Source organism: Rhamphochromis sp. 'chilingali' (genome assembly GCF_963969265.1).
Source record: "Rhamphochromis sp. 'chilingali' genome assembly, chromosome: 22".
NCBI classification, from domain to species: domain Eukaryota; kingdom Metazoa; phylum Chordata; class Actinopteri; order Cichliformes; family Cichlidae; genus Rhamphochromis; species Rhamphochromis sp. 'chilingali'.
Window position 1 is genome coordinate 24,748,168 of NC_137950.1, and position 117,943 is coordinate 24,866,110.

A 117,943-nucleotide genomic window follows, 5' to 3' on the forward strand; every position below is an offset into this window, starting at 1 on the left:
AACACCTCCCAGGACTATTGAAGGACTCTTTTTGAACCTTTTTGAATTAATGAAGATATATTCTTTTAATATAGTTGCACTTTGTTGTTTGTTCGCTTTTATTTATTTATTTTTTCAGTTTTATTTTAAAAATTTCTTTGCCTGAAAATGTTTGAATGAAAATCTTATGACATTTATTCCTTGTAAACAGTGTTATTTTGAAACATATTACCGGATGTAACGTCAGTTTTTCTCACCAGCTTTCCGCCTCTCTAATGAAATACGAGCAGCTCCCGTTCAGCTCCTCGCAAAGCAACAAACGCGCTTTCAGCGACAGGAAGAGTAACGAGACAGCTTGAGCAAGACTTGAACATGCAGTTTTGTCAGCTCAGCCGTGGCTAAAGTTACGAGTTTGTGGATAAGACAATTTAAAAAGAAGAAAAAAAACATTCCCGAGGCATCCTGATTTTCCTCCTCAGATTTTTCCACAACAGAGCAGAGCAACTGTCCCGGACTGTCCACAGCACTCTGTATACGGTAGGCTCTAACTAACCTAACAATCAATGAAAACATGATACAATTAGTGTGCGTGGCTTTATGTCGGGGTTGAGTTGTGCCAAAGCATGTGTGTCTTATTGTTTACTTTGAACGCACAGATATCCAACTTTGTCACACCTACTCCACACAGGTGTATGATTGGGAAATAAAGAGTAGGTTCTTTTTCTTTTGCACTTTAAAAAGTCTCACTTCCCTTTTTTTTTTTTTTTATCGATGTGTGCATCGCTCATGACAGGTTGGGTGGGTTTAGACACAACAAAGTGCCTCCTGTAGTGTATCCAGACTCATTTCCTGTCCAGACTTCAGCTTCAGTGTAGATTATAAATCAACAGTTTCATTATCGTGGACTTCCAGCATGTCCTCCTCATCGGTCTCTTCAAGACTAATCTGGTTTCTTTCTATCTTATCTGTTTAGAAATGGAGAGCTGGCTAATTGCTGTGCATTATTTTAGTCTTAGGGACATGATTGCTTTTCTACGAACTACTTAAAGTTGTCATTTCTATGAAGAATCAGTGGGTGTCTTTCACACGATCTCCTCAAAATTTGTATGTACAATAACCTAAGCATGTTGAGTGCTAAAAGTGGGCCCTCATGGCAATAAGAGCCTTTAAATTTGACCCAAAATACACCTTAGTTTTTTTGTCCCCCTAGCGAACTATAAGAAACCAATAAAACATTCACATTGGCAGCAATTCTTTCTGTTAGTCTATGTAGTATATTAAATTTGTGAGTTTTGGTTGGTTGTTACACTTTGTGTGGATGTATATTTGCTTTAGCCCTTAAATTGTAATGTGGACATCAGTAGGCTAAAGTTATATTAGTTATTAGTCAGTTATTAAGTTATTAAAGTGATTATTATAAGGAATAAAACCTTGTTATTTGTTTCCACCCACACTTTGGGTCTACATGATGTGGAATGTGTTTTTCCTTTGTGGCTTTCTGGTCTTTTCTAAAGCTAGAAATGACCAAACGTGCAGCATCACAGGAGACCTGAAAATCTAGGCCTGCTCCACAGGCGGTGAGTTTGTTTTAGGATTGGTTTGCTGCTGTCAACCAGAATGAATAACACCAGCAGGAGCTCAGAAAAAGTTTTACTTAACAACAAGCAAACATGAAGTCTTTGGGGGCAGTGGCAGATTTTATGACCCAATGACAACAGAAAGTAGGAGAGAGCAGTTAACATTCACTCAAGTACTGCCTGACCTGCCCCTGGGACAGAGCAGCAACATATGTGAATTCTTAAAATGAATGGCATTCCCCCCGTGACGCTGTCTGCAGTGGAAATTGGCTCGACTCAGACGCACATTTACAGTACTGTTGCCCGGTGTGCTGTGAGGCCACACTTTGATTAAAATTAAAATCTGTGAAACATAGGGCTGGGCGATATGACCCAAAATTCATATCTCGATATTTTTTAGCTGGATGGCGATATAAGATATATATCTCGATATATTTTTTTAAAGCCATAAAGTAAGAACAAAAAGAGAGTTCTTAGTCAAAGCTGTGTCCCAGATGTCACACAGGCACTTTTATTAACATAGAGCAGATGTACATAAAATTTGCTCAAAAATAAATTATGAGCATTTATTAAATAATAATGCTCCATAAATAAAAGAAAACAATGTTGTTTTTGTGCATAACAAAAAGCTCACAATTGTGCAGTCAAAATGTAAACTAATAGACGCTGAGCACAATAACAAAGACAGATTTCACAGCTGCTCTGTTCCCAACTTGTACTGCGTGACTGACAGCCTGGAGTTTGTAATCCGCTTCGCAACCACGTCTCTTGGTGCCATTTATGGTCCTTATACACAGTAGGGTAATATTACGTTGAAGCACAGTACGTATCACTCCGCGAGGCTCAGCCGTAATGCTCCGACAATCCATCAAGCGGTGCAGCTCCGTAGCTTACCAAAGTCGTACTCAAACATTTGTGACAGATTGCTGAGCGCCGTGTACCACATAAAATCGGTTCGCGGCCATCAAGCACAACCAGAATTCATACATAAGGCGCGCTGTCAACTTTTGAGAAAATGAAAGGATTTTAGTCCGTGCAGCACCTCTGGGCTGCATGGCGTTAGCGTGGTTAGCTCGTTAGCGTGGTTAGCTAGCTAACACGTTGACGCCGTCCAGCCCCACGCACGGGGCGATGCGCAGTAACTCGTTAACGGAGATTTGCCGTGTCCATCTTGTCGCTTCCTGCAGGTGAAGCGATGGGGGAGGAGGGGGAGTTGTGTTCAGTGAAGGAGAGGCGAGGCCGAGTAACGTTGCGTAAAGACGAAAGTGGACGAAATAGAGGCAAACTTGCGGCTCCACAAGTATAATTATAACGTAACATAGACTATATCGATATAAAGGATATTGTCACATCTTATATCTCGTATAAAAATATATCGATATTTTTTAAAAACTCGATATATCGCCCAGCTCTAGTGAAACACAAAAAAGTTTACATCTATAATAAGAAGGATTTATGCTGCCGAAAAACCGTAAGTGCACTTATTTTAATAATGAGGTAAAAAACAACAACATTCCCTCTATTTTAGGTTCGCAGCTCAGTCATCTGTAAACAAAAGGCCAAATGCTTGGAACAAGATAACATAGTAAAGAGCAAACAAAGCGAACAGTAGGGCAAGCTCCGGCCTTCAAACCCCCACAACTCTGCAGGATGCTGTATTGAAATTTCTTCTGCTTAAACATACAAAGCAAGGTCAAACCCGCACCTGAGCAGCTTTGTCAGTGAGAGGCTAGACAGCCTATTTGCATTGATAATTTGTCAAGTGATTTTTCTAAGCACACGGCAAGCTTCCCTAATTTCTAGAGGAGTGCTTTGTCAGCATAAAAGAGCACTCCTGACACTAAGACATATCCCGCATTGTGTTTTTATTTTCTTCTCTTTTTGCATGACGGGTGAATCATGACTCTCGATGTTTAGGGTTGGGGTGTGATGACCAGTATTTTGCTTGGTTAACAAATCTGTGTTTGTTTTGTTTTTTTCTGTCCTGTATTGTATATGTTGAAACCTTTAAATAAAAGTGTCAGTAGGGTGCTTGAACCATCAGTCACACAGGCCTAGAGACCAGTTGGCGACCACCCCTGGGAAAATGTTACCTGACCCCGTGGTTGACGAGTGGTTGCTGGCTGTCCCTGCCAGAGAGGGTGTTACAATGAACCCTCTTTTGGTCATTTGCAGATTGCCACAGTTGCCTGTAGTTTGCATGTTGTTGAGTTTATTCATCCTAGTTAAAGGCTGCATGTGGGAAAACACCTGTTACACCTACAAAACTCCCAAAATCCAAGACTAGTCAAGCTGCAGAAAAGGTTTTGCTAATTCAGGCTTGCAAATACTTATGTGCTCATTTAATGTAATCACATTTTTCAGCTTTTTATGTGATTATTATGAAACAAACTGTGTGTATGAGACACTGGCGGCCTTGAGGCACTGTATGTGCTGCCAGTTAAAATCACCCCAAGCACTAGAAGAGAAAGCACTGTTTTGATAGGGAGGTTTACTTTAGTGCAGTGCGCATTTGGTCATGTAATGTGTCTTCTCGCGGCACCACACCTTGTTTGTTTCTAGTCAGACTTGTTTTAATCAGGAAGGCTGAGCTGGAGGTATGAGTGTATATTAGTATTAAAAGGCCATATTGTTTTTGTTTTCTCTGATACTTCTCAGTTGTGCTGCTGTGAACGTTGCCCTTGAGCTCTTTAAACTAAAGGTCGTGGCCCTCTATTGTTGGTTTTATGCTGCACAAACTGTTCTCTTGAAGGAATAATAATATGAGAGAAACTTTAAAAGACAAGGGAACAATGGCAAGATAGCGGGAGCTGTCAGGAACGTAAAAACATGTGTTGTATTTAGTCTTCGTGAGGGCCCATCACGCCACATGAAGTGCAGATTTAGTAATTACTGGGTTTCTTTGTTTATGCAGCGCCTCATTGTGTTGAATTTGTTCTCCTCTCAATGATTGCTTACTGTAATTAGTGTTGTTGCAAACTTTCCCACACAACAGTGTTTTAAAACTGTCTGAAATTATGATGCTGGGACTTAGTGAGGCTTTTAACACAAATAGCTGGAGAAGAAGATTGGATACAAGCTTTTATTAGTATCAACATTACAGAAGAAGGAATAGAGCTCTACTTGAAGATCAATAATTCGCTGGGAATTATGTCTTAAAGGAAGACTTGCTGTGGGCTGATATAAAATCCATGCTTTTTCGACTGTGTACAGATGAGCTGAATGGGGGTTTCAGGTAGCTGAAAGACTGCAGGTTGTTGAAGATGTTGACTAAACAAAGTGAGCTGTGACCAGGCGGCTTTAACTGTGTGCCCTCCGTTTTCCCACTGTTAGAGTTACTGATTTCAAATAGCTTATAGTAAAATTCCAAATCTCTTTTTGTTGTGATATGATTAGATAGGCAGTGTTTCCTCCTCTGACCTACAGTGCATTTATAATTACTTTCTGCTTTTGTAAACAGTCCTTGAGCCTGTGTTGCTGGGCACACGTCTGTAAATGACAAGAAAGGGCAATTCTTTGTACTCTTGTCAGTTCCTGTATTTTTATATATTAATACAATAGGATGTGATAATAGGAATTTTTTATGGAAACCAGAACACCTTGGCAGGCTAAGTACGAGGACATCAACTCTAATCCAGGGCTTTTCTTGTCTAAGAACTAGCTTTTGAGGAAAAAGTCATACTTTCTCTGATGCAATACCTTGACTTCAGTTCTCTTCTAATACTGTAAACGAAGGATGAAGCCGCGAATGATTATTTTAGCTGATGGAAAATTACTTTCAGGGGGTTCCGACAGCACGATTTGTTTAAAAAGCCTGTATTCCTGTCTTTTTTTCTTTTAAGCTTCAGTAAACAAAGGTTCTCTTACATAAAACTGATGAAAGGTTAAAGGATAAAACCTCTTTGTTGGAGGGTAAACTTCTCAATATGCAGGAAAACTTTGGTAAAGTAACACCAAGCCTGGCTTAAACATGGTTTTCCTGACTCTGTAAAATGAAAGTAATACATCTAAGCATACAAATATGCTAAACTGGTATTTATGAGTAAAAGTATACATGACAACCAAACCAAAGTAAGGACCAAAGTAGCCATAATTACTTTTTATGCCTCATTTATTTGCACTACTCTTATTTCAGCTCAGTGTCAGAGTAATTAGGTTACTGGATTAAGTTGTCATTTACACTAGTTGCTCTTCTTCCTGCTGTCACTATGAGTACTCCTCCTCACACATATCGGCATATTTTTATGCCTTTAACTTGTCAGTGTGGTTCTTCATGAAGATGGGGATATGTTACATGAGTTGACGGGGAAGGCTTTGCCTGGCTTCTTCTTCTTCTTCTTTTTTTTTAAACCACAGTTTACAGTTGTGAATGAAACTATTATAGATACAGATATTACAGAAGCTATAGATGTAGCAGTCAAATAGTCTGACTCAAGTGTCAAGGAAGCAGACTCAGCAGACATTTCGGGTTCCCAGAGATGAGCGATATATTTACAGTGACCACCATTATATGTGAAACTGAACAAATCTCCCCAAATTAACTTAATTAACAAAAACCAAAAAGCAGATGAACTTGGTAACACAACACACCTCTATGTCAGAATCACATAAAGCTACTTTTCTGATGGCTCTGTATGGAAGGAAAATATTCAAGAAATCACTTTGTGTCCTGAAAAACAAAAGGAAACATTCCTATGAAAAAAAAACAAAAAACAGTCAGTCATGACATCATCAGTACTTTAAAAATCAGGATATGTGGAGCGGGCCTTTCCCACACCTGACATACAAGAAGACTAAGAATGAAGAACTAGTGTCAGTATGCACAAATGAGTCAATCTGCAACATAATAAACTATAAAGCAACATGGGACCAAGTATTTGCTTTAATCTGCTGAATGTTTGATTTTGACGTCAACATAATTCTTACACAAACAAACCTGGGATACTAAGTGCAGCAGTGTTACTTTGACAATAGCAAATCATAGCCAATAAACACATGTAGAGAATAATGTGCTTAATGTGCAAAAAGTCAATACTTCTGAGATGAATGGAGTATTTCAACTACTCATCCACTTTGTCACACCTCTAAACTGCTGACCCTTTGCTTTTAGCTTCCTCTACTTTTAGCTCTCCTATGAAGTGTAACGACTAAGAACCAGCATAGAATTCTGCCTAATAGATCAACCCATGTCACTTTCGGAGTCTGTGCTATAGCAAGGAGTTGTCCTCATATACTAAACTGAATCTTTTAGCTTATTGATAGTAATTTTAAGCAGTTTCCTGTTATTTCTAACTGTTGGATAAATGGTCATGTCTATTCTGCTTCAGTAACAGCAACCCAATCTAATAAAATAAAAACAGCTGGTTTTAAAAAATGACATTTGTATTGTAAAAATAGAATTGGAAAGGGTTTTTTCCCCCTTTGGGAATGGACCTAGGACCTATTTTTGGGGGCACCAGCATGGCTACATTTTGGTTCAAAATCCATGAAAAGCCTGAGAACTCTGCTTGGAAAAGGTGTTATGAATAACAGAGCCCCTATTTTGGTAGATATCCTAGATTTATTATATGAAAGATACGTGACGGGGGCCATTATGGCCATACAAATAAAAAATAATGGAGAATCTTTATATTTTTTTTAAAAATGCACCCCACAATTAAAATAACTTGCAGGTTTAATTTACTGCTGAGCATTGTGACCTGAGCTCCTGTCGAGGATTTGGTTTGGTACTCCTAGCCAGCTCTGAGCTCTTTGCACAGCTGGACTGAACAGCTGTTTGAGGGCACTGAGAGGCAGGGGCTGAGGTTTTAGAGACCTCAGATGCCTGAGCTTGGGAACCAGACAGGACATTTTGTGGCCTTCTTTTCTGCCTAATCTGTCCTGACGCGACCAGGTTGTGTCTGTGATCATTAAATTTTGAAGAATACAGATTAAGATGGGGAGTATTTGGAGGATTTAACAGCAGATGAATGTTACACTCAGGCCTCCCAGTTTCTCTCCTTTGTTAAATCTCATGTGATTTTTTTTTTTTTTTTTGCTTTGTCCCAATTTTCAAGTGCAGCAGCCATTTATCTGTGGACATCTTTTACCTTCTAAATTGCCATTTTTTGTCCTCCTTGTCTCCTTTCCCGGTGCTTTGACTAATGGCCCCATTTCAATGCAAATGGACCATGGTGCCAAAGCACCCTCCATCCATATTTTAAAACTTTTGACTTCCAAAACTTTGGCCAAAAGTTTTTGTTTCTAGAAGATTTCCCAGGACTTTTTTATACCTCTACAAAAACCCATAGAACCACATGTAGTACAATAACTTCAATATGTTATATGTCAACATGATCAACTTATGTTTGTGTATTATACAAAGGGTGTGCAACTAGGAAATGACTTTAATGTTAACCTGTTGATTTTCTGTCTAAAAGAATTCATAGCTTGAACTTATAAAGGTGAAATTGCTTGATTTATAAAATATTCAGCAATGAAGCATTGGTGTGCATGTGACAGAAGATGGGGAACGAGAGAAGGCATCGTAAAGAGAAGACAAAAGAAAGCCACTAAAGCAAAGACAGAAGATTTTAGAGCAAATGTTGAAGATGAAGGAGAAAAATGTAACACATGTAGTTAGGCCCACAAGTGGTGTCCTTACCACAGTGTGTAAAACAAGTATAAACAGATGTTTAAGGCAGGAATTCCCACTGATTTTGAAATAAGAATCTCAAACCCTTGACTCATGCTGGTGTCATGACACTGACGTCATTGTTTTGCCAGTATGCAGCTGTCAGAAAAACATTGTCAGTCAGTTGATGAGCTTCAGGGCACGTGATTCAGAGAGACTGGAGAAGGTTCCCTTTTGTAACTGTTTTCTTGATTGATTGTTTTGCCAATAAAATATCACAAAATGTCAAAAATAATCTTAATTTTTTAGTAAATATATTGATGGTTTTTTTCCCCCAACTAACTTTCCAAAACTCAAACAGTCATTTTACCTTATATGACAAGATTTTCTGATAATAAGAGGACTCATTTGTTGCAGTAATACTTAAATTCAGTTTCACTGTCTGGCCTGACTTTGTTTTTTTTTAAATAGACTGATCAGCCAGTGCTTTAAAAAAATAAATTCAGGGTTATTTTTTATATTCAAGTGTGACGCAAAGTGGACATGACTCTACCAGTTTTTATTCTACAGACAGAACAGAGTTCATCCCCTGAATACCGATGAATGTAGAATATAAAAGCTCTCTCCTTTCAGTAAATTTCTAATGTGCTGTTTAGAGAAGCAGGCTGAACCTCTCATATTTCTCTTTACTCAATCACTGCTCCACCGCTGTAACTGCATTCGTTCTCTTAATCATCCCCAAATGTTTTTCCCCATCCCCACAGACTTGACCTGTGCCACTGCCTCCTTTCCTGCACTCACTTTCTGAATGGGTCACAGTAGTGACTACATTTACAGTTTTGTAAACAGCCCTGATAAGATACCAGAACGGCTGGGCTTAGTTTCCTTCAGAGATAAGTTGCTGTCATCAACATCACTCAGGGAAAAGTGTCCTTGGTGGGTGGAAGGTAGGAGAAGACACTATTTAAGTCTGAAGTCATTGAATGAGCTACAAAGCATACTGCCAGAGTTCTAACAGTGTATTACAAGCCCAGTGGGGATAGGTTATATATTTTATAATACAAAAGCTACAACTTGGTTTAGCTATTCTGTCTTACTACCTTCTTGGAAGTGCTGCTAGATTAAGCAGAAGTCACAATCATGATTGGTCATTTTATTTTGGTAATTGTTTGATAAATGTAATTAACTTAAGTTAATAAGATGCACAATATTAACTTATTACACAGAATTTTCTTGAGCTTCAACTTATTAAAAAAGAGGTGGAGGTGGTGGGAGACCCAGGGTCTTTAAGCCCCAGCATGGACTGATTCATAGCGCTTTTCTACTCACCCGGAGTACTCAAAGCGCTGTATACAACATACCTCGTTCACCCATTCACAACCACTCATACAAGTGCAAACTAATAAACATTCACACTCCAATGAACGCATCGGAGGGCAACTTGGGGTTAGTATCTTGCCCAAGGATATTTGGCATGCAGACTGGGAAGCCAAGGATCGAACCACCAACCTTCCAATCAGTAGCTGATCTGCTCTACCACCTGAGCCACAGCCACCCCAACAAGGTTTTGTTGTGTTTTAAATCTTCTCTTCTTCTCCTCCAACTTCATCCAGGCTTATTTTTGTTTATCTAAGAAACATCTGGAAACTCAAATCTTTACTGTCAGCCAATAAAAATTTGCTCTTTACATATATTTTCGGTCGTCCTTGGTTGCTTATAGAAAAAGCTAACCCTTGCACGCCATCCTACTTGTTAATAGTTCCTTTAATTTTCTTCCACTTAAACTTAGTATTTCATGCAAAGCCTTACGTGGACAAGCTCTTGCTCATATATTGTAGCAGATCTGCTGAGACCTTATTTGAACAGTTGGCCTTTCCCATCATCTGAACAGTCGTTTAATTGTTCCACACTTAGTTTAAATTCAGAGATCACCAGATGAGATTGTGGTGCCTCAACTTTGGAACAGCCTTCCTCTATCCACGAGACAAGCTGAACCAGTGGTTTGATTTAAACATCAGCTGGAAACGAATTTTTTGTAGGTTACCTTCTCCTTAATTATTTATCCTAGTGCAGGACTCCCATGCCTCTGGAGACCTGCACAGCAGCCACAGGGAAACCCCTGGAAAGTTCACACACAACTGCCTCACAGTGTTTAATGTGGGCCAGTTGACCCTAAGCGATCCACAGACAAATGCAGTTGCTGGCGACCATGATTAAATCTGCCTCAGGTTCATCTACATCTACCTGTTGAGTTTAACTTCCTCTTGGCAGATCTTTTATGACCGAACGCTACCTTTTAGTCATCTCGCCTCAGGCTGTCTTAAAAAGTGAATGAGTTTGAGCATTTAGGGAAGAGTACAAACACACCGTTATAAAAGAAAGGGTGTGTATATATTGTTATGAGCCAAAATCACCAGCATTGAAATTGAATTTAATATGACATTGAAGACCCAAGCAGATATTATAACTACTATTTTATAGTAGAATCATAGTAGGCTAAATAATCTTTGCCACATGAAGCGAATCAGTGGTCTCCCACTAGTTATATTTGGGTATTACGACCCCAGTGCCTCTCTTTCTCATCACTCTCGTCTGTGTGAAATACAGATGCTAACAGTGCTCCTGTGTTTTCTCTGGGCTTTGCAATCACTGTTAGAAAAGATTAGTGTAGCTATATTAAATTGTTTGCCCCTGTCAGGGCCACTGGGGTTATCAACTTCCCTGGTGGAAACCCTGTATATAGAGCCTTTATCTTTAATGTCAGAAAGACCAAAAAGTCCTGCAGCAGATTATATGGCACTGATCCCTAATCTCGATATCATTGAGTCAGTCTGAGATTACATAAAGAGCTAGAAGCACCTGAACATGCTCTGAAAATGGGGGACTACGTCTAAAAATGCTTGCAGTTTTTAAATGGTTAATGCAATACTTTTATTAAATGTTTCTGATCCCATTTGCTATGAGTCTACATACTAACCACATGAGGTTAATTTGTCCACTGTTTTGGATATGTTACAATAATGGTGACAATGTTGGATCAAGTGAAGAAGGCTCCAGTTGCAGGAAAAACCATTGTTAAAACCCAATTATTCAGGCCTACAGACCAGTCAGTGAGCCCCTGGCAACCACCTGTCACTAGGGAAAAATTATATTCCTCAACTGGAAAAAATGTCTGGTGACTACTTTGGTTGCTAGCCTATATGCTGCTGTTGTGGTTTCTTCTTGGTTTCCAGATTGGGTTGCACTCTTTCAAATTTTATTTCCACTTTGTTAGTAGTCAAAGAATATTTGTAGACAAACGTGGAAACATTACGGGCAACTGTGACAATCTGCTATCAGCCAAAGCAATCAGCCTCTGATAGCCAGCAACCACTGCCAACGAGCCAGCAGTAACCTGATGCTAGCTTGTACATTGCACTTGTTCTAAACATGCATTGCATAACAGCATGTAGTCACTGTGAGCATGTTAACATGAGTGTTTAGCTCAAAGCACTGCTCTGCCTGAATTAATCTGCACAGAATTACAAAGATTCCTGTAAAATATTCTTCTGCTTAATCATAGGAGGGCATCTCTGCATTGTAGCTGAGCACAATTTTGTCACATGTTGTCTGTAGCCTGAATTAAAGTTTATCCCAAAATGGCCTATAAGGAGAACAGAGCATGTACACATTGTGTGTTGCATCATCTGTGGATGATTACACAGTCTGAAAAGAGAAAAAAAAAACCTTTAAAAACAACATGCCATATTCCCATGAGCAGATGTGATTGGCGGCGGTAGTTAGTGTGATCATGACATTCACAGCTGCTGCAGGGAGGCCCATATGTGCTGATGTACAGTAAAGCCCTGCAGCATCTCTGACTCCTGCTTCTCTTCTCATTTTTTTCTCCTTCCCTTCCTGCTCTCACACTGTTTTTCTCCTCTTTCGCTACCCCTCATTTTGCCACTCACTTACTCCTCAGTTGTGTCAGCTGGCTGTTGTCCTTCTGTCATCCATCTTACAGCCTCTGACTGAGGTGCAGCCCACAGGCTTTCTCGACGACTGGCCAGGAACATGAGAAAACAGGAAAAAATAAATAAACAGTGCAGCAACTTAAGAAACGAATTAACGTCATTTCTGTGATCCTGAATTTTCATCAGACTGGATTCATATGTTCTTATTCAGAGCCATGTACACAAAGTGAATATTTTCCACTTTTAAGGGGAAGTTAGTCTAAACCCTACTGTTTATGGTTAGGCAATAAAAATTACTCTGCAAGGTTTAAAAAAAGATATGGTTTTTGGTTAAAATACAACAATTGCCACATTTTTGCTCATACAGTCCAAGGTCAGTCTGTCCTCGATTCACAAAAAACACATGGCACATGATCATCTAATGGGTCTTCACCAAAATTCTGGAATAACTGAATTGGTATCATGAGTTCTGAGCTAGTGAATCACTGAGTTTGATATATTTTTGGTTGATAACGTGACATGTCTCCACTGAACATACAAAATACACGCTACTGATCTCAGGTATTCTCATGATAAGGTGGGGCCAGGTTTCACAATGAACTCACCCGAAACTCTGGCTGATTGGGACCCACACCCAGTTTCACACCTTGGCTCAGGCGATTAGAGGATCATCAGGGGGTCCTTTTGTCCCTCTGTGGGGGGTTACTCCCACTAGGTTTATATCTGGGACTCTCCACCATTTGACCTTAGAACTGAAGAAGCTTCTCGGATGAGAGGTGAAACGTCTTCAAGTAACTTAAAGAAGTCCAGACGCTTTTCTTTGCAAGCTCCTTTGACTACGATGACCTGGATGATTGAGAACCTTCACAGACACACGCTACAGATCTAGAGTCATGCGAAAAAGAAAGTTTTCATTGAGCTCCAAGTAGACCTGTGGAAAAATAAGTGCATCGTTGGTGCTGTTAAATACTGATCACTATAAAGTGTGACCACTTCTATAAAAGCAGATGTTTTAGGAGTTTGCTGGTCTGCTGCGTTCAGATGTGTGTTAAGACTTTGCCACAGTCTTTCCTGGAGTGGATGTTCCAGCAAGTTGGACAATACAAAGATCAGAGGAAAAACTCCAAAAACTCAACCGGTCGCCCCTCCCTGAGCCTGGTTCTGCCGGAGGTTTCTTCCTGTTAAAAGGGAGTTTTTCCTTCCCACTGTCGCCAAAGTGCTTGCTCATAGGGGGTCATATGATTGTTGGGTTTTTCTCTGTATCTATGAAGCGCCTTGAGGCGACTTTTGTTGTGATTTGGCGCTATATAAATAAAATTGAATTGAATTGAATTGAATCGTAACTGACATCTCAGACTGTGCAGGCCTCAGTTACCATTTAAATATTAAAGTTCACAAAGTTACACTTACAAAAAGACTTAAAAATATTGCTTTTTTTGTAAGGGTTGCCAGGACAAAGCCTGTTCTTTCTAAAATGGACAGACCAGCAAAGCTTAGGTCTGCAAAGCTGCATCTGGCCAAACCAAAAGGCTTCTGGAACAACTTTCTTTAGTCAGATGAGACCAAAGTGGAGCTGCAATCGGAGAAAACCAAAACGAGGTATATTAGCACAAACACCTCATAACATCTGTTGAACACTGTGCCTGAGGGGTGATGATTTGGACTTGTTTTGTAGCCATAGGACCCTGGGAACCTTGCAGTCATTGGCTCAACCATGAACTCCTCTGTACACCAAAGTATTCTACAGTCAGGGGCAGCATGATCCTCAGCACAGCAGTAAATCTACAACTGAATACAGTTGTAGAAAATGCAATCAAAATCCAGACTTGAACCCAACTGAAATACTGTGGGTGGGACCTTAAAAGAGCTGTGTAGAAATAAATGCCTCCAAACCTCAATGAACTGTAGTAACGTAATAACATTGGGCCAGAATTCCTTCATAACCATATGGGAGACAAAAAAAATGAGTACTTTAAGTTATTGTTACAAACTATTGAGTCATGGTGTGTAGATTTACAGAAGACTGCAAAGCCTTGTGAAAACTCTTTTATCCCCATGTGACTTTACTTCCTATTGAAACACATCAGTTTCAAAGTCATGCTGACTGTCAGGAAAAAACAGGACAATTAGTGTCCTTCAACATGAGCGAGTAGGTTGTTTTATCTTGGCTCTTTCATGCTTTTCCATGTGACTGGGAAGAATTGGGTACACCCAGCTAGAAGGAGACGTCACAGCAGACCTAGAACTCAGTGGTGGGATTCTGTGTGTCAACTATATATCTATACTGATAGATTTGATTGAATAACCTTTTTAAAATTATTTTGTTTGTTGGAGTTTGCCCTGTTTATGTCTTTAATCTTCAGCTATTACAAATCTCTGGAAATGAGAAGCAAGTTACATAAACTGGAAATATTCTTTACCTAAAAATATTGGCCAGCAGCCCACTTTTGCTTTCTTAATCTTCAGACTTAAGTTCTCCCTCAGTTTTGTTGTCATTTGCTTCATCCGCCCTCACTCAAGGTCACGCAAATCAGGCTTTTATAAATAATCAAACATAAAACTTGACTGTTTCTCTTGAGTTTGAAGAGAAACTCATAACTCAGTGTAATATTTCATCCTTTGTCTTTTGTTGTTTCTGTCAGTCTCAAGTGAGTCCTGAATGGCAGAATTGTTGCAGACATTTATCTTGGCTCTCTTGAAGCCTCCACCTTTTCCTTTTTACATCTTCATTTAGTTTCCTCACAGTAAGAGGTACTGTGTGTAACTGACTTATGTAAGTGGGACGACCCCCTCCCTGAGGTTGGTTGTTTGGATATTTTTAAATACATTTCTCCTTGCTCTCTGTGTGATTTCTGGCCTGATTATTCTCCAGCTTGGAGGCCACGAGATGGACGACACATAAATGTACTCTTTTTAAAACAGACATGCTTATGACTTATAAAAATATATCTCAAAGAGAAATCATATGCCTATGAAAGAGTCAAAAGAGGTGAAGGTTTTTGAATGGGGGGGGGGGCTGTGCGGTAGATGTCTGAGTGACTGAGAGGTGATGGGAATGAATGAGGGTGCAGATCAGAAGCTACGTGGGAGGTGGGATGCACGGTCAAGCAGGACCTGCGTCACAGTGTTGCATAATAGCTTATTCAGACAGAAGGGAAGTGGATCTGAAGTGAAGAACATGTGCACACTGTTTGAATACGCTCTCATCCTGTCATCGCACTGCCAGACTATCCTCGCCTAACAAAAAACTTTTCCCAGTTATTCCTTTTCCTTTCAACCCCCTTTTACACAACCCACAGTTAAATAAGACAACATATTTTGGGGGTTTTTCCACAGTGCTGTGCAGCTATGCTTATGTATCTACAGATGCAAAAAACTTTGCAACTGATTATTCTTTGGTTTTCTTACTTTTGTTGACATTTTGTACAAGAATCTCTAAACCATTGTAGAAAAGAGTCGGCACATCTTATTGGTATTGAAAATAAAGCCATTGTGTAGTTATTGTAGCTTTTGTTTTGCATTAAAACGATCTGATCATAATAATGGAACAGATGTAATGTTTTACACTTAAACATTTATTTGCATTTTTTTCATTCCAACATAAATGGCTGAGTGTTTTTATTTTGAAAGGCATTTAATGGAGAGGCAGCTGTCTGTGACCCTGATATAAACACAAAGTATATGTTTTCGCTAATTCTGAAAGACTTAATGACATAAAATTGCTTTCAACTGTATTTCAACAGATGCACAGCAATGAAAAGCAACTACTTGTCCCTGCAGTCTTAATTTTCACTTAAAGAAGGCAATAAAATATGATGCACATCCTCATTTCATTGTAACCTCATTCTCAGTCTCCACTACTCATTGCGTGGAAGAAGTAGCTGGATTTTTCTCCCAGGAGGTTTTTAAAATGCACGAGTATGTCTGAGGTTTGGCCTGGGTGAGGATCCTAAATGAGGATGTCTGAGAAAAACTCTGAGATTCTGCTGATCCACCTTCTTACTGTCCAAACAAGGCAGACATGCCATTTTTCCTCCTTGGATTCACTTCCCCCTCACTGCCTATTTTATCCACTTTAAACAAACATCTGTATGATTTCAGAATTCTGAACACAATGTTTCCAGTCTCCATTCGATGTTTCCCCCCTACATTTATACTGTTAGATAACCACACATTTACAATTTACAACAGAGGTCAAGTGAAAATCAATTACATGCTTTCAAGTTTATTATTACAGGATACTGTCAATATGACTGTTTGCATGGTGCTCCTTTATGCTACACCACTTCCCTGTTTTTTGAATGGCCTTTTGTTGAGTGTGTAAAAGTCCAACTGCCTCTTACCGAGTTTGTTAACCCGCCTGCAACCTTTGGTACATGGCTGAGCATTAGGTTTATTATTCTAAGTGCTATGGGATGGCAGTGTTTGGACAAGGAAGAAGTGGGACGCCACCCTATTTCTTAATAGGGTGTCCACTGGGCCCTGTGTTTTTTGTGTTTGCATGTGTGTGTTCACATGCTTTTGTGTGCGCATGCCTGAAAGCCTGGGAAATGCAGAACCTCATTTATCTTCATTACTTATACTCTATTACACTGTCCTTCCCAATAGGTGGCTAAATTTATTTCCTGCACCTCATCCCATTTAATCCTGACTGCTGCACAGTGTAGCTGTGAACTTACTGAATCCTGTTATTGCCAGACATGCACATATGTTCATAGTAATCCTGCATCTTTATGCATGTAATCAGGATATTAATCCCTAACTGTCAACTCTGGTTGTCTGCATTGATTATTTAAAATTAACTTGATGTACAGACAGATACCTGCTAATTAATCCTCAGTGTAGGCTAATAAAATACTAGGATTTCATTTAGTCAATGCAATTGAAGCACAAACCTTTTGGCTGGGTTTCACCACATAGCAGGACATATTATTTGTAAGATGATTTAATTAAAAACTCTCCAAAAGGCACCAGTAGCAAGAGCATGGCTCGGAGGTCCACTTCAGTGACTCAGGATTGACTTGTTTTTTGAAGCCTCAAGTGGTCACTAGAGGAACTGCAGCTTTTGATACTTCAGCACTGGCTTAGATTTTCAGCCCTTGATTTGCAGCTTCCTTTGAAACGTATGTTTGTTTGTTTGTTTGTTTTTGTTTTTTAGGGCTTGTTGGGTATATTGGTGTCTAAAATTGTATGTGTGAGTGTTTGTCTCTGGAAAGACAGGCTGTCTACATAATAGCCTTGTTTTTACTCTATGACAGTTGTGATTGGCTACAGTTCACTTTAAATTGATAAATTTTAATGATTAAAAAAAATAATGATTGTCACAGTTTATTTATATTTAGCTTTCATAAACAAATATCAAAATATCTAAACTACATTTTGCAATTTCTTTTGGGATTTTAACTTTTTTCCAGGGTATAGTGAAACTCTAATTTGAGATGGAGAGTAGATGACCTGCTCTGACTCCCAGAGTTGTGATTTTTCTTTCTTTATGTGGATGGTTGTTGGCACTCTGGCCTACAGGTTAAACCCTAATCTATCATCTGCAATCTCTTTGTTACTAGTGTGAGCTTTTTTTTTTTTCTTTTTTTTGCTGAAATACTTTAAATGTGCTCTGAATAACTTCTGCTTCAAATGCAGGTATATGGTAATAACTAAATTATTTTTTCTTGGTGTGTAAATCTACTTTCCAACGATCCCTGTTGAAGAAAACATGTTTCTTTTCTTTACCTTACCATCTTCAAACTAAAATTAATCAATTATGTTGGAAAAATTTGTTTCAGTCATTTCTTTCCCCCAAATAACAAAAGCTACCCTTTTGGTGGAGATGAAGTAGGGCGCCCTACTGATAGCTGAGATTTATAAACACATTTTTGTTTTGTTTCCTACTATTACAATTTACTTTTTGCACCTTTTAGCCATATTTTTGAGTTTCGTTTTCCTCAATCAAGGATAATAAGGACAAAACAAGGATGGGATCAATGATAGAACAATGCCCTCACCTGTTTTCAGCGACAGAACTTTCAAAATCAGACTAACCTCAATCCTTGCCATCTCATGTTCCTACACCAGTAAACTGCTGGTGAGAGGATTCCTTGTTCTGCACCAATCCCTTGAGAGCAGATGACACTTTTAACCAGAACCTGCAGCAGGTGGAGAACTGGTTCTGTTACTGAGCTCACTGAGGCTGCAGAGCAGGACAAGAACTACACCATTGTGGTGTTTGATGTCATTCATAGGCATGTCAATGGTGCCAGCCCTGCTGCAGCTTTTATGGATTTTTGGAGGGTTGTCTAGTTTTCCTTTTAGGAAAATTGGGGTCTAGATCAGACTGCATTTTGTGTGACATAATAAGTGGTTATCAAAATACTGCCCTCTGCTTTCTTTTTATTCAGTGCAAGGATCCAAGTCCTGCGTCCTTCTTTGCACTGTTTGCTCTGTTAAGTAAACACCTGCTTATGTTCTGTAGGTCATTTGTCAGCCTTTAAAACAAACAAGCGTTAAGGCATTTCTTTGCTGGCCTTCAATTATTCTAAATGGCTTGGCCCTATCGCTGTACAGCATTTAAGAAGCTGCATTTAAGCCATCTGGATTGAGCTACATTACATGTGGGAAGCCACAGTCTCCTCAGCACTTCCATCTGTCTGTAACTTACTAATACAGTGTGTTAGGCACAGATGGAAGAGCTGATGGCTTGGCTAGTATTAAATAAAGCCCTTACAGTTGCAGTAACCCTGCAGGCAGTTTGGTAACATTAGTTTTAGCAAACACCACAAATCTTATCATCCTGCTGATGAAAGGAGATTCACATGAACCAGTTAGCTACTGCTCCTCTCTCACGGTTTCTCAGCTGAGACCACCAGTCTATTTTTAGACTTGCAGAACATATAAAGGGTTTACAGACATCTTTGTGTGTGAGTGTTTTAATAACAAATATAAACCCTAATTTCAGTTAATATAGGGTTACATTTTTTTTGGTAGTTCGAACTGTGGAGTAGACTTTCTTGTTTCAGTTTAGTCTTTGTAGTTACATTTAGTTAAATTTTAAACTCAAACAGCTAAAGGATTGAGATTGATGATCATCTATCCATCCATTCTGGATAGACGGGTGAAAGAACATATGAATGGACATATCTCTGATTCTATGGAAATTATTATTAGTTTCAAAGTGGGGGTGGAAAAGGTTGCTCTGGGTTTCTGGACTTCTACCTCCACACCTAAAATGACAACAGACCACTGCCACCATCTGGAAAGAAGTAGAGTCCATCTGCAGCTCATTAAACTGACGTATTACTAATAAAGCAATAATTTAGAGGTAAGGAGACAAGACAGCACTCATTTTGTACTAAATATTGAGCCCTGCTACTACAGTACAGTGAAATAATCCTAATTACTTGCGGCACAGTCAAGTTTCGAGAAATATTACTTCAAGTAAAATGAACTACAGAAAAAGACAAATTCTAAGTTACACTGACATAAGCCAGAAGCTTTTGCCACTAACTGCAGAAGAAAATTATAGCCGACCGGTACATGGCAAAATATTGTACATTTACAAGTTGTGCATCCCTTGTTTTGTCATTTTAGAAATATCTTATGTTTCAAGTACTGATACACATTGATGTGCTTTTCTTTGTTTAATAGTCCCAAGGCCTGCATTGTTTCTTATGTAATAATGTGGGAATGTGTAGTTTCACTCAGAGCTTTTCTTGCATATGTAGTGTTGTATTAAAAAATGTTTTTTTCTTTTAAAATTGGTGGTTAGTAAACTTTTGCATTTATCAGATAGACATAAAAGAAGAATGCAGGCATTTCTCTATAATAATACATCATAGATGTACTTTTGTTTTGTGTGGAGACCAATTGCTATTATGTGCATTGTCACACCCTCCAAAAAGGCCCATTTCGCAGTGAGAAAAACCTTTATAACTGTAATTATAGTTAATTAAATGTAAAATAAATTGTGTGATACTTGGGTTCTGTAGATATTTATAAAATTAAGAAGTGATGCATCACAACTTGAAAATTTGACCTGGAAAGAGCAAAAAATTGAAAAGTAATGTGTTTTCCTTTTTATTTTAAAAAGGGAAAATGCACATTAATTAACATGAACACTTTGTCCCATCAGTTGAATGGATAGTATTTATCCATACGGGCTAATTTTCATCGGCAGTACCTTGTAGTTTGATAGATGAAGCCTCTGGTGTATGGCATTAGATTTTGGTGCAGTTCTTTCTTTGCTACTGTCAGTATTTAATTCCCAGCACAATATTTACTGAAAACATGATTGTGCCACAATTAGGGTGATCTCACTGTAGCAGCAGGCTTGAATATTTAGTGTGAAATGAGGGCTGTCTTGTCTACTCACCTCTGGCACTTCTCACGGTCTTTTCTTGTCCTCTTCCATTACAAACTAAATTATTGCTGTACTAGCAATACATCAGTTTAATGAGCTGCAGATGGACTCTGTACTTCTTTCCAGATGGTGGCAGTGGGTTTTTGTCTTTTTAGGTGTTGAGGTAGAAGTCAATTCAGAATTTTTAGGTATAATTTCTAAACCTTGCTCAACCTTAGAAAGTGATTTCCTGTGAAAACCCGCAAACCCCACACGATTCCCTAACATGGAAAAGAATCAGCACGAGCATTTTAAAACTTGTCCCAGGGTGTAGTTGTTTTTTTTTTTGTTTTTGCTTTAAACGAGGTGCAAGTTTTTGTGTTCAGCCTTCGCTCTTGTTAACAAGGAAAAATCCCCTCACTCTCAGGCTTCTTCCACGTGAAGTCTTTTTGCCATTGTGACTCAGATTTTCCTCTTTCTTGCCAACTTCTATAAACACACTTGTCACTTTTCACGTTTTCCAGCCTCCCCACAGCAGTAGTAGTCTCGCTGCTTCTCTTCTGCTGATTCAACATTGTGCTTTTGTGTGTGTTTTATCCCCTCAGTCTGGGAGAACAGAGAGGCGACAAGAAGAATGACGAGTTCCTGAGATGCTCAACGGACTCGTACATGATTTTCTAAGGCCTCCAGAAGCTGAAGACGGGGTGTCAGTGACAGGTAAGAGGAGTTTCTTGCATGCAGTACTGCTAAAACCTCTGCATATGTTGAGGCCATTTCCTCATACCCGCATTAGGTTTTCTCTAATGGTCATTTCCTGTTTGACACTTTGACGTTGTGACTTGGCTTCAGCGTGGCCCACATGTTGCAGCGTGCATAGTGCTGGCGTGGACGTTAACACATTCTTGCTGCGTGGGAGCTTGCAACAGATCTTAATCATGGATAGGGTATTGCTGTAATTCCAGAGCGGGAGGCATAACCCTAATCTCTTTGCCACATTATACAGTAAATCAGAGTGTGGTTAAGTCGGGTCCCTGCCAGCTCAAAACAGCCCATTTGTGTGGATTTATGTATGACTGGACTTGCTCAGTAGGACTACTTATTTTAATCTACAAACGACCATTTCTCTCACTTCTCTCTTCATACTGATGAAGCACCCTACTGCTGAAATTTTCTCAGCGGTTTTATTTGGGAGGTGTGCATGAATTGCTTTGTGCCATGGTGGATTATTTTGGAGGTAAGTGGTCCAAAGGGCTGGCTGGTCAAGGCCAGTTTTAGCTGCAGCGTCCAATGGGAGTGTGTCCCCATGCCGAGGCAGCACGGACACTGATGGATGGCCTAGCTTTCTGTTGGTTTCTGTTCCCAGACGGGAGCCGTTGTTATGAAACTATAGAAGGAAGCAGGATGACGGACCGCAGAGAGATGGCAACACAGCTTATTGTGGATGACCACCTGATGGGCATCCGCTATAGATGTAGATAAAGTAGAACTGTGGGCTCTCGGGAGCCGTTTTCAGTGTTCACTAGAAATTATGTTACTCCTGGCACTCCTAAACATTTTAAGTATCACTGTAGGATAATAAACTTTATATGACTGAGGAAGAAAAACTGGAGACCACAGACAGATGTACCCAATATTTCTGCAAAGCCACACTGGAATTATTTATTTTACTGGAATTTCCCTCTAATATTCCTCATGGTTTTAACTCTGCTGTCCTGCAGATAGAGAAGTTACAGAATTTTACTTTACTGCTGCTTCAGCCTGTAAATCAGTTCCCTCAAATAGGGGCTGAGTCATGTTGGCCATCCCATGCCAGTAAAGTGGTAGTGTTAATGGTGGCATTCACAGCGGTGATTTGCAGCCTGCGTCTTTAGTCCAGCAGTTGTGGCCTCCAGGCGGCTGATTAATGGTGTTTGCTCTCAAATGGTAGCCTCCAACAGAGAGCAGTTTCTGTTGCTTTGGCTGCAGGCTGATGAGACCTCACTTGTGGCCCATTTAGTATTCTCAAGACCTCCCATTGAGACTTGATCAAGAATGACCTTGAACTCCATCCCCAGCATCATGTCTTGTTGCCTGAAGGACAAACCTTGTGCCTACTACTGTGACCCAGTTCTATGAGCAGGGAAAGAGAGAGTTGAAAACGAAGAGGGACAAATCTGTGTTTGTATGTGTGTAAGGCGGTGGTGGCAGGGCATAGCCTACTTCTCGTACCCTACTTTAGCCCTCTCTTTATGTGGGAGCAACTGAGCTACACTGACTACACCATCTCCTGTTTCCTTTTTCCTTTTTTTCATGTTTATTGACCAGATGGTGGCTTACAGGTCAAGGCAAACGCTGAATGCTGCCAAAGCCATGTTGGAATAAACTTCAGCATGTCATATCCTCGATTAAACTGCGATTACTGTCTGATAATCCTAAATTGAAGTTCAGTTAGTAATGCTGGTGTAACAGTAAGCCAGCATGCATGAAACTTTAATAAAATAAAATTATTACTCAACCTATACCCACACAACACGAAAAGCAGACATGCGAGATTAACAGGGCAGCATTTAGCAACTTAAGAAACAAATATTTGTCTCAAATGTTGGTGGAAACTGTATAAACCATACCTCTATTTATACAGACTATAACTATATTTGGTGATTTGTTTTAGTATTTTCTTAATTTCTGCAGTGAAGGGAATGAGGGAATTGTATAATTGATTGAATATATCAATAGAGGGCTTGCAGATGTTTGGGTTGTATTTAAGGTCTAGAACCATATATGAAACAGAGAAGATGGAGAGGGTGTACATTGTCAACATCATCTCTGCTTTTAAAATTGGGCTTCAGACTTTTGTAGTTGGGGCTAGATGAGGTGACCCCCAAGTTCTTTTTGGTTTTGCTGGAATAGGCTCAGCCTGCTGAGGAATTTCCTATGATACACTTGGCATTCATCACCACCTGTCTACTTCCCTCTTTTAATTCCTGATGCATTTATATGCTTGTCTGTAACTTTTATCTATTCTCTCCTATAGTTAATGTTTTGTCTCATTTGTTATTCGTGGTCTCTTCTGTCCTCTCACCCCAGAGTTGGTTGCACTAGATACCCGCACCTACCTGAACCTGGTTTCTTCCTCTTAAAAGGGAGTTCTCTCTTCCCACCATTGCCAAGTGCTTGCTCATATAGAATTTTATGATTGCTGGGGTTCTCTCAATAGAAAACACCTTGAGGTGACTATTGTTGTGAATTGGTGCTATATAAATAAGACTGATTTGATTAATTTGAAAGTTCAGTTCCTGCTGCCAAGCTCGCTCTAAACACTTTGTCTAGTGGATAGTTTTGTGGCCTGGTTGCCATTGTGGCCATGTGTAGTTTCTTTTATTTCATTTAGACAGCATGGTGGCTTAATTAGTTAGCAATATTGTCTTAATGCAGGAGAGTCCTGGTTTGAATCTAGACAGTTTGCATTTTCTCCCGGTGCTTGTGTGGGTTTTCTCCAGGAGCTTTGGTTTCTCCCACCACTGGAAAAAGATGCAAAGTTAATGCTGTCTGTCTGGACAAGGGCTGACAGTGTATATTCTAAATGAGATTATATAATCAAATATTTTTTTAAAAGGAGGGGTTTTTGAGTTCTGGTAGCACTAATCCAGACAAGAGATTCTTAATCTCCTGGTTTCTGGGTTCATTAAAGGTGAATAATAATCCAGTGAAATACCATCTTGCTGTCAGATGTACTCAATGTTTGTTCCTCCTCCTGCTCTGAAAATATGCTGTAATCTGAAGAGCCGTGTTAACCAGAACCAACAGGAGGAGAACTGATTCATGTGCCACGATGCTGAACTTTCAGAGGCCATAGAGCAGAAAAACGACTACAATCGCTAGCTGCAGTCCAAGACTGAAGAATGTTTTTGTCACAAAGCGTGTGGGTGTGTGCTGTGAATGGAGGCACCAATGCTTTCACTATAAATACTTGTGTGCACACGACACGGCAGCCCCCTTGCCCACTGAATAAATAGAACCTCAATCTTTTGAAAACACTTGTAAAGCACTTTTAAAAATGAACCCTGAACCAGACAAAAGTGCTCAAGAGTCGTTGTACTTTCTTTCTTTCTTTCTTTATCATCAAAGCATGTACACTAGATTCCTGCACCAGTTAAACCAGTTGAAATGTAAACAGCTCTTCATCACTTCTGTAAAAATTTCAACAGTCCCTTTCACAGATGCTTGGAGCAAATATGCAGCTGTTTGCAAACAGATGTTATCACTTTATGTACAACCCCCAAGACATTGAAATGCTAAAATATAATGCAGGTATAAAATATATCCATATATTATATGAAACCCTTATTGTTGTTCTGCTAGCTTAGCACCATGTATTCCTACCTGTAGCCGCTTACTGCTCACTCCCCCAAAATCATTGTGTGTGGAGTACCTTAACAATTATATTGAGAGGTGATTGTGCAGGATACTGCTTTAGTTGTAGCACTACAGCTCTTATATACTGTGCTCTCGTTTGTATTTTTCACTGGCATTTGTTTTCATGAGACTTTTTAGAGCAGAGATAAGCATTACCATGTTGTTTTTAAATGTGCCTGCATGTCATACATCCAGAATTGCTTCTTAAAATATCAAAATCCTCACTTGGGTGTTTTTCCTTTAAGGTAAACCAGTTCTAATCTTTCAGTGGCAGCTTCTTCTAATTAATCATTCGTATCATAATTACCTGTTTTAATCCTTTCTGGGAGTTAATTAAACAGGCTCCTTTATCTGTAGTTCCATAAAACTACAATTTCACTCTAAATCTTAGTGTTTACACGTCTCCTTTAAAGACTCAATTTGGACAGCTAATAATGCCATCCATTCATTTATCCACTTCAGGGTTGCAGGGGGTTCTGCACCTTTACAGAGTGAGATGCATGCAGCACCACTTTATTTTTTATTTTTTACTTTGTTTAAAATGTGTGGACAGATCAGAATGATCTTTAACTGACAGCTTTTTCCCCCTTCCCTTGCATCCTCTTCTTTTAACTGCCTGACAATGGCAGTAGAGGACCTTGCAGAGTATAGTTTCTTTAGTCAAAGGAAATGGCAGAGGAGTGGAGCACGGAGAGAGGAGGTGTGCGTATGTCAGAGAGGGGCTGGGTAGTGCTGAGAGGAGGAGGAGGTGGGATGCATGAAAGAGAGTGAAAAGCAGGGAAAGGGGAGGGGACTGTGCTCTCATTCACATTGGTGGCATTTGCCTTGAGAATGAGCGGTTTCTTTTTTGGGGAAGGGGGGTTTTAGAGAAGTTTTTTCCCCCTCAGGAGGGTTGGTCAGAAACAGGAACGGAGTGAGACACGAAGGGGCAGGAGGCTGGATGATCAGAAGGAGCTGGTCAGACATCAGAGCAGCTATGCAAGGAACAAACTGGGGTAAGAGACTCGCAGGAAAAAACCGTTGGAGAAACAGGAAGTTACCTTTTAATTACCTGGCCATTGAAAGTGATGGGCGGTGTTTGACATTCACAGTGGGAGTCCCACTGTGACTGAAAGTTACAGAGGATTATTGTACATTAAGGTAAAAAGAGAAGAATTTTTACATTTGTGTAAAGAAATGTAAACAATTAGTTGATGAATCTCTTAGCTTATCAGCATGCACTTACTGTTTTCCTATTCAGTATGCCATCTCAATTTTTATAATCTCCTTAAAATAAGAATTAAATATCTTTAGGTTTAGACTCCCAATCAGTCTAAATAAGCAGAAATTGTTAAACATCAGTATTGTTTTTAATAACTGTAAGATTTCATAGACCGTATAGTTAACAGTAGCTGTAGGCAAAAAAAAAAAAGGTGGAAAGAACTGCCGTGACCTTTCACTGATTACTCTTCTGTAGCTGCTCAGTGGTGCAAGGGTGGCAAGTAGAGGTTACTGTATAGTAAAGTTTAAGCGTAAGGGCCTCTGTTTACACATTTGCCTAACAGGTGAAAGATCCCCTGTTTGATCCCAGGAGGACACAAATGCCTTTTGGGGCTATGTCAGAAAGGACAAAAACCCCCAAAAAACGCCAAATCAAACATGCAGAACTACTTGGTGTGGAGACCCTTTGGGAATAAGTGAGCATCTGAAAGTAGCTTTTAGAGCATCATGGTCATTGGAAAGTGCATTTCTATGTTTTAAATCCAGAATCCCTCTTACTTCATAGCAAAATTGCTTTGCAAATGGATCATAAATCCTGAAAAATGCCTGTTTAGTCAAATATTTTAAATATACTGGTCACCACTTCTGTATAGTGGAACTACTTATAATGCAGTATGCATGCACTTCAAAAAGGTAATATTTATGTCAAAAAGGTTCTAGAAGGGTGGCGTTAAGTCCCGACTTACAGGAAAACCACACGGTACAAAATACCACTGTAATGGCTTGTTGGTCTTTATTGTTGTATTTTCCTGCCTCAAATGTAATGACTTGTTGTTTTTCTCTTCGTCAGGTGTAAATCATATGTTTAGCATTTGAACTGCACTCTATTTGTGATTTTTCTGTCTTTTTGTTATAAAGCCTGACATTTTTATAGACAGTCTTTCAGCATCTAAACGATGATTAGTCACTGCAGAAAAGAGAAAAAGGGCTAAATTATGGTTTTATATTTTTTTGAAGGCCAGCCCTTAATGTTTTAATGGATTTGTGTTGTTTAATGATAAATGGTTTGGGGTTTGCTTACTGAATGATTCAGAAGGTGTTTTGTGGTCTAATATTTATCACAATTATATGTGGTACATATTCATAGCACCTTTCAGCTGTTAATTACAGTTTCTAAAGGCTTTTTATTCCCTTTTTTTATTCAGTTATTCTTCTTGGGGAATCTAATATCGGTTTTATTTATTTGAGTTGTCTAAAAAGTTGCAGCTTTGCTTGGGAACATTACCTTTTGGCATGATAACCGGGGTGTTTGTTGGGGCACTGAGGTGTCTGCCTGTGGAAAGGTAGGTTGTCTACAAACCAAAATAGCTTTGTCACAGTTTTCTCTCTGTGTTCCAGTTTCCAGTATGAGGGGAAAGAATAAGGAGATTGGGGGGTGTGACAGAAAGGGAGAGTTGGATTCAGAAGTTTGATGGAGAGTGGAGGAGGGGATCTCCAGACTCATTTGTTTGTTCCCTCATGTGGACCCTCCCTGGGGAAAATTGAAGCTCTCTCTTCTTTACTTCTTTCTGCCCATGTTCTTCTTTGAGTCAGAGCTGTTGCTCCTAACACCTCTGAGTCTCGGATGAGGGCTGGGATAATACAACTTTTTGCCAGTTCCAACACTTCACCTGGTGTTGGAATATTTTTAGACTCACCTCTGTGGTTGTGGATGTGTGTTTATGGTGTGGCGCTAACAAAGGAGGACTTAGAGTAGGCTCTTTCAGTTTGTCTCAAAGCAGGTTTGTGTGACGTTGCAGTTTTAAAGGGCATGGCTAATAAACTGCATATACTGTCTCTTTATAAACGGCCTCTATAAAAAGGCTTTTATACTGTTTGCGTCTCTAATTGCCAATCTCAGATGCAGTCAGACGAAAGGTTGCCACGCATGCCAGAGAATGCTGCTGAAATTTATCTACAGTTTACTGCTGTACGTGTAATAAAATATGCCGCTGTGATTGGAGCAGCCTGCCTGAGTGGAGTTTTTCAGAGCAGACTGCAGACTTTCCTTCACATTTTATGTGCAGCATATAGTCTGATCCTGTAGACTGAATCCTCAGCATTTCTTTGTGAATGTATTGATCTCTCTTTATTGATTTTTGTCATCTCTGCTTCTTATTTCGCCACAGAAATGAAGATGTGTGAAAGTCTGAGAACTTTTTCGTTTTAAGGGCAGGTTCAAAGTTGTTAAAATGATGGGGTTTTAATAATGTCCTGTCTCTTAATAAATCTCCTTTTTGCATGAATATAAGGGACAAAGCATTTAGAAGCTATTTAATGTAGTAGCAAAACTCTAGTCTGTCTTTTGTGGCAAAAAGTTGACATTGGAGGGTCATAAGCACAGACTGTATGTAAAAGATAGACATAGCCATACCATAACTCATTTGCTTCTAGAATTTAAGGCCTCACTGTCAGTGTGTTTTGACTAATGCTATGTTTTTGGATGGGCTTTTAGAGCCAGAAGTGAGCATATTTGGATGAGATTGTGGCATTTCAAACCAACAGCTAACAGTGCCATGCTTGGTTAGCAAGCTGTGTTCATAAACTGTAGGGATGCTTATTGGTGCTAAGTAACAAACTGATTAAACAGAAAACTAGAATTTCACTCACTTGAAGTAAAGCCCAAATGTCTTGGATGGTTTGTAACGCATAGCAAGGCATAATATTAGTCAGATAATTTAACTAAAAATTATGCAAAAGGCGCCAACAGCACGGACACTGCTGAGATCCAGTTCAGTGGAATGGACTGAGGTGAAGTCAAGCAAATGGCTACACCTGTAAATCAAAGTGGCCCCTTACCCATTTGTACAGTTGTTCTGAAGTGGGAAACCAGCCATAGATGTCATTACCGGGCTATAAACATATTTTTAAAGTTGGAGATTTTAACATGGTCATTGGAAGAACTGCAGTTTTTTTGCATTTACAGATTGGCTTCACTTCTCAGCTCCAAGGTTGCTGCTCAGTGTCAGCTACTCCATGATTTATAGTACCTGGTTAAACTCTTACTACGCATTTCAACAATGCAAACTTTGTGCTAATCTGTATACTGTGGTGTACTGACTAGCACAAGCACATGGGTGTGTTGGATATAATTACAGCATATTAATATTTTGTTTAAGAGAGTTGTTATCCTTGTGCTAATCGGTATACAGTAGCCAAATATATGTCTATAAAACAAAATGTTAATACACTCGAAATACATTTATGTAAATAAATTCCACAAGTGTAGTCATGAAGATTTTCTCATTTTTGTAGCTCTAATGGTCTGTATATACATTATATATTAAGTTATAAATTAAACTTAATGCAGATCACATGGGCCGTCCAGACTATAAAAGCTGATTGGCCAGCTTTTATAGGCGCCTGCAACCTCCACGTACAAACTTTTACTCTGTTTGCATGTTCACACTGAGGCTCCACTCAAGGAGTGGGTTGTAAAGCACCAAAGCAGGCTTACTGACTGCACTCTTTGAAAGCAGAGCACCTGTTTTGTGTCCAGTATGGAGTGAACTCTACACACTTCTAAGTTCTATGTTGTCTCCGTAGTAGACAATATTGAACTGCTCTTTGTGGCTTTTAAGTTTTCATATTTCTGGTATTATTTTCTTTTTTTCTCGTTAGAAATTATAATAACAAAAAATCTACAAAACGGAAGGAGCAAAGATGTTTAGCATTTTGCAAATGCTGGTTTTAATGCCTGAAAGAAACTGAAGTAGATTGGGAGCATTTTCCAAAGGGATGGTTATGATCCAGTCTTTCCCTGAACATAGACTTTACTTGGGAGGACAGCCCAGGTATTTTAATGGCCACCCAAGTATATTTGGGAAATCATTTTAGCGTACATATTTTTATTTTTTCATCCTTCTGATGCCATTGCTGTGTTTTACTGATGGAGAGTCCCCCCCCCCCCCCCCCCCCATTTATTTTGAAAGTGTAGTCTCTACAAATCAGCTAGCACTGGCCCTTCCCTACCGGTAACAAAAACTTGCTGATTGGAAGTTCCTGTTTCCCTCGGAGAAAGGTCACGGCACCTAAAGCTCCCTATTGTATTTGCACCTTTCCCCCTTCAGCAGCTGCATGTGTGACTCCACAGAGTTAAACTTGCCACAGATTAGAAACTACCCTCTTGTGTTTGCACCTTTAACACCTTTATTCTAAAAACTTGGTGCATTTTTTTTTTAGAATAACGTGAATTCCCATTGACTGAACCAAATTCTCAGCCCTAAGCCAGTTTATTGAATCAGTCACCCCTGACAGACTTTGCAGAGCCAATTTAACCTTCTTGCGAAACTCTAAACACATTTTCACTCACTAAAGAACAATTTTGCACAGTAATTCACTTGTAAAGCTTTATGCCAACCACTGGCAGCAGAAGGTAAACACAGCTACAGCACAGGTGTCATTTATTAAACACAACAGCTCAAAATTGTTCACACTTGTTACTAATGGTGTAATTTAACCAAAAATATCCCGGTGAGAGTGCTGTACAGCCAGCTAGGATGAGTTTGAAGGTTGATGCCAGCTGTGGATGGAAGCAATCTCAGAGGGAGAGGAGGAAGACGAGGAAGGTCGAGATCAGTAATTTCAGTTGAAATTTGAGCCACTATGATGTACTTAGAAGTGTTCACTATTGCTTTTTATTTAGCCAGTATAATAGTTTCATGACATTTGCAGTCATTTGACAAGGTGTGATGAGAAAGTGACTTCTTTCAAACGAGATATGCGCTCACCAGACACTTTAGTAGGTACACCTTACTGGTAGTAGTTTGGATCCCCTTTTGCTTCAGAACGGCCTTAATTCTTAATGGCACAGAGTCAGCAAGGTGCTGGAAACATTCCTCAGAGATTCTTGACCATATTGACATGCTAACATTGCACAGTTGCTGCAGACTTGTAAGCTACATAACCCAGTTGCGACTCTTCTGTTCCATCATATCCCAAAGGTGCTCTATTGGAATGAAATCTGTTGACTGTGGAGGTCATCTGAGTTCAGTGAACTTATTGCCATGTTCAAGAAACCACTTTAAGATGATTTGAGCTTGATGACAAGGCGTGTCATTCTGTCATCAGAACGATGCTCAGTTAGTACAAATATCCCCCGCAACATTACTGTTTGAAAATCTGGTTTTATGTTGTTAGTTAACTTAACTTTATAGTTTTTGCTAAAACACATTTCTAAAACCAACATCTAAAGTTAAGTGCCTTTAAGTAACTCTCCTGCTGAGGGTCCCTACTTCCTCTGAATGAATAAAGACCAAAGGATTATTTTAAGGTGGGTCCCAGATTATGTCATTATCATCTCTTGGTGAGGGGTATCTTTTACAATTAAGAGTATATGGTCAATGTTCCTAAAATAAGTTGATCAGATATTTCTGTTGTAGTGAAAAGTGTGTACTTTATAATGCTTTGACTTTTATTTTGTAATATTTTGATCCACATAACTTTATGCTGAATTATTACATTTTAAAAAGTGCTGCAATTGCAGATTCTCTCTATGCTGCTTCTCCGGTGCTCCATCTATACAAGTAACCCTATAAAACTGTCAGCACTGAAAGCTAGAGGATAAAATCCTGATGCCTCTGTGTGACAGCAGATTTCCTAAGACTGCTACTGTTGCCTGCCGCAATGAAAAATGTCTGATGCGGAAGAAATATTACTCTACATCTCGTCTTGCAACCTGTGGCTTTTGAGTGATGAGACATCAGAAAATGGGTGGCTGCAGACTCGACACGACCCCACACTGACCACTGCTCATGTTTGGTCTCCTCCTCAGCTGGAGTGCCACACATTCCTGCTGCTGGAGGAGTGACTGGCTGACCGAGGGGCATTAAAGCCTTCAAAGCCTTTCCCAGACAAAAACAGTCTGCTCACATTCACAATCAGCTGACACAGTGGACACTGGGGGTGGTTTTAATATTACTTGCATTCCGTGCAGTGTTTTTGTGTGTGCATGTGTGTGCGCACATGGGCCTAAGTGGATGGCTTGACTGGGTGCTGGGCCTCAACAACATTGTATTAGTGATTTCTAAACAAGAGTTGCATGCATTTAATTTGCTAATGTATCATATTAGCTTGCTATTTCAATTCAGCTGTTTTTACACGTCAGAAAATGCCTCAGTACTCTATATCATCTGATATCACATGAGATATCATGTAGTAATATAAAGGTATTTGGCACATTTAATCTACAAGGAAAATGGCAAATTCTGCCCATCCACAGAATATTTGTAAACCATAATATATTAAGTATATTATGTCCATCAGCCCCTCTTTATAGTTGTCACAAACCCTTCCACTACCATTAGCTGTTATTGTCCATTTATCTTCAATTAGGGAAGTGGGAGCATGTGGAAGATTGTAAAAGCTATAGCAGGACTGGAGGCTTTAAGATGCTAAGAAGGGGTCCTGGTCTTCCTGTCAGCCCTATGACCCCCTCCTCCCCTTTTCTTTTCTCTTCCTCCTTCTAATGTTTGAGGCCCCCAGTCACTGTGACAACAAAAGGGAAACTAGGACTGCATGAACATGACGGGGGCTTTAAAAACACTTTGAGACCCCATGTGCCTCGCCTAGAAGAGCGCCTGCATAGTTTTGGTTATCTTGAGGGATTAGAGCTCATTCTGGGGAGACTGAGGGCAACAAATGGACTCAGTGATCAGGAATAAAGACCTGTGGAAACCAAACGTAAGGAGGAGACTGAACTAGAATGTCTTGCCTAGTTGTTGCATAAATATGCAAACTTTTTATTGCAAAAGAAGTATTAAAAAAGGTTTAGGTTTAGTATATAAACAGTTTGCAGTTGGGAGATCTCAAGTATGAGCACATCGTCATCAATCTGTGGCAGTTTAACATTCTTGGGTACTTTTACATAAAGTAAAGCTTTCCCTTGGGTATAGGTTGGACAAACAATAGATGTTGCGCAAAAAACTGGCATTATTTCTCATGACCATCAGGGGGTGACTCCTTCAGCTGCAGAAATTTGTTAGACTGTGTAGAAATCTGAGGAAGAATATCAAGTTTCTCGATTAATCTGTGATTTTTAGGGTTTCAATCAGTAATTTAATGTCTCATTTAATACAACATGATGTTCACTTTTAAAAATTATAATGCCATCTACAGAAACATAAACAAACAAATAAAGTAGGGTATGGTTTAGAGTGCTGCTACCTTGTGATCAGAGCATGATAAAGGTAAATGTTAAAGCAGCACTAGAGAGAAGTGTTTCTCTGCCCTGAAAGATTAATGTATTAAATGCACATTCTTCATGACTATCTTATACAAAAAGATTTATTGAACCACAAAACACTGGCAGCCTTTTTAAGTTAACGATTTTTCTCATACAACTTATTTATTATGAAAATACTAGGTATAAGATGAACAAAGATTGCTATGAATTGTGAGTCATGTAAAGCAACGAGTCAATATGGAGCTTCAAATAATCATATGTCCCCTTTTAAAGTTTTCACAGCAAAAAAGATTTTAAATTTGTGATGCAGCCGGGTGAGTTCACTAACTGGTGCTTTTTAAATCAGCCTGGAGGAATTTTCTCATTGAAATAAGCTGTAGAGTTTGCTGGAGATAATCTTCTGGGGTTTCTTTAATCTCAGTATTAAGAAAGGCAATTTTAGGTTTGAGGCTTTCTTTTTCTAATAGCAGTTACTCAGTCATTCTCATTCCATGCTATTCACATGGGATTATTTGTAATAAATATTGTCATGGATGAATTCGTTTTATCAGTGTATAGAGAAATCACATGAGATTAATCCTCCTGGCTGTGCCTCTGGGGACCGTTAAGTCTGATCCGCAACACCACATGTTGCTCCGGCTGCTATTCATTTACTTTTCCTTCATGCTGACACTCATTGAATTTTTTTTTTGTTTAATGGAGTTTCAATTTGAAAGTCCATTAACTGACTAACCAAAGATGATCAATGGACAGATCCCAGTTGCCCATAAGCTAATGGATTTTTGACTTTCTAATAGCAGCAGAGTGATGTAATGTAATCAATACTTTTCTTGTTAAAGCTGTACCACCTCTAAAAGTTTGCTATGTGAGAGTACCAAGACACACTAAACATATTAACAGACATTGGACTAAAATGCTCTCTCATTTCTTTGCATTTTCACTGTCTACTGAACATACTAACATACAATAGCACCAGGCTTGTCCTAGTCACTTCATAATGAGCCTAAGAAGGGATCAGCCAGGTTTCCACGGTGCTGATTAACATGTGGTAATCACAGTTGAATCACAGCAAAAGCCTTAAGAAACCTGTGAACTTGGTAGGTTGGAAAATGACTTGGCACAGCTGTTTGGCTAGAAACTCTGCAAGCCTACTTCACAATAAGTGTCAACGTTAAAGGTCAAAAGGTTGGTCGAGAGGGTTATAGTTAGTTTATGCAGCCATCCAATTATCCAAAAGGGGTCGGATACAGCAGCTTATCCCAGCTGCTATGGGCTAGTGCTTCACCCATGACGGGTCACCAGTCTTATCACGGGGCTATCACAGAGAGACAGACAACTGTTCACACTCAGCCAATTTACAATCATCAGATAACTTAACATGCATGTCTGTGGACTGTGGGAGAACCAACACAGGCAGAGAGAGAACATGCTAACGCCACACAGAAACCCTTCTTGCTGTGAAGTGACAGTGCTAACCACTACTGTACTACTGTGCATTCTGTTTTAAGTTTTTTTTTTATTTTATTATAATTTTCTTTAGCTTTTTTAATATTTATTGCTATTTTTCGCCCAGACCAAGTACAAAAACACTGACCCTCTGATGGGGGTAACCCTAACCCTATATTGTTAACCTGGAAGAACAATTTAATAAGAACAAAAATGGTTACGATCTTAGAGAGTTCATCTTATAAGAAAAAAAAATACAAAATGCCTTGTAATAGATTTAGAACTAGCTGATTTCCATGATCACCGCCTGGGCGGGTAATAATAATTAATCAGCTATAAAATATCAAAATATTTGAGATACAAGTAGATCAATTTGATCAAATTATAAAAAAGCAAAATACTTTTTTTTTTTTTGTTTTAAAACATGGCAGGTGTCATGATGTGTGGTATGGAGAGGAGCCAGATGCAGGGCTCCTCCTTTATTTGACTTCTCTGGAAACCATCAGGAAGAGCAGAAGTTAAACTAGGAAAACATGACACGCACAAGGGAGCACATCAAGGAACAAAAACAGCACAGAGCTAGACAGGATATATGCTACAGACTCACAGGTGGGTTTTTTTTTATTTTTTAAACTGGGGTTTTCTACTTTTATTTTGAAATATATATATTTCTCACGAAAATGCAAAAAACTGATGTGGAAACATTGGCTATTAATAAGCTCGCAAACAATAACACAGAACCATGTTTGTGATGTCAGAAACGGAGATAAAAGTATCCTCCTTTTCCACGTAGCTACATGCAATTCAACTTCTGAACATCTCCCTATTTGGTGTTAGCTTTAAAAAAAAGAAGAAAAAAGTTTTGAGTGACTTAAAACACCGTTTACATTTGGTCGAAAGGCCTGAAGCCTTACTAGGGATTAGAAAACAGGTGGGAAAAGAGACATGGGTGCATGTAAACAACACAGGTGGAGACAGACAGGGAGGGAGGAAACACACACACACACACACACTAAACCACACACAGAAACAAAGGACACTGTGAAGGTTAGAATATAAAATCATAACAAGAGTCACAGCAATATCACAGAAAACCCCATAATGGTAAATCATTACAACACCCTTGGACCGCAACGGCTGATTACCAAAAACGTGTGAGTGACGTAGTGAAAACTGAATTCCTGTCATACTTTAAATGACTTCTCTGAAACTTAAGGCGACGACACACCCACAGGTTGGATATCCTGACAGTCTGACTCACTGTGATGATGTTTTTAGTCTACAAGAGGCTCCGTTGTTGGTTTTTGTACACCATGATCTCATCATCAGGCGTCCTGTTGTCCATTGTTCTTCACGCTCGACTGCTGGGCAGCGCCGGGAATAAACTGTTGATATCATAGTCTGTTGTGCCTGCTGTTATAATGTCAACATTTACCACCAGACGTTTGAAGGAGTGAAAAAGTAAGTCTGTCACGCTTTTTAAAAATTGTTCTCTGTGTATTATTGCCTTTACTTAGTAGCTTTAAACACCCACTGCAGAAGTACCACGCCAAGTTCAACCTGTCTCCTCTTCTCAGTGTTTTACCTTTTGTGGTATTATCCACAGTTATGAACTTTTCAGTTGTTCCTAAGGCTGATAAGATGTGTGGAGACAGTAGCCTTTGTTGCTGTCAGGGAAAAATGCCAGCATGTTACAAGGCATTTTACATCTCAAATGAAGAGAGACCCCTTCCTTGTGCTGCCCCATGCCTCAAGCCCTGTTTGTGCTGCTTGGATGGATATAATGAATGGCCTGTCCCTGGCTGTCTGTGTGTGGCCCACCATGGTCTTGTGGGATATTTGTATCCTTCAGTCTACTGTATATCATCTCTGTGTTGTCTGTGTCATAGGCACTGTGAGAAAAATTCCTTGAAAGAAACCCTGTGGGGAGATTTGAATGCTGCAATCACTTCTTGTTAGGTCTTAAAGAAAAACATGCCAGTTCAGCTCATTTCTTTAGTTGCTGAATAAGATCAGTAAATATTATAGCAACAGGTTTTGACACAGCTATTTGAAAACACTATTAACGAAGCCTTTGATAGAAAAATGCTATGATTATCATGTTTTGCTAGTTTGCACTCAGACAGTGACTGATTTTTGTCTTTAAGTACTTAAGATTCGACTTGATTTTATAAGGCTTAATATAAGACCTTGCCCTTACTATGACAGTTATAATTGAAGAGTCAGTCAGTGCTTCACACCAAATAAGATGAAATGACTTTAGAGGGGAACATGCAGTTGCAGTTTTCATCTACTTGCTCAGCCTCCTGATCCTGAGACCCTCTTTGAGCAAGGGCCTACAAGGTTTTTGAGAAACTTCTTAAAGGATATGCTGAAACTTTAACCATAACATGTGAACACTTGTGTCGTTTCTCCATTTCACAGCCTTGAGCTTCAGTTGAGAGTGTGAAAAAAATCACTATATTAAAAATTGTTTTGATATAGAAGGAATTATGGTAAGAAAGTAAGTGCGCTCCAGCTTGCTTTAACCAACCTATGGGCTCAAAATGTGGTCATAAATATTTTGTACTTGTAAAAAAGATTTGTATGTGTAAAAAAGATTTGTGTGTGCGTAAAAAAGATTTGTATGTGTAAAAAAGATTTGTATGTGTAAAAAGAATTTGTGTGTGCGTAAAAAAGATTTGTATGTGTAAAAAAGATTTGTATGTGTAAAAAAGATTTGTATGTGTAAAAAAGATTTGTGTGTGCGTAAAAAAGATTTGTATGTGTAAAAAAGATTTGTGTGTGCGTAAAAAAGATTTGTATGTGTAAAAAAGATTTGTGTGTGGACTTAGAAAAAAAACCCCTGCAAGTTACAAGTACGGATTTTTGACCCTATTTTTCTACCCTTCATCTGATTGGTCAATGTCATGTCAATCACACATGTAACAATCCAATCAGAGAACAGATGGGTTAGGCTGTCAGAGGGGCGCTTTTTTGAACTGCAGGTCCTTGAAGGGTGATACCGTTTGAAGCTGGAGGATCGCTATATAAATATCCGATAGCAGCTAGGTCCCCTAACTTTCAGTAGCTGTTGAAAGGAAAAAGTTGTGGTATATCATTGGTTAGAAATAACATTATTACTTTAGGATTAGTTTAACACAAAGTCAGGGCTGACCCAGGACCATTACTGTGAGTCACAGTGCGCAGCATAAAAGTCCTTTCACATCGGATGCAGGATACGCTGCTAATGCTAACTGCTAACTAAAAGCAAAGGATCCAGAATTTGTTACGCTGGCTGCTGGGCTCTGTGGGTTTTTGCAGCTGCTCTACCTGTACTAGATGCACCTGCTCCTTGTCTTTTCTATCTCTGACTTTATGTCCTCTACAAGAGTTTGTTTTTTTTGCTAGTTCTTCAAATGTTCAATAAAAACATGTATGCTAATTCATAACGAAGAAAGCTTTGTAATGAAGACTGTCATTTCCAAAACACTGCCCGCCCCCACCCCGCGGTCCGCAGCGCTGTTGAAAAGGCTGTGGAAGTCCCTGTATTAAACACGTAGACCTGTGACATAAAAATCACCAAACTCGGACAACCACAGACTGTTTTCCTTCGTGGTGATGAAGGAAAACGCTGGGTTGGCATGTAAAAGGGCATTTATTCCCTTCAAAGACCTGCAGTTCAAAAAAAGCGCCCCTCGACAGCCAAACCCATCTGTTCTCTGATTGGATTGTTACATTTGTGATTGACATGACATTGACCAATCAGATGAAGGGTAGAAAAATAGGGTCAAAAATCTGTACTTGTAACTTGCAGGGTTTTTTTTTCTAAGTCCACACACAAATCTTTTTTACACATACAAATCTTTTTTACGCACACACAAATCTTTTTTACGCACACACAAATCTTTTTTACACATACAAATCTTTTTTACGCACACACAAATCTTTTTTACACATACAAATCTTTTTTACGCACACACAAATCTTTTTTACGCACACACAAATCTTTTTTACACATACAAATCTTTTTTACGCACACACAAATTCTTTTTACACATACAAATCTTTTTTACGCACACACAAATCTTTTTTACACATACAAATCTTTTTTACAAGTACAAAATATTTATGACCACATTTTGAGCCCATACCAGCCACCTATATTACATGGTGGAAACTTACCCCCCAGAAAAGTACTCTTTGAAGTTTTCTTCAGTGAATGATCAAATATACATGTCTCTATTCATCTACGTCATAGACATGAAACTGGTGCAGATATGCTGTTGGTTACATAAAAATCTCACTGAACAAAAGTCTGATTTTAGCTTCAGATTGTGACACTTGGAGTCGGTGTAAAATTGATTTGGCTGCAGATTTTAAAAGGTTAAATGTGATTATCAGCTGTGAAAATTTCAAGTGGATAATTCCTGTTTTTATTAAGTAATGAGGGCAAAAATAATGTGAATTAAGAAGTGCAAAATTTAGATCCACTCCTATGTAGTTGAGTGATTGTAAATCATTAAATATTCATAGTATAAAGGTTAAATTATGCATGGCAAAAAATTAAAGCATGAAGCATCTGATGGAAATGTTTTAAGATTTAACAGATTTTTCTATAAGGAATCACCTATGAAGGGCTTTCAGAGGACTTGAGACTTACTCTTAAGCCAAAACAATGTTTTCATGGTGCAGCAAATGGATAACTGGAGCTCCACAGGATGACAGTTGTTAATTTTGATTCATTTACATATTTTATTAACCTATTTGGCATTGGTTTGTTTTTGCCCTAGCACTCATCGTTGTTTTAGTGTGGGGGGGAAAAATATTTTCTCCAGTTTTGTACTTCAGTCTTGTTCCGTTTGGACGAACTTTGGAGTGAGATGTCAACAGATAAAGTGGCCTAGCATTGCCAGTCATGTGGACTCTGTATAGATCTGTTATGAAGTGTGAGATGAATTTGAAGGTTGATGTCCTGGTAAATCTACTGTCACCTTGAAAGACAGATTGTGGATACAAGCAACTGAAATGTCCTTCCTCTGACGGGTGACTGAGGAGTTTGGTCATTTGGGAGCGGTACAGAGTAGATGATACTGTGCATTGAAAGGAGCCAGTTTGAGTGGTTTGGCCTCCTGGACACCTCATAGTGAGCTTTTCTTGGGCGGGTCTCACTGGGAGGTGACTGAGTGGATAGATTACACCTCTTGGCTACTTGGAAGAGATGGAGGAGTTGGCGAGGGAGAGCGAGGTCTTTGACTTGCGCTCATTTCTAGCTCCTATTAGAATGATTTTATCCTGAGAACAGAGTAACGATTCTTCTCTATTTGAAATCATACAGGGATTTCTTGAACATAAAGTATGCTGATGTAGTTATTTTGAAGTTTGGGACAGATTTATTATGAGTGTCCCTCTTTGAAACCGTCCCCATGACAGGGGAAAAAAGGAACGCTATCAGTCTGTCACTATTTAACACATTCACATTTGTTCTTTTTCAGCACGAGTGACCTCTCTGAGCTGCCACCATGGCCCTGGTTCAGCCTCTACCTGTATCTGCTGAGCCCCACACCCCAAGCCTGAGTGGAGGAGCTCGCAGACGACACCCTTCTGCCCCTTCCCCCCCCATCAACGCGCCACTGGCCACTCTGGATCCTATGGGTTCTGTCGGTAGCCTCATCACCACCCACCCTGGTCCCTACCAGGACCATCGCCCAATTGTTGAGCTGGGAGCCAGAGTTCGACGGCCCACACCAGGAGTTTCCCGCGTGGACTCCGAGTCGCCCCAACAGGATCTGTTACTGCAAAGCATTCCCCCAGTCAAGAAACAGAACTCCACGATGTCCAGCAGAGGGCTGGAGAAGGAGACTGGGAACGGGAACTACACGTATCTGAATGAGGACTACATAGGTGACTGGAATGACAGTCATGTGACACCTGGCAGCCCAGGAAGTGAAGTAGACGAGATTAAAGAAGGATTAAATGGAAATATTGGAGGACCTCCTCCTAAACTGATCCCAGTGTCAGGAAAACTTGAGAAGGTGAGTGTGTGAGGCTCCACAGTGCATACCATATATGTGGTCCATATCATTCAGTTTTGTCCGCCCTATAAAGACTCCATTTCCCAGAAGCAGGGCCTGTGTCACATAAAACATATTTTAACTACTTATTCACAGCTTTGTTTAGGCTTAATTTTGCTTTGTAAAGCTTTAGATTATATCAAATTCACTCTTTTTACTTTTTACTAGAATATGGAGAAAACAGTGCTGCGGCCCACTGCCTTCAAACCCGTCATTCCCAAGAGCCGCTCCTCGATGCAGTATCTCTCGCCTCGCCATTGTGCCAATGCGCCAGAAAGCCAAAACAACCTGAACCTGCTCAGCCCCACCCACAGAGATGTGTCGCCCTCCTGCTCTGAGAAGCGTAGCTCCTATAGTGGTGGGCGTAACGCCGCTGGTGGTAACAGCCAGTCTTGCTCATTATCAGACTCTGGACGCAATTCCCTCTCTAGCCTGCCGCCTTACAGTGCTGCCAGCTACAACCTGCCATCGGGGGAGGCTTCCGCTGGCCACCTAGAGCCCATGAAGAGCGCCCCGCCAGTGACTGTACATGGACACTCCAACTCAGACAGCGGGCGATCCTCCTCCAGTAAGAGCACAGGCTCTGGGTCGATAAGTGGGCGGGGGCAGCCTCTGTCTGACAGCGGGTCTGGTGGGCGTTCTCCTGGCCCTGTGGAAGGCTATGAGGGGGTGGTAAGGGATCTAGAGGACAAACTGAGGGAGAGAGAGCTGGAGCTGCAGCAACTCAGAGACAATCTGGATGAGAATGAAGCTGCAATATGTCAGGTGAGACCTCCAAACAAAATATCCAAGCAGGACATTTGCTTTATCTAAACTTACACAGATCTGAACTTTGACCTCTCTGCCACTGGTTGTTCTGCTTTACAGGTTTATGAGGAGAAGCAGAAGCGCTTTGAGCTGGAACTGGAGGAGCTGAGGCAGGGCTGTGCCACCAGGATGCAGGTTGCCTCTCAGAAAGCCCAGCGTGCACAGCAGGTGCTTCAGCTGCAGGTTAGAACCTCAGACAAGAATATTCAGTGCTGGCTTTTGAAAACAAAGCATTGTTTTAAGTGTATCGCTCTCTCTCTCTCTCTTTTTTCTTTTTATGGCTGCAGGTTTTCCAGCTCCAGCAGGAGAAGAAGAAACTTCAGGAGGACTTTGCTCAGCTTCTGAAGGAGAGGGAGCAGCTTGAGGAGCGCTGCACCTCGTATGAGCATGAGAAGATCCAGCTGGGCCCTCGACTCGAGGAGACCAAGTGGGAGGTGAGCGGATGTTCTTTAAACTCTTATATAATGTAGTAATAAGTACATGAAATACATTTGAGTTTTAAAGTGTATTATTGTGCCCTTTTAGTGATTTTTTTTTTTTGTGCCACGTCTCATTCTTCATTAAACTCATCACTGCTATAAGAGCTGTGCAAATCAAATCACTAATTTAATGTCTTGCTGTAATCGTGAATGAAATGAAATTAATGTCATCCAATGAATTTTAGTGATAACAAAAAAATACTTTAAAAAAAAGGCTTCTTTTAAAGAAAAATATCCAATATTTTATAAGAAAAAGTTCAGTCAGTTCAAAACGTAAAAGTAACTATTTCATGGTTTATATTAATTATTCTGACTGATTTTGTGTAAAATACAAATCCTTTCTAAAGTTCAAAGCAGTCTCCACACCTTCTTAACGATTCTGCAACATTTTAGTGTATTATTATTCTAAAAAGCGCTATATACTTAATATTTGTACTTAATTTTGGATCTAAAATAATTACCTGCACACACAAACGTTAGCCTCTCAGACTGAAAACTGTTTGGTTGTATTTTATGACATTTTCTTCAAGAGAGAGTTTCTGAAATGAACCATTTTCACTCTTTTCTGACATTTAATTACTGATCAAATCGATTGTCTGCATAAATAAATGTCAGTTTGATTGATAATGGGAATCATTGCACTTATTTGTTTAAGTAAGATTGTTTAAGAGCTTGGGTATTGTATTAAAAATTTCCATCTGGAAAACCAACTAGTGACAAGCTGCAAACCTTTAAAGTCAAACTTTTTACCTCTATGGATGAGGTCTACCTCATTAAATCTGTAAATAAGACAGTAAATAAAAACCACCAAACAGCAGGTCAGTGACACAAATGTTATTTAGCCTTCTCTAAAATCTTTCATCTATAAAGCACAACAACTCCTTTATCCATTTTAGTAGTAGTAGTAGTACCATCTAACCTTCAAAACCAACAGAGCTCTTTGTCGACACTTCATTGACTGAATTTCCCTCCTAAATGCTTCTCTCCACTCAGGTCTGTCAGAAGTCTGGGGAAATCTCGTTGCTGAAGCAGCAGTTGAAGGAAGTGCAGAGTGAGTTAGCTCAGCGTGTGGGGGAGATCGTCTCACTGCGGGGTCAACTCAGGGAGACTCGTGGCGAGCTGACCAACACCCAGGTGCTGCTCCAGGAGGCCCACGGCACCATCCGAACTCGAACACTGGAGCTGGAGGTGTGTGAAAATGAGCTTCAGCGTCGCAAGAGCGAAGCAGAGCTACTCAGAGAAAAGGTAGGACGCCTGGAGGGGGAAATGGCTCATCTCCGAGATGCTCTGGTCAATCAAGGCCCGGGAAACAGACAGTGTCAGGTGTTTCAGGAAGCCGAGGAGCAGCTGCTCGCCTACGAGAGCGACGAAGCGAAGGCTCAGCGGCAGAGCAACACCGAGGCGCTGCAGAGCATGAAGGTGCAGATGGACAGGATGAGATCCGAGTTAGCTTTTGAGCGTCAAAAAGCTGAGCAGCAACTGGGAAGCTTTGAGGAGGAGCGCAAGATATGGCAGGAGGAAAAGGACAAAGTAATTCGCTACCAGAAGCAGCTGCAGCAGAACTATGTGCAGATGTATCGCAGGAACCGAGAGCTGGAGCAGCTCCTGCAGGAGCTCAGTTTGGAACTGGAAAGCAGAGATGATGATGAGGGCAGCGGCAATGAGATCAACTTTGATGAAATTGCCGCAACAGAAATTTGACCCTCGTATCTGTCCTTTGATTGTGTTTCTTTTTTTTCTTTTTTTTTAAATTTTGCACTACTGTAAGCTAATTGTCTTTCCTCCTTCATGTTCAGACAAGCATAAAAGTACTTAAAATGTAAAAAAAAAGTGGTGTTTCACACCTGCACCGCTTGATTTCTGCTTCATTGGTCTGGTCTACAAGTCTCACTTTAAAGCCACTGACCTTTAATTAGTTGTTAGCCCTCCACCTCAATCCTTTGCCCTTCTATTAATGTCTGTTAGTATTAACACCGACCAGATATAAGCATACGAGCCCTGGTCCTCTCACGCTTTTCAAAGTTCGTGGGAGATTTTGTTTGTGGGTGACTCACTTCTCTCATTCTCTCAACCTTTCGCTATCCTCCCCCTGTGTTGGTTATGACTCCACCTTCCCTGCTGGCTTTAGCACTCCCACTCTGTGTTAGTAGTCAGCTCTCATTAGTGCAGTTCATTTAGACGGAGCCCACGCTGTCGTCAGTGATTGTGGGATACCACACAATCAGGATGTCATGATAAGAGTGAGTGAATCAGAGCCTGGTGCTAATCGCTGACAGGTCTATCTTGTTGTTTTCCTCAGAACTAGTCAAGCTTTTATGCTAACTGTTCATGACCAACAAGTAAACTGTTGATCGTTCTCTACTTATTTTCACTGTAGCAACAAAAAACAAAACCCTAGTTTTTTTGTTGCCCAAATATGTTGTTTCTGGACATGTAATGATCTTGGAAAACAAACTTAAGGCTTCTTAAAAATGCACTCTGATAGTTTGGAAATACAAAGTGGACTATTAGTCTTTATTTATTTTATTTTATTTTTTCACATTTATACTATTACAAGGTGGATGCTCATATTAAAAATGGCCAATTAAAAAAAATCTAAAAAAAAAATTAGGTCAGCATTTGAGCAAGTAATCCCTGTGAGCCAAAAGCTCTGGCTTTTTAAAGTGCATGTCCTTAATATAGTCATATCTGGCACACATCAGCCCCAGCCACCTACTGTTCACACCTTCTGTTAGCGGTGGGCAGCCAATCAAAAGATCGCTTAGAGCTGCCTTAAGGCCCAGTATGAGATATTTGACAAGTATAACCCCAGGATTAACACTCGGTACAGCTGGAGCTGATTGCATCCACTTAAGACAATGCTTGTAGTTTCACCATGCTGCGTTCTGGTGTGATTTGAAGGTTCGCAAGGAATGGCAAAAAATTGTCAGAATTGACAGAGACATTCAACCAGTGTACTCCCCAGAGCTCGTAATGTGCACAATAGGTTCCCCTTATCCCTAAATTAATGGAGAGGGTGGAAGCCGTGTCATCAACATCTGTCTAGTCTTAATTCACAGTATTTAACAATGCCTGGAACAAATATTACTTTAACACCACTACACATATCAGCTTTAAGCTCGCACAGACACAAACATCTGTGCCACAGTTATCTCAAGATTGGATTAAATAACTCTCCCGGAGAGTAGCAGCAGAACATGAGGATAAAATCTTCCAAAACCTTAACAGGACAGTAACTTCATGATATCATTGCTTTAAAGATGATATTTACCAAAAAACATTAATGTCCCAAATCACTTCCTGTTTACTGTTCGATTTATAGTTTTTCTGCACCATACAGTGGCTTTAATTTCCAGATACGGAACAAAAACGATCTCCATGTCATGTTTACCTCTTTCTGTTACCAGTGCTGTAGTACAGTCAGTCACATCTTATTCAAATCTACGCTAAAAAGTGTGCTCACTCTTAGTAAAATGCTGAGCATGTGTTTTACGGGTGAGAAATAGCCCAGGACTCTGAAACTGAAGCAGCAAAATGGAGATTAGCCATGATTTATTTACTTATGTACACCTGTGCATAATAGTCTTGCTGTTTTTGCAAAAGCTAGACTGTCTTCATTTTGTTAGTGTTTGGTGGAAACACCGTTAACTTCTCCCTTAAGTTTAGGATCAAACTATTTTGGCTTTAAAGAAATATGACATCAGGACAATATGGATGATAATTTTGTCTGGTAATAAATCAAGCGCACCCCTGTCCTTTACAGCAGTGCAACTTCACTTCTATCCTAAAACCGAAAACAAATTCACCATTCAGTTCAGCTTGAACTAAATGGAGAGAGACAAACAAGAGTCTTTGGTCAACAAGCTCTAACTCCAGAACATGTTTGAAGTGAAAGGATCATCAGTGTTTGCCTGCAAACAGGATCTCTGAGGGTTTCTCATCTGGTCCTCTTTCAGTGATGGTTAACCGGATGTTTGCTGGTTATCTGCTACTGCTCTCCCTCTGGTCCAAAGAGGAGCAGCAGTTTTTGTAAGTTTAACTTAAAATGCACCAACTAGCCTGAAGGTCAAGGAAATCCCATGTGAAAAGCCCCCTTTTTTTTTTAGGTTTAGCAAATTCACGGTTTTAAATCATCAATAATCATGTTAAATAATCAGGATTGCAAGATTTTGTCCAAAATTATCATGATTGTGGCTTTTGCCTAAATCGAGCAGCCTTATTTTGTGGTTGTGGACCTGCTGCTGAGCATGCAGAAGTAAATAAGGGAGAGGTTGTCAGTGTTGGGAATTAGATGCAGTGTTTTGGATCTCCTCAAACATCCAGATATTAAAGGGAAATCATAATGCCTAATTTCTTATATCACACAGTATATTGTGACTGTTTTTCCCCTTTATCATTGTTTTGTTTTTTAATCATAATTGGAGAAACTACTCTCAAAGAGGTCGTCGTTTTTCTGTGTGGATAAAGTGTTATGAACGTTTCCGTATTACTCATCGCTGAAATGGCGAGCTCTTGTACCAAGTGACGTTTTCGTTTAAAGTCAAACTAATTTTCCACCGACTGCTTGAATCTGTTTATTTACGCCCCTGTACCACAGGAGGAGACGCGTCCTGTTCCTCTCTCACTGCTGAGTGAATCATTATTATCCTCCATTATTATGTAAATAAACCTCACTTGTCCATAACATGATAAAGTTTTCTTCCAGAGATGTGTTCATCTCACAATAAAAGCATAGCCACTGTGAATAGACCAAAGCAATGTCCCACGTTCTATATTTTGCTCCTACAGATATGATGCCTGTATATTACTGTTTGTGTAGATGTTTGTTTTGGTTCCTCAGTATAATTTTATAATCCACAATATTTGTATGAAAACATTAAATGTATATTTTCATGCTGTACATTTCTTGAACAAACCCACTCTGGTTTTAATAATAAAAAAAGAGACAAAAGTTTAACAGCTGTGTCAGTTTGTATTTATTACACCAGGTCTTTCCTCCATGTACAGATGTATTTTCTCCCATTTTTAATTCTTTGTTTACATTTAGTATTTTCTGGTGTAACTTTTCAGAAATCCTTCTTGCTAGCTGCTGTCCACAGGAATATTGTGAATGGTCCGTGTCTGCCCTCTTCAGGTAGAAAATTGAATTTAAAGCCACCTTAACGTGGATTCTTATTAATATTCAGTCCACTGGGGCTTTCAAAGGCACTCAAAAGTTGAAGTTTGCCATCCTGCACAGTTTAAAATTCAGGAGCATAACCTACAGTTCTCCATCTGTTATGCACTAATGGATATTGGTCAAACAAGTTAAAAATGTTCTGGACGGGCACTGGCCCCAGGGTTGTGAAAAAGTGAGAGATTTCATTTGTACACAAACACAACTTTTTGGTTTGTTCATTTTCTCTTAAATATTATCTGCAGCTTTGCTTCAGTTCAGAAAGTTTCTGTGTCCTTGTTCCCAAATTTAACTTGAATGGCAAAAAATGCATACCAGTCCTCAGCAGTGTGTGTGCTGGTAAAAGTTTACCTGTGTCCAAGTTAAATTCCGGCGGCTGCTTATCACTGGATATTTTTTCTAAATCCACAAAAGCATCTCAGAGTCCTTTCAAAGATCTTTGGGGACTTTGACAACAAACTCCATGGGGTCTTTGGCCTTATTGCTGAAGGCTTTTCGGATTATGTCAACGGCATGCTGATGGGTGACCCCTTGCAGTGAAACAGCATCCACAGACACCAACTCAAATCCAGCCTGGGAAACAGAGGGAGATCCAGTCAGACACTGACAGAATAAATGCACTGAACTATATACACTCATTGGCAACTTCATTAGGTACACCTATTCAATTGTTTGCTTGCAAATATCTAATCAGCTAATCACACATGGCAGCAACTCAGTGCAAACCTAGAAATGAATGGGCTTCAGCAGCAGAAACCCACACAACATGTTACTCCTGTTAGGTAAGAACAGGAAACTGAAGCTGCAATTTGCTGCAATCACTAAAATTGGACAATAGAAGATTTCTGCCTGGTCTGATAAGTCTTCTTTCTATAAGATTTCTGCTTGGTACTGTCATGTTACCTTGAGAACTTCACAGGTGGAGGCAGCTCCTCCAGGAAAGATCTTCTCAATCTTCACCACCGGCTGAACCTTTGACTCCATCCCACCAGATATACTGATACCTGCAGCATCACAGCAGCACAAGTCAGAGGCGTACTTGGAGGCATACATAAACAATGTCATATTTAATCTAAATATAGGAAGTAAATACAAAAATGTATGTCATACAGTTAGTATTTTCCAGTGTTTTCCACAGGATCAATCAATTCCATGCATACTGTTGCAACACAATGCGTTCTTGCAGCTCGGCATTATGTTTTGAGAGCCAGGGTATCGAGGGGCAGGCTACCACATGAAAATCAAGCATGTCAGCTTGTTTCCAGCCTCAGATTTTTTTAGAAACACATTTCACTGGATTATTTTTCTGATATGTGATAAACATTTGCAATTGAAATGATTTTTAATTTTCACTTTGATATGTGAGAGCAGACTGCACACATTGTTTTTCCAATTGTTTTTAAATGGCTGAAGGAGAAGGCTGTATACCAAGCATCTCTTGCTCAGAAGCATTACTAAAAATTACTTCCATTATTCTGTAATTAGTCGCATGAAAGTTTATAATGCCTCAGTTTAACTTGGTTTGGGAAACTAGGTACAAAGTTATTCTGAATGTGAGAGTGGCATCAAATAAAGTTACTTACCCAGAGACTGTTTGGTCTTGGAGATGCTGACAGTTCGGAGCTCATACTCCTGTTTGGAGTCGCTGCCATTGATCCTGTCCTCAGAAGAAGCCTGATGACCGTTCACCTGTTCACTCCCCAGTTTCTGATTTGAACCAAACACCTGCGACAATAAAGGCCGACTCCTGCGAGCAGCGCTCTGCAGCGTAAACACGGCTTCTTTACTCCTGTCCCCACTTTTCTCCTTTTTGCCTTTAGAGCGACTGTTTCTTAACGGCGGCCGTCCCTGTTCTAAGTTCGTATCTCCCTTATCTGAAGTAGAGTGCAGCGACACCTCATCAAAATGGACGGAGCGAATCGTGCCGATCTCTGTCTGGAGAGGCGGCCTGGAGTCGGTGCTGCGGGCCAGCAGCCAGTTGGGGAGCACTGGACTGGCAGCTGGAGGTCTGAGGTCTCTGGACTCTGTGTTGTATCCATCCACCGGTATGTCCAGCAGAGGTGTGAAGGACCTGGAGGTGTGGAGCCTGTCTTTGGACACACGGGGCCCAGTCAAGCTGAGCTTCTCCAGCTCCTCCAGCAGGTGGCCCTCCTTCTCCACCTCCTCAGCACTGTGGAGCTCAAAGCCTCCCCGGTAATCTAGAAGGAGAACAAATGTTGTTACAGGAACTATTTTCAAGTTCAATACACTTTCACTTCAGGCTGAGGTTTGAAAATGTTTCACAGTTGAATGGAAAGTATGGAAGCCCATTTAACCCCCCCAAAGATCTCAAACCTTTTCAATCAAACATAAATAACAATAAAAGAGGTTAAACAATAGTGCCAATAAACACTGTTTTACTTTTCCAATATAAAAATCACATTCATCAACATAGTTTTACTTCATTGGTCCTTTCATCCCTCCTTGAGTGGATTTATGTCTCACCAATATGCTTAAAGAAAAAAAAAGAATTTCATCCTTAGAAAAGCTAGACCGAGAAAAGGTCTAGCAGTGGAGGTGCTGACCTGGGATGGGAGTGATGAGGCGCCGTTTTGGTGTTCGACCAGAAATGGGAGAGCGAAGAGGAGGAGTCCGGACTACAATGGAAAGATAAGACAAATGCAACTTTACAGAAAGGTGGTAAATGGTGATAAGACAAAGAGTAAAATAATCATATTTTACAGGACAGAGAATTTCTGGGCCTACTGAGGTCCTACTAAACTGTGTTAAGTTAATGCTAATTTTTGGGCTAACTGAAAAGATACGGTTTGTAATATCAGAAAACAACTTTGACTCTGATGGTGCTCGAATATCATGATCAGATAATTCTCATACACACCTGAGCGATACTTGAGGATATCGTAGGCCTCGGCTTCAATGGCAGTCACCATGTTATTGAATACACTCAGATCAGAAGGAGGAAGCAGCATTCTGAGACACGTGGATGAACAAAAAATACGCTGAGTCATTGTTCTTACATCTTTAATTAGTCTTCAGCTCCTCAATGAGCAACATTTGGATTTCAGTTTGAGATGGTTATCCTGAAAAATCCTTCAGCCTCTCTGGAAACATTTCCAACGCCATTGTTTCCCTGTCCTTACCTCACTTCTCTAAGCAGCAGCAGCTTTTCAGGTCGGTCCAGCACAACCAGCAGTTGACGTATCAGATTTTCCACTGAACAATCTGCTACGTACTGAGAGAGTAAATACATTTAGTAAGCATTTAGCAGCTTTTATTATTTCCTTACATTTACAAGTGGACACTGAAACAAACTGTCCAAATGGGCCATTCTCACACCCAGGGCGTCAAAGCTGCTGGCTTGGGAAGGTGTCCTTTAGCATCTTTGCCCTGACACACCAACTTATGACATCAGTGAGACAGTACTTCACAGTTATCCTGTGATTTTACACCATGCATGGTTAATGTTGCAAACTGGCCTGTTTTCATGCCAATGAAAAATCCCTAAACAATAAAATGTTCTTTTCTCCTGCCTGCTAAACCTAAGACTACTGCTACAGCTACGCTAACACATCGCAAGTCTCTAAAACAGGACTGTTACCTCTCATCAATCAAAGCATAAATGCACCTTGGCTTCACTTACTAATCACTGTGTAGAAATGTTCCAATATCACAAACACAAAGTAATTGTACATACAAATTTACCACTGGATTAAAGACACCTGCACACCAGCCTATTTTGTTCTTACCAACATGCGTATGTCAGTGAATCAGAAACACAGTAAATATATGGAAAAATTAACTGAAACTATCATGTCTGAGGAGGACTGTGAAGAAGATCCAGTTTTCCTAAGTGTTTCTGTGGAATGGATGGCAGTAAAACACAGCCTGACTTTCATCATATGTGCACTCATGATCTAAGGTAGTTTGAAATTTAGTTGGAGAAAACAAACAAATTCAGCTAAGAAAATATTAATGAATCCTGGGTTTTGTTTTGTTTTTTGTTAAAACATTGTTACACATTTTTAGCGGCATCTGACAAAAAGGCATTTATTACTCCCTTGGATGAGGACACTACAGAGGTCAACACACAAACACTCAGTATGCCTACAGATTTTAACTCAGCGTCCTACCCTTCTGCACGTCTTCATTACAGCAGCCACTTCCTCCTCAGTCAGCAGCCTGCGGGCCATGTCCTCCACCACTCCAAGCATCTCTGAATTTGGCATCTCACCAGCCCGTCCTCCATCTAAAAACATTGCAGAGTGGAATCAATATTGAGTATGTGTGTCTAAATCAGGCAACCACCAAAGACTTCAATCCGGCCCACTGGATGGTACCGGGAAATGTAAAGAGGGGATTAAACTTAGTACTTCTTAACTGTATTTTCATAAGTTTTATTGCTTTTCTTGCTGATAAAGACCTCCCCCATGACAATTCACCATACACCAAAGTAATTAGCTAATAAATAAACAATTAGATGCCTGAAAAGTTCCTGTTTTTTCCACTGCCCAGTGATTGTTTCAGTTTGTCTGTTTGCTAGCAGGATTACTCAAAAAGAATAAAGTGAGGTGTGTGTGGAAATTATACTAGAGGTGGTGCTTGATCCAACAAAGTGATCTAGGAAAAAACGATTCTTTCTGTGACAAATTGGAACATATTTCACATAATTTCTTCAAAAATAAACTTAAAATAAAATAAGAAAAATTGGAAGATATCTTGATATAAAGGAAACATCACAAACAAAAAATTTGAATCTATGGACTCAAATCACATGCGATATGAAGACATTTTCAGCCTTGACAGGTATCTGCTGTCTATTTGCTTCATGTTATTTCTCGTTTGCTGTTTTAATTGCAGAAGATATTTCAGCATCTTCGCTGGCCGCACATCTCATTTTCAGTTTGATATAATGTGAATGTCACTGTAGCAATGAAAAGCAAGGCAGTTACCTTTCCCAGCCTTGTCTTTGGATGGGGACTTTGAACGCCCCCTTGAAGTGTCTCTCTTCCGTCCACCCTTGAAAAGCAAGTTAACGAAGGTCTTCGAGCGCTGCAGGGTGCTCTTCTCCTCGGGGTCCTTTCCTTTCTGCTTCTTCTCTTTTTTCTGCTTTATCTCTATGGTGGGGTAGTAACAGAAGGTTATTTACTGTACCGTTTAACCATTTCATTTTGATATATTTCACTCTGCTTCACTTTCACCTGACACAGTCACTTGGCTCTGTGACCTGGTGATGGGTCGGCTTGGCCTGCTAAGAGCCAGCAGCACGGCTGTTTTGGGAGACAATTTCTTCCCTTTGCTCTCCTCTCCACGAATCACCGTGTCTTTGAGCAGAGTGGTCCGTCCCAGGCTGCGAGTGGTGTCTGTCCCAGATCTCAGAGGTAGATCTGTCTGAATGGCAGTCTCTGTCTGCTCTGACTCAGACCTGAACATAAGAACTATCAGCATCACATGTGGTGTGGTCTGCAGAAGAACTTTAGCTTGAGTGCTTCTAAAGGGGAAACAAACCAGACACAGACCTCTGGTCCTCGGTGGAGATGCACACGTCCACCATGTCAGAACCAAATGGCAGGCTAGGCGGGAACATGACCTGCGACAGGCCACTCAGAGAGCTCACCGGAGTCCCAGATGACAGAGAAGAGGCTGAAGAGGATTCTGAGCCCTGGGAGGAAGACTTCTGAGTACCATTGGCCACTAATAAAGAAAGATTAAAAGATTTAAAAGGATAAATTCACTCTGATATAAACAGAACAGAAGAAAACTTTAGAAGAAAAAAAAACATACATACATTTATTAAGCCATCTGTATTCTGCCACCATCTCCTTATAAGCAGGGTACCGTCCTGCTTCCTGTGAAGATAGGGTCACAGATATGCAAATAGATACAGTAGAAACAGTTAAACTTTTATGGGATCACTATATTTGACAAAGTGTAACCGGAGAACCACACGCCCAAAAACCTACATGACGAACACGTTTCCTTTCCAGACTTTCTAGTAATCTTTGATAGTTGGGATGGTTTCTAACTGTAGGATCTGTTTCAGTTACCAAAGTAAAAGATCTCCCAAACAAAAAAGTTGCACAATACACCGGCTCTATGCTTTGATCAGCACCTGATCCCAGCTGCCTGGTGAATAATGCACATGGCCTGGCTATTTTTCACAGTGCGAAACCCAAGCTCCGACAAGTTAAGTGAGTGAGGAATATTATGACTGCATGCCAGCTGTCGGCTCTGCCACACTAACTGCTGCTATATCGACCACGTAGCCATGCGACTGGAGTAGTTTGTGTTTGTGAGAGAATTCAAGATGAAAGTCAGGTAAGAGGTTAGAAAGGTGATACATGTCGGATCATCTGAAAGAGGCTTTAATGAAAGGGCTGGCATGCTTCCCATAAAAAAGACCGACTGCAGAACACAACGAGGCATCTTTAAGTTGTTAAGATTTTATTTAGCAGCAAACATCCAACTGAGACAGCTTTACTTCTACTAACACAATGTCAGGGCTGTGGATACAGCTAGGCATATGGTTTATTGACATCTTTTAATCAAAAGTATATATCTCAAACAGACCATAACATAACTTTATAGCTACTTTAAGCCTGGGCTCAAAGCAATACACTGTGCTGTAGGCACCTCTTTTCAGGTCAGCAACTTTCTGACAGAGGTGGGACCAAGTCATTGTCTTGCAAGTCTCAAGTAAGTCTCAAGTCTTTATCATCAAGTCTCAAGTCAAGTCTCAAGTAATGTCAGGCAAGTCAGAGTCGAGTCTCAAGTCACTGGTGTAAAAGTCCGAGTCAAGTCACAAGTCTGAAACTTTGAATTTCAAGTCCTTTCGAGTCTTTAAAAAAAACAAACGAAAAAATAATGTTGCAGTTATGCTAAATGTAAATATTAGACCATGTAATTTTAAAATCTGTGTTTTTCTCAACACATGACAAAATAGTGAACTTAGAAAATATACACAAATTGTGAAATTGCACCTCTTTAAAATGCAGCTCAATTAAACCTAGCTCCAAGAATAATTTTCACCGACAGTTCTGAGATACGCTGCATGTTATTCTTGGATGCGGTTGTAGGACCGGCTTTAAAATCGCATGACAAAAATATCATACACATTAAAAAAAACTGTATCACCAACGTAGCCTGGACAACATTTGCTAGTTAGATGAAGTCAGCTATCTCATCTTAGCATATTTATTTCAATTCAATTCAATTCAATCTTTTTTTTTATTTTTATAAATTTTATTTTCAGTCACAGCAGCATGTTAACAACAAAACATTGAACATACAGTAGTTTGCTGTTCAGTATTTACAATACCCCAAAAGATAACAGAAATAGAGAAGGAAAAAACAAACAAACAAACCAAAGAAACCCCTACAAAACAACAAAAAACAAACAAACAACAACAAACAAATAGAAAAATAAAATGTATAAGGGACATTCAGCGTACAGTTAGCTATGATAGCGATATAGAGATATGGTATCTGGTCATGATAAGGTGGTCATTTTAAATGTTTCCATGTACATCAAGAATGGCTGCCATGCCCTAAGAAATTTGGTGGTTGAACCTGCCAGTGTATATCTCATCTTTTCTAAATGTAAAAACCTCATGAGCTCCGCAAGCCACTGTTCATGTGTGGGAGGAGCTTCCGGCTTCCATCTTAAAAGTATAAGGCGCCTTGCGATAAGTGAAGCAAAGGCAATAGAATTCGAATAGCATTTTGGCAAAGTGATGTCTTGAGGTATCACCCCAAAGATAGCCGTTAGAGCAGAAGGCTCATATTTAACGTTATACATCTCTGACAGAGTGCTAAATATAGACACCCAATAGGTATGAAGATTGGGGCATGTCCAAAAGGTATGAAGGAGCGAACCTGTTTCTGCTTTACATCTGTTACACAGAGGGTCAGCTCCTGGATAGAACTTGGCTAACTTTTCCTTGGAGATATGTAATCGGTGTAGGACCTTAAATTGAAGGAGCCCATGCCTGGCACATATCGAAGAAGAGTGTACCCTCTGGAGAAAAGATTGCCAGAGCTCATCTGTTATAGTCATCCCAAGGTCTTTCTCCCACTGTGCTTTAAGGATGAAGAGAGAAGGAGATTGAAGATCTAATAGTATAGCATAGATTTCTTTAATCGCCCCTCTCTTATGAACGTTTATATTAAAAATTTTATCCAAAGAAGTTTCCTCAGGTAGTTCCGGAAATGAAGGAAATCGACTCTTTACAAAGTGACGAATTTGTAAATAGCGGAAAAAATGTTGCCGAGGAACATTAAACTGCTTCAGGAGGTCTTTGATATTTCTAAGGCCATTACTTTCCCATATTTTAAAGGCAGAGTCCATCATGGAGGGTGGGAACATATGGTTTGAGCAGATAGGTGCTTTAATTGACATTAAGTGTAACCCCAACCTTTTCCTACATTGCACCCAGATTCTGAGCGAGTCATACAACAAAGGGTTACGTTTATAGGTGTATAGTTCTAATGGGAGAGCTGAACTCAACAAAGCTGATAGGCAAATTTTGCCACAATTGGATGACTCAATTTGGAGCCAAGCTGGAGTCTCTGTAGTAACATTACTCATCCAGTACAGCATATTACGAATATTTGCTGCCCAATAATAAGACTGAAAGTTTGGCAAGGCTAATCCACCCATTGGCCTAGTCCTCTGCATGAAATCTTTACGAATTCGTGGACTTTTGCCATTCCAAATAAATGCAGAGATATGCTTATTCAGTGTTATAAAATACTTATTGGGTAAGTAGCATGGGATACATTGAAATAAGTAAAGGAACTTGGGAAGTATGTTCATTTTGATAGAATTGACGCGGCCAATTAATGACAGTGGTAAATTGTTCCACCTCTGAAGATCTGTCTCAGTATTTTTAAGCAGCGGGACAAAGTTTCTTTCATAAAGATCTTTGTATGAGTGGGTAACCTTAACCCCCAGATAGGTCACATACCCTGATTTAACGCTAAATTGAAAACCTGAAAATGAAATCTTTCTGGCTATAGAGTTGACACAGAGAAGTTCACTTTTATGCAGATTTAACTTGTAACCTGAAATATTACCAAAACATTCAAAAATGGCAAGAGCACGGGGAAGAGAGCATAAAGGCTCTGACATATACAGCAGGAGGTCGTCAGCATATAAGGATATTTTGTGCTCCTGGTCACCTCTGAAGATGCCCTTAATGCAACTGTCAGCTCGCAGTTTAATCGCCAGTGGTTCAATTGATAATGCAAAAAGAAGAGGGGATAAGGGACAACCTTGTCTCGTACCACGGAGAAGTGGGAAATAAGAAGAGAATAACGAATTTGTTCTAACACGTGCCATAGGTGAGGAGTAAAGTAACTGAATCCATGAAATGAAATTAGGGCCAAATCCAAATTTATGCAGAGTATAAAACAGATAATCCCACTCCACCCGGTCAAATGCCTTCTCAGCATCGAGTAATAAGGCAATTTCAGGGGTTGTAGTTGACTTGGTGTGTAATATGTTCAAAAACCTGCGCAGGTTGAAAAAACCATGCCTACCCTTCACGAAACCTGTCTGATCTGGAGAAATTAACAATGGTAGATGTTGCTCTAGCCTGAGAGCAAGTGTTTTTGACAGTATTTTTAAATCTACATTTAAGAGAGATATAGGACGATATGATGAACACTCTAATGGATCTTTATAATTCAATTCAATCTTAATTGGCAGACTTCATGTCCATAAAAACAAGACAAAAAAAAAAAAAAAACACACACACACACACAACACTCCCCCCCCCACCCCCCCCCCCCCAACACAAGGTATACCATTAAATATATATATGTATATAAATAAGTATCTAAAACATTTGTAAAAACATAAAACCATAATATACATAAAACACAATTACTTAAAATAAATCAATAAATACACAAACACTTTAACCAGTGCTTTCTGAGACTGGATGAGTAACGGGAACCACTCACTGTCGGATCTGTGAGTGCTAAAATTATACTGTTACTCGAACCATCCAGTCGTTCTCTAAAATTGAACATTAGCTTCCTTAAAAGTGCTTTAAAAGTCCAAACACCCACAGCTACAAACATCTGGCTGGCACTACCACTTCTAGGTATCCTGCAAAGGATTCTCATCGCATCATTATATGCAACATGCAGCTTCTGCATGCTACATTGTTTGTAGGATGACCACAAGGGGGCAGTATATAGCGGTGTGCAATACGCTTTAAACAAAGCCACTTTAACTGGAAGTGAACAAAAGCTGAATTTGCGTGCAATAGTATTTGCCTGCACATAGAGCTTACACCGTTGTCTGTATATGTCATCATCATCATTCATTTGCTCAGTAATAAAGTGACCGAGGTATTTCACCTTTTTATGAACTTCAAGAGTTTTTTGTGCCAGTTTAAACAAAGGGAAATTTAGCTGTTTATCCTGCTTGGTTCTACATATCAAAACAGCACTTTTAGCAGCATTGTACTCAATGTCATATTGCACACCATATTCAGTACAGACATTAAGAAGATCCTGTAACCCAGCACTGCTTGGACTAAAAACAACCAGGTCATCTGCATACATAAGATGATTTATCAGTGCTTTACCTAATATACACCCAGTGTTACAGGCTCTCAGTTTTATGGACAAATCATCAACATACAAATTAAATAAAATTGGAGACAAAATCCCACCCTGTCTGACACCATTGCTGACACCAAAGGGGGCAGAAATACTGCTTCCCCATTTAACCTGCATGTTCTGATGAGCGTACCAGTAAGAGAGAATCCTCACGATGTATTGAGGAACTCCCCATCTCTTCATTTTATCAAAAAGTTTTCTGTGGTTCACTCGATCAAAAGCCTTAGAGGCATCAATGAAAGACATGAGGACAGATGAATTTTTAGCCCTGTACAAACTATTTCCTTGAGTGCATATATGCACATGTCAGTGCCGTGCTTTGAAGCCAAACTGATTATCCAGAGAAGAGATGAACACACTAACTCTGTCAAACAAGATTCTTTCTAACACCTTAGATAAAATACTGGCTAGTGCAATTGGCCTGTAATTTTCCAAGCAGCTCACTTTTGCAGCTTTGTCCTTCATAACTGGTACCAGTAAAATACACAGCATTGAGTCTGGTAATATGCCATGAATCATAAACCCAGTGAAACAGAGTGCTAAAAGAGGAGCTAGCCTTACACTAGCATGTTTTAAATGTTCTGCAGTGATGTGATCCAAACCAGAGGATTTATTATCAGACAACCTATGAATGGCTTCATATACTTCATGTGTCCTTACACTTATTGTGTCATTACTCATGTCAAGATTGTCCTCATATGGTTCACTTTTTATACAGTTAAACAACGCACTGTAATGCTGTCTCCATAATGCTGCAATGTTATCTGCCCCAGAAACACCTTCAACAGTTGATGGTAGAGATGGTTTACAGTTATTAAGAGCTTTCACCTCTTTCCAAAAATCTGCCGTATTATTACACAGCATTTTCCTGGCCAAAGAATCTGCTCTTAGCATTTGCTCATTTTTAGTTATAAAGCGAACAGCGTACTTATATCTGGCATTCGCACATTTTTTCTGTTCAAATTCTGGGCCTTGTTTAGGTCTTCCAGCCATGGCCCAACATTTATAAGCTATGCGAGCTTCATCATGGTACATGGATACATGTTCTTTCCAGCCAGGTCTGATGTTAGGTTCCTTATGCTTATATTGTTTATCAAGCAGTGTGCCACTTTTATACAGAGCAGTCACTATATCATCATACATGGAGCAGAGTAAATGTTTATGCACAGCATTCTTACAGTTGACATCTTTGCACAAAATAGCTTCTTTATTTATACGCATATTAATAATCATACGGTTCTTGGAGTGAGTGCATACACTCATGAAGTTTAGTAACTTCCGGTCACTGCAACAAGTCCAGGTACAGTTTACCGACGGATGGGTGCAGGACCTTGAAATGCACCGTGTAGAACGAAAGACCATCGTACGTATCATAAGTTTACCAATCTCACAAATCGTCGTCATAAATACACATTCCTTAACCGTTTATTAATATAACCTTTGAGCTCAACGGTAATTAATTAGTAGTGGAAATAATTTCTGGTTCATCACAGAAATGTAGCAGTGACAATAATATTGTATGCTGTAATCGTACTGGGCAATTAGTGATACAAAAAAAACTGTTTTATCCTGTGAATAAACGTATATGTTTTTGTCAATGTACCATAATAACATAAGCGAAACGCAATATTGTGTCAGGACAATTCACTATTTATGCACAATAAATAAAGGAGCATAGCGCCACAATTTCTGTTCAGCGCCAGACTTGCTTGTAACCTATATCACCAATTATGTTATGAAAATGACGTATTAACTACTAAAAAACACTGACCTTCGTGTAAATGCTTGGAGCAGACTAACCTGTGAGCTGGAGTGTTCTGGGACGTTATATTTGATCTTTGAATGGCTGCAATCCAGGCCACCCGTCGCGTCTTTGTTACTTCGGAAACATGGCTCGAACAATTTCTCTTCAACGACGTAATCCGATAACAACCGATCTCTTTACCCGTCGGCTTCCCGTGGCTGTCATGCGACCGGCTATTGCAGTTAATAATACAACAGCTTCTTGACATTTTTGTGTTTCTTTTTATCGCTGTATAACTGATTTTAATTGAAAGCCTGCGTGCGCTAGTACCGCTTGCCACGAGTTCCCAGAATCCTTTGCGGTTCTACCCGTGAATGACGTCACATTTTCAATCTCTATATAATATGCATGTTAAATTTTATATTTGGGGTAAAATATCAAGTCTTTTCAAGTAAACCGGTTCAAGTCCAATTCAAGTCCCAAGTCATTGGTGTAAAAGTCCAAGTCAAGTCACAAGTCTTAGAACATTTTTTCAAGTCAAGTCTAAAGTCATAAAATTAATGACTCGAGTCTGACTCGAGTCCAAGTCATGTGACTCGAGTCCACACCTCTGCTTTCTGAAGCCTCAGTTTCCCAAATTAAGCCACTATGAAGCAAGATTTTCATCTTATCCTGGTAACTTCAGGGTTCACCCTGGGTTATCAGTGTCAATTTAAGACTTAGAATCACTGGCTTTGGTGTGACAGTTAGTATAATTTTATAATTATATAAAATTAGAACTATATAATTATATTAACTATAATTATGTAGTTAATCTAATTATATATTTTTAGAATTATATTAACTGTTTGTGTACCAGATTAAAAACCGAAACATTTTCTAGAGGCTATGACGTTCTTTGCATTTAACAAGCAATGTATTCTGCAATTTATGTCATACATCACCACCCTCACCTTGATGGTCAGCATAACATGTGTGTGACTCTTCAGGACCTCAACAGCACTGCTGTGGCTGATGTCCTCAAAGCTCACTCCATTGGCAGCCAGAATCTGGTCCCCCATCTTAATTCCGTTTTGCTCAGCCAGACCACCAGGATCCAATCTGGGACAATAAGACAAGCAAGGGCTTAAATGATGAACTGTGTCAGTATTTTGAAGCTCAAATACCAAATGCGTATCAGCTGCTGTTTGGATTTGGAGCTGTTGGTTTAACAAAAAGCAAGACTCTGAAACATTCTGAGTAGTTCTACGTCATTACTTGTACATTTTAGAAGAAAATGATCCTCAGATGAGTCAACAATAAAAACTTATTGTTTATTGCAGCGATATATTAGTGGCAGAGATTTTTTTTATTGACTAAATAAACAGAAAGAAAAACATACAAAAAAATTACGCTATGAGAGGAGTGCATGTCAAAAGTTGGGCATTCAGGCATGTTTCAAACTTCCTTCTTCCCTTTTTAATTCCATTTAAATTTTATGAACATGCTTCTTTCTTTCTTTCTCTAGCAGGTGTACGTACTTGGAGACATAGATGCCCAGACCAAACTCCTGTCCCCCACGGATGTTGAAACCCAGGCAGTAGTCATCAGAGGTGGTGTAAAGGTGGACAATCCTTTGCAGGGCGCTGCCTGAGCTGGCCTCAGAAGGCGTCCGTCCACTCTCCTCCACCACCATACGCCTGTGAATCAGGTCCACCCTAAAAAAGTAACAGCACACCTCACTGCTGATCACTACAGGGAAAAAAATCTGACAGATTTTTTAAAAATAATTTTTGGGGAATAAACATGAATAGGAATACTGCTTTATTACCAGGTAGTTTTCTCCTTGGAGTAGCGGATACCAGGGACTTTGCCAACACGTCTCACCACCATCCTTAGCCTGTTGTTGCCCGTCAGCACCTTCACAGCACTGCTCATGGTGATGCTCTCCAGGCTGATGCCATTCACCTCCACCAGTTTGTCACCTACGAGCAGGCCTGCTGCCTCTGAAAACAAGCACACAAATAAAATACTGTGAGTAACAAACACAGCAAATGTTTATTCTGTGCACTCTCACATCTCTGGCTACATCTATTTATTTCCACAGAGACTAAATTAATCTTACCTGCTGCACTGTTGTCCTCTACCTTACTGACAAAGATGCTGAGACCATGTTCTGAGCCTCCACGCACACTGAATCCAAGCTTGCCGTCCACACACTTATCCACTGTGATTGTGTGGAGGTCCTCGCTATCATCACCACCTAAAGTGTTTAAAGTCAAAAGTTGTTGGTGATTGTGGTGAATATTTCAACGGGGTCAAGTATCTACGGAGTTTGTAATTAAAAACATTTTTGGCCAGTTTTCAGAAATAAAATTTTTCATTCCAGGTCTGCTTTTATGTTTAAAAATGCTGCATTATCTCATTAAACATACTCCAATTAGCATAAATTAGCATCTTGCATTACAACATGCAGAAAAATCAAGACCTTTTTCTTTCTCTTAGTATAAAAGAAGACATGTTACAGAAGCACAATAGCCCCAAATATTAAACCTAATCTGCAGTGCCTGTGCATTTGTCCACAGAATTTAATTCTTGTGATTGTAAGCTTGAGTATAAAAGTGTTGTGGATTCATGTTGTGAGACTTATGCTTGGTTTAATGTATTGATAACAGAATGCTAAAACTATTTGTCCGCTCTCTATGACTAATAAATTAGAAGGAATCACTGTTTAGTCATCAGGAGTGTTACAAACTGCACTACACCAGCAGCCAGCTTGACTGCTCCTTACCATCCACAGGAGAGTTGATGAGGATGACCCGACCCATTGGTGAGGAGGATCGGATTCCACGCCGGCGCTGCTCCTTCTTCCGTAAGAGGTTGCGCGTAGCTGTGTGTGACCCTTGGGTCCCTGGGGTCTTCTCTCTGCGGGATGGGTCTGACGACTGAGCCATGGAGGCTGGCGGGGTCTCCTTTCACACACTCTCAGCTCCACGCAGAGGACTCTACAGGAGCACAGAGCAGACGGATTGTCTTGTATTCCCTGCATGGTGATACTGCATTATACTCACATTTAAGAGAACTTCAAATCACTCGAATGTGCAGTGGTGTAAACTGGATTTTACTCACTGAGGTTGGCTGTTTTCCCACATGATAAGTGACTCTTTTGCTTCCTGGAGTCACACTCTGGCCCATTCCTGCCCATGTTGCATTGTTCTCACCTGTCTGAGTCTCAGAACCAAATCAATATTGGATGCATGAATAAAAACTTGCACATCATATGAATACACCATAATGCATTTGGATGTAAAAGAAACAAATAAACAAAAACCTGTCGAACATATGGAGCTACCAAATTCTTTCCAAATCAGCTCAGGAAAGGTTCACTCTTAGCTATTCTTGCTGCAGAAGGTGAGGTAAGAAATAGGATTTAACTGGTTTATTTAAGTCCTGTCTGACCCACTTAAGAGTCACGAAGTCACATGGTGCTGATGCCATGGTTACATGTCACTAAGAGTTACCATCTTGGGGTTCCCCCTGAGCGCCTCACTGAGCTTCAGGACCAAGGACAGCGACGCTAAATAACGTCAAAAGTTACGTCAAACGGCCAAATTTAAGTTTAGCATATAAATATTCAAATGAGAAAACGTGTAATAAACGTGCTCTGCGTCTTAATTTAATCCAGCTTCTATAGTATCTAAAACGTCAGTGCTAAATTTGGATATTTTTTGCAATATGGTGTCTGAGAAAATAAAGACGCGTAAATAAATACCTACCACTCATTTCGTGCTCTGAACACCGCTGACTTCTTCTAACGTTTTCTGCTTAAGTACAACCAGGCACTACGAAGCTTCCACTCTATCCTTTCTATTCACCCCATATTCTTTAAATTAAAACAACCAACTCTGCTGTTTCGTATACCTGAGTCTATGTTTGTGGGAAATGACTCAACGCACCTGGCCTGGACATTTCTGGCGTCAACAAAGCCCCGCCCCCACAATCCGTCCATTGGCTGGATTGCGTTGAATTGAGAGTGCTTTATTGGACGCATAACACGCCAATCAAATGACATTGCATAACAGCCAAACTAGCCATACCTATCAAATAAAGGTAGTAAACTGCAAGTAAATCACACAAGTAATAGTTGGATATATTAATTAAAAGGAAATTCTAATAAACTCAATATACCTAAGCACCATTTATATTTATTCTATATTTATTATATTTATTTTACTGTAACACTGTGGTTTAAGTTGGTTTTCAGGATCAGATCAACAGTAATGCAACCAGAAAAAACGAACTAAGTATGTGTGTCAAAGCTAAATTTATATTTATTATACATGTATAAATTATATATTGCTTGCTTTTAATTGAGGATTTCTCCAGTACTACTCCCTGAGTAAGAATGCAGGCATTTAGAATAGAATAGAATAGAATTCAACTTTATTGTCATTGCACATGCACAGGTACAGGGCAACGAAATGCAGTTTGCATCCATCCAGAAGTGCTTAGTGATATAGATATATTACAATATATATTAGCAATAATATAGATATGTAAGTATATTACAGAAATGGGTCTATTATGTTATAATGTACACGGTATGAAGTATGTTGTAAATATTCTATAACTATAAGTATGTACAGGCTGTAGTGAGTACAAGCTATGTACAGGCTATGAACAGGATATAAATATGAAAAACTATACAGAATATGAAATAAATAACTTTAAAGAAATCTGAGATATACAGTTATACAGAAATGGGAACTATGCAAGTTGTAAACAGTTGTAGGATTAAAGATTATCGAATGTACAGAATGATTATTTACACAGAGCTATACAGTAGTGCAGTTAAGATAAGTGAGGGTGTAGATAGTTTCTACAGAGGCTATATAAAGTGCTAGTGGTTGTGAGTGGTGGTTCAGTCCGTGTTATTATTGTGTGTTTGAGGGTACAGTTGTCCATTGTGGGTGTGTGTATGTTCAGTCCATGTTTTAACGTGGGTCAGATGTCAGGAGGCAGAGTTCAGGAGTCTGACAGCTGTGGGGAAGAAGCTGTTCCGGTACCTGGTGGTCTTAGTCCGGAGGCTCCTGTGGCGCCTCCCAGAGGGCAGGAGGGTGAAGAGTCCATGTGATGGGTGACTGGGGTCTTTGATGATTTTGATTGATTGATTGATTGATTGGTAATTTATTTCAACATGTGAACAATATACAAGTACATTTAGAAAAGAAATAAGAGAGAAAAAAAATACTATACAAATTACATACAAAAAACATTCTGATTAATTTACATGTTGAAAGGGAGTGGGAAGAAGTATACACTTATTTAATCCCACCCCTGTCCCATAAATTATCAGTGAATATTTAGTCAGCTTCCTTACTGATATAATTTGTAATAAAAATAGTGAACAGATTTCTGATATACTATATACTATAATATCACATCATGAATTTTTTGTTTGTTTGTTTTTAAATAGAGACATTCACTTAATTTAAATATTTTCCTTTTCTTTATAGATCGAGAAGATCGTATTTTTATAACTCTTTTTGAACAGTTTTATGTTTGGACATTGCTTTAATTCCATATTCAGTTTGTTCCATAGTTTCACTCCGTGAACAGAAACACAAAAGCCTTTTCTTGTAGTACGTACCTTCATTGTTTTGAAGTTACAAAAACCCCTTAAATTATAACTTCCTTCTTTCAAAAAAAACATACTCTGAATATTACCTGGCAGTTCTTTATTTTTTGCTTTGAATAGAATTTGTGCTGTTTGGAATTTCACTATATCGTCAAGTTTCAATATTTCAGACTGCAAAAATAGTGAGTTTGTATGTTCCCTATAACCTGCATTGTGGATGATTCGAATTGCTTTCTTTTGAAGAGTAAAAAGTGAATGTAATGTGGTTTTATAGTTATTGCCCCAGACCTCTGCACAATAGCTTAAGTATGGTGAAACCAGTGAACAGTAGAGAATATGAAGTGATGTTCTGTCGAATACCTGTTTTGCCTTGTTTAGTACTGCAATGCTTCGTGATACTTTGGAATGAATATATCTTACGTGAGCTCTCCAGTTAAGTTTTTCATCTATTATTACCCCCAGAAATTTATTTTCACTGACTCTTTCAATATCAACACCATTTATTTGAATCTTTGCATTTGTATTTAAACTACTATTTCCAAATAACATCAGTTTAGATTTATTCATTCATTCATTTATTTTCCCAGCCCTTTTCAGACACCGCTTCCTGTAGATGTCTTTTATGGCAGGAAGTGGTGCTCCGGCGATGCACTGGGCAGTTTTCACGACCCTCTGCAACGCCTTCCGGTCCGAGGCAGAGCAGTTCCCGTACCAGACTGTTATACAGTTGGTCAGGATGCTCTCGATGGTGCAACGATAGAAGTTCACCAGGATGTCTGAGGACAGGTGGTTCTTCCTCAGAGTCCTCAAGAAGAAGAGGTGCTGGTGAGCCTTCTTGACCAGCTTGGAGCAGTTGGTCGTCCAGGTGAGATCCTCGGAGATGTGGACTCCCAGGAACTTGAAGCTGCTCACACGCTCCACAGCCGTCCCCTTAATGTGGATGGGTGGATGTGGGTCAGCATTCCTCCTGTAGTCCACTATGAGCTCCTTGGTCTTCTCGGTGTTAAGCAGCAGGTTGTTTGTGTCGCACCACTCAGCCAGACGATCCACCTCCTCCCTGTAGGCGGCCTCATCGTTGTCACTGATGAGGCCAATCACCGTGGTGTCATCTGCAAACTTAATGATGGTGTTGGAACCATCAGCAGGTCTGCAGTCGTGGGTGAAGAGGGAGTAGAGGAAAGGGCTCATCACACAGCCTTGTGGTACACCGGTGTTCATCGTGATTGTAGATGAGCAGCGGTTATCCAGCCGGACATGTTGGGGGCGGTTGGTCAGGAAGTCCAGTAACCATTTGCAGATGAGGGAACTGATGCCCAGGTCTGTCAGTTTCCTGATGAGTTGTGAGGGGTGGATTGTATTGAATGCTGAACTGAAGTCTATAAACATTTAATTGCTTTTTAAAAATGTGAAAATACAATTTCTTATTGCCAAAACTGCAAACATTTCCATGAAATTTTAAAAGCTATGAACTAGAAATAACTTTTAATAGCTTGACATGTTATGAACAGCCTGTTTTCCTACTCCATATACAGTCAAAGGAGCTTGCAAAGAAAAGCGTCTGGACTTCTTTAAGTTACTTGAAGACGTTTCACCTCCCATCCGAGAAGCTTCTTCAGTTCTAAGGTCAAATGGTGGAGAGTCCCAGATATAAACCTAGTGGGAGTATCCCCCCACAGAGGGACAAAAGGACCCCCTGATGATCCTCTGAGCCAAGGTGTGAAACTGGGTGTGGGTCCCAATCAGCCAGAGTTTCGGGTGAGTTCATTGTGAAACCTGGCCCCACCTTATCATGAGAATACCTGAGATCAGTAGCGTGTATTTTGTATGTTCAGTGGAGACATGTCATGTCAGTTGTTGTTCTACTAGTAGAAACAACAGTGACAGTTTTTTCCTGGGCCCAGTAAATTGATTCCATTCTTGCTTGACCCATGCTGTCAAAAGGTTTGGTCTTCTCTGAACCCAGGAATTCAATATTTAGCCATTCTCTCTTATTTAGGGCATAAATACTTCTTACAGTTAGCTGTGGGGGTGCACAGGGAGAAAGCTTGAGCTCTGAAATGGCAGAATCCTTTGTTCTGTGCTCAGGTTTCTCTTGCGCCATTTCACTGCAAGAGTGCAAACCAATGGAACTGGGTCCATGACTCTCATAGATCAGTTCATCATCATCGTTGCTTCTGACATTTTTTTCTGTCTGAGCCGATGGCTGCACAGATGTATATCGTTCACGAGCTTTTTCAGCTATATATGATGCAATATGTGGAAAAATATTTTCCACAGCATATGTGGGAACCACACCAAGAATAGTGTCTATGTTTGCAGAGCAAATGGGTTTAACTAAAGCCGGTGGTTGTGCAGTGGCTGAAAGGCACTTGCTCCACTCACTGTTGGAATTTCTAATTGGACTGCTGTGAGTTCTGATTGCAATTAAAAGTATTTTTTGTCGTCCGCTGAAAAAAACTGAAACCTTCATGTTTATGAAGTAGTTACATAAGAGAGTTTGTGTTGCCAGTATTTAGGTTTGTTTTTATTTTTTTCTTATACCAGCGATGGTCTCAAAGCTTCTGGTTCTATTGTGCCATAATGGTCACTTTGAAAGTGTGCTGTCCTTTGGATGTTTGCCTTCTCTTCACCCTTCTTTTTTTTTCTCATCCATGTGCTGTACTCATCATCTCTTCTGCTCTCTCCTCCTGTGAGGAATACAGTCAGTATGTGTCAGAAAAGCCAAATCTCTAATATCTGATGTGATTATTAGGTTATTATCTCATAGATTTTCCCTGCCTATTTTATACAGTGACCCAATCAAGAAATATCAGCTATCAGAAAAGCAACATTTGAATGGACTATTTCATGCCATAGTCCTATTTGACATTGTTTTTTTTAACTGGGATGTTTTCGTCTACATTTGATTTATTACATACAATTCATTCTCTGTAGTGTCATTAAATATATATTAATACAGCTTGAGCAATTGATCAATGTTTCAGTCATTATGCAAATGTCCTGTTTATAAGGTTGAGGAAAGCTACATTGAGAGCATCTCCCAACCTTTGTCCAGTTTAACAAGATCAACTTTTTGGGATTTCCCTACGGGATGATTGTGGTGACGGACTACTAGTCTATTGTGCGCTGCACACGTGGGTTTGAATCCCATCCTTGTTGCTGTACTTGGGTCTTCAATCTGTTGGGATGTGGTGAATTACATCCTGGGTCACTTCTGTTATACTTCAAAGATCAAACACAGGAAGATATCTGTCTCTGCTGAAGAAAAACAAACAAACATGACCTCATGCACAAATGAAATCACTGCAAATTAAATGAATGAAAGGCTTGGATGTGTTTACTAGTCTCATAATATTTATAATTATACCTTAACATTTTTTTGTATAAATAAAAAATTTTTCATGTTGGCATATACTTGAAATATTATATTAAATATTTGTATTCCTTTTCTAAATAATACTGAAGTCATTGTTTCTCTTCCATAGAAGTGAGGTGTAGATGATGCTTCAGAATAGAAGCTGTCAAAGCGGTGACTGTGGTGTGAGTGCAACTGTGGTGTTTGTGCGGGTCACATGACTGAATCTTACTGGCAAACTTCTGTGAGAAAATGAACATAAAAAATGAGTTAACACAAAAGTTAGCCCAACATCATCACTTTAACAGACTAATGAAGAAGCTTCTTGAATGTCACAGATTTCAGTGGAATAAAAACTGGTCTGCTGATCTGGTAAAGCTGGGCTAAAATTTGGGTCATGGTTATGGTTGATATTCCTAATGTCACACAGTTAGTACTGCCACTGTAACTTAGTGTTCACAAACCTAAGGTCAATGCCTCAAAGAAGCTTGGTAGAAAAAGGGGAAAAGGATAAGAAAGAAAACGCTTCATAAATTACTGGATTATTTCATCTCTGAAAAGCAAAACAATCAGAAGGAAAAAAGTTTTAAACTGTTTACCACTCAAGGCCACATTAGGGACATAACATATGACCAGAGTGAGGAAACACACTATCGCCCTGTAAGGATCACAAGTTATTAATATATAATTGGTTTTTTTGTGCCTTTTTTCTCCTACTTTAACCACATTTTGGAAGCTTTTTCATAGCATTTAATGTCATCACAGGGAAACTAGTAATGATTGTGTGGACATGTCTGTGAAGGTTCTCAGTCATCCAGGTCATCGTAGTCAAAGGAGAACTGAAGAAGCTTCTTGAATAAGAGGTGAAACGTCTTCAAGCAACTTAAAGAAGTCCAGACGCTTTTCTTTGTAAGCTCCTTTGATTGTGTGGACATGTTTTTGAGAAATCCTTAATCAATTGTCCTCAACCACTGTGAATCTCTGGTGAACAACTTTTCTTTTTCTCTTGCTTTATCAAAATGTCAAATGTAAGATAAAAATTCTACTTTTAGCAAAGCTCAGACCTGCTCTGTCATTTTTATTTTATTTTATGTTTTGTCTTTGCATTCTTACAGCTGTGTTTTTATGTATCATCTTATACTGCAATGATCGTACCGTATGTATATCTGTATGTTTATTCCTGAACTCCTGCCAGACGACTGGTTCAATCTTCATGAAACTTACCCCATAAACTGGTTTCAAATTGTTAGTTAATATGCTTTCCTTCAAACTCTCAACTGTAACGGTCCGAAGCTACCAACGGTTTGGCAGAAACAGTCTGTAGGGGAAGTTTTTGTTTGATGTGTGGAATAATGTAAAGTAAGTGAAAATTGTAGAAAACCTTTACAAAACAAATGATCATTTTATATAATAAAAATCAAAAGACAAGCATATTCTCTGATGACGATAGATAAAAGTCAAGTGTAAAACCAAAATCCATTACTAAACATCTGACTAGACCTAGTGATACACCCATGACTAGCCCTCCATGCAAAAACACAAATAGGCTGCTTCAGTACAATTTGGTTGTGTTGGGAGGCGAACAGTCCTGACCTTGAAATATCCAATATTAAAGGTTTTCAACACAACTCCCACAAACAATACTGAATAGATCTAAAAATGTGAATTATATCTCTAAACTGAAATGTAGTCATGTAATTTTCCTCTCTGCACAGGGCTAAACCAAGTTTCCTCGCTACCAGAGCCACAGCTCCACTCCTCAAAGCATATACAATGCATTTTATTTAGATTTTGGGTAATGTTTGGTTTTTAAATAGACAGTAGACCCCTAACTTACTTGATCTTTTTTTCCAAACATTTCTCCCCTTAAGTTCTTCAGACAAGAACAGGGGGGTGAACATCTGTGTGAATATTAGGGTAACCAGTTCCTCCAGTGAGAGGGTTCTGACTTTATCAAGAATAAGCTAAAGTTGCTACAGGTAAAGAGACACATTAAACACATCCCCTTTCAGGATTTAAGAAAGCTGAATGGGAACAGAGTCAGTCATCTCAAGATGGGTAAAAGACTTCTTTTGAGAAACAAAATACTAAAAGGCAAGCCTAATCCAACAATACAGCACATCAAAATACTAATTAAATACCAAATCCAGAATCCCTGCATAATTAAAACAGACCTAAGCAAAACTCCAGTTTCCAAAGAGCAAATTTAACATTTCATGTCTGAAGACAATATTTTTGCATTTTATTCTGGCAATGTAGCTCTCCATGGTGTTTTTCAAAAGGTACAGATGCCTACACCCAAAACTAAATTTGTAAGACTAGAACACTGTGTGGCAAGGCTTTATCTAACCAATGCTTTTCAATGTTTGAGTTTCATAAGTTTGATTTTTAACCCCCCCCCCCCCCCAAATCTCCTGAGCTTATCCAGCAGATCAGGTTGTGTAACCTGCTTTGTAATTGGTTTCTAAAACCAACACAAGTAGATTACAAAACATGTTTTAAAAGGACCACAGCCGTCAAGTCAAGCTCATGTCCCTCTAGGCAGATGAATATCTGCAGTAAAATAGAATGCTCATATTTTATAATCTTAATGAAAATGTTAAAGGAAAAAAATAAATAAATAGAGCAACATCCAGGAGAAAATGAAGTCTTTCTAAACACAAGACTCAAAGATGCTTTCTGAACTGTGCTTAGTACAAAGTGACTTTGATAGTTCTCATAACTTAATAAGAGCACTCACCAGACTTAACCTAGATGATGATCTTTGCTCTGAAAACTGTTCCACCCTCCACCCACCCTGGTATCAGTCCAGCTACTCAATAACTTCAATGCATAGAGAAAAAACAAAAAGAATACAAATCTGCCGAGCACCGAAATGTATTTTATTGTTCAAAAGACTAGCCTCATTACTTCCAGGACAGCATAGTGGTATCAGAGTTTTAAGAAAATGAGCATTAAGCATCAGGTCTGCTTCTTCTATAGAGTTTAAAGACAGGCCATCATTAACACACTCAGACTCTTAAAAACAGTCATACTGCAAAATGCATCCTTATCTTAAAGAGACAGGCAAACTATCAAAAGTACAAATTTCCTAATTTGAAAGAAATTTTGTCTATACCATATATTTAGACAATGCTGTAGATTTTATGTTATCTGAAAGGTGTTTGTTAATTTTATGAGATGTTCAAAAACACACGAGTAATACAAAGAATTATTTCTTCTCCAAAGACTGTAGTTCCTGTGGAATTTTTCTGACAGCTTGGAGGACATCTTCAATGTTGACTTTATCTCCAAACTCAATCTCTCTGTGTTCCAAAAGTATTCCCTGCAGGACAAACAGACAAGAGATACTAAACATTTTCTAGTATGATGGCTTCACTCTTAAGAAATTTGTATTGCAATATATTAGAACCATTCCAATGACATTGGATTAATGTGAAATTTTTTACCTGCTGTCTTTGCCCGATGACAAAGACCCCACCAAGGACAAAACCCTCTCCGAGAACATTTCCCACAAACCCATTCCTGAAAGCCCTTACGCCATTCATCCACACTCCAACACGCAGGAATGCCAGGAGACCCAGCTTCCGCTCACGAGGCCCATAAAAACGTCTCTGCAAGCATATGGAATGCTTGGTTAATTCATGCAGAGCTAAAGGGATTTTTCACACACCCTAAATGGGTCCAAGTGTATTTGGAAGCAGTTCTGCTTAAAAACAGGCCAAATGTAGTTTGCAGATAACGTTTGACCATGGTAGAACAGTTCATTAGAGGAAAATAATAAAGTTTACCTTTTCATCCAAGAAGACTTCCCCCTGAAAGTATGGCCTGAAGTTCTTGACCTCTGTGCCGACATCTTCCTTTACAACAGCATACAGAGGAATCCCGAGTTCATCCAGCTGAGGTTTCAGAGAGGACAGCTCTGCAGCTTCCTGCAGCCAAAGAACATTAAGAATCTTAACAGCTAGCAACTGCGGTTACAAACGGAAAGGTACAATTGAGGGGTCATGTTGTATTCATTATATGCACACTGCCCATATTTTGTGTGGTAAGCAGGGATTGTGGAACAGTACTTGATTGTATTATTACAGGAGGATGACTTTCTGTTAATTCAACAATCTAAATACTTATTTGACCACACTTAATTTTCAGGCCAATTTCATGTAATAGAGCCAAGTCCGGTGGATGCACTGCAATTATGTGCCCTCTCTGACGGGGGGGAAATAAAATATACTGAGACACTTCTGGGGGCGAGGTGAGCTACTGATTTACATATACATCCTTGTGCCTTTCATAGCTTAGATTTAGAGGATTATAACCACACCAGGTTAAAATACTCCAGAACTACCTCAAATTTATGCTATGCAAATCCACACTCAAAGGTTCAAGTTACAAGAGGCAGACATAGTTGTAGAGTATGTAGGTACTTTATATGAAGAAAGACTGAAATTCACAGCATTTGAGAGCCACTTTGCACCTCCAGTGCAGACATTTTCATAGTTTGTATCATTTTAATCACCATACCTGAACTGACACCGAATGTTTGATGTTGTATAAGTTATCCATTCCCTTATTCATTCCCCTATGTTGCCTTTTGGCTACAATTGACAAGAAATGGAAAATATGTGTATGGCAAACTTTCTCTTTTGTGTAGCAGGCAAAACCAAAGGGCTTAAAGTAAGAAGCCAATAGTTTATGATAGCCAACTGTCACTGGAACAATACCTCTCTGCACAAAAATCATCCAGGACGCCGGACTGCCATGATAACTGCTCCAGACTTTTCCCACAGAGACTTGGCTTTGAACGTCTTTATTTCTAAGGAAAGAGATTAGGTGAAAGGGTAAAAGTTTAGCCACAGGCTAAATGCGTAACAAATCCCAGCTGGGAGGGAAAAACGATTTTAAAACAAACTATTTTTATAATTGCATGGTTTATTTCGGTAAACACAGATATGACTCGCCTCCCTTCGTGGTCTTGAGTTCAGCCTCCTCTAAATATTTGAGAGTTGCTTCCAGCGGCGGTGTGAGAAATCTGTCAGTGATGAAATTCATTACACCGGTAACGAGGCCACCGACCGTGGCCACAACATTGGTTACGAGTTCCATTACAGCCTCTTTTTGCAGCCCGTTCTTGATTAAAGCATCTCAGCTCCGCTGTTGTTGCGCACTCTCGACCGCACCGCGTTCAAACGCGCATTTAAATTCCAACTCCAGCTGATCTGCCAGCGTTTCCCAAACCCAGCCTCTCTTGGGTGCAGATACTGATCAGATTGAATACAGCTGTATTTCATCAGCGACGAGAAGGTGAACGCAGATGCGGAAACATTCAATACAAACCAGTCATATGCACCAAACTTTGCCCCTCCTCCAGGCTAAAGGTCACTCAACAGCCTGGAAACTGCAGCGTCATCCAGTCGAAATGCCAGCCATGACGAGAATTACTTTGCACGCTTACACAATCAAGCATTTCTATAACAGGATCAATAAAAGCTCATGCAAACTTATATTATCATTACTACTAAAAAAGCTAGTTACAGTTTCAGCTATTGTCTGCTCTAATGTGGGTTGAAGAAGCAGACCATCACATTAAAGGTTTTCTTTATTCGCTTGTATGTCACTCAAAGTTTGAGTCAAGGCTGATTTTAAATTCACCTGCTAAACGGGGGCACAGTTTATGTGGAATCACCTTTAATCTCAGTTTAACATGTGGATGTGCCATTGGGATTTCTGACACTGCAACGTGACTGGAAGCCAACTGTGCTACTTACACAAGTGTGATGTGGAAACAAGCACGTGGACTGGGTTGTTTTCATAACTTTTAAAAATGAGGGGATCTTTAACGCTATGCAAAAACAAAAAGGACAAATGAATAAACAATAATAAATTATGTTGGCTCACTATTTATTGTGTATTTTCTTATTCACACATTAGTAACCATTTATGATTTCAGCTTCGGTAAAAGCTCGGACATGTGATGTGATCAAGCTTGGTCTTCTTCCTCTTCTTGGTCCTGAAAAGCAAGCAAAGCTGAGTTACAAATTAATCAGTTTTAAGTAAAAAAAAAAAAAATAGATATCACACTTGTCAGAATATAGATGTAGACACTGATTCTCAAACACAGAGACACTGGAAATGGTCCCTAAATGACCAGAGAGTGGGAATGATATTCCAATGATTTAGAAAAAAATTATATGATCATGCTATATTTTATTTCACTAAAATTGAAACTGGATATTTTGTAATTGCTAAAAACCAAACATATTTGCTGGGTGCTCTCAAGAAAAAGTTTGAGAACCAATAGATGAGTAATGCATTCACTCAGGTCAACCTTCTCCTGGGAGTCTTCCTCGTTAGACGGAGACTTTTCAGGTTCCTCTTGTGAACTCTCAGGTTCCCCGCGCTGCATCATTTCTTCTGCTGTTACCTCAACCTCAGCTGGAGGTGAGGAATCAGTGCTTTTGCTCTTCGGTTCTTCATCACCTGCCTGAGGGCAGAAAAGTTCTGGTTAAGCCTTGTTTTATTATTTCCAGCTTTTGAACAGACCTTTGACTCTGAAACCCAAAAGTGCTGCTTCCCCTGGGCAAATTTTCTACTTCAATGTTTAAAAAATGAGCAAAGTATTAAAGGGAAACATTGTGGATTCAAAAGAAGGTCATGCCACCTTTTCTTGGTCCAGGAGAATTCCTGATTCCTGTGCCTCCTGTTCAGATTCAGATGTCTTCACAGGTTCAATGTTCTCACTCTGTGGAGCTGAAGCTGGCTCCACTTGGATGGCATCTTCAGGTTTGCCAGTTTCTTCTTCATGGGCCTTATGGTAAAGGAAAAGTAAAGCAGATTAGATTATGGAGAACATAATAATTCTGTGTTTCTACCTGTGCTCAGTCTGACTGTGTTGTCTCAGAAAACTCTTGCTCTTCTCATCTTTATTTGTGTTCCTTGTCTCCTCTGTCCTCCCCTGGCCTGAACTTTAACTCATCTTCAAATCTACCTCACCACTCTGCTGATCTTTCCTTCATCTTTTCTTGTACTTGAGCCTGCACCTCTTGCCTCTTCGATCTGAATAAGTGCCAAACTGAATCCTCAACGCGCAGTCTGCATTTCACCCGCTTCACCTTTTCTGTGTTGTGAGAGTCAAGGTCAGGAGGACTTTGCTTGCTGTATTGATCTTCTGTTTCATTTGATTTTGAATCACTGCCATCTTGTGTGAGAGTTGACTGTAGTGGGCCAGCCTTCTCAGCTTCAGCAGTTTCAGACTGATCAACCTCCTGCAAAGCAGATAAGAGCCACAATTACTAACTAAACTATTTTAGCACCACAAACAAAATCAAGTTGTGCCATTTCTTTCTTGACAGTGTTTGACCCCTGTTTAATGATATTTCTTACATTATCCAGGCAAATACGATAAAATTTCTCCTGACCTTATCCTCATCTTGGTCACCTTCCTTCTGTTCCTTTTGGCTGGTAATTCCTTCCTCCTCCTCCTCGATAGTTTTTTCCTCAACACTATTCGTACTTGGCTCTATTTCTGTTTTTTCTTCTATTTGCTCCATCCTTGTCTCCACTTCAGTTTTTTCATCAGGCTTCTCTTCAAACTCCTCTTTGACCTCTGTGCCCTGCCCCTCAGATAGGTAAGAATGACCGGCCTCTGCAGGTTTTCCTTCAGGTGGCTCTGGACTGGTTGCTGCTTTATCTGTGATGTCCACCTGGCAGATCTCAAACCATTTATAGTCAGTGATTTGTAGTTTCTTTCAAAAACCATACGATGCAAGTCATGCAGTTTAGAGTGAGCTTGGTAGACTGACCCATCACCAAAGAAAAAACCCCCCAGAAGCACTAAAGGCTCAAAACCAAAAACCACAGAAATGAAAGGGACAATCAGAAAATATCACAGAGATTGCCACCACCTCCAGAGGCACTCATAAATTCTTATCACCTCCTTTTCAGTGACATTTTCCTGCACTTCAGTTTGGCGATCTTCTGCGCCTTTCTGGTTTTCCAGATTGGGTGTGTTTAATTTCTCATCTTGTATGGGTTTGCTGTCCTCCACTTCTCCTGTTGTGGCTGCGGTGGGTGCTTCAGAATCTGTGGGCTTGTTCTCAGAGAGCTGTCGATGTGTTTATGTTATATGTTTTTAAACGATTTGCTTAAAAGTATTTTGGAGTAATTGGAAGCAAGTGGAGAGGATTGAAATGAAAATAAGCAACTGGTCATTTTAAAGGATAACAGGAGAAATAAGAAAACATCTCAATACATACTAATTTTTTAAAATTTGATGTAAGAAACACAAACAAATGTTTGGTTAGATTAAAAGTTTTGTGTTTTACAAGTAGTTTGCGACTCCTCCCAGGTCTCACTGACCTTTCGCTCCTCCTCCCTTAGCTTCGCCTGGTGTAACTCCTCCTCTCTGGCTTTTGCCTGCTCTTTCTCCAGGAGTGCCAGTTTGGCCTTTTTCTACAAATGAAATTGTGGTTACAACAAAGATCCTTCTAACTATGCTTACATAGCTTACAAAAGCTTACACCTAGACCTTTTAATCCTTGTAATCCTAAAGTGGCTGTAGATCTCTATAGGCATGCAGGGATCTGTTGATACTTTCTGAGTCAAGGTAAAAAGGTGACTGGGTTTTTGTTACCTTGGCTTTTAATTTTTCAGCCTGATAAGCTTAGACTGTCTAAGCCTCTTTTATCCTTTATATCAGCCCTTAAAACCTATGTAAGGACAGAGGCTTTAAGGCACTAGTAGTGTGAGCAGAAATAGTTTCACTGCTCACACTTTAACAGCCAGTGGAAGCTTCCAAGAGCTAATCATCTGTTTCACTGTCAGCTGTTGTTTACTACAGCACTTTTGTAGTTATTATGGTGCTAATTTAACTATTTGGATTCTGTTTAATACTGTATACTGTCACATAAGGCTGATGAATGCTAATAGTGCGACACTGTAAAATACTCCAAGTGTTTACTCCACTGAAAATAATTTAGATTTGAGCACTTGTAGCTTCTTAAACAAATGACACGAATGCTTATTTATGTTAGTTACATAACACAAAGACATATTTGGCTTTAAATTGTGACACCTGGAGTGGGAATAAAATTGACTCAAAATACTTTGAGGGCTTCAAAGTTGGACAGTTTTCAGATTATAAAGGTCAAATTTAAGTTACAAAGTACAAAAAAAGAGAAAAGAACCCCCACCCCAGTTTTAAATTTCTAGTTTTAAAAATTGTGGAGATGTCACCAAGCCAAACATCCATATCAAAACAGACAGCAGAACTGCATTAACTCAGTACTTTTATTTCAAAATAGTATTGCTTCTGATGATCACACCAAGCATTATATTTTGTAAGTTAATGGTGTTGCACCTGTTATTATGCAGCACATGGCTAGTCTCCTAAACACGATATGGACAGAACCACAGCAGCTCAGCCACAGAGCAAGAGTCACCAACACTATGGGTTAGTAACTGCAGAGGTCTACGCTAGACCTTTGGCGTTAACAACACTAAAACTACAATTTAATTCCCAAACTTACAAGGTTGTCATTTACGTTCGCTGCACTGTGACAAAGGCTGCGCCTCATATTAGACAATAAGTTGTGCATGCTACCCCCTACTGACAGGACAACAAAACAGCGACTATTATCAGGGAATTTTTTTTCTTCCACGATGCCGATTCTCAATTTTTTTAATTGTTTCTTAGTGGCATTGACAATAATCTTGAGTCTCCAACACTTATAAAAAATAACCAGAAATATATGCAAAAATTAGATCTGTCTGGCTCCCCCCCCTATTAATGCCCCGATTTACTAATCTTTTGATTCAGGTATTTTTTCTGACTGTGTTGTCATAAAATAGCATGACTTGTAAACTGTAACAGGTGCAGTAATGAATAAAAGAAGAGCTCGCCTCTGTTTGGTATTCACGGTTTGAGCTGTACTTGTAAAGCCAGTGAGCCAGATACAGGATCGGGTTCACAGGTCGCTGCTCGGCCACTTCAGCCAGCCCGTCCGCCAGGCACTGACCCAGGTTTCTTTTTAAATACTCCGAGTCCATCCGTATGTTTTCCTGTCTGAATAGCGAAAAACATCATTATATTAACAACTAAAGTGAAAAACGCATGTATCACTTTTAATAAACAGCAAGTAGCGTCGGAACAGGAAGTTTCCCAGCAAATAAAACATTTCGGTCGTTTTTGTTTTTTTCTGTTAGCGGTTAGACTAAGCGTTTTTCTCTTCTGTTTTATAAATGTTAGTTTCACACAGTAACTAAAAAACGACAGGAAGACAAACAAACCTGCTTCTTCCTGAAAGTCCGTGTGTAGTGGTTAGGGCTCCATGGTAACGGTGTCACATTATTAATCTCCCCCTCAGTGTTTTGAATTAGCCAACTTCTGACTGCTACTGCTCTATACACCACAAGTGTATTCTCCCAGTACCTATAACTGCAGCTTATGCAGTGGAGAACGGTGTGTTATGATTTATGAGTTAATCATCATTTGAACATTTAACACATTTTAACAGCCGCTAAATGACTGTGATTTTTTACTTAATAATAAATAGTTTACACAACAAACCACGTCACGAAACGTGTATCTGGAATTGTAGGAAATCTGTAAATGTACCTGTCTCTAAGGTACCACGAGCCAACTTCTGTAGTTTAAATGTGTTATAGGCTATAAATAAAAATATGTATGTGACAGTCAACACAAAATGCTTTAGACATTTTTCATAGTGCTTGTTTGAGGTGTTTTTTTTCTTTTCTTTTTAATTTTCTAAAAATAATTTATTTAATACAGTGGGCTGACCTCAGAAACTGAGTATCGATCTTACACGAGTATGGATCTGATAACAATACCAGAACTGGCATCAATATAATCGATATCAATACTCTGTTTCTTTCATCGTTTCTTTTATTTGCTGTAAAAGAATTAAGTAAATATCTGCAGCTACAGTTTTACTTCATAAAGAAAATGTATAATACATAAGGATAGGTACAAAAATAGAGAAACATAGAGTTGTGTGAAAAAGTATTTGCCTGCCTTCTTTTCTTTTCTTGTACATTTGCCACATTTACATGTTTCAGATCCTTAAATGATTAAACTAAAATATATTGAAGAGTTATGACTTTCCTGTCACTGTTCACTGTAATCCTGTCATTTGCAATTAGAAAACACTTTGGTGACTAAACTCAATTATTCATAAATAACAATTCAAAAGAAAAAAATTTAAATATCAAGATGAAGCCATATACATCAAGAAACATGAAATGTCCTGAAAACATTATATATAACTGTGACATTAACGAGCATTTAATAAGTACATTATATTTCTGATAATGTGCAGCAAACTAAAACTTAGCTACTTAGATGTATATCTGCACATTTCAGACATTGAAATTTGAGCTGCAGTTGCAGTTGCAATGCAAAGATAAATGCAATTGCATTTATCTATGCATTTCACTCAGACAAAATACAGACAAACATTTTGAATTCTGTATGGTGATCTAAGAATGTGACTCAGGTACCTTTATGATAATTCAAATGGCTTCTCAGACCAGTAACATGAAGTAACATTGCAAGAAGAGAGAAGTCAGACCTCTCTCTCTTGGCTTAAGAGCTCCCTCTGAACACCAGACCCAGTGCAGAGGACTGAACATGAGAGGCTTTTTTTTTAAACATATAATGCTATATATGTAAAGGTTTCCAGGAGTTTAATTTAGTGAATGCTTTATTTAAAAGCATTCTTGTTTTAGTGACTCTGATCATAATGTTTCATGGAATAACCCTGCTGGTTCCTATTTTGGTACAAACAGCTTTGCCTTTAATAATTATTTAAATAAAGACACTTCCCATTTTGCAACCATAATAAAACGCTTTTGTCTGCAACGCACAGCTGTGCAAGGCAGCAAAGCCACTTTGTGAGTTTCGAGAAATGAAATCTGCAGAGAAATGAAACTATAGCTGTTGTGGTATGTGGGCTTTGTTTTTTTTTTTTGGTTTTTTTTGCTTCCTTAGTTTATAGAGTTTAGGTTTATCCTAAAAGAATAATGGTTGTGTTTTTGTGATTTTTTTGTTTTTTTTGTTTCTGCATTACTTTTCTTATTGCTCCTGTTATTGCTGATTTGGTCACTTCCAAACTAAACAAAATTAAAATACTAAATTTCAGGGTTCTAAGTAAAGTGTTTGTAAAGTAACACACAGGGGCAGTGTTACCTCACAGCAGAAAGGTTGGATCTGTATGTGAACTGTATGGTTGCAGCGACAGAAATCATGTTCAGTTATGCTTCTCAGTCAAACGGCCATGGTTTTAATTTGTATAGAATATAAAGGATTTCTGTCCTTTAAATTTCCCTTCTGTTTGTTTTAGTTTTATTTTGCAAAATGGGTTTGTGTATTTCAGTTTCATTGTTAAAAATGTTAGCTTTTCTTATAGGAAACCCACTATAGTGGGTTTTTGGTACCATGCAGTGGTTGTCAGGAGGAAAGTATTAAGAAAATCAAAGGAGATATTATAAATCCAAACCACCACAATTTGAAGTTCACTGTTGCTCAGTGTTTGAGAAAGTTCAGTTCACTCTAATTTTTAGGATCTTTTATTGCATGGGGGGAAATAGATGGTAATTTTGCAGCACACACAGGGGGTGCAATGCTGCCTGAAGATGACTCCATCATTAACTGGATCTACCAATCTCATACCCAAGGTGTCAATTAATACTAAGTTATGTTTAGTATGTAACCCAGACAAAACCGTTTTATCATCTAAACTTAGCCAGGTAATTGTTATAGACTAAACCTTACTAGTGAGTGGAAGTAAAACTTAAATGGAAAGGGGAAAAAATGAGTACAAAACATAAAACTCCCAACAGGACATGACGCAGGGCCACCTGGCTGTTCACTCTGGAAAGTGTCCCCTTTAGACTCAGTTTTAATGAACATGCCATAAAATTGCTGGACTGTCTTCATTCAACCTCAAGTCCAAGTCATGCTGGCCAGACATGAGATATGAGATGTTTTGTCACATTTGGAATATGAGGTGTTGTTATCTGGGTCATAAAGTATCCTGCTCATTTCACCACAAACCAAAAATAATACTGTGAAATATTCATGGTAATTATTCTTTTTTAAAATGTGTACTTCTTCATTTTTTCATTTATTAGTAGTCAAGGATTCAAGGCCTTAAGTTGTATAATTGACAAACAAAATACTACCTGAATCACTGATCAAACTTTTAAGCCAGATCTATTTAATCATTTAGGATTATTTTATTTTATATGCTGCTCACTGTGTTCTGAAACTGAGACAGTAAGCTGGCCTGAGGGAGAGGAGAAGGTGGGAAATTTGTAGCAGGCTCCATTTCCAAGAAACCAATGACACCCAGTTAACATTTGTAATCGCAGGTATCATTTTCCTTGTATAATCATACTACACACCTTTCAGCCAAATATAGCCTTCACATCGACATGAGGGACTTTCACAATCAGGCCCTCTGACTGCATATGCGGATGATTTTTAAACCAAGTGTGTTGTTTGTATAATGTGACCCTCCATAAATTTGATAAGAGGTGACATCCTCGTATTAATATTATTGTCATTAAACTGCAGATGCAGGTTTAATTTGAGTCATAGATGTGGGGGAAGCACATTTAGTAAACATTTGATACTTTTCATACATAAATTTTTAACATCAGCATAATACACATTTTAATTTTTTTAAAAAAGAAAAACACTAAAATCGGTGGTAGTCCGTAGTAAGTCTTTTACTTCTTTCCTGTCTTTTATTGGGGTGCAAAGACATGTGTTTTAGATACTTAGGTGGGAACCTTAAATCTATAAGTATGTTTTATTCGTTCAAATATTCTTTCAAACATTAAATTGGGGCCATCGAGTGGGTCCATTCACTGAATGTCTTTAAAAAGTGTGTTTTGGAGAGAAGTTGGACATACAGAATGGTAAACCAAACTGGCAATTTACTCAGAGCAGCAGTTTGATTTATAACCCTCGTGCTTCTTTGTAATGGCAGTAAATTATCAAAAGTGGTCAAAACTGATGCACATTGTTAAATACCGAACTGTTGACATCAGAATGGCCTGATAACAAGGGGAAGGTGTCCCACTATGAGTTCACACAGGAGTTTCATCCATTATCCTCACATCCCACTTATTGATGCAATATATTTCTATTGGCTCCAGTCTGTAAGGATGGTATCAGCCACACAGCTGACATAATAGCTCACAGTGGAAACAGTTATTGTAAGAGAAAGTTTTAATATAGATGTTTATTATTTAGGCTCATAAACATCTGGAAAAAAAAATTAATCCAGATTTTCAAACTGTACATTTGTTTTTCTCGTGTACGAACCTGCAAAGTATGCTCAAGTTTATTTCTGAAATCAGATAAATGGATTACAAACACACAAGAATACTGAAATACAATAAGTTTAACACCTCTGATTTAAATATTTTATTGGTGAACAGAGCTGAGATTTTAAGGTTTATTTTTCTTTTCTTTTCTTTTCATTAAATTCAACCAAACACCTGCAGTCCTGTTTTCAGGCTATGTTTAACTCCTCTGTGTTTATATCAGCACTCTCCGAAGTGCTGATGCAAACGTATTATGTCACCAGAAGGTCTTAATGTGCAGATTTTTCACATTCTGGCAAAACCCAAAACTACTTCAGCTCTCAGTTCCTTATTTTTATAATGCTCAACAGATTATGCTCCAAAACTTTTAAGTGAGAGGAATCATGCGCTCATGGGTCCGTGCTGGGGAGAAGAAACCGTCGTGCGCTCCGTTCATCAGCGCTGCCGCGGTTCTTTTCTTCTCTCTGCCACAAAATAATAGTAATCGAGTCTCACTCTGGGAAATGCGCTCAGGAGCGACCAGCGGTGTGGGAACGGGACGTGATTCCGGTACCGAAGTGTCAAAGGTCTGATTTTACCTGCAGCGACTCCTCCGGTTTCACTGCAGGACCAGAGCGCAGGACGCCACACTGCGCCAGCAACAGCCGCCTTGCAGCCCCGCGCTGGAAGGAGAAGAATTGCGTTCTCAGTGTAAGACTTGAAAGAAGACACTGTTTTATTTTTCTATTTTCTTGGATTCTGTGGAAATATTTCTGTTCCCGTGCAAGGTAACGCACCACCTGTATTCTGTTGCCTTCCATGAGCCTGGAGGTGGCTCCTGCATTAAGTTAAGACTCGGAAAAAGTTGCCTGTCTGGCTGCAGTTTCGGGAGGGGTTTGATGATTATTTGGCGCTGTTTGGTGTCTTCATTGGTTGTGAGTTTGCTATATTTGCTCCCTTACTTGAAATTAAACGGACAAGTTTGGTATCTTCCAGATTTTAAGATGAGGGCAGTTAAGCTATTCTTTAGAATCACTTGATTTTATGCTCTTCTTATTTGGACTGGGGTGAAACCTTCACAGTTTTCTGTGGCTGGGTACTGCGTACTTCCGCGCCAATCAAAAAAAATAAATAAATGAAAAGCTTTTTGATAAGAGAGGCTTTGGATTTGTTCCAGAAATACACTGTAATTGAGCCAGACAGATTTATGGCTTCACAAAAGCTTATTAAATATGTTTATGAGGAAGCATGTGGTTGTTTGTGTGCATACATAAGCTGTGACAAATTATTTCATTGCAAATGTTATGCAATAGTAACGCAGGGAAAGCGTATGTGAACATCACAACAGGGCCGTTTCTACACCTGCGAGGTGAAACTCCCATGTGGCACGTAGCTGTAATGTCCAGTGTGGACACTGCAACCTTCTCAAAACCCCCACTACGCTTCCTCTTGCAGAGACAGAGTTGTATTTTTAGCTCATGTCTTCATAGCAGATGGGCAAGATCCTGTGATGCTGTGGATGCTCCTACCCAGCCGTTTCCATTAATCCATGCTGCCAAAATCAGAGGTCCAGGACTATGCATACAGCCTGGCTCCATGCAGGCAAAGCGGCGTCAAAAACCCGGAGGCTGGTGTTCCTGTTAGAGGCTGCCAACAATGCACCTGCAGATCTTATGTAACAGCTGGACTTACACAGTGGAGGCCAAGCAGTAGGATCAGTGCAACTTCCAACATGGGTTGGGACCTCAGGGGGCATTTTTAAACATTTTTAAATTTTATTTTCACAATTTTAGTTCATATTTAAATTTAAAAATACAAAGTTGTAGTTTCTGTTCTGCATTCTTCCCTAACCTTCTTACTTGTGACCTGACATATCTGGTGTAAATACATATGTGTGTTTTTTCATATGCACAAAATGGAAATTTTATGGAGAGATCTGTTGGCTTCTTCTCCAGGAGTGTGTTTGTGTGTCTTGTATCAGATGTTCTTGGATGCAGAAGGTGTCGGTTTTGAGTTACTTTCACCAAGTAAGACCATGTGACTGCCTGGCCGGGGCTCTGTATTTTCCACAGTATTCAAAAGGTGAAATAAGGTTAAAGATAAGTAAAGATTTTTTCTAAAAAACATGATCTAATTTATTCAGCTACCTGATGCAGTGTATTTGTCTTTAAAATATTGCTTGTCTTTGAAATATTATTTAGTGAGATGGTTCAAACATTGGCAGCCCCTCATATAGATGTCTGTTTTTTAAGGTCTCTGTTGGTGTTATGGTTATGATAATAGCTCCCCCTGGTCCCACACAAGCTGGATGGAATATTCTCCATATCACTTCCACATGTAATCTACTCAGATTTCCGCTCACTGAGTGCAAAGGCCAAATGGGTCAGTTTGAGACCACAGAAATCTGTTTAGAAAGTTGTATCAGACCAGAGGACAATTTTACAGGAAGAGAGCTTTCATACCACCACCAATGCTGAGAATTCCCTCTTCACAATGCATGAATTGCGCCTCTATCTCTGGATTTTTTTGTGATATTTCCTTTGTGGCGTCAAAATGATGTCTCACAGTTTTTCTTATTTCATTTTCATGTGTTGCTGTAAGGTGAGGTGATATGAAATGTCTAAATTTGCCTTATCACCTTATGATAAAAAAAAAAATCCATCAGAAAGTTTCTATATCCACAATCAGATAGAATCATGCAGTGCCATCAATAAGATTTTGAGTAATCCTGCGTGACAAAAATAAATAAATTAATACATACAAAAATAAAATACACAAACGAATCATCCGTAATGATGGAAATAACTGTAACTCTTTTTAAAACAAGCTTGCTTCAGTGGTGATCTCCTGCTGTCACAGCTGCGATGGCAGGCTGTGTGGAGTGTGGAAATTAGGACCCAAGATGCAGGCACAGCCTCTGATGTGAGTGAGCATTATTTTGACAGTGACGGTACAAATAGCAGTGATGATGGCAAGTGCAGAACCTAAACTGGAAAAAACTAACAAAAGCAAACTTGAACCCTTTAAATGGCAACACATGGAGACAGGGCAAAACACAAACAAACCATCAAAAAGCAGGTAAAAACACAGGGCTTATATACACACAGAAACAATCAGGGAATGAGAAAAAGGAGGGAGAAACAGCTGGGGTAATTAGACAAGAGCACAGAGAACACTAGACACTGGGAATAATCACAAACAACCCAAAATAAACAAAACCACAGAATATTAATCAACTTAAAACATAAACACGGAATCCACAGACTCCAGACCGTGACATCTGCGTTAGCTCTAAGGCTGACTTTCCCCACTTGAAATCTCATATTCTATTAGTATCATGATGTTTTGAAGTCGTCACCCTCCAGGAGCTCAAACATTTATGTAAGCAGTCGCTGTAGTCAGCCAGAAGCACATTATTAGGCAGTTTTCTTTAATGAAAGTCTGGATTAAAAATCTATAGCTATTCAAGATCTCTGTCTAAATAAATAAATGAATCTGGGTAAATTCCCAGATGATTAAATATGCAACTATTTTGCTGGTAATAACTGAAATGAGTAAAGAAAATGAACAGCCTATTTATGCAAAATAATTCATAACTTTATTGGGGGGTTATATTGGTTGGGTCTGATTATTTTTTTTTTTTTGGGGGGGGGGGGGGTCCATAACCCCCCTACACCCCCTGGAAATTACGCCCCTGCTATGATTTGTCTGTTGGTATCCATGCACTTTGGTTTGGTTTGAGCATTGCGAGAGCCACTTTAGATGTGGTATTTGGGCCAATTTGCACTTGTTTCTGCCTTTTCTACATCAACTTGTATTGGAAATAACTTCTTGTAAAGGAAAAGTAAAAATCTTGGTACCGGTTGATGATTACAAATATAAACTTATTTAATGCTACAGTCACACAAGGGAAAATAGACTGTAGACCTTAGCATGGCTAAAAGTACTGTGACCATGTGCATTGAACTTGTGATCTAATTTCATCTGAAAGAGTTACTTTGTAGACAGGGACCAGATTTGATACCACTCTCGTCTATGTAGCCAGTGCATTAACCAGGTGGCAATCAGTTAAGTCTACCATTGCAAAGAGATGCAGTGCAGACAAGTTGTGCTCATTGGCACAGACTGACTAAGATTCATTGAGCTATATGTTGGCAAGCTGTCTTTACAAATTAGATGGCAGTTATTTACCAATCTGCCCAGAGTGATTGCATTTAGTCCAAGTCGGGTTGTGATTGTTTGGAAACAGGCTGGCTTCCAGTAAGCAACCTGTGATTGAAAGAAGTCACCTAGAGGTTGAGGGTGTAGCATGCTTAGACCCATTACTGAAGAATAAAGACTGAACAATATAGGAGGCATTTATCTCTGAGTAATGCTGTTGCACTTTTTCCCCTTTGTAGTACTTCTTAAACATTTCTATACCTTGCATCCCCCCTGAAATCTATGCCTATGGTAGTAGCATACAGTAACACCACAGGGAGAAGCAACAGGTGCAGTTTCTGTTAGTGTGGCTTCCTGTGAGAGTATGGAATATATGGGTAATTGGTGGATGACAATGTGAGAGCAAACTACAGTGTTGTAAGTTGACCCCGTGAGAAAAAAGGGAACAGGAGGATGGCAAATGCCAAAGGATGTGTGAATAAAGGTCCTTGTTTGCTCTGTGGTGCTGTCATTTATAATTACACAGCACTCAATTATGTGCATTGAAGGGACTGAGATGTCTGCTGTGTGACCACAAGATTTGTCTTTGAACTCCAAGCTGCTGTCATGCTTGTTTGATGTGACATTTTTTTCCCCTCAAGATCTCATTGCTCTTCTGATTATGTTAGCAACTTGAGGATTTGGTGTTTGATTAACCCTCTCAAGGCAGGCATTGCCGATTTGGAAGTTAAAAACTAACAACCTGATTACCCCACATACATATTTTATGAGTTTTTTTTACTCAGAAGTACCACTGCAGGACTTGGTTGTGCATTAGCAACAAAAGGTTTAATTTGAGCCTGAGAGGGTTAATGGTGGTTAAATGAAATGTATTTACTGTCTCTGAGTATACAGCACACTCTGTATCACCATCTGAACTCAACCTGCCCTTGTGATAAAAGCCAAAAGCCAGCTGAGTTGGTTTCCAGAGGCGAATATTGGCAATTGCATTCCCCAGCCATATAATGTAACGAAGAGGTATCTACATTACCCCGTCTATATCCTCAGCTGGAATGTCTCAGGTCACACGGTGTCCACTGACATGCAAGGTGATATATATATTACTGTCGGGGAAGGCTTCTGAAATCTGACATTCCCTCCTCTGTTTCCAACTGTGTCTGACAGCATGGAGGCATGGCCGTGATGATGTGTCTTAAGTTTTACTCTCAAGATAAAACCAGTGGAGGAAAGGACCTTTCAAGAACTATACTTAATGAAATAATAAAGAACTTATAAAGTATGATAAATATTAATGCAACTATATTTTAAAGGCGAGATTGTACTTTATATTCTATTGGATTAATTTTATTTCTTTCTTCTTCTTCTTCCTTTTTTTTTATTTTTATTTTTTACAAATACCATACTAGGTTTTTACTCTGGTCAATTTTAATAGCTAATACTTTCAAGAATGCATTTCAATAAATCCCCTTTTACTCTCCACTCTTTTTTTTTTTTTTTTTTTTTTGCCTGTCCCGTTTGGCTCTTTTGCCATCAGAATTGTTGTCTAAAGGCAAAGAAAGATGCCCAACGGATTTACTTTACCAAATTGACCATCCCAGCCTTGCCGTAATGGTCCATTTGATTCACCTTTTATTGTTTATTTTATTTTCACTTACTGAATACGGGACAGACTTGACTGGGGGAAAGAAGGGGAGAAAGAAAGAGGGGAAGAGAAACAGCTGAGAAGAGGGACGGGGGAGAAGGGCAAAAAACAAAAACCAACAGAATGAGCAGGAAAAAAAAAAGAAATAAAAAATGCATATATCAATCACCTGGATCACCTGCTGAGAAAGAAAAAAGAAAACAAGCAGAAGAGAACAAGAGTAATAGAATAAACAACATCACAATGATATATGGGAATATGACAGTATTCTCCAGGGCATGAAGCAGGTATGGAGGAGATCAAAACTCCAGACATCCAGAGGCCCCCAGAACACAAGAGACCAAGGAAGACCAACAGAGGGGCAGCCGCGCCACTGTCCCAGAAAGAGCTGAGGAGAGTCCCAGATGAGGGCTCACTCAGCAGCCGCGGAGCAGAAGCCAGGGGGAGTTGCAGTGACGCGCCCGTGAGCTCCGCCGGCAGCCAGCCGTGCCTGAGTGACCGAGCCCCAGGCCGAGAGGCCGGGGGCACCCCACCTCCGAAGTGGCCCGAGCGAGCCCCAGGCTCCAGGCCCCGATAAGCGGCCGTCAAGGAGTGAGCCGGTGTGTACCTGGACGCCCATCCCCAGACACAAAGAACCACCAACGCACCGATGTCTGAGGGAGTCCGCCAGTGGTGGTAGGGGGAGATAGGCCTCCAAACCTTGGAGGGCCTGAGATGTCCCCAGAGAGGTGGCGCCTGACACCCAACCTGACATATAGACACAGAAATACAGGCACACACATATACAAACATCCATTCCCACCCTCATGCTCTCATATGCACTTACTCCACACTCAACCAACGTGGAGACAGACATAAAGAGACGCTGTACACATGATCACACTCCCCAAGCGTACTCTACAAACCGGGTCTAGGTACCCTTGCCCCTGGAGGGGGAACTGCACCCAGACCCAGGTGGTATTACCCTTTTCCCTGCGGTGGGGGGAGGCAGACCGCCCCGACTCCGCAGCAGCAGGGAGGCCCCACACTCCAGACCGCAGTCGGACGGCCAACTCCTCCTCCTAGCCCCCCCGCTCCAGCAGGTCGCAGAGAACGGGGGTGAGAGAAGACTCCAAACCTCCCTCCACCCGCTCATTGTAGTGTTGATGCATGTGTGTTCTAAGGTGCATTTAAAACCCAGGAGGGCATGGAGCTACCTGCCAGAGAGCAGCAGGTAAGCGCATGGTCCCTCCTGCTAGCCCTCAATGTCTACGTGTATTTAAAATTGAGAGGTGGGCAACGACGCCAGGGGTGGGGTGTACACCCTGATGGTACTTTGGATTCCGTGTATCGTGCCCACCCCCAAGATCCTATATGTATGTGTAATGAGAGTGAGAGTAATGTGAATGTCTAAGTTGTGGGATAAAATTGAGGCAGAGGCAGCCAGAAGGGGACGGGGGGGGGGGGGGGGGGTAGCCTCCTCTGCACCCTGGTGACATACCCCTACTCCAAGGTCCTGCATGTGTGGGTGGTTGTGGTGGAGCGGGAAGAGGGAGGCAGCTGGAGATGGGGAGGGAAGGAAGGGAGGGGTCACCTCCCCCGCTGACCCCAGTAGGCACCCCCATACTCCGCGACCCGCCAGGGAAAGGGGGCCCAGGCCCATCCAGACCGGGGCCCAGTGCAGCAGCGCCTCCCGGCCCCACAGAGCCCGGGACAGTCCACCCAACCCCACCACAGAAAAAACTGCACCCACCCCACCATCCACTCATCTTCCAGACTACATAAGACAATAAACACCCAGGCTGAGATCTTCCTCCACCTCTCCTGTATCTCCCCCTCCTGCAGAGAGAGCTCCCGAGGAGAGGAAAGCTCCTGCAAGATGTGACAATCTCCCCCACCAGTTGAAGAGCCCCCCAGGTGGCTCGATGCACCGGCGGCACCCTGCTCCAGGGGTGGGCCCCCATGCACCCACCCGCCCACAGCCCCGGCAACACACCAACCAGGACCCAAGCCCCCGAGGCCCGGCCCGGGCCCCAGCCCAGAGACGGAGCGCCCCCAGAACCTCACGCCCATCCCGAACCCACCCAGGGGCAGCCAGGCTACCAGGTCAGTAACCCACGTCCGTCAGCACAGACCCTCCCCTAGCCCCGCTGCACGCAGCCGCGAGGAAACAGTCACCTGAGAGCCAACAGAGCCCCTAACCGGACATGACCGCTACCCCGGGTCTTTTTTTTTTTTTTTTCAATTAAACCAAAACCTCACAAAACATGTCAATAGTCCAACAACACCAGTTCCCAAAATGTAAGATAAGATAACCTTTATTAGTCCCACACGTGGGAAATTTGTTGTGTCACAGCAGGAAGTGGACAGTGCAAAAGTTATGTAGCAAAAATTAGAATATAATAAGAATAAATACAGTACACAACTGTACAGAATAGAATAAAATAAAATACTATATACAGTAGAATAAAATAGAATAAAATACACAATAGGATAAAAATAGAATACAAATTCTATATACAACTGAGTAAAAATACAACCATGTTAGAAAAAAGTATTGCACTTAGTGTTATTGCATCTGTGTGGATGTGTGTGTTTGGAGTCTTTGTTGTACAGTCTGACAGCAGTGGGGAGGAAAGACCTGCGAAATCTCTCCGTCCCACACCATGGGTGCTGCAGCCACTGAAGGAGCTGCTCAGTGCTGTCAGAGTTTCCTGCATGGGGTGGGAGATGTTGTCCAACAGGGATGACAGCTTAGCCACCATTCTCCTGTCACTCACCACCTCCACTGGGTCCAGAGGGCATCCTAGAACAGAGCTGGCCCTTCTGATCAGCCTGTTCAGTCTCTTCCTGTCCCCAGCAGAGATGCTGCCACCCCAGCAGACCAAACCGTAAAAGATAGCTGAGGCCACCACAGAGTCATAGAAGGTCTTCAGGAGTGGGCCCTCCACTCCAAACGACCTGAGTCTCCACAGCAGGTACAGCCTGCTCTGCCCTTTTCTGTAGAGGGCTTCTGAATTATGAGTCCATGTGAGGAGCCTTTGTAAAATGTAATGATTTGCAAATCTCAGGAACCAATATTCACAATAGAACATAGGATAAATGTCTCAAATGTTTATATTGAGACATTTTTCTGTTTCATGAAAACAAATTTAATGACAGCAACACATCTCAAAAAAGTTGCAATGGGGGCAACAAAAGACAGGAAAAATAAGTGGTGGTAAAAAGAAGCTGCTGGAGGAACATTTGGCAACTAATTAGGTTAACTGGCAATGGGTCAGTAACACGACTGAGTATAAAATATAGAGAGACTGTTTTTCAGAAGTGAAAATAGACGATGGTCAAGGGTTTTGACAAATCAAAACTTGAAATTCTTTTTGGAAAACATGGATACCATGTCCTCTGGACTAAAGAGCAGAGGAAACATTCGGCTTCTTATCAGCTCTGTATCCTAAAGCCTGCATCTCTGACAGTATGGGGGTGTTTGTGGAACTGGCAGCTTGCACATCTGGAAAGGCACCATCAATTCTGAAAGATATTTTAGAGCAACATACGCAGTCTTCTTCAGGGAAGGCCTTGCATATTTCAGCAAAATAATGTTAAACTCTGTACTGTACCTATTCAAACAGAACAGCTTCCTTGTAGAAAAGTCCAACTACATGTGTATTTTTTAAAGATGTCGTGTTTTCAATTTGCTACACTGAATAAAATGTGAAAAAAATTACATTTTACACACTGTCCCAACCATTTCAATATTTGTTTGACTCAAAATGTCTCCAGTATTTTTCAAAACAAAAAAGAAAAAAAGTGTTTCAAATGTCTGTATGGCTTCTGTCTCTAATTAATCATCTCAAGACCTCTTTTACTTATCAGGTTGCCCTCAGAAGGTAACCAAACCTTCTATTAGTAACCACCAATTAAAACATTTGGACAGTTATCAAGACGGCTCCTCGTTCTGGGGCTTATTTTACTGCAGCAACTTTGATGTTAAAGACCTACTGAAAACTAAGTGATTTTAGATTATTACTTTTACTTAAGTACAGGACCTGATTATTTAAAACAGTGAACCAAATGCTTTCTTGGTGCTTATACTCAAAATTAGACAGGATTTTATTTACGGTTTGTAAATGGTTTATTGAGGAGTAAGATATCAAGAATCTCCTTTGGCTGACACAGAATATCGCAGGCTCTTTCAGTGCTGGCTCTTTCCTGTGGGGAAACACACACTGATATTTGCAGTTTAAAAAAATGGTGACGAAACGTATTACTTACCTAACTTATGAGGGAACAACCAACTCATGAAGACTTTTTTTTTGATACTGAAGGACCTAGCTCTTTTTTTTTTTCTTTAAAGGACATTTGCTGGCTTCAGCAGTTATGGAGTGATGTAACGCCATCAGGAAATTTCCCCCATAAGCCACGTAGAAACACATCCAATCTCACGATGTGTATTTTAGGGTCGCGAGCAGCGAGGCCCTCGGGGTCCAAAATGGGGGTTTTGAAACGGGATGATGAGAGAGGAAACTGGCGCTAAGAAGGGGGTGTGAAGGGATTACTGGGTAGGTGCAGATCTGCCCAACTGAAATAGCCTGGTTTTATAGGTGAATGGTCATAAATAAAGGACATGCAGACCAATTTATTGGTATTATTTCAGGGGACCACAGAGTTAGTCTGGTTTGTGTTTTGTTGTGATTAGGAGAAAAGATGGTGATAGGGTAATGAGTTTGATGAGTGATAGGGTAAAGATGGTAATGACTGAATGAAAGAACGAGAGTCTCAAATGCCATGTGGCGGAATAGTGGGTGGGTTTGGTAAGGGTGCAGACGTGGAAGCTTACTGTATATTTGGGGGCCTTGGGTTTAATAGAAGGTAAAGAGAAGAAGCGTGGTAAGATAAGTTGGCATGCTGTCCTGTTTATCGGAGGGATGTAAGGCACAGGGCAAAGACTCAGCCAGGAAGGAATGAGCAGAGTCATCGGGCTTCTGTAACATGACGCTCCGTCTTGATTGCCTGTAGCAGCTGGGCAGCCACCGTATCTGTGCGAGCGTGTGCGTGTCTTCACATGTGTGTGAATGCAGAATTTTATGTTCGAGTGAAGTGGTTCGAGCAAGTATAACTGCACGTTCACGTCTTTGATCAGTGCATCAGTCTGTTTATGCCATCATGTTGACTTATGTATGTGAACTCAAGAACCTTTTTCTTTGTACAGTCTTCGTTGCCTGTTTTGGTGATTTGGTGTTATGTAATTCCTTCTTGTGCAGCCTTATTTAAGAAAATCCAAACTTTTGGTACTTGACTTGTAGACAGTGTGTTTCTTAGATTGTATTAATTATTCTTTTCAGTTTAAGGCTCCAGTTATGCTTTGTTTTCCTACTTGAAATTAGCATATAACTGTATATTAATATTGTTGTTCTTGGGCAAATTCCTAAGGGGAAATGTTTATTTATTCTGTAGGATGCTGATGTTATTCGTCTTATTCATTAGTCATATAGAGACATATATTTGATTTAATAAATGATCATGTCCAGCACAGTGGGAGCTAACTTTAGCTCCTGCAGACAAAAGTGATCTCCTCTGGCTGCTAAACACATCAAAGGATGTAAGAAAATGCTGCTTGGACCTGATGTGAAGCGCCTGCTAAGGTAATAAGTAATCCGATGTAGACAACTAATGTCACGGTATCTTTAGAGTGGTGGGAAAGTCCAGGACCCTGTCCTAAGTCTGTCTAATCATTTTGCTACCATATGGTCACTTTTAACTGCTTGTGGTGCAGTGGTGGGCGAGGAGGGTGAGGTGAGGGGGCAGTGCTGGGCTGAAGATGTAAAGCAGAAGGTAGAAGGCAGAAATGAGAGATGGTGAGGTGTTTGGACACACATTAGAGCAACTAAGACCTATAATTAATTCTTTGTATTTAGGACATATGTAGAGAAATGCAGGGTGTGTTTACATTTGGCTTCAGATCATCATAGGTTTATGTGCTTTTGCAAAGGTCCAGCCATTTCCTATCTTTGTCAGTAAAATGTACACAGCCTAGATATACCTTTGCTAGTTCTGGGTTGAATCCTCTTTTTGCCTTCAGAACCACCTCAGTTCTTTATGCCATGGATCCAAAGGCATGCTGAAAACCTTTCTCAGTGATTGTGGTCCAAATTGAGGCAACCACATCACACAGTTGTTGCAGATTTGTTGGCTGCTCATGCATGAATGAATCTCCTGTTTCACCATATCCCAAAGGTGCTCTGTTGGATTGAGATCTAGAGACTGAGGATGCTTTTTAGAACTCATTGTCATGTTCAAGAAACTAGTTTGAAATGATTTGAGCTCTGTGACATGGCACACTCTCCTGCTGTAAGTAGGCATCAGAGGGTGGGCAAACAGCTGGGGCAACTGTGGCTAGGGCTCAGGTGGAAGAGTTGTTTATCTACCAATTAGAAGGTTGGTGGATTGATCCCCTCTGATCCCTGAGTTGCATCCATTGGCTTGTGAGTGAGTGAATGTTAGGTAAAAGTGCTTAGGTGTAGATAAAAGCACTGTGTACTAATGGGTGAATGAGGCACGTAATACAAAACTCCTTGAGGTCTTATTCTGAGAAGAAAGCTGCTATATAAGTACCAGTCCATCCATTTACTGTTGCTGTAAAAGATTGGACTTAGACAGCAACAATACTTTAAACAATGCTTTCCTGCCATTGAAGGGCCCAAAGTGGACCAAGAAAATATCCCCCACACTATTACACCACCACCACCACCAGCCTGAATCATTGATACAAGCCAGGATGGATCCATGCTTTCATGTCCATTGCAGCACAAATCAAGAATGCTTAGACCAGGCATCATATTTCCAGTCTTTTATTATGCAGTTTTTTTGTGTGTGAATTATAGCCTTAAGTTTTCTGTTCTTAGCTGACAGGAGTGCCACCACTGTAGCCCATCTGCTTGAAGGTTTGATATGCTATGTGTTTGGAGGTGGTGTTCTGCATGCCTTGGTTATAATGAGTTATTTGAGTTACATTTGGCACTGAGTGTATCAGCAAATGTACAACAACTCCTAATGTTTACTGGTGTATTTGGTCCATAATTGGTTTGTAAACCATCATTTTGAAGGTTATCGTAAAGTTGCAACAAGTGTTCATAAATCTTTTTTTTAAGGTTATTACATTTATAACATGTATAACATGTTTGTAAAGTAGCAGGCAGAGAAGCAGTTTTATAAATCACAAGACTGTTAAACTACACACTGAGGTTTCAGTCAACCTTTAACCTTTAGTTATTGTTTACATCTGCATCACATTGTGGATCTGATGAGGCTGCTTGAGCTGATTGCAACCATTCAAAACTGCTTTTTAAGTTCCACCTGAATGAGTTTTAGAAGCATCCTTAAAGTGGCTCTCTGCTCAGTGACACTTAAAATAGCACTGCACAAGCTGCACAGAGCAGCCGAGGAGGACAAGAAGTCAGACCCAAGAACCCAAGATGCACAACAGTCAAGACAAACAAGAGTTCACCTGGGCATCTGATGCATATTGTTAGTTAGAAAAGGCAATGTTATACGGGTTATGTAAATTTGTAAAGCTCATGTTTTGATTTGCTTTGTGTTGAAGGTTTTTGTATGTCCTATCTGCATGTGACACCTGGACCTATTTAAAAATCTATGGTTGTTTTATATTCTCTCTGTTCATTCACTGTCCTCCCACCAGCTCCTTCTAGGGAAACCCCGGCAAGGCGGTATCCCTTCGCAATGCAAAGATGGTGCTGCTGCTTCCTCCCCCAGGCACCGATGCGTTTCGCCCCTTTACTCTGGAATCACTGGCGAAGATCAAGAGGCTCGAGGAGGAAAGGAAAAAGGCAGCAGAAGTAAAGGCTGATGACGAGGAACCAGCAACCCCGAATGCTGATCTGGAGGCAGGCAAGGGTCTGCCCATGATCTTTGGGGACCCTCCACCAGAGCTGCTCAACACACCCCTGGAGGACATAGACCCCTTCTATGAAACACAGAAAGTCAGTATGAGCACACATGGAAGAAAAAGCTCTGCTGAAGCACACAAACACATTGCACACTCAGGCTCTAATAAACTCGACTGTATCTTAAAATGTGTCATTGCAGCTCCATGCAGGGTCTCTTAGAGAATTAATTGAAATGTTGTTTTTTGTGCAAAAAATTACAAACTTCATAGATAATTTTGTGTTTTTCAGACATTCATTGTGATCACCAAAGGAAACACGATCTTCAGGTTCAACGCAGAACCGGCGTGCAACATTCTGAGCCCCTTTAGTTTGGTTAGGAGAGGAGCCATCAAAATTCTCATACATTCATATCCTTTTGATTTATTGAGTGTATTTTAGTTTGAATGGTGTGACAGTATTCTTGTACGCTTCCTTAATCCTGACTTAAATTATTTAGCATGTTCATCATGATTACAATTCTATCGAATTGCGTGTTCATGACAATGAGCAACCCACCAGCATGGAGTAAAACTGTTGAGTAAGTAGCTCATCACTGATTATTCACACGTCACACCTCACACAGTAGTTTGGATAATTAATTCTGATTATTTTCTTTGTAGGTATGTCTTTACTGGTATTTATACCTTTGAGGCAACAGTTAAAGTGTTGTCTCGAGGTTTCTGTGTTGGATCTTTTACATTCCTTCGAGATCCATGGAATTGGCTGGATTTCATGGTGATCAGCATGGCGTAAGTATCTGCTTGTGTGTTTATTTAAACTATGTAGATGCATTTGGTAAATAGTTGTTAGTACTTAAATGACAGTAGGAACTCCACCCTTTTTGCTGGTGCAATATAACCACTGAAGGTTATCCAACAAAGACATTTGGTTTTAGTAAAAGATTGACTAAAACCAAATGTTTTTCCATTTGCTTCATTACATCAGAACAGTGTACCTGTCTTATTAGCTGCTAGTGTGGTTCCCTTTTTACACCTCGGCTGTAAAATTCTGATGGGGTATTGTCGTCACCTTGCCGGGAGGGTGGGCAACATAGACACCCAAGTTTGTGAATGTGATAATTCAAGAAGGAAGTCACCTAGGATTTTCAAATTACCACAGGTGTATCTATTAAAAATCGGAAACACACAAACACAGAGTACCGCTGGCCGCTGCCAATGTTTTTGTTTTATTTTTATGTTTTATGATGAGACCTCTGCTTACATCGGGTGGCACGGAAACCATTTCCTTGATATGTTTGTGCCTTTTCCCAGTTACGTCACTGAATTCGTTGACCTCGGCAATGTGTCTGCTCTGAGGACATTTCGTGTGCTTCGAGCCCTTAAAACAATTACTGTGATTCCTGGTATGCGTTCTGTTTTAATATAACACTAATAGTTTAACTCCACTCAGTACACATTATTTTTACTGGTTTTTGAGACTTCCAAATATAGACCACTCATGTATCAATTGTGTTTTGTCAGGTTTGAAAACAATTGTGGCTGCTTTGATCCAGTCAGTGAAGAAAATGGGGGACGTGATGATTCTGACAGTCTTCGCCCTTGCGGTTTTTGCACTCGTTGGTCTTCAGCTTTTTATGGGAAACCTGCGACAGAAATGTGTGCGATGGCCCATCCAAACAAATGACACCATGTTTGAAATCTTTAACGGCACCTCTTCATCCAATAACACAGTGGACTTCAACGACACCATTGGCTTAAATGATACATATACCAACAGCACCTTCAATTTCACTGAATATATTGAAAACTCAGGTATTTTTCATCTAATCTCTAAGTTTTTCATCTGTAATTTTAAATCAATATTGTCCACAGTGGTGTAAAGGTGTAGCTTTTCCAATTTCTTTTTTTGGTTGATTATAGAGAATCACTACTTTCTGGAAGGCAGCCAAGATGCTCTGATTTGTGGAAACAGCTCCGATGCTGGGTGCGTATCACCACAAAGATGCTACAGTGCTAATTTTGTCTTTTATTTGGGGTACTGGAGTTTCAGTCCAGACATGAGCCTTAACTGAAGTTTTAGAAAGGTTGCAAGTGTGATTTGGAGGCTGGGAGTCCAGATGTAGTTGGATAACTTTTCTTCTCTGCTGACAGGAAGTGCCCCGAAGGATACACATGCATGAAGGCTGGGAGGAACCCAAACTTTGGCTACACCAGCTTTGATTCTTTTGGCTGGGCCTTCCTTGCCCTCTTCAGGCTCATGACCCAGGACTACTGGGAGAACCTTTTCCAGCTGGTTGGCTCTTCTTTCATTTGCTTCATTACAGTTTATGCTTTAATTTTAAAAATGTATTGTGAAGAAATTTGTCCTTAGTCCTCGTAGCTTCTTTTCTGTTCTTAAAACAGATCATGAGGGCAGCTGGTAGGACATACATGATGTTCTTTGTAGTCGTTATCTTTCTGGGCTCCTTCTACCTCATCAATCTTATCCTGGCTGTGGTAGCCATGGCTTATGACGAACAGAATCAGGCAACTCGGCAAGAGGCCATCGAAAAAGAGGAGGAGTTCCAGCGACTACTAGAGCAAGTCAAGAATCAAGAGCAGGTAACTTGCACCGGCCTGTTACACTGAAATCAGAATTAGTTCAAAAACTGATTAAAACAAATGGCAAACAAATTTGTGTTCCATTTGCTTGATTTATTATTTTTTCCAAAAACAATCAAAAGCATTTTTGATGCAAGTTTCAAAGACTATTATTGGCAAATAAATCAAACTTATGCACAGAGACAGTATTTACAGTGTTGAACCTCCTTCTTTATATGCAGTTCTTTCTGGCACCGGATGCTTTTCAAGGGATGTGATCTAGGGAGACTCTTGGTCATAGATTCAAACTATTATTTACTTTGCCTTGTGACGTGGTGCTTTTTCCTTCCTGAAAAATGCACTGATTAACACTAAATTCCTCCTGGATGACTGGAAGAGATTGGTCTTTGCCTGGATCAAATTCAAAATAAAACTGAATATGCAAAGTGTATAAGACACAAATATGTGCCACAACAACCACTTTTAACCACAACTATTTGGATTTAGTGTCCCAGCAATCCCTGACTCATTGCCAAATTTATATTACTTTACAATAACTTCCCATGCTGTCCACGTGTTCAAACGTTTAGAGTATTATTACAGGTCAAAACTAGTCTCACCTTCAAGCCTTTTAGCCAAAATCCCAGTACTGGTTTTTGCCATCCTATGGCTCATAGTAAAAACTTTGTTTTCTTCTTTTTATTCAGTATTATCCATCCATCCTTCCACCTTCTTCTGCTTAACCGGGGCTGGGTTGCGGGGGCAGCAGCCTAAGCAGAGAAGCCCAGACCTCCCTCTCCCCAGCCACCTCCTCCAGCTTGTCCGGGGGAACACCAAGGCGTTCCCAGGCCAGCCGAGAGATATAATCTCTCCAGTGTTTCCTGGGTCTGCCCCAGGGCCTCCTCCCTGTGGGACATGCCTGGAACTCCTCAACCAGGAGGGCCCAGTAGGCATCCTTGTCAGATGCCCGAACCACCTCAGCTGGCTCCTTTCGATGTGGAAGAGCAGCGGCTCTACTCTGATCTCCTCCCTGAACTTCTCACCTTGAACTTCTCACCCTATTTCAAAGGGAGATGCCATCCACCCTTCGGAGGAAGCCCATTTCTGCCACCTGTATCCGCGATCTTGTTCTTTCGGTCACTACCCACAGTAGTGTAGCTTTTCCAATTTCTTTTTTTGGTTGACCATAGGTGAGAGTAGGGAATCGCTACCTTATCATGGTGTAGGGAGTTTTGTGTTCCAGGGCTCCCAGGGGCTATGTTGTCCAGGGGCTTCTGCCCCCTGGTAGGGTCTCTTATAGCAAATTGGTCCTGGGTGAGGGACCAGACAAAGAGCAATTCAGAAGACCCCTATGAGAAGAACACCTAGGGAACAGTTCACCCTGCTTGGGATAGGGTTACCAGGGCCCCACTCTGGAGCCAGGTCCGGAGAGTTTGCCCGAGGGCAAGCGTCTGGTGGCCATCTTCCTGACCCATCCTGCAGGAAGACCCATCTTTCTGCAGGACCACCTCCTGCAGGAGGCACCGTTGGGGTCAGGTGCATTGTGAGCCGGGTGGTGGCCAGGAGCGGTGTCCCTGATGGACCGATCCCTGGCTACCAAGACTAGCAGATGGGACATGGAATGTCACCTATTCAGTACTAAATTATAATAAAGTAATATTTTATACTGTAAAATTACAGCCGAGCCATCTTTTAAAGGGTTTTATAAACTGTCCAATGCAATAACAAAGACTTCTTACTGAATGACTTATCTTCTGCCAATCAGGCTAAGATGCTTGGTAGCCAAGGCACTCTAACCAGCAAGAACTCGCTCAGCCATCACACTGGGTCTGATTTGGCAGATGACGAACAGAGCCTTGACCGTGATGAAATTGTCAAAGATTGCAATGGGAGAATTATTCCACGTCTGATGATCAGAGCGCCTACCATGAACGAGGTAAGCTATAGTTAGTGGTGCCTGTATGAGTGTTTTTAAAAACCTTTGCCTTGTCCATCTGCAATTGCATACCTTGACTTATGTGTTTTGAGAAATTCTCAAACTATATTTGTAGCACTTTGGTCAACATTGTTGGATATAAAGTGCGTTTAAATAAAGACTCTATGCTATGCTATGCTATTTTACAGTCTGCCATGGATTATGAATGCAGAGAGAAGTCACTGGGCTCCGTTCACAGCATGCTTCAACTGGATGAACCATGCATGGCAGAGAGAACTGCTAGTGCTCTGACTGTGCTCACTGCAGCTGCCATGGAAGGTACAGCACCAAACACACACAATATTGATATCACACTAACAAAATTAGGATATGTTGTTTAGCTTTGATTAATGTAAGCTGAGGGCACAACAACATAACCTCTATTTTGGGGTAATGTTTTTTTTTTATACTGCGTGGAGAAATCTGGCATCTGGAAGTGTCGGGTGCCACTGGGGGTGAAGAAGAAATACACAAGGCTTAGCATTAGGTGCTCTGGTGTGAGCAATAATTCCTAAGATTATCAAGCAGTTGTTAACATTGTTCATTAATTTATCCAAGGCCGATACAGTGGAGTTGTCTTGAGCTTATCATAACGAGGCTAAATATATTGTGTGTAGCAGAGATTCCTGTCAAACATGGTGTTAAGCTAGATCTATTTCAGCACAGCTATAACCTGAAGCAACAAGACTTGGACTTTAGGTTGAAAGTTTAGGTTTAAGTGAGGTTTAATATTACCTTTTGTTTTCTGCCTCTTTCTCTAGAGTTGGAGGAGGCTCAGAGGCCATGCCCACCTGGCTGGTACAAATTTGCTGACCTTTTCCTGAAGTGGGACTGCTGTACCCCCTGGGTGGTCTTTAAAAAGCGAGTATACTTTGTTGTGATGGACCCTTTTGTTGACCTGGCTATCACTATCTGCATTGTGCTCAACACCCTCTTCATGGCCATGGAGCACTACCCCATGACCCCGGAGTTTGACTATATGCTGTCAGTGGGGAATCTGGTATGTGCTGCCTAACATTTTAAAATACTTTAAAGACATTGCTCAGATTTAAGGGGTGAAAAAAACATTTATCTTTTTTTAAAAGGTTTTTACAGGTATTTTCACAGCAGAAATGGTCTTCAAGCTTATTGCTATGGATCCCTACTACTACTTTCAAGTTGGCTGGAACATATTCGACAGCATCATTGTTACACTCAGTCTGGTGGAGTTGGGGCTGGCAAATGTTCAGGGTCTGTCAGTCCTCAGATCATTCCGTCTGGTGAGACACACTGATTAAATTTCTTTGCATCAGTTTAACACAGTGGAATTACCTGCTCTGCTATTACTAAATGTTTTTATTTATTTTTGTCCCATGTTTGGTGACAGCTTCGAGTTTTCAAACTGGCAAAGTCCTGGCCCACTCTCAACATGCTCATCAAGATCATCGGTAACTCAGTAGGGGCTTTAGGAAACCTGACTTTGGTGCTGGCCATCATCGTCTTCATTTTTGCCGTCGTGGGCATGCAGCTCTTTGGCAAGAACTACAACGACTGCGTGTGCAAGATCTCCTTGGACTGTGAATTGCCGCGCTGGCACATGAACGACTTCTTCCACTCATTTCTTATCGTGTTTCGCATCCTGTGTGGGGAGTGGATCGAGACTATGTGGGACTGCATGGAGGTTGCCGGAACTGGGATGTGTTTAGTTGTCTTCATGTTGGTCATGGTCATTGGAAACCTAGTGGTGAGTCCAACAACTGCATGCTATCTTCAGACTGAAGATTGAAGAAAGAAAGTCTTAGTTATTTCAGTGATCCATCTAGGAGATTGTGAAGTAAATATTTGAGTATGTTAAGGAAAAACTTGTGAAACTTTTTTTTGTTGGAGCTGGAGGAAAGAACTGTTTATGCGGATCAGCCAAAAGATTAAAACAACCTCTCTTATACCGTGCATGCCCCAGTCGTGCAGCCAAGAAAATTTTGACCCATCAGTGCAGGATCACCTGACCTCCTCACCCCTGTGGTTCGAGACTTCAGATCCTCTGTGTTCTGTGGGTTGTTGCATAGTATCCATGGATCAGGCTTGTTATGGCACCTCTCACGGGTGTTTTGAGATTTTTCATGTTCCTCAAGCTGCTCCTGAGCAGTTTTTGTTGTTTGATTGGACTCATTGCCCAACTGGGGATCTAGATGAATGACATGTGTCAGAGTGACATTTATTTCCCAGGAGATTGTTTCAGTCCAACATATACAATTTAACAGAACAGCCTTTGAACTGATTGAGAGTGATGAGGCTTCAGGGTTTGTAATGCTTTCTGAAGAATTCTGAGTGTCTGTAGCATGAAAACGCTGCCCCCTGACCTTTTTATCTTGGCCTCACGAAACAAGGCCATACAGACCATCACTGTCAGACATCATTTCAGCATCATATTTAATGACTAGAGCCAAATCCATTTCCTATCAGGTTATTCATAGAAATGAAAAGGAAATGGCTCATCATCAAGGTTTGAAGTATTGTGTTAGGCATGCTGTGCCAAAATTGTTGAGGCTTCTTGGATCTTAAAGTTACTTACCCACTGTTAAACCTGAGCATGCTTACTTAACACATGAATGTACACTTTTTTCTCTAATAATGAGGCAAATAATATACTTACAAGGTTCATGGGAGGGGGTTTCTATTTAAATCTAATGACTTAAGCTACCAAACAGTGGTTTTGACCTTGAGTATGCGCTAAGATCCGGCTCAAGTAAGCATGCTGCCACTGATGGAACAAACGCGGACAGCTGAGCGAGCACAGCTCAGGTGGCAGTGCGTCTGGGTGTAAAAGAGAAGTCATTTGATAGCAGATTGAACTCTAATCGATGTAGAGGTAATCATATTGAGCCATCAACACCACAGCATATGGAGCAGAGAAGATTTAAAGGGGACTTATTATGTTTTTATTTATTTTATGTCAGAATGGTGGATGATCATTCTGTGTGAGATGGGCAGCCAATTAGAATAAACTTGGCTCAGAGGGAGGGGCTTATTTTGAACTGAGAATCACGCAGAGTATTTTCTTTAGTTGAATGAGCATGAAATCACCACTAGCTTTTATGCATAGTTTTTATTAAACAAATGATAATATAACATCAGCTCAAGCTGCTGGCTGTGCCTTCAGATAAAACCAAAAGTAATGAGTTTTAAATGTTTAGATTTTTTTTTTAAATTTTAATCTATTTTGCAGCAAGAAATTGACTGGGTACATTTCCTATAGGCCACACTGTTCCTCTAAGACAAGGAAGAAATGTCTCACTTCATCAGGTTACCGGAACTGTACAAAGCTAATGGAATTAGCTGACAAATCACCTGAATTATATTCCAGGAGACTAGGAACATGACCCTGAAAAACACTATAACCTCTACCACAGTTATTTTTTCCACTCATCAAAGATCATCAAATCCATTTCCGATCTTTCATTGTCGCGTTTGGTTTTTGTGCAGCTCATATTGTCCATCAGCTTTATTTTCTTATTGACATCTCTGACACTGGAATAAACGAGATGAGCATTCCCACTAGTCCATGTAACCATGATCTCCTGCTAAACCTGGGAAATAGAAGCCGTGAAATCAAATAACATGTTTGAGTAACTAAAGATAGCTGCATCTGAGACAGGAGGCAGACAACATAATATTTACTGATGTGACGTCACAGGAACAATATGGTATATGATGTCTGCTTGAGCTATTCCAAACTTGTGTTTGGTTCAGCAAAGTTAGTACAGTTTTACTCACTAATCACTGGATATAAACTTGATCACTGTTTTGCAGTCGAGTAATGATTCCTAATTCTCACTTCTTTAGGCATCACTTTGACTGTCAAATATTTATTTTCACTAAACAAAATGAACAATAAGAAGCTGTTAATTACCTTCATTACTCTTTGAACTCAGGTGCTGAACCTCTTTTTGGCCTTACTGCTCAGCTCATTCAGTGGAGACAACCTTTCTGCAGGAGAAGATGACGGAGAGATGAACAATCTCCAGATTGCCATCGGCAGGATCACACGGTTCATCGACTGGTTTAAAGCGTTCATCATTCAAACTATCTTGCGGACTCTTGGCAGAAAGCCCAAGGAGCCTGACGAGGGCCCTGCTGATGACGTCGACCCTAAAACGGAAGGAATTGAAATGAACCATTTGGACACCAGTCAGACTTTCAAACTGGCAGATGGGATATCAGATTGCCTAGTTGAAGGCCGGCCTTCTGGATTTATTGTGGATGGAGAGTTTAGTCTTAGTGTGCCAATTGCCCAGGGAGAGTCAGACTTTGAAAATCTGGGAGAGGACGATGAGGATGATGAAGATGAAACCAGTGATTCCAATGATGATAATCACTCTGAGAGTTTAGATGAGGGACATAGCCAGCAGAATACCGTAAGAAAACTTCTTATCCAAAGTCTTATACAGTTTATTTCAAATAATTGCCATCTTGTGATCTATTATTCATCTCAAAATAAGATTTTAACAGCTCTTGACCACCAACGATAAATTGTATTGGTTAATTCATTCATTCATTCATTCATTCATTCACGAGTCCAACTTGACTTTTTTGTTTTCAAATTTGCAGCTAAAATTCAATTAATCAGGAAATATATATCCAGCATAAGTAAAATTCGACTTTGGTTAACAAACTGGCAACATAGCTTAAACATGTATTGGAACTTTGTATTAGGAAATTTACCAAACATTAAAATAAATCCTAACTATCATCAGAATATATATATTTTTGTAACTGTTGGAAATAAGGCAGCAAAGAAAATAATTATTCTCAAAATAAATAATACCGGATGTTGTTCCTGACGTAACCTCAAAGGGATTTGTCTGTGCTCCCAGGATCCCCATAATGTATTTTTGGGACAATAAACTTGTGTGCTGGATGTTTCTCAAACTCCTATGAACGCTTAATAAAGTTTGTTTTCTGTTCGTCTGCTGTTTCAGGAAAATGTGAAAGATCAAATTAGTATCCCAGGAAATATCAAAGTGAGTTAACAGTATTTTCATCTGTGTGATTGCATAAGGCATTTGCATCTGAACTTTAACTGTGATTCTTGTCTAGCTGATGGGTGCTCGGAATAGTGAAGATTCTTCAGTATGCAGCACAGCAGACTATCGACCACCTGAGCCTGAACCGGAAATAGAAGAGCCAGAGCCACTGGAGCCAGAGGCGTGCTTCACTGACAGTATGAACAACAATTTTATTAAATAAGCAAAACTAAAAAGTCACAGAAGTCTTTTTCAGTAGCCATTCTGTAATCTGACATTATGAGGTAATCGCAAACCTTTCCACTTTTCTCAGACTGTGTGAGGCGCTGGCCATGTCTGATGGTGGACATCACCCAAGACAAAGGCAAAAAATGGTGGAACCTCCGCAAGACCTGCTTTACTATTGTGGAGCATGATTGGTTTGAAACCTTCATAATCTTTATGATCCTCCTCAGCAGTGGAGCTCTTGTGAGTGTTGTCATAACAGCAACAAATTTAGAAACGATGACCTTTTTATGATAGCGTTAAGACACTGATCCTGTCATGACACATATCTAGGTAGATAATGTTTTCTTTTGGCAGGCTTTTGAAGATATATACATAGAAAAGCGCCGAACGATCAAGATAATTCTGGAGTATGCTGACAAGATTTTCACCTACATATTTGTCATCGAGATGCTCCTTAAATGGGTTGCATATGGCTTCAAGACCTATTTCACCAATGCCTGGTGTTGGCTAGACTTTTTCATTGTAGATGTAAGTTTCACTGCTTGCCTGTATGTGATAATACATCTCCTATGCCAGAAAGGTTTTGTGATAGCACTTGAATGGGAAATGTTTTGATTCTGCTACAGATTTCCCTGATTAGTTTAGTTGCCAACTGGATGGGCTTCTCTGACCTTGGGCCAATCAAATCCCTCAGAACCCTCAGAGCACTAAGGCCTCTTCGCGCACTATCAAGATTTGAAGGGATGAGGGTAAGTTATTGGCTGCTAATGCTTGTTTCATATGGAATTTGTAATACTTAATGTTAACATTATAATATTTTGAATGGTTAACACTGATTTAGAAGATGCAAACCTGTCATGTTTGATGCACTCTTGTACTAATTTGCCTGGCTTTGTCCAACTGTGTTTGTTGAATGCATGCTTAAACCACAGCTGCTGTAACAGAGGTGACTGAGGTGAGTTTCCCGGAGTCAGTTGACTAACTAATCAATGCATTCACTTAAGTAAGATTATTGTTGTAGCCCTGTGCAAAAGTCTTGAACCACCACTCATTTCTTTCTTTTCTTTTTTCCTTTCCAAGGAGTCAGACATTCTTGTTATTTTAAAGTGTTTTTGAGCAAGTTTTCCTTTGTTTCTGAAGATCTTTCAAAGCTTTTCTTTGGACATTAGCTGCTTTTTCACTCATTTTCAGTCAGGTTCTTGTACCCGACCTTATCTTTCCTTTTATTTTTGTTTATTTGTTTGTTAAGTCACTTAAGATTGACCTATAAATCATTCAAGTATAAAAGATGTATCCAACTCAAAGGATCAGTATTGTGTGTCAACAAATAACAGTTTAGCCAAGAACCAATTTGAATTGTATCTTTAAGCACTTTGTTTCTAGCAGCCTGTTGCAAAAGCACATAATGTTCTCTTTTCTTTAGCTGAGTCTATAAAACATGACATGCAGTCTGGGATCATTTTGGTAGAGAACGAAACAAAAGTCAAGAAGCCTGGAGAACTAGACCAGAGGACTCCTTTTAGGAAACAGAATAAAACTTGCCTAAGAAAGCTCAGACTACAATATAGAAAATAGGTGGCAATGCCAAATATTGACTTGAAATCTTGTTAGGGTTCTAAAAACTCTGTTTGTGACTTACATACTGTGCTCTCATGAATATTTGCACCTTTCAATAAATTGCTCCACCTATTTCCCATCTTGCTAACAAATTATAGAGAAATGTGGGGTGCTTTTGCACAGTACTTCAGGTCTTACAGCTGAATAAATTATTGAATAAATCTGAATATCTATTGCAAAGTTCTAAACAGAGTCTTGTCTTGTGGGGCAGGTGGTGGTAAACGCTCTCGTTGGAGCAATTCCCTCCATCTTCAACGTGCTACTGGTGTGTCTGATTTTTTGGCTCATCTTCAGCATCATGGGAGTTAATTTGTTTGCTGGGAAGTTCTACCGCTGCATCAACACCACATCGGAGGAGCTTTTCCCCATCACTGAAGTCAATAACCGGAGCGACTGCATGGCCATCAAAGAAGCGACACAGGAGGCCCGCTGGGTCAACATGAAAGTCAACTATGACAATGTTGGACAAGGCTACCTGTCCCTACTTCAAGTGGTGAGGTGTTTTGTTTGAGTTAAAGAAAATTAGTAGTCATATTTACTGATACATATTTTAAATAAATGTTTTCACTGACTGCAGGCAACTTTTAAAGGTTGGATGGACATCATGTATGCTGCTGTCGACTCAAGAGAGGTAATGATTTTGTGTCTTTGAAGTTCTGGTGAGCTGCATAAAGGAATTCTCATCTGGGGCAATAAATTGCGACTATGAGTCCAATTACAATTATTTCCTTAGAAGAGCATGTATGCATTGCAATCCGACATTATAAAATATCCGATGAATCAAATGAAGAAAATCTTCCAACCTGTAACTGAGCAAATGATGATGATTAGGCATTTATTCACCTGTATTTTTTCTACTTAGGTGGAAGAGCAACCATCCTACGAAATCAACCTCTACATGTACATGTACTTTGTCATATTCATTATCTTTGGCTCTTTCTTCACACTTAACCTCTTCATTGGGGTCATTATTGATAACTTTAGTCAGCAAAAGAAAAAGATAAGTATAAGACTTTGTTCATCTGAAATAGTGCCTGTGCAAAAGCATTGAGTGTTTTCTTTCCTATTTTCAAGTGTACAATTTTATAACTTTAAACCACATAGACTTGTGACATTATTTAAATTCCTATAATTACGTTTGAATTCTGCTTTTTCCGCACTTTGGAGATGAAGACATCTTTATGACTGATGAACAGAAAAAGTACTATGAAGCCATGAAGAAACTTGGTTCCAAGAAGCCACAGAAGCCAATTCCTCGTCCAACGGTAAGACATTATGATTATTTTAGTTTTCTGTATTAGCAATGCTTTATGTTGATCAGTCCAAGACTGGAAAACTTGCATGTATGAATGACATCATCAGAAGTAATGATGCTTCACTTTGGCATGCATAACGTGGCTATGTTCACCTTTTCTGCACACTACTTGTGTTAACAGGCCAAATGACTTTCCTGGATTTGTATTTCTGTTCCTCACTGCTCTCGATTTGCTTCCTCTCCTTTACAGAACCTAATCCAGGGCATAGTGTTTGACTTCATCAGTCAGCAATTCTTTGACATCGTCATTATGGTCCTCATTTGCCTCAATATGGTGTCCATGATGGTGGAAACAGATGACCAAAGTGCAGAGAAAGAGGATTTCCTCTTTAAGTTAAACGTGGCTTTCATTGTGGTCTTCACTGGAGAGTGTGTGTTGAAGGTCTTTGCCCTGCGGCAGTACTACTTCACCAATGGATGGAACATTTTTGATTTTGTCGTGGTCATCTTGTCAATAGCTGGTGGGTAATTAATGAATTAAAAGTACAGCTGTGAATTGCTAATTTGGTCCAGCAGATATATTGATACATTGTTGCTTTTCTGTGTGTTTTCTTTCAGGTACAATGCTCTCAGACCTAATTGAGAAGTACTTTGTGTCACCAACTCTTTTCAGGGTGATCAGACTGGCCAGGATAGGCAGGATTCTACGTCTTATTAAAGGAGCTAAGGGCATTCGGACGCTTCTATTTGCCCTGATGATGTCCCTACCTGCTCTATTCAATATTGGTCTCCTGCTCTTCCTCAATATGTTCATCTTCTCTATATTTGGGATGTCAAATTTTGCCTATGTCAAAAAGGAGGCTGGGATTGATGATATATTTAATTTTGAAACATTTGGAGGAAGCATTATCTGCTTGTTCCAGATTACAACATCTGCAGGCTGGGATGGACTTCTACTTCCAATGCTGAACCGGGAGCCTCCAGACTGTGATCCAGACTTTGAGCATCCTGGCACGAATGTAAAGGGCAACTGTGGAAGCCCTGGCATGGGCATGGTGTTCTTCTGCAGTTACATCATCATCTCATTCTTGGTGGTGGTCAACATGTATATTGCGATCATCTTAGAGAACTTCAATGTGGCTCAGGAGGAAAGCAGCGATCCACTCAGTGAGGACGACTTTGAGATGTTCAATGAGACATGGGAGAAATTTGACGTTGATGGAACTCAGTTTATTGAGTATAGCCAGCTCTCAGATTTTTGTGATACCTTGCAGGAGCCACTGAAGGTTGCCAAACCCAACCTGTTCCAGCTGATCGAAATGGATCTCCCCTTGGTTGCTGGAGATAAGATCCACTACTTGGATGTGTTGATGGCTGTCACTCAGTTGATCTTGGGAAACACAGTGGAGATGGAAGCAATACGGAATAGCACTGAGGAAAAATTTAAGGATAGCAAAGACACCTTTGCACCAGTTATCACAACGGTGCGCCACAAAGAAGAGCAGAGGGCCGCTGTGGTTATTCAGAGGGCTTACCGCAGCCATCTTCTGAGGCGCTGCTTATGCCATGCAGCTTTTATGCATCGATCTAAGAAGATGGGGAGAAAGAAAGAAGGTGACGATCCACCAGAAAAAAAAGGGTTGATTGCACGAAGGTTAGGGGTTCTCTATGGGAGTAATGCAGAGCTTGCTGAGGAAATGGCGCAAGCAGCTTTAGAAACTTTGGCAAGACAACAGCCCTCTAATCCTGAGGCAATGTCACATTACAGAGAGGCACGGTGCTGTCCAGAAACCCCCGTGCAAAATATTGTCGTTGTTCCTGTAGAAGTCACTAATGAGGTTTTATTGCATTCTGCCCCCAACCAACACCTCTTGACTCTACAAGAAAACCTGACAGAGTCAGTTGTATAGTAAACTGCACAATATAATTATTTGTCTCTTCCCTCTATTCTTTTTTTTTTTTTTTAACAGTGATGGAAACTGTTCTTGTTAATGTATAAGTGTTGCTGATATGCTTTTTAACTCTAGATACAGAAGAGTCTAACTGATGTTTCGAATGCAGTTTTTATCCCTAAACTTAAGAATCTATTCCTCTTTTTTTTCATGCTACATTTAATTTTCTTGGGTATTGAAAGTGAAACTGAAGTGTGTACTGCCAAGCAGGTTCAAAATAACAGGGTTTTTGTGTGCAAAAGTGCGCGTTAACTGCCTTGACAAAACCTACAGGTTCAGTTTTAAGGTTCAGTTCAGTTTTAATGAGTTCAGTTGGTGGTGGTGGTTCACAAGTTAACAGAGAAAGTTGGTTACCAACTTTCTCTGTTAACCCCAGTTTTCTGTTTCAGGCTCAGGGAAATTTGATGCTTTCTTCTACACAAAATAAACAAATTGCCTTGCATCAGTAGGGAGGAAAAGGAGGCAAAATCAAACAAAAATAAAAAAAATATGATGAGAAGAACACACCAGAAAACTGCTAATGTTGTAAATCCACATGAATATATGTGTTTTACCATTCTCGTCAGTTACACATAGGAGGTCTGAAACTTCAAACTATATTTCATCATGATATTGATGAACGATAATGATGGAATAAACATGAAATCGTACATATACATTTCATGCATCATCAAATTAACGTGTGCTAATTCTCGTGGCAATGCGAAGCTTGGAGTTTGCGCTGTTGCAATTAGACTGGGGTATTACGCTAATAATAGTCTGTGGCTCAGCTGGTATTAAAATAATATTCTCTCAGCTCAGAATCATATTTCATTAAAAGAACTTTTGAAAACACAACACTTACAGCTAATTATACCTAACCTATCCGGGTTAAAAGAGGTTTTAGTGACACTAAAATCTCTGGTTTAAGTCTGAACATACCTTGTCGTACACCCCTCAATGTTTCCTTCATAGAAACATAAAACTTAACAAAATTGGTCAAGGAAAATTGTGATTTAATGCACAATTCAAAAATAATGAAACAGTAAGATATGATTTCTTTCAGTTTAACAGAAATACAAGATCTAATATTTATTTTAACCTTTTTTATCCAATAAAAATATGCTAGACTTTACTGTAGGCTGAAACATTATTGTGGACTAGAATCTGTTTTATGGTAAATTTCTAGTGGGAAGAAAACAAACAAACAAACAAAAAAAACAGAAAGAAAAACAAAGGCAAAACCTAAATTGAGATAAGCTAACAATAGCTGATTCACATGAACGTGAATCAGAACAGATGGATTGCAAAAACTATGATGAAAAACATGAACATAAACCAAAGCTTGAAAATAATCCTGTGACTTGTAGTCCATGATGCTAGACAACCAGATAACCCGACACTGAACAGAGAACGACAGAGGACCTAAATACACAGGATAATGATAATGAGGGAAGTGAAAACACCTGGGGATAATGAGCTGACACAATTGAATCTGAATGCAACAGGGGAAGTACAACTAAACACACTGAACATGGAACACCAGACCCTTCAAAGTAAAACAGGAAACAACAGAACGTAGACAAGACAAGACAAGCTTGACAACGTGAACACAAAGACATTACAAATGACAGACTTCACAGGGGACAGGAAAAGACTCATATCAGGAGACATAGACGAAACATAAACTAAAACTCAACTAAGACAAATTAATAATACTGGAACAAGTATTATCTCAATATATAAGAAGCAAAGAAAATACAAAATAAAACAAAAAAATCATAATTCATGTTATCAAAAGGTAAAGAGTATAAAAGACTAATATTAGTGTTTTATTATTAATTAGGTACCAGATGACTTTCTATGGGGAATCTGTTTTGTACACAGGTAAATAAATTGCTATAAAATAGAGTCTCTGGATCTCATTGTCCCTCTCTTTCTGTGAAACTACTTATTAGTTAACAATGGGGTTAACTAAACCCACATGGTGTGGCTAATATAGTTAGCATCTGTTCCTAACAGGCTCATTCAGGCAGGCCCAGTTTATATTGCACTATTTATGTCCCTCCAAGTCAAATAAGAGCAGTTCACTGCACTCCACTGAATGATTTCAAAGGTTATTTCCCACTTACATACTGTATGCATGTTTATATTTATATTTTTTGGTCCCTTCAGATATCAGATGTTCTCAAAACCTAAATCAGCCATGTTTGGCCATTTCATAGCTGGATTTCCCTTTCAGCATTCAGGTTTGAACGCTGTCTGTAAACTTACAATGTGATGTTTTTATGTTAATGTGGCTGTATTAGAGAACTGCTAAGCACATACTTACTCGCTGTGCATTAAAAGGAAGTTTCGTCTCAGGTTAGATCACAAGATGCAAGGCACACACATTGAATGGTTGAATAAAAAAAAAAACATGTGCCACTTTCCAAAATGTAGTTAATCAGATCTTTTTACAAATTTACAAGAAAACCTGCAGTGGATCTAGTCATATAAACATGTTAATTCTCTTGCTTTTGTCTAAGTCTTAATAGAAATTATGATGTCTTACTTTAAATATATGGTACTGTGTAAAACTTGCAGGCAGTTTTAAAAGTAATTTCATATAAACATATTTTTTTTAAATTTAGCAATAAACTTCATTTAAAGTGCAGTAAACACAGAAAGAAATCAAATAAAATCACTCTTTGTGAATATAATTTATTTCGAGAACGGTACCACTCCTCTTTGGTACTTCGTCATGCAGTATTATTATTATTATTATTATTATTTTATTTTTTCATTTTAATTTGCACAGGTAGGTTGTCCCAAGCATCCTAAAGACTTTCCTTGACTGTTTTGTGGATTTATTTTTTCTCTTCATGCAGTTCTCGACTCACAAAATGATGTTGATATCTGATCAGATGCCCCTTTACATTCTGCACAGTACTGTATATACATGAATAACATATGCACTTTTACAGTTTTCTAGCTTGTTTTTTTTTAACAATAAGCAATAACATGTCTATTTTCATTGAGTTTGACACTGTTCCAATTTCATCTTTGGAGAAGGTACATAAATTATGAATGTTTCCTCCACAAGGGGTCTCTCTTGTCATATCCTGCTGCTACAGCATGGCAGTTTTTCCTGTCAGGAGACTGTAACGTGACCATCCGAACTCCTATGTGAGACTGAGACACCGCTGCACCACTCAGCTATAGTGTCCTCTCATGGGACAGTCATATTCACAAGACAGTGTCCTCTTTTTGTTTACATTTCTACTGGAGGAAAAGACACATGGGGAGCTTTGCTGGTACAACCTACAATCACCTACAATGTTGCTTGTACATACTTTTTTCTTTTTTTCTTCTGAAATGTACATTTATATCATTTTGTTATTTTAAAACTATGTTGTTAGAATAAAACAGTTATTGTAAAGAAAAGTAGGCTGTGCGATCACTTGTCAGTTACTACTTTGTCTTGTCTGTGAAATTGCATTGATGCACTGTAGCCCTCTGCTGGTGGAGAGGTTGACAGCAACACTAAAAACTGAAGATGGAAAACAACCAAGAGAACATAATGTAGTGACTTTTTACTCTTTAAAAAAGCCACTATAGTCAGACTTTTTAATGAACTATGCTTTACATTAATCTCTATGTCTATGAGTGTCCATCTTTTTGCATAATTATAAGAAATGTAGGTTAATGAGTAAGAAAAAGCACATTAAAAAAGCCTCATCACTAAGGAGCAACACTTCGAGAGCTCTACTTTAACCTCCTCAAAAACAACTTACAACTGTTAAACATGTGCAGTGTGTTTTTTTTGTTTTTTTTTTACAGTCAAACCATTTTTATTAACAGGGGATTAATTGAGGCCTTAACTTAATAGCAGGTTCTATGTTGAAAAATATGCATTCACTGACTTTTTCAAGCATGAGTGTCAGTAGATTAAAAAGCACCCTGTTTCTGTCATGGAGTGGGACGATGGGATTTTTGATTTATTTGCATTTTATGTCATTTCATTCTGCATCACCCAGCTAGAGATCACCTCTGCAAATGCATGTTTCTAGTGACTGTTTTCTTGCCACCTGGTTTTCAATGCTACTCTTTTTTTGGTTGTTTTTTTCTTCAGGCCCTAATGTCTAGTAAACCAAATTGGTTGAGGTTGGCAACATTTTTTTAACAAGTAGGATTAATCCAGAATTTTTACGTCAAATAATTAGAAAACTGTAAATAGATCTGTCACAATTAAGAGCCAAACACCAAATGACATTTAATTTTGTAGATTTTGTGCTTGCATTTTACTTTTGATTGATTAAATAAATCAGCTTTGCAAACAGTTGCAGCCACCATTTCTTATAAAAATGTAAAGGTTCGACATCCTAAACATTGCAAATCTTTTTGGAAATATTTCTTTTCTTTTAGGAGAGGTACAGCATTTCTAGTTATTACATATTTCTTGAAAGAAGCTTTTTATCTCTTCCTTACAGACTGTGATAGGTGATAAAAATCCACACTGTACGCAAAAATCGAGGACTCTGCTGTGCGGAGTTTATCAGCTTTAAAAATTAGGGAAATGAGATCAGCTTGACTGACCTGAAAACTTCACTCTTGACTGCAGCTTTATGTTGCATAACAAGATTGAGAGTCCACAGCAAAGCTAAAAGCTCTTTGGGGGATGTACCGAGCCACATAATGGCATTGTATGTTGTGTTCGTACAATTCTCATTCTCAAATATATTTATTATTTATAGGTTTATATTTTTCTTAGTTTGTTTATTTATTTTACTGTATATTCCATTTTTTATTTTCAGTTCACTTTAGTTTCAGTTAGTTTCCAGAGCTGATTTGGTCGTTTCAGTTTAGTTTTTTATTAGTTTCAGTCTTAGTTTTAGTTTTATACCATTATAACATGGGTGGCATTCAGAAGTTTAGAACATTTATTGCTATGCACATCATTTTAATATCATTTAGCCAAGCACTCATTTAGCCAAGCACTCCCAAAACACGCCTGTGTTAAAGCTTCCTGATGCTTGTCGGGTTGACAAATTTGTGTGTAGTAAGAAGGACTAAAATGAACAAAGACTGAGATGATCAGGTGTTTTGAGCTGAGTTTAATTCAACAGTACCTTTATTTTTTTGTTCTTTTTCATAAGTTCATAACTTATAAAAGAGTAAACAATCCTCCAACTCTTACCCATTAGTTGAGCTTGTGTGACTCGAGGCACAGAGAGGGGACTGGCATGGCCTTTATTGGCAGAAGACTAAAGAAGTTTGTGTGTCTTTGCAATTCAATCCCCCCAAAACAACAACATTGTGTTTTTTAAAATCTCCATCTAGTTTTAAGAACCACCACTGCATGTATTAGTGCAACTAACCAAACCATCCTGTAACAAATGACAGTCACACAGACGGTTTTCTGTCTAACACCACTGGGTATTTATGCCCAAAAGGAGGCTTTGGTTTACAATTAGACTTTAGGCTAACTAAAGTCTAAAAAAGCCTGCTATTTTCACTTGAACTCACAAAATTTGGCAAGTTAGATGTGAGTCAACGTTCATTCATAATTAAAAATTCAGACATTAGACAAACTACTTATAAAATACCTGATTTTTGCAAGACAGACAGCAGAAACAGATTAAACATGAGGAGAATGCTATAATACTACAAGCCTGGTTAGAATGATGAGCATATAAAAGTTCCCTGTAATCGGTTAAATATAAATGATTACAGGTAGTTAGTTACTGATACCTGATAGTCATTTCTTCACACTTTTCTGCTATACAAAACTATGAACTACTATCTTATGGCAGCTATTTCAAATAAATGTAATGAAGGCTAAATGAGCATATCATAGCTACCATGCTTTTGTAATGTGTCACTAATTTCTCTGGTCATATATACTTTTATTTCTCTGGTGCTAATTTATTATACAAAATAACTACCAAAAGGCAATGATAGCTACTTTAATAGCCATTATTTCCCTTTCGGACAAATTTGGATTTGTCACTTGATTTGTCACCTCTTGCCACTGATTTTCAGAGCATTTCTGAGGAAGCTTTGGCAAATTGTGTATATATGGATCAACTTAAGGGCCAGGTTTATCTCTCAGGCCCTGTTTCAGGTAATTGGTAGGGTTTTTTTCTGTTATTTTTCATACATAACTTTCAGTTACTGCTAATTTACCACAGATATATATTGCTATATATCGCCACTTCTTCTTCTGTCCTTCACTTTTCCAGTTACCTCATTTCTTTAAGGATACACTGCACACCATGCCAAAATATGCTAGCTTTCTGGTAAAAGCTCTCTATAAATTGGGGTTTTCGTTCTGAAGAGACCATTTAAAATTGGTTCTTTGCCAATTTGCTTGTGAACTAGTTCATCAATTTCAATAGGTGCCATTTTTATGCTGGAATGATTCATAGTTGAGTGTTGAGTGGTTTAAAAACTGTAGAAACTTTAGTCCAAGCCTGGAGAATTGTTGCTAAAGACCACTGCTAAAGACATATTTGACTCATTGGAAACAAAACAAACAAACAAATAAAAAGGGTTGAAAAGTCTCAACGACTTTTGCAGAGTATAGTATCTTCTTTTGCATACTGTGTCTTGTAAATGGTCTTTTTAAAAAGGAATTACATGTTTAAAAACGATCTGCTTTGGTTTCTTGACCATAAAAGCTTTCTATAGAAATCTAAGTTATCTAAAACCATCATCTTGGCATCAATATTGAAACTATGATATTATATTGGCTGTAGTATCACTAATCATAACCTTAA

General features: G+C 39.7%; 4 protein-coding genes and 1 pseudogene across 12 annotated transcripts; 2 read left to right on the forward strand and 3 right to left on the reverse strand.

The window, feature by feature from the left end:
- The first annotated feature begins 268 nt into the window (after positions 1-268).
- Positions 269-47,013, forward strand: LOC308390551 (leucine zipper putative tumor suppressor 2 homolog). 5 transcript variants are annotated; one of them, XM_080872679.1, is made up of 7 exons: positions 269-516; positions 21,060-21,171; positions 40,192-40,731; positions 40,939-41,535; positions 41,638-41,760; positions 41,865-42,011; positions 43,050-47,013. In XM_080872679.1, the coding sequence occupies exons 3-7, from the start codon at positions 40,219-40,221 to the stop codon at positions 43,755-43,757; spliced, it is 2,088 nt and encodes a 695-aa protein (XP_080728805.1). In that variant the 5' UTR covers positions 269-516; positions 21,060-21,171; positions 40,192-40,218; the 3' UTR covers positions 43,758-47,013. The 5 variants fall into 5 exon arrangements, with proteins under 5 accessions (XP_080728805.1, XP_080728806.1, XP_080728808.1 ...); XM_080872682.1 differs by lacking the exons at positions 269-516; positions 21,060-21,171 and adding exons at positions 25,781-25,844; positions 35,149-35,326; XM_080872680.1 differs by lacking the exons at positions 269-516; positions 21,060-21,171 and adding an exon at positions 25,715-25,844.
- A 62-nt stretch (positions 47,014-47,075) lies between these two features.
- Positions 47,076-63,530, reverse strand: LOC308390659 (PDZ domain-containing protein 7-like). The gene is made up of 18 exons (XM_080872886.1): positions 63,361-63,530; positions 62,714-62,815; positions 62,376-62,589; positions 61,710-61,847; positions 61,416-61,590; positions 61,126-61,302; positions 60,559-60,706; positions 53,018-53,078; positions 52,749-52,923; positions 52,431-52,654; positions 52,182-52,346; positions 51,363-51,478; positions 50,373-50,464; positions 50,111-50,202; positions 49,797-49,868; positions 48,816-49,430; positions 48,136-48,236; positions 47,076-47,805 (listed from the first exon to the last, which is right to left on the reverse strand). The coding sequence occupies exons 3-18, from the start codon at positions 62,536-62,538 to the stop codon at positions 47,662-47,664; spliced, it is 2,658 nt and encodes an 885-aa protein (XP_080729012.1). The 5' UTR covers positions 62,539-62,589; positions 62,714-62,815; positions 63,361-63,530; the 3' UTR covers positions 47,076-47,661.
- Positions 63,531-71,444: 7,914 nt separating this feature from the next.
- Positions 71,445-73,930, reverse strand: LOC308390682 (peroxiredoxin-like 2A; annotated as a pseudogene). The gene is made up of 5 exons (XR_013974746.1): positions 73,539-73,930; positions 73,302-73,393; positions 72,369-72,509; positions 72,027-72,191; positions 71,445-71,902 (listed from the first exon to the last, which is right to left on the reverse strand). The product of XR_013974746.1 is annotated as a peroxiredoxin-like 2A (transcript).
- Positions 73,931-74,261: 331 nt separating this feature from the next.
- On the reverse strand, positions 74,262-78,906 carry dydc2 (DPY30 domain containing 2). 4 transcript variants are annotated; one of them, XM_080873012.1, is made up of 9 exons: positions 78,865-78,906; positions 78,478-78,640; positions 76,936-77,028; positions 76,511-76,681; positions 75,996-76,289; positions 75,690-75,842; positions 75,239-75,385; positions 74,906-75,061; positions 74,262-74,587 (listed from the first exon to the last, which is right to left on the reverse strand). In XM_080873012.1, the coding sequence occupies exons 2-9, from the start codon at positions 78,622-78,624 to the stop codon at positions 74,558-74,560; spliced, it is 1,191 nt and encodes a 396-aa protein (XP_080729138.1). In that variant the 5' UTR covers positions 78,625-78,640; positions 78,865-78,906; the 3' UTR covers positions 74,262-74,557. The 4 variants fall into 4 exon arrangements, with proteins under 4 accessions (XP_080729138.1, XP_080729140.1, XP_080729139.1 ...); XM_080873013.1 differs by having other exon boundaries at positions 74,286-74,587; positions 75,996-76,280; XM_080873014.1 differs by lacking the exon at positions 76,511-76,681 and having other exon boundaries at positions 74,285-74,587.
- A 17,529-nt stretch (positions 78,907-96,435) lies between these two features.
- On the forward strand, positions 96,436-111,275 carry scn4aa (sodium channel, voltage-gated, type IV, alpha, a; the record flags this gene model as incomplete). The annotated part of the gene is made up of 26 exons (XM_080873406.1): positions 96,436-96,687; positions 96,883-97,031; positions 97,091-97,171; positions 97,254-97,382; positions 97,905-97,996; positions 98,115-98,405; positions 98,514-98,577; positions 98,745-98,886; positions 98,997-99,194; positions 100,939-101,109; positions 101,298-101,427; positions 101,910-102,148; positions 102,234-102,407; positions 102,515-102,871; positions 105,060-105,542; positions 106,107-106,148; positions 106,225-106,348; positions 106,465-106,619; positions 106,734-106,907; positions 107,006-107,128; positions 108,208-108,489; positions 108,574-108,627; positions 108,859-109,000; positions 109,164-109,261; positions 109,502-109,772; positions 109,870-111,275. The coding sequence occupies 26 exons, from the start codon at positions 96,436-96,438 to the stop codon at positions 111,159-111,161; spliced, it is 5,709 nt and encodes a 1,902-aa protein (XP_080729532.1). The 3' UTR covers positions 111,162-111,275.
- Positions 111,276-117,943: the final 6,668 nt, after the last annotated feature.

Bases quoted from the DNA above. Each gene is read 5' to 3' on its own strand.
- dydc2 (XM_080873012.1), bottom strand. From the start codon at position 78,624: ATGGACTCGGAGTATTTAAAAAGAAACCTGGGTCAGTGCCTGGCGGAC. The intron at 76,682-76,935 runs GTCAGTGAGACC...ACACATCGACAG, and splicing joins TAAGGGAGGAGGAGCGAAAG to CTCTCTGAGAACAAGCCCAC. The intron at 76,290-76,510 runs GTGATAAGAATT...AAATGGTTTGAG, and splicing joins AAAATGTCACTGAAAAGGAG to ATCTGCCAGGTGGACATCAC.
- LOC308390659 (XM_080872886.1), bottom strand. From the start codon at position 62,538: ATGGCTCAGTCGTCAGACCCATCCCGCAGAGAGAAGACCCCAGGGACC. The intron at 52,924-53,017 runs GTATGTATGTTT...TTTCTTTATTAG, and splicing joins ATACAGATGGCTTAATAAAT to TGGCCAATGGTACTCAGAAG. The intron at 49,869-50,110 runs GTGTGTATGAGA...TTTCCATTGTAG, and splicing joins TATCCTCAAGTATCGCTCAG to TCCGGACTCCTCCTCTTCGC.
- LOC308390551 (XM_080872679.1), top strand. From the start codon at position 40,219: ATGGCCCTGGTTCAGCCTCTACCTGTATCTGCTGAGCCCCACACCCCA. The intron at 41,536-41,637 runs GTGAGACCTCCA...TCTGCTTTACAG, and splicing joins ATGAAGCTGCAATATGTCAG to GTTTATGAGGAGAAGCAGAA. The intron at 42,012-43,049 runs GTGAGCGGATGT...CTCTCCACTCAG, and splicing joins TCGAGGAGACCAAGTGGGAG to GTCTGTCAGAAGTCTGGGGA.